Genomic DNA, 144179 nt, shown 5'->3' with positions numbered 1-144179 from the left:
TGAAGCCCAAAGGATGTCAACACCACATACACCACACCTCCGCCATGGAGGATACATACACTGTGGCTATCACATACTAAAGCCACTATCTATTGGGGGGTGAGGGAGTATGTCTACACCCCAGATACTACTATTGGCACTGTCCCTACCCCAGGGATGACGCACACACACCAAACACAGAAGACACCATTGCCCGTAGTGTGGGTGTCTACACACTAGCGAAGTCAAGCATAAAGATGAAGGACTACACCTCAGACTACACACATCTCAGCCCATGTGACAGGGAGGCGATCTACATCTAGTTGTCCTGCTGCAAAATACCCTCATTTTGGTGCTAAGCAGTGATGTGAGCAAATACATCGCGTTCTCGTTATATATGAGCTCTGATAAAAGCTTCTCTGGTTATGAAAGGGCTAACAGAGCTCTGATCTGCCACAAAGCAAGGACATACCTGCAGGTGCATTTTTATGACTTTCTTTAAGAACAGGGCCTCTAAATAATGCGTCCGTATTGTTTTAAGCTGAGGCTCCTTTATTAATCTTTTTAATATTCTTTTTAATATAGGCATGTAACAAACTGGTTTTACTAAATGATGCCTCACAGACATAGTATCTAAAATTACTCAATAGATTTGCAAACATTGTTTTTAAAGTTGTACATGTTCTGTGAACATTTTATTTTGAAGAGCTGGGAGGCCTGCGGGTAGCCATGCGCTCTATAAATCTCGAAACCTAAAGCAAGCAATAATCTTGATTTCATGTCAAGTATCTGCATAAGCACTTACTGATTTTTTAACTGATAAAGTTTATCTAATCCTTTTCGCCTTTTTAAAGTGTGTCATTCCCAAAAATGTTTTAAGTCTTTAAATGTCTGTAAGCTTAAAAAAATGTTTCCTTCATTTTGGGTGCTAAAACCCTTTCTAGCCCTAGCCCACTAGTCACCTTCCTACTCACCTCCCAAACTCCCCTCCCTCCTCGCCTCCGCAGAGTCGCCACCCTCCTCACCTGTCCTATGCAGAACTTGATCATGTCTCCAGAGCCCCCTCACCCCTCCAGAGCCCCCTCCCGCCTCACCTCCCCAGAGCCCCCTCCCGCCTCACCTCCCCAGAGCCCCCTCCCGCCTCACCTCCCCAGAGCCCCCTCCCTCCTCACCTCCCCAGAGCCCCCTCTCTCCTCACCTCCCCAGAGCCCCCTCCCTCCTCACCTCCCCAGAGCCCCCTCCCTCCTCACCTCCCCAGAGCCCCCTCCCTCCTCACCTCCCCAGAGCCCCCTCCCTCCTCACCTCCCCAGAGCCCCCTCCCTCCTCACCTCCCCAGAGCCCCCTCCCTCCTCACCTCCCCAGAGGCCCCTCCCTCCTCACCTCCCCAGAGGCCCCTCCCTCCTCACCTCCCCAGAGCCCCCTCCCTCCTCACCTCCCCAGAGGCCCCTCCCTCCTCGCCTCCCCAGAGGCCCCTCCCTCCTCGCCTCCCCAGAGCCCCCTCCCTCCTCACCTCCCCAGAGCCCCCTCCCGCCTCACCTCCCCAGAGCCCCCTCCCTCCTCACCTCCCCAGAGCCCCCTCCCTCCTCACCTCCCCAGAGCCCCCTCCCTCCTCACCTCCCCAGAGCCCCACTCCCTCCTCACCTCCCCAGAGCCCCCTCTCTCCTCACCTCCCAGAGCCCCCTCCCTCCTCACCTCCCCAGAGCCCCCTCCCTCCTCACCTCCCCAGAGCCCCCTCCCTCCTCACCTCCCCAGAGCCCCCTCCCTCCTCACCTCCCCAGAGCCCCCTCCCTCCTCACCTCCCCAGAGCCCCCTCACCTCCCCAGAGCCCCCTCCCTCCTCACCTCCCCAGAGCCCCTCCCTCACCTCCCCAGAGCCCCCTCCCTCCTCACCTCCCCAGATCCCCCTCCCTCCTCACCTCCCCAGAGCCCCCTCCCTCTCACCTCCCCAGAGCCCCCTCCCTCCTCACCTCCCCAGAGCCTCCTCCTGCCTCACCTCCCCAGAGCCCCCTCCCTCCTCACCTCCCCAGAGCCCCCTCCCTCCTCACCTCCCCAGAGCCCCCTCCCTCACCTCCCCAGAGCCCCCTCCCTCCTCACCTCCCCAGAGCCCCCTCCCTCACCTCCCCAGAGCCCCTTCCCTCACCTCCCCAGAGCCCCCTCCCTCACCTCCCCAGAGCCCCTCCCTCACCTCCCCAGAGCCCCCTCCCTCCTCACCTCCCCAGAGCCCCCTCCCTCCATCCCTTTCTGGTGAGTAGGATGACAGACTGACTTTTGATCTCTGTCTCTGATAGCAGAGCAAATGTGACAAGATAGCAAGATTTAAAGGCATCTTCATTGCTCACAGAGTGAATGAGCAATACAAATCTCTTTAAATCTTGTTAAATTGTCACATTTGCTCACAGAGGTCAAGTGCATTACAGTTAGGTAGAGTAGATTTTTGAAGTTACTAAACCTGTAGGTCTAGTAAGAATTTTTTGATGTTTCAAGTCAAGCAGCTACTAGTGTGCTAACACACCATGAAATATAGTAAGGTCAGGAGGACGCAATGGCTGGCAACTATGGACACAGTTTGAGTTTGTTAGACTCACTTTAATAAGCGGTGTTTGTTAGGACCCTCCTACCGCCCATGGGAGCGAAGGAAGGGGCGCATTTGAAGTTATTGCTAGCTGTGGAAGTATGGCTGACCCTCTGGCTTACGACCGTGACTTCATCCCCACAGCTTAAACAAACGCAATGCACTAGATCCAACCTTACCTGGATCCGGCCCCTTCTGTGTTTTTAGGTCTCGGCCTGACGTAAGCAGGGCATGTGCTACTCTCGTCAAACGAGGCTTCTTGGAATCAATACGATTCCAGATGCCTCGTCCCAGCTTCGCCTTAAGTTTTGATTTGCGCGTGTCGTTTTGCGTCACGAGTTATGCCAAAGGCAGTGCAATGATTGCACTGAAGGCATGTCAATCGTTGCTTGTTGCCACCCGGTCTCCTTTTATCCATGCCCAGCGGGTTTGAATTTCTTTCCAGTGGCGTGACTCAGTAGGTTTATTACTTGCTTGCTGCGCGTTTTTTTTTAAACAATTGCATGTGTTTGTCTGTGGAATGCATTGTATGTTTGCATGCTACTTTGTATTGTCTTATTAGCTACTTTGTTGTTACGCGGATATTTTTTTAAATGTGCAGATGGTGGGAGAGTTTGAAGTGGGAGTGTTTCCAGGCGGTGCGTGATTGTTTATGTTGCTGGCCAGGCTCGTCGGTGTTGCTGTTCAGCCTCTTGCTGTGACGTTGGGCAAGCAGTGGCTGTGTTGCTTGTTGACCATTTCAATGTTGCCGGGCAGACCCTGGCTGTGCTGTCTTGCTAGTCTGGTACTGTTTGGAGTTATTTTAGACACTAAGCCAAAACTGTATGCGTGTGGTACTTTCTGCATGTAACGTTTTCAAAAGAGCCAAGCTTGTTCGTATAATGAACCACTTACTAGGCAACTTAAAAATATTTTGTTTACATATGCCACAGGTTTGCTTACCCCACTGTCCCAACATGGTGGCCCTCCCGATAGACTCATTAATGCTGTAACTCTCCTCCCGTCCCAGGGTCAACATACCACATAATATACAAGCACTGAAAATGCAAGCGGTCTCGCCTTTGATTAAATTAAAGCCATTTGCTTTGATAATGGTATTGTATAGCAAAGCAAATGGCTTTAACTTAATAAAAGGCGAGACCTATTGCATTTCTAATACTTGTTTTTTATGGGCCCAGCTGAGCTCGCAGCTGCAGGTAATTGGTGCAAACGGCAGAGATGCAGCATCATGCGCAGTAGGGAGAGGTTGTGCCGAGCCCGCCTTTCAAAGTCATGCTATGCGATTGTGTCTGCCTGGAAATGGCAGGTGGTGATCAGAGCAAATACTGTGGAGGATGACACAGGACGATGCCAGAGAGAGCCCCGTTATTACTGTGCTGTGTCTTTCTCTGTCCGCAGAAACTAATTTTCTGTTGTTTCAGTAAGTGGCTTTAGTTAAGGAGTGGGTATTCTGGTCGGCACGGATGGCAGCTGGGCGAAGAGCAGACAATAATAAGAGTGCCAGTACTGGCCAGTCAGCCAGAGTAAAGCACTTCTGAGCGAAGACAGAAGTTGCTTGAGAGTCTCCAACATCTGCTCAGGCACACCCTTTAACTGAAGCCTGTTGCAACGCGTGCACCGCCAACTGAAGAGTTCAACCCCAAGACGCAGCTCGAGAAACCAATCCGTGAAGTGCTCAGACTGGTGCTTACACTCACCAAGCACTTGTTTACTGGCAGCAGTCAGGTGAGTCCTTCATGCACTCTCAGTCTGCAAGCTCTGCATGGTTAATTTCAGTTGATCTCTGCAGCATTTGATTAACAATACTAGGCCGCAGTACCAGTTAGTGTGCACTATTAATTTCAGGCTAGCCCAGGAATTTACTAGTTCATGCACAGGATGAATTGTATTTATGTTGTAAGTACGATGAATGATGTCTGGCAATATCCAGCTCTGTGCAGCTGTAAACATTAAGCTGTCAGCGACACATATGCTGCTGGGATACCCTGCTTTAAAGGCACTCTTAAATAGGTGGTTATATTTCAAACCGCACAGGTCCCAAGTAGCCTTTAGCTTGGGCTGCTCAATGCATCCAATGCAGCTCCGGTCTCACAACAAAACAGAAAAAAAACAAATAGCATTCTATAAGCATTTGTTTGGTCTTTAAGCAACACAACAAGTTAATTGATGGAGTGCTGGAACTTCAATCACTCACCCCCAGTCAAGAGATCTGGATTTAATCCATTGTTCTTCTGCTCACTTCGCCACCCCAGGTTAAACCCAGCCATATGCAAATCAGATTTTGACCCTGTGCCTCATGGGAACAGTTCAGCCCGAACTGCCAAGCCATGTCTTTCCCGGACCGGAATCAAGCATCCTAGGACCGGTTTCTGGCTATCAGCCTTCATTCAGCCTGGATAGCTTGACTCCAGTGGCTTAGTGAGCACGGGACCCACGTCTGGGCATACCCTTCCCACATAGGGTGAACAGCAAAACACACAAGATGATGGACGGAATGTTGCACAATGGCAAAACATTCACCCCCAGTTACTGATCTGGGTTTAATCCATCGTTATTTTGCTCACAAAGCCACCCCAGTTCAGACATGGCCATATGCAAATCAGTCTTGACCCTGTGCCTCATGGGAACAGTCCAGCCCGAACTGCCAAGCCATGTCTTCCCTGGACCGGAAACAAGCTTCCTAGGACCGGTATCTGGGCATTACCATTAATCTGCCTAGGCTAGCTTGAATCCAATGGTAAAGTGAGCCCAGGACCCACATTTGGGTATATATACCCTTGGCCACTTAGGGCAAACACAACAAGATGATGTACGGAGCGCTGAAACTTTTGAACCACTCATACCCAGACAGAGATCTGGGTTTAACCCATTGTTTTTAGCTCACTGCCACCATGGTTTGGTTGAGCAAGCACATGCAAATTAATCACACACTTTATATGAAACGTGATCATGCCTGCAGTCATGCAAAGTAAACAAAAATAATGAGAAATGCAATCTTTCACGTTAATGCTATGGAATCTCAACTGGTTAATGCAATCGCTGCATATGTTATGTGGGTAACCAGAGATTAACATAAATGTGTCCTTCTTGGCTAATGAGTTGCTCCTTAGTTCTGTATTATAGTACGACGAGGAACCCGCATGCAAATGTAAGCAATGAGTATGCGCATGGTTTTACAATTGTATTACACAGTATAAGCAAAATGTGCAGCCATTTAGAGTTCATTTTAAAGCAAGCGAAACCTTTCATTTCAGGGTTTGCTCCCGTTGCGAGATATTAGAACTCCTCATTGGGTAAAATTTCTGATATTTATCGTTCTATGCACCTCATTAAGTTGTTTTTCTCATGATAAAGTGTCACTTTAAGTGTGACACAGGGGGCAGTTCAATGGCATTTCACACGCAGGCAATCTGAAACCTCTGCAGCCACGTCCCCCCCGCACCTCTCCGATGCAGAGCCCCCACCCATGTACAGCACCCCCCATGACCCCCACCTCCCCACCTCGCACCTCTCCCCCCCTCACCTCTCCGATGCAGAGCCCCCACCCATGCACAGCACCCTCCCACCCCCCATGACCCCCACCTTCCCGCCCCCTCACCTCTCCGATGCAGAGCCCCCTCCCAAGCACAGCACCCCCCATGACCCCCACACCCCCCATGCCCCCCTCACCCCCCCCTCGCACCTCTCCCCCCCTCACCTCTCCGATGCAGAGCCCCATGACCTCCTCCTTCTCGGTGCTGAGCGCGTGGTTCAGGCACACCAGGAAGGCGTCGCTGTCCAGGTGCGCGGCCTGCACCGCCATCGGGCCGGGGGGGGGGGGGGGGGCCTCTCTGGCACCGAACCGCGGGGTCTGCGGGAGGGAGGGTGAAGGAAGCACCGGAGCGGTGAGCCTCGCTGACCCGGAAGGAGAACTGATGACACCCGCTCTCAAGGGCTCTGACAGGCTGTCAACACTCTACTTCCGGTTCCGAGGGTTCACAATAGACATAGAGAAGGGACAGGGCGAAGCCTAGGAAAGTAGGCGTGGGCGGCCATCTTGGATTGGGCCCAGGCCCGCGCCGGTGTATGAGGCGCCAGGCACCTTCCGCCCTGCCAAGCGCCACGCATCACGCGTGATCTAAAGCATGGTGATAATGGAATGACTGAATTAGTCTCAAACACTGGCAATCGCTCTGGCCAAAGTAAGTGTCATGGTGAACTCAAACATGATGGACTGAGTCGAGTTCAAAAGCTTTTATTCGATTTGTACATACAAATCATACAAGCATGATAAAATACATAATTTAAAATATTGAATCACCATATAGACACAAATAAGAAAAGGAGTAGGAAATGTGCAAAAGGCTAGTGTGCAACAGTTAAAAATTATTCTTTCCTTTTAAAATCAACAAACTAATACGACAATACAAAACATTCATAAGTGTACAGACAGGAAATCGAGAAGGTTTACTTGATAGACAATTTCCTGGCAGCTGTACTTTCCAGTAAAATGATTCCGGTAAAATGATTCTGGACCTTTTTAGACTAACATAAGAATAATTTAAAAGTAAAAGAAAGGGGAGACCATACAGTACATACTGTGGACATCAACGAGTAAAATTATACCTTAATTACAAAAATTGATATAAAACTTGAAAAACATATATATACAGACAGGAATGTAAAAGGTAATAGCAGCATAATACAATTCCTGGCAGCTGTATAACATGGGTACAGACAGGTAAGTATAAAAGATTTTACAGTACAATACTTTTCCTGGCAGCTGTACACTTCAAGATGTAGGTGGCCAAAAAGAAACAAATATCCTCATTCTCCAGTGAGGATAATAGTGTCAATGCAGTTTTTGTGGTACGGATGTTATACGTGATAAAAATCGGTTTAAGGTATTTTACCCTAAGGAAATGAAAAAATTTACAAAAAAGTAAAAAATGGCAACAACTCTGGCGAGAAGTACTGTCACACGGGCAAAGTGTCTCAGATCTGGCTTTCTGGTTTGGGAATGCAACCAGACGGTGAACAATACCCAATCTGACACGGGTTAATACATATTGGTGAGAGGGACGAGTCACGTACACAAGGTAGGGTTGGAACCCCGAGATTAAATTCAGATCCTTGTAAAATTTTACGGTTGTTAAATTACCAAATATTTTGTCACGCTCTGCCTTTTGGAAGTTTAAAAACGTTGTCTTAATTTCTTTTTTGGGAATAGAGACAACCTCTTCTGGCTCAAGAAACACATCGATATTAAAAAGAAGAAGATACCAGCGGTGAATGTATCTCAACCACTGTATGCGTGAAGAGTGGTCCAAACCTATACAGTCAAGGATAATATCTTGAGTGAATCGAGTCTCTGGCTTAGCCCAAATAGAACGCCACAGTAAAAGTGGCCGAACTGCTGCTAAGTCAGAAATAAACTCGACCCCGACCTCTTCGTGGATCAGTTGGACAGAGGCAGAAGGGGGGACACATAACAACCTCCTTAAAAACTTGTTTTCATCCTTTTGTATGGATGTGCCCTCACTATGGCCCCATACACCTGCCCCGTACAGAGCAGAAGAGACACAACAAACATTATATATATTCATCATGTCTGGGATGCTTCTTGAGCCAAGTTTAGAAGCAAATCGAAAAATGCTGCTGGTGGACCGCAGCATTTTTAATCTAATAGAGTCAAATTCAGAGGTCCAAGTCCCACTGTTGTTGTATGTAATTCCCAAATAGCAAAAGGATTTAACCTGTGTCAATTTATCTTTATCCAGAAAGAAGGTATGCTTTGACTGTTTTGCTGCCTGACCGCATGACATAACATACGTCTTGGATTTATTCACTCGAAGCCTCCTAATTTGGATAAACTGCATAAAACTATCAATTAAACGCTGGAGGCCAATCTGTGTACGAGATAAAAGAACAGCGTCGTCCGCATAAAGTAAAAGCGGGACGGGTTTTCCTCCAATCAAGGGAGCGTCTGCTGGGATGTCAACCAAAGAACGGTCAACACCATTAATGAAGAGGGAAAATAAAAGAGGGGCCAAAACACAACCCTGGCGTATGCCCCGTGAGACTTTAAAAAAGGGGGTGCATTCGCCTAGGGTGCCATAGCGGACTTTACAGGAGAGTTTTTCATAAAGTCTAGCTAAGAAATGGACGATTTCCCTCGGTGCCCCTGCTTCAAGCAAAACCTCCCAAAGAATAGCATGGTTAACTAAATCAAAAGCGCTGCTCAAATCAGCAAAACATAAAAAGAGGTTGCCATTTTTAGCCACAGTGTATTTGTTAATTAAAAGGTCCAGATTTACACATTGATCCAATGTGCCCAAGCCTTTCCGGAAACCATATTGGACTCTGGTTAAAATATTTGAATCAGTTGCCCAATTTTCTAGCCTTTTGAGCAAAATCCTACTCATTACCTTTACAGAGGCGTCCAACAAGGAAATTGGCCGATAATTGGAAGCCTCAGATTTGTTACCTTTCTTATGTAGGGGGATAATGACTGATTGACCCCAAGAAGAAGGAAAATTAGTTTCTGCCGCACAATTGAATATCCTCACCAGGATGGGAACCCACAAATCTGGTTCATCTTTGTATAGGTCCAGCGGGACCCCATCAGGGCCAGGGGCCTTGCCTCCTTTGCTGTTAGAGATTCCTTCATGGCTTTCTTCTAGTGTTATTCCCAAAGGGAGAGGTAGCCAAGAGGTAGTCTCAGGAGACGGTGACTCGAGGGGTAACCCTTTCTGGGTTGAAGATTTTAGAAAAGTGACTGACCCAATCACTGCATGCAACATATGATGTTAATTCTGGGACATCTTCTTTATTGAGAAAAGGACTATTAATTGTTTCCCAATAAAGTTTGCAGTTTTTGGTCTCGGCTGCTTCTTTTAGCTTATCCCAAGCCTCAGTCTGTAAAACCTTTTTCCTGTTATTAATTGCTGTTTTATATCTAGACCTGAGGTGTTTTATTCCCTCGTTATCACGTGGTTTGATACCTAAAGCGTTCTTGAGTTCTCGGAGGGCAAGTATACAGGGTTTATCAAACCACCCCTGCTTCGGACCACTATTGGATATCGGGGCCTTAGTAAAAATACCATCAATAATACTATTAATGGAGACAAAGTGTAGTAGTAAGCAACCAGGGTCACTTTCTTTATCTAGACAGGAACTAATTTGGTTTTTACAGCTGGTAAGAACCTCCTTCTGCTTGGCCTTGGAATTAATTCCAGTCCATCTAATCCTTAGACCCTTCGGTCTGATGGGTACTAGGTCAGTAGAGCACTTTTCACCTGAAGCTGATGGGGTACCATGCCCTAGGAGGGTAACACGAATGCTGTTATGGTCACTGAGACTTTCTTCATTTACATATAAGTTAGTAAAGTCTCCACTACTAGACAAAAGAATATGATCTATAAATGACCCCGCGTCCCTTCCTGTAAAGGTGGGGCATGTTATTGCCTGAATGTTTTGGTTACAGTTTAACAGGGTCAAGTCTAGTGTAACTAGCATGTTGTTTAATGTAGAACCGTAACTGCAGTGTGGGAAGTGGAGAAAATCCTCCCTCGCTCCCGGCCCCCCCCAATGACTGCACATAGCCGCTCCAAAACCACAGATATTCCCATTGGACAAATGGCAGGGCGGTAAGTTAAAATCCCCTGCCCAGATAACCTCTGCCTTTCTTTTCGAAATGCCCATAGCCTTGGCAATTTCCTTTTCCAGGGGTGGTAAGATATCTCCTCTAGTGGCATCAAAGATATTGTTGTAGAAATTTACTACAACTAGGTCAATACCCTTACTGCACTCCACCCTTACTACCTGACTGTGGGTCCCAACTATCGTACTACTTCTAACTGTACAATTACACAGCTTGTTAGACAAAAGCATCAGAAGGCCCCCCTTGGCCCTGCCCGAGCTGGATTTAGTAGCTTTAAGGCAATGGGATGTGTACCCTTCAATATTAATATGGTCCAAACACCACGTTTCCTGGAGGAGGATTAAGTCTAATCCCTCCCCAATAAACCTGGTCCAAAAGGGTAAACCTATTTTACTGGCAAGGCCAGCAATATTCCAGGAAATAAGAGAAAGTCCAGCAGGCTTACCAGTGTCGACAACAATAGCCGACTCTGGCTGGATTGCACAAGGTGAGGAGGGACTATCTTCCTGGAGGTTGATATCTGGGCCTAGTCTGGGGGTGTCGGTAGATGTACAAGCATCAGGATTATCGCTATCGAGTCCATTACACATGCATGAAATAGAGGTAGTACTAATGAAGTTATGGGGAGAAGGGGAATCTATAGGACTTCTCTCTATTTCCATAGTTAATTGACGGTCCGCCAGACCAGCAAGGGATGTGCAGACCGGCGGACAAGGGACAGGAGCTCTTATCTTTGCGGGTAACTGACAATCATGAGCTAAACCTGACTGAATGGTGAGAGGTTGACTAGGGGAAAGAAGAGCACTATGTCAGTCAACCATCTCCAGGCAATCATACCTGTTACTGGTGGGAATGCCTTGCCATCCGTTCCCCACGGGATAACCTTTATTAGGGTACCAAGGGCGCGATGGCCAGTCCCTATTCCTATTCTTTTGTGTCAACCAAGGACCTCCATAGTTCCACGGTTGATCGTGAGGAATAACCCAATTGGTAGCTGGTGTTGGAGCGTAAAAGTTAAATAAAGGAGGATAGAAAAACGAGAGCCTCTGGGTGTCAATTCCTCCTTTCTTCTCCAGTTCTGGCCAAGAACAGATATGATTCACCGAGGATGCGTCAACACAAGTAACAATGACGCAATCCCCCTGAATGCTCTTTGGGCTCGACCCCACCCATGAAACCCTCCGAACAGAAGAGATTCTACAGGTGTTGGCAGACTGTAATGGCCTATTAATGCTAAGCCATTGAAGAATTTTGTTCAGAAGGGACCAGGAAGGTTCATCGGTACCTGGTGGGAGTTCTGGGACTCCCGTTAGGATTACCGTGAAAGGAGAAACCTCCGGTGGGAGATGTACCGGACGTTTAGGCCTGGTCCCCCTCTTAACGTCTGTAGGATTGGATTTATGTGAAATTATTGGTTTCGCTTGATGCGGTTGCAAAGACCCCTGTGTTGTGGTGGTATTAGCAACTGATGATATAACAACAGGGGAAGGTTGGGTAGGGTTTTGTAAACTAGTTGTGTGAGACTGAGATGCAATAGCAGCTGGTAGTATAACTGTAGGGGGGGGTTGAGTAAGGGTTTGTAAACTTATTGTTAGGGGTTGAGATGTAGGTTGCAATATGGATGTAACATTGGATTTGGCAGGTACACTCTTATTCGAGACAGAGGCTAAGGTGGTAGTTTCAATCACGTTATTTTTCGCCTGTGCTATAGATCCAACCAGAGAACTGGATGGGTTTACCGGAGTAGACCCCAGGCTAGTTGCAGGTGGAACCCCTCCCAATTTAATAGTACACATCCCAGACTGGTTGGATACTTTGGAAAGGAGAATGGCAAGTTGTTTCTCTATTGCCATGATACTCTTCTCTAGGGGTTGGAGATGATGTTTTAATAGATCCCCAAAGCTGGCAAGAAGTTGTTGTGATAGATCACTATCATGCCGGCTGGGTTCACCTTCCAAGTTATTTGCGTTTACCAGCTTAGAACCTTGTGGGGTGGATGGAACCAATGCAACAAAGTTATTACTTGGGAGGACAGTTTTAGAAGGTTGGACATTAGGCCCATTGTTAGGTCTGATAAGATCGGAATTTAGTTTAGAACTCCCCTTCATGTGATTATCGGGCTGTTTCGAAACAGCACCTTCTCTGGCCCCTCTTAACTTGTTGTCCTGAGCTAGATCTTGAGACGGATTATCGGATAAAATATGTTCTAGATCAGGAGTTGTCTCAAGGTTTTCCGTTGAATCCATTTCCGATGACAGATTGGTGGCTGACAAGTCCACAGCACTGGGGATGGTATGTACTTGTGCTGTGGTGCCTGAATGTATTAGAATAGGGATCGGGGTAAGTGATGGCAAAGGTGTTAAGGCAGTCGCTATGGGTCCCAGAGAGGATCTCCTGGCAATCGCAAGGTCCTGTGAGACTCGTCGTTCTAATACAGCAATATTTTGGTTAATGGCCTCATGGGTTTTAGAGATGAATAAATCAATAGGGCCGGTAAAAGAGGCAGCTTTAGAGGCAGTTTTACTTCTTGTTCCCCTAGTCGTGGTTGTTACAATATAGAACTCCCAATTGAACAGTCAAATGGCCGACGTTGAAAAATGATGAACAATACCTTGTAGGATGTGTCACCGGAAGTAAGATGACAGAGGGGTGGCCCAGCCCAGCCTGGATCTGTCTGGAACGGGCTGAAACGGGCCCGCCCTTGTCCCGGGCTTCTCCCGCGCGCGACTCGTGTGTGCGAGAGGCGTTCCCTGCTAATAAGGCGCCTCCTGGCGCGTGGGCGTCGTCACACCCGCCGCGTCCACCCCCGGGGCAGCTGGGTGATGTAGTTCCCCAGCTGCTGCTGCACCGGGTGGATGGCGGTGGATGGCGGTATGGGCGCTGAAGATTTAAGCGCTGGCCGTTTCCCTCACGGCGCGGTTCTGGCAGTGAGCAGGCGGAGAGCAGGGGCAAAGTACAAAGCAAGTTGGCCGTTCCCCTCACGGCAGGTAAGGCGGCGTCTAGATTGTCCCAAGAGCGCTTCGGCGCTCCCTGCTAATAAGGCGCCTCCTGGCGCGTGGGCGTCGTCACACCCGCCGCGTCCACCCCCGGGGCAGCTGGGTGATGTAGTTCCCCAGCTGCTGCTGCACCGGGTGGATGGCGGTGGATGGCGGTATGGGCGCTGAAGATTTAAGCGCTGGCCGTTTCCCTCACGGCGCGGTTCTGGCAGTGAGTAGGCGGAGAGCAGGGGCAAAGTACAAAGCAAGTTGGCCGTTCCCCTCACGGCAGGTAAGGCGGCGTCTAGATTGTTGATGGACTGAGTCATTACCAGTGGTGTAAAATTTGCATTTATTAAGGAATCGGCAACACGGGTAGTAAGTAAATTCCTTTATTGCCCGGAGCGCCGGGAACACCGCTGAGCACAACTGCGGTCGGCGCCTAATGACATGGCTGCCTTTCCGCTTCCGCTTGCGCATGTCCGGTTTCGGTCCGTAAAAGACTGGACCGTCACCACATATCTCCCTCCTTTAATGCAATTATATTTAACCAATACATCTTACTGTCAGTCCATCTCAAAGTCCTTGAACTTCTCAGGCACCTTCACCCGTCTTCCAGCTCTCGTAGTCTTCACTTCTCCCCCTTGTGCTCCGCCTTGACCTTCCGACGACTTTCCCACCATCTTAGCCTTCACTCTGATATCTCCCGTACCTTTATCTCCGCCATCTTCACCTTTCTCTTCCTTAGGTCCTCTGACCTCTTCGTGTTCACTTGCCGCTCCAATATCCACTTGCTGCATGCCTTCTTCTACTTGCTCACACGTTCGACTTTCACGTTCTTCATCACACGTCTCCACATCCTCTGTTCTCTCGTCTCCATCTGTTCCCCAGTTCAAGATCTTGCTACACTTCGCCATCCTGTCCTGCGACCACACTTTTCCATCACTAAGCAGTGCCGATCTTGCGTACGGTTCTATGACTTGTAGCGGAGGGGTGAACTTGCTTTCCCCCTTTCTTTTGAGCGTTGCTACTCTTACTCTCACCCAATCGCCTTTACCCAAAGTCACTTCCTGGACACCATGTCTTTTGTTGAAGTGTTCGGTGTATGTTTCCTGCGCTCTTTCCAGGTTCCGTTTGACCACCGCTGGGGACCATTTGCTCTGTACCACCATCTTCCTCCACACAACATTGTCCTTTGTGAAGGGTTCTCTTCCTCTTAACACTTTGAATGGGCTGTACCCCGTGCCACCAGGCGTGATCCGGTATGCCCATATCATTTTTGGCAGCTCCTTCTCCCAATCTAAACCATCGCTTATGGCCGCCTGAATGGTGCCCATAATCACCCTGTTGAAGCGTTCAACTTGTCCATTTCCTGACGGATGATATATGGGCGTGTGTTTGACCTCTATGCCATTTCTTGTCATAAATGCTCCCCACTTTGCCGACGTGAACTGTGGTCCATTGTCACATATTATCACTTTCGGAATTCCTTCCTTGATAAACGCATTTCTCAAAAAGGTTAATACATCTTCCGTGTCCATAGTTTCCTTCACCTCTATCTCTGGCCATTTGGAGTACTTGTCGATCAACACCACCACATACTTTTGTAGTCCTTCCATGTCCAGAATGGGTCCCATGATGTCAACAGACACCATTTCCCATGGTCCTTCTGGTATGGGGAATCGTCCCAATTGAGGTCGCATCACACTCTGAGATTTGTCTGCCTTGGAGCATGACTCACATTGTCTTACATGCCTCTCCACCTGGGCGTCAATGGCTGGCCACCAGTACATTTGCCTAGCCAAGGCCTTCGTTTTTGTGATTCCTTGATGTCCTTCATGCAGTAATGTCATTAGATGGGGTATCACTCCTTGGGGGGGCACAACTTTGTTTCCCCTCAACAGGAACATGGGATTATCTCCTAGTGACATCTCGTCCCCCACTTCCCAATACCTTCTCAACGGTTCTTTGAGATGCCTCTTCTCAGGCCATCCGTGGACGACATACCCCTTGATTGCTTCCATGTCTTCGTCCGATTTGTATGCCTCCTCCCACTCTTGGGCACTTATAACTCCTTCCATGTCCTGGACGGTGGCTACCACATAACCATTCCAATTCGGAGTTCTTTGTGCGTCGGCCCCTTCCTTTGCTGCTGCCCGTGCTCCACATCATACACAAAGTCTAAGAGTCTCAGCGTCATTTTGGCTATACGGGGCGTGGCATGGGCATGTCCACAAGATGTCAATACTTTTATTAGGGGCTTGTGGTCTGTTCTTACTAGGAACTTTGCTCCCCACAGATACTGCCTGAATCTCTCCATTCCCCACACTACTGCTAGCATCTCTTTTTCAATGACGCTGAACTTTTCTTCATTCGGCGCTAAGGACCTCGAGGCGAAGCTGATGGTGGACATCTCCCCTTTCTCCGATCTCTGCATTAGCACCGTACCCTTGATCTCTTACCGATAAGTTCCAGGCGTACCATGACTCAGGCACTTATTACTTCCCGTATAGATTACGGGAATGTGCTGCTGCTGGGCACTTCAGAAAAAAACATGAGGAAATTACAAGTCCTGCAAAATTCAGCTGCACGTCTTGTGCTAAGACTCCCCCGTAGAGCTCCCTCTAGACCTTCCCTGGCTGCTCTTCATTGGCTGCCTATTGGCAAGAGGATACTATTCAAAGCGCTCCTCTGGTGCCACAGGATTATTCATTTGAAGGCCCCTCTCTACATGTCTGATCTAGCTACACTTTACGTACCTAATAGATCCTTACGGTCAACGGGCACAGGCCTGCTTAATACAACGCTCCCTAAAAAAGCTAGAATGGGTGGCAGATCCTTTCGCACTCTGACAGCAAAAAAATGGAATACCCTTCCCATGCACATCAGACAAGGCATCCTTCAGAAAAATGTTAAAAACCTACCTTTTTACTCTTTAATTATCTGTCTCTGGATCCACATTGCAAAACTCTCTCTCCACAGCGCGGGGACATGCCGGGAGGCGTCACCAGGCGCTTTACAAACCCCAATAATAATAATAATAAATAATAGCACTGCTCCCAGGCCTTTGTCACTTGCGTCTGTGGTGAGGACTGAGACCGCGTCAGGATCAAACCCGGTAAGCGGTATCGTCGTGCTGAGTTCCTGCTTTAGCTTGACAAATTCTTCCTGTTCTTCCTCCCTCCATTAGAATCCATTTCTCTCCTTAAGAAGTTGTCGCATGCAGTGGGTTTTTGTGGCAAAGTTGGCAATGAACTTGCTGTAATATTCTGCCATCCCCAGGAACGATCTGACATCCTCCTTTTTCCCTGGGGTTGGTGCGTCCACGATAGCTTGCATGTTGGCCCTCTTTGGCTCTATTCCTCTCTCACTAACTTCATGTCCTAGGTACGTTACAGATGGTACGCCCAGTTTGCATTTCGACCATTCCGCCGTCAATCCATTCGCCTGTAGTGTGCGTAGTACTTGATGCAGCTTCTCATTATGTTCCTGTCTGGATGCACCCATGATGAGGATGTCGTCCTGGAAGAACTGGACACCACTAATTTTTCTGAACAGTCTGTGCATGAGGTTTTGGAACACGGCAGCTGCAGATGCCAACCCGAAAGGCATTCTCACAAACTTGTAACAGCCAAAAGGGGTGATAAAGGAAGTGAGATGACTGCACGAGGGATGTAGTTTCACCTGGTGGTAGGCCGAAGATAAATCCAAGGTGGAAAACCACTTGATGCCTTTAGTTTTCGCTAACATCTCGTTGATGCGGGGAAGAGGGAATTTGTCCACTAAGATGTTTTTGTTCAATTCCCTTAAGTCAATGCATAGTCTCACTTTCCCGCTGGGCTTCTGGGCTACCACCAAGAGAGAAAGCCACTCTGAGCTTTCTATGGCCTGTATTATCCCGCCTTTCTCCAGTCTGTCCAGTTCCGCTTGGACTGCGTCTCTGCTCCTGAGTGGGATGTTTCTCACCTTGTGCACCACCGGTTTCGCTCCCTCCTTCAACTTGAAGAGGTGTTGGTATTTAACCAGTTCTCCTATTTGTCCCCCGAAAACTGTGGGGTACTCCCTGCGCCATGCTTCATTGTCTTCGTTTTGTTCCATGTCCATCAGCAGAATCTTCTCTACTCCACCGGGGTTGAGTTGTATCCCTAACGCTCCCTGGTCTTTCCAACTGAGCACAGATGGTCCTTTCTCAGCGACATACAGCTTGCATGTTGCTTGTCGACCCCTGAACTCAAACAGCAAAGGACAGTATCCTAACATGGGTATCCTCTGTCCCGTGTACATGACTGGTCTTAGATCCATAGGGCGTAGTTCTTCTTGTATTTTCGTAGCGAATTCCTTGTCCCATACGTGTCTTTGTATGATGGTGATGGGTGCTCCACTGTCCGCTATCATTTCTATGGGCACTCCTCCTATGTGCATTTCCAACCTAGGTTTGTCCGACTCTGTACATCCCACATCCAAGATTTGGGCGTCAATGTATAGAAACTCTTGCAGGTCCTCGTCATCCGATCTGCTCGCCTCGTCTTCTTGCTGCTCCTGGTCCACATACCTCACCGTGGCCCCTTTAGGCTTGCGACGGCATACCTTCTCGTAGTGACCGAACGTGCTGCAGTATGCACATTTCGCCCTAAAGGCTGGACATGCTTTGTCATTTCCCAAATGTGTCATGCCTCCACACCGGTAACAACTGGGCTTGCCACCTTTGCCTGTTCTCTGGGCTGTTCCTCCGGTCGAAGGTGGGCCTCTCTTATATTCTTGACTCTTCGTTGTGTCTTTCTGCTTGGTCTTCTCACCTCTGTGGCTCGTCATGATTCTGCAGACTGTCTGTGCGCTCCCCGTTTCTTTTCTAGCTGCTTGCGCGCATCTCTTTGACATCTCCGCTTTCTTTACCATGGCCCAAACCTCCTTCAAAGGTGCCTCGCCGTTCACCCACAACTTTTCTTGGACGTGCGTGCTTGTCGTGTGCATGATGATTTGATCGCGGATTAGCTCGTCGTGGAGGGGACCAAATTTGCATGTGAGGGCCAGTTTCTGAAGTGCCGCAACATATTCATCCACGGTCTCACCTCCTCCTTGCTTCCTGTGGAAGAAACTGTGTCTGTCAATGGCCACACACACCACGGGTCTGTAGTGCGCATCCAGGTCTGAAATAGCGTGGCTGAAAACATCATCATCGTTGTTATCTCGTAACCCTTTCACAATGGTGTCGAACACTCGAATGCCTTCCGGACCCAAGTTGTGTAACAGGATTTTCAACCTTCGCTTGCTTGAAAACGCTGCGCCGCTTTCCTCCTCTAGTGCTTCCAAGTAGTTCTGGAAATACCTTTTCCAGTCTTCCCAGGGCATCGCTGGGTCACCTTTGGACGGAAGAAACGGAACCATCTGCGTCAGCGACGTGGATTGCGCCGCCATTTTCCTGACGACTTCGAGGTTGGTCGGGGCTGTGGCGTCGCGGTCGGGACGGCTACCCGGGGCTTGCCGTGTATCTGCGTCCGCCCTCTCACTTCCCCTTGTTGTCGCACTCCCTGACGCTGCAGACTCACCTCGTTGAGGACGTTGCCCAACTCCACTCTCTGCCTCTAGCCGTCCTCCCTGGCCCAAATGCTCCGCCAGTTTGCACAGCGTGCAGTGCCACGTGACAGCGTGCCCCCTCTGGTAGTCCTGCTAGGCTGCACCACTCTGCTTATCTCAGTGTAGAGTGCTTCTGGAGGCAAGTGAGGCTCTAATTGATGGCCCGTATTGTTCAAGGAACACTGTGTAGATGCTGGCATCAGTGTCCTCACCGACTGGTGTTTTGCCTCCTCCCCTGTGCCAGGTACTGCAGCCTTATTCTCCTACTGCCGTGGACCCAGCAGTGAGCGTGCACCCTCAGTGGTCGTGCGTGTGCTGGGACTGCCAGAGGCTTTCCTCTGCCGCGCTCCGGGACAATGTCGGCTCCCTGCTGATCAGGAACCGCCGTAGCGCGTTGCTCGATCCGTCCGCCGAATGCGTGGGACGCCGTTACTGTGCGCCACTCCTCGTCGCCATTGTAAAATTTGCATTTATTAAGGAATCGGCAACACGGGTAGTAAGTAAATTCCTTTATTGCCCGGAGCTCCGGGAACACCGCTGAGCACAACTGCGGTCGGCGCCTAATGACATGGCTGCCTTTCCGCTTCCGCTTGCGCATGTCCGGTTTCGGTCCGTAAAAGACTGGACCGTCACCACAAGTGGCTGAGGTTAACTCCACATTCCACCCATCACATTTTTGCAGACTTAGTCTGGCCCCCTGAGTGGCACGGGTGTGCCCAGTCAGGAACCCCTGCACACTTGTGTCATGAACCAAGGGTGGTATTCTGTCTACTATGCCTCTAATATATTAATATATTTCTAAGCTTTGTGTAGATCTAGAATTAGAATCTATTGGTAGCCTAGCTACAGAGTTTTTTGAGCAGTTACTACTGGATTGCTTGTGCCTAGGACGCTTATCCTCTTTATCTCAAAATAAAGACGAATATGAACTTTCATCATTGATATCTCTTTGTACTTCATTACACCAAGGCTCGAGTCGGGGTACCACGCGGGTGGACGGCGTCCCCACACTTATTTTACCGGGTGAACGCCGTCCCCCCTGCCAAACAGCTGGACTTCACTCTTTGGCCTCTCTGTGGAGAGATCAGAGATCATAGCATGCTGCACACGCACCGGCTTCTCAGATGCAATCACATCTATGGAGTGAGCGAGGGGAGGCAATGAGCCCGATGGTGCAAGCCACCTTTCGTGACGTCACTTCCTGTCTTAACATCACTTCCAGAGACAGTGTCCCCCCACTTCTTTTTTTAGGACTTGTGCCCTGCATTACACCAAGCTGTTACCGACACATGACCCTCCCCCCTCCACCCAGCACCTTGAGACCCTCATGGTTGAGTAATCACACTATAACAAACACTTGATTGATTGATTGATTGATTGATTGCTACGGCAAAACTGCTACTGAGATGCCTTGATCCCTTACTGTTAAAATATAAAATGCTACTGAATGGCATTGACTCCATAAAGACTCCAAACCAACTGACTGAAACCATTGCAGAACAGCAAACAATGACCAATATCACCAACTGGACTGAAAAGAAAACCGCTGATGTCTCCAAACTGGGAGCTGGAAACACCTCAACAATGAACAAAAAGACCCCAAGACTGTCCCGGTGAAGATCGGTGCTACACTTGATGTGGAGCTGCATGTATCATCATCATCAAAATTACTTTATTCGATTAATACAAGTTAATCGTAAAAGTATGTATACGTCACTGTTAAAAATGTTAAAAGAAGCACTTCATCAGTCTCAGTCAATAAATGATTTCCTGGATTTGAGACACATACATAAAAAAGAGGCAACACTGTAACCGGTTAGCGGATCAGGCAGCATCCGTAAAAAATACAGAGCCAAACGACATTGTCTAAAATTGTGCTAACGTAAAAGCGGAATTAAAAACTTTTTCTGTTGGTTACAATAAAATTGACTGAAAAAAAGATGTGCAAATCAGACTGTCGTGAAGTGTCATCACAAGGGCAACACAGGAGATCGTTTGAAGAAAAGATACCAGCAGGGTGGCCCAACATGCAAGGGATACTTTATGTATGCTCAGGGACTGTGGAAGTAAGTGAGCAAGCTGCTGAACAAAATCACATCCTTAAAGTCCCTAGATCATGAGAACATCTTATATAGGATGGGCTTACGCAATAGAAATAAAGACATAGCATGGAAAATAATCAATGCGGGTAAAGAAGCCCTATGACTCTCCAGAAATCTTTTTCTCTTCTTTTATAAAACCCTAACTACAAAAGAATGCATAAAGCTCTCTATCAATAAAGTTATTATTTATGTATGGTGTGACATTAAAAAACATGGATTATAAAACATTTGTCAATATAAACAATGGGCCAAATGGTTACGCAAACCACCATAAGAGACCTCCCTTTAACCCCTTGGCCGCGGCGGTAATTCCGCCGTGGCACTAGGGGGAAAGGGGGCCGCGCAGCACCGCCATGCTCGTGACGGAACCACTGAATCACGAGCCGCGATGGCGCTGTGCTTGTGACGGAATGGTTCCGTCACGGCCCTGCCCGCTCAATAGAACGCGCCGAGCAGGCGCGGTGCCGGGCTGTGACGGAACCATTCCATCACCAGCACAGCCCCACCGTGGCTCGTGATGGAATGGTTCCATCACGAGCACGCAAGGGGTTAAAGGATGAGTCTGATCATTTCTCGGACTGTTTTTTTAGTGACATATATTCTTGTAAAAACATATTAAATAATCCAGACGGAAACCCCAAAAAGGCCTGCATGCGAGCACTCTCTTGGTAAGTTAAAATGAGGAAAATGACTAAAATTAGGTATACATAAGCGGCGTTCATTTATGTTCACCACAGCCACTGTTGAAAGTAAAACGACAATCATGAAACAGTAGCCACGCCATCTTGTCCCTTTTAGGCCCCATCACGAACGTAGGTGGCAGCCATTTTGTGTGTCACGACCTCTCTGCCCACTGCCAATAGCCCGCGCGTCCCCCCCTCACTCCCCAGCCTCGCAAGCATTCCCCCGCGCCCCGACACCCCCCCGGTGTCTCCTGCTTGGGCCATAAGCGCACCTCTAGCGCGACCCTGTCTCCGAGCCACATCCCGTGCTGAACCCCCTCGCTCTTTCATCTCATTCAAAGAACAGGCCCTTTTGATAACCTCTTCCTCCCTGCCCGATTGTCCAGCCTGATCCCAGGCCATCACCTAGCCCGACAGATGCAGTTTATTGCCCCCTACAGTAGGACCTCGCCTCACATCAAAGGAGCGGTGGTTAATCAATACCCTCACACCTCCAGATCCGACCGATCGCCCACTTTCCCGTTCCCAGCGGAATGTCCAGCTGCGCGACAACCACCACATGCTGAGGTTGAGGTGGGAACTCTACTGTAAATATGTGTGGGAACGGGGGTGAAGCGGGGATTCCGAGGATGTCTTTCCGTACATCAAAGTATTGACAAGAATGTGTTTCATGTAATAAAGCAATAAACCTGCGTATAAGAGGCCAGGCCTCAAGGATGCGTTTAGAGCACCTCGAGAAGATACCCTGTTGTCTGATTTGACGTGCTCTGCTCCGTCGGAATAAACTCCTGTTTCCTGCCTTCTGTCTCCAGCGCCTGCCTCTTTGTTTGGTAATCTCGAATGGTATGAGAGGCTGTCGAAAGGTAGGGCCGAATTCGACCAAGAACCCTTCAGTATTTGCCCGGCGTTAGCCGCCTCTCATACCATTCGAGATTACCAAACAAAGAGGCAGGCGCTGGAGACAGAAGGCAGGAAACAGGAGTTTATTCCGACGGAGCAGAACACATCAAATCAGACAACAGGGTATCTTCTCGAGGTGCTCTAAACGCATCCTTGAGGCCTGGCCTCTTATACACAGGTTTATTGCTTTATTACATAAAACACATTCTTGTTAATACTTTGATGTAATGAAAGGCATCCTCGGAATCTCCGCTCCAAAGTAAGTAAAGGTAAAGTAAAGTCCACATTTGTAAAGCGCACAATCACCCGTAAGGGTCTCTAGGCGCTGGGGGCCGTCGGGAAGATTAAGCGAGCTATTGCCCAGAGTCACATGGTGCTGGGCTAACCTGCCGCCGGAGCCGGGGATCGAACCGTGGTCCCCAGATTCCAGCGTCAGTCGCCCTGGCCGCGGCGCCACACCTCTTCCACACCCGTTCCCACACATATTTACAGTAAAAGTCCCACCCTGATCTCAGTAGGTGATGACTATCGCGCAGCTGGATATCCCGCCGGCTCCCGGAATGTGCGCGGCTGATCGGATCTCATGGGGTGGGGGCCTTTATCATTCATAGATTCTTTGGAGAAGGACAGCTTCCTACTGTAAGGGGCAATAAACTGTATCCGCGGGGCTAGGTGATGGCCTGGGATCGGGCGGGACAATCGGGCACAGAGGAAGGGGGTTCATCAAAGGATGCGTGATCATTAAAGGGACGGAGGGAGGTGTTAGTCGGGTACGGAATGTGGCTCCGAGGCAGGGCCGCGCTGAAGGGGTGGTTTATGGCCCAAGCATGTGAGAACGTGGGCTGTCAGCGCGCGGGGGATGCTGGCGGGGTCAGAGAGAGAGAGAGAGAAACGCGCGGGCTATCGGCAGTGGGCAGAGAGGCCATGGTGTTCAAAATGGCTGCTACTTACGCGCACATTTGAGCTAAAAAGGGGACAAGATGGCGCCGATAATGTTTATGTCGCAATCTAAGTTTTAACAGTCCTCCCTTTTCAACATATCTAGCCAGCTTGTCAATTTATGTCTATCCCCATCATATTACGGATTTCTACATCATACAAAGCTTTCATGCGTTCAGCTTCAAAGTTCGGAGTCTTAGGGCACACACAGTTAGCAAATAGTGAACACAGAGGTGGCAAGCATTGAATACCCATGCAGAGTCCGCATATTACAACGATTGGTATCAGTGCAATCATGAGCAACCTCCATCCCCAGTCTTTTACAGTATTCCAGAACCAACTCCCGAGCGACCATCCTTCTTGTTCCTGATGAACTTCTGAGGAGAGTCTGTGGAGGTGTTCGATGGCCTTGTAAACGGAGGGTGAATTGTCTGGTATGTAGGTACAACAGCTGGACCCGATGATACGACATGCTCCTCCACGGTCCGCCAGAACCACATCCAGAACAAGACGGTTTTGAAGAGCCACCAGACGGACCGCCTGAAGCTCGGCTGTATTGTTTGTGAGGATACCAGCTGTAATGTTCATCGTTGTCTCGACTGCCTGGGATAAATGTCGAATGGCACGACTGTTCGCCATCGGACCCCAAAGTGGAACGAGTCCTTTCATTGCATCCAAGAATTGTGCTCCAGTGGAGTTGGCCTGCTCGATGTCCTTTGCTCGTCTCTGTCGGTGATGGTTTGCCGGAGCCACATAGGTTGGATGAAGGATGAAGGCTATGTAGCAGGTACCTCCCCAGCCCTTTGGGAGCCAGGTGTAGGCTTTTGTACCACAGACGAAGTACATGTTTGGAGAGGTGACAAAAGAGGGTGGGTCGGTTGAGTACAAAGTTCTGGTGATGCGGCAAGTGCTGTGGCCCACCATTTGTGTCCCACGGCCTGTGATGCATACGAGGCCCGAGACATTGACGACAGATAGGGCCACAGTCAGGGTGGCAGCTGTTCATTTCCGGAGGTAGGAGAAGGTGGGTCTGGCTGGATTGTTGAATATTTGCATCTCCACCCTTTCTTTGGCGGGGATGTCCATGTGAACAGAGGCATTGGAGGATAGAGGGCAAAAAGGAGCAGCAACTCTCCCGGTTTTGTTCAGCCAGACTCCATGATAAAAGTGTGACATAGTTTCGCTGGAAGTGGCGTTGTCTCTGTAGCTCTCTTGCAAGAGGATCAGCCAGGCAAGGCAGGAGCCGTGAACAGAGAAAGGTGAAGGGATGAAGGGAATGGAATGTCCGGTGGCATGTGGTATCAACCCACAGATCCAGCAATTCGTGGCATTTGCAGCAAGGTTGTGTTGGTGCAGCAACTGTACGAAGGAGTTGTTCCAGAACTCCTTACGCCTTTCTTGGATTTGAGGTGAAAGAGAGACCAGGTAGTGTTCTTTCATGGTGGTAGGCTGCGCAGTCGTTAGAAATGTCTTATGAGCCGGTGCGTTCTTTTCCACGATCCAGAAGGTAGTCATGAGGAGGAGGCAAAAGAGAAGAGTGATAAGAAGAGCAATAGTCTTTGAGCTGTGCAAACTGTCAGTTTTTGGGTTCCTGTAGCGGGTCTTCGGATGTCCGGTTGCTTCCATCATCTTCGTATCGGGTGCTTCCATCAACTTCAAGGTGCTCGGAAGTGGGCAGAACCACAGACTTCGTTTGGTTTCTCTCCTGGCAGCCTTTGTTGTGTTAGGCCACCGCTCTGAGAATGATAACTTAGTCAGTGGTCTACTTAGCCGAAGCTCCCTCCTTTCGTCGCAGGTTATACCCTTCTCTGGATGGCACAGTGGGATCAGGGAATTTCGCCAATTCGAGTGTCTCTGTCTCAGGGTAGCAGCTCAGGGATGGTCGGTCTTTGTTCAGGAGCTCTTCTTGGGTGGTCACGTCTTCGGTCGACGTCAGGGTCGGAGAGATTTTCTTGCAATGATGTGCATGCAGCCAATTTCGCTTCCCCTCCACTCGAAGAGCTGTTCGGGTGGTGATCAAGACTTGCCAGGGGCCCGTCCAGCGAGGTTCCAGACTCTTCTCCCGCTGGAAGTTCCGAATCAGGATGAAATCTCCAGGCCGGATGGCATGTCCGGGGCCCCTGGAAGCATCGGGGATGGCCTGCAGCACCTGATGATGAATAACAGACAGTGTTTTAGTTAAGTTATACAGGTAGTCAGACATTAGGACGTCCGGGACGTCGTGAATAGATGTTGGTTTGGGTGCGGACCAGATACTCATGGGCCGGCCGAAAACGACCTCGTAAGGGGTCAAGTGGTGTTTGGTGGGGGTGGAACGCATTGACCGCAATGCTAGGGGGAGAGCGTCTGGCCATTTTAGTCCTGTGGTAGCCACTATTTTCGCCAGTTTTAGTTTCAACGTGGCATTGTGCCGCTCGACCAGTCCAGCAGATTGGGGGTGGAAAACTGCGTGGAATTTCTGTCGTACCCCCAGTCCTTTCAGGATGAGCTGGATAACCTCGGCTACAAAATGGGGGCCATTGTCACTCCATAAAATACGGCAAAGGCCGTAGCGAGGGAAGAACTCTTTCAGTAGTACTTTTGCAGTGGCAATAGCAGTGTTGTCACATGTTGGGTAGGCTTCCACCCATTTGCTAAAAGCGCACACAACAACAAGTACATACTTCAGTCCTTGACATCTCTCTAACTGGATATAGTCCATCTGTAGGACTTCAAATGAATGGTTGGGGACCCCAAACCCTCCCCGGGGTACGACAGTTCCTTTCCCAGGGTTGTGTTGCAGGCAGACTAGACATTGTTGGACTAATCGTTTGGCCGAGTCTGTAATTCTATCGTTATGCCAAACTCGGGAGACAAGTTCGGCCATAGGGGCAGATCCTATGTGTGCAGGGGAATGGGCCATCGTCAGTATGGGGATCAGATACGAGTTGGGCAGCAACCATTTGTTCGTGTCTTTTGTCCGCCAGCAGCCTTCATCATCCTTTATTCCCACCCGTGCCCATTCAGTCAATTCTTGTGGTGAGCTGGCCATTTGGATGTCCCTAATAGTTCCCCTAGCGTCCGTCCATTTTTCTGCTTGTGACCTAGTCATGTACATGCGAGTCGTCGTCCTGTTCTCAGCTGTGGTTCGGGCAGTGATGTCGGCCAGTGCATTTCCCTGTCCAATGATGTCTGTCACCTTTTTGTGTGCTTGGCATTTAATTACGGCAAGTTGTTTGGGGAGGAGAACCGCTTCAGTCAGAGCGGAGACTAGATCTCCGTGCAGGATGGGTGTACCATGAGATGTCAGAAATCCCCTCTCCTTCCATAAGAGCCCAAAATGATGAACCACCCCGAAGGCATACTGGCTGTCCGTGTAAATGTTTGCTGTCGTCCCCTGTGCTAGGATACATGCTCGTGTGAGGGCAATCAGTTCTGCCGCCTGGGCGGATCGTTGCGTGATGCGGGCGGTTTCAACTACAGTTCGGGCTGTGGTAACTGCATAGGCAGCTGAGGTGGTGCCGTCGGGGAGTTTAATGCAAGAGCCGTCTACCCATAGCTCTCCGTCAGGGTTTGGGAAGGCAGTGTCTCGGAGGTCAACTCTACTCCTAGTCTGTTCATCCGTGAGGGTCACACAGTCATGTATTGGGGGCACATCGGGATCGTTTTCAGGCAGAGGCAGCAAGGTGGCTGGGTTCAGCGTGGTGCATCGTTTCAGCGTGATGTGAGGTGCGAGCAGTGTCAGTTCATACCCAGTCAGTCGCGCGCTGGTCAGGTGTTGTGTCTTTGTCTGGTTTAGGAGGGTGTCAACAGCATGAGGCACTAGTACCGTGAGGGAATTCGAGAGTACGATTCCCTCACTTTGTCGGATAGAGACAGCAGCAGCGGCTACTGCTCGAAGGCAGGCAGGCAAAGCTCTTGCTACAGGGTCAAGAGTGGCAGAAAAATAGGCACATGGTCGTTGTTTGGGGCCAATGGACTGAGTCAGGACAGACAAAGCACATCCCTCCCTTTCGTGAGTGTAGAGAGAGAAGGGCTTTGTATAATCAGGGGTTCCTAGGACGGGCGCTGAACAAAGGGCGTCTCCCAGTTCCTTGAAGGAGGATTGACATTCAGGGGTCCACGGGAGCGGAAAGGGGACATCTTTAGCCAGTAGGGAAAGTAGTGGTTTCACGATGAGGCTGAAATTTGGCAACCATTGTCGGCAGAAGGAGGTGAGGCCCACCAAAGAGCGGACTTGCTTCGGGGTTTTAGGGATAGGGGTCTCTAGAATAGCCTGTATTCGGTCAGGTGTGAGCTTTCTCCCGTCTTTGGACAAGAGGTGGCCTAGGTAAGTGACTTGAGGTTGGCAGAATTGCAACTTCTTCTTGGAGACCTTGTGGCCATTTTCCGCGAGGAAGTGCAGGAGTTGGATGGTGGCTGTGACTGCAAGTGGAGTGGTGTCGGCCGCCAAAAGGATATCATCGACGTACTGTATCAACACCACTCCATCCGGCAATTGGACTGCGTCCAGCTGTCTCTTGAGGGCCTGGCTGTAGATGCTGGGACTTTCAGTGTAGCCCTGGGGTGTTCTGCAAAATCTGTATGAGCGGGATTTTAAAGTGAAGCCGAAAAGGTAGCGGCTGTCCGCGTGAATGGGGATGGAGAAGAATGCGTTCTTGAGGTCGATTACCGTGAAGGTGGTGGCAGTGGAAGGAATCAGGGTCAGAATGGTGGTGATGTCTGAGACTACAGGGTACTGGGGTACAACCACTTTGTTGACTTCTCGTAGGTCGATGATGAAGCGGTACGCTTTTTCATCTCCCTCACCCTGCTTCTTCACAATGGGTAGGATAGGGCTGTTGCAAACATTGCTAACTACTTCTTCTACCACTCCTGCATCTACCAGGGACTGGATGATTTTTACCAACGCCTTCTCGCCTTCGGGCGATATCCGATACTTCGGGAGTTTGGGGAGTACTGCGTCCTGTCGAACAGTTATGTGTACAGGGTCTATCATCATGCGTCCTACGTCCGAGTCAGTCTTTGCCCATAGGTACAGAGGTAGGGTGTCGAGCAAGGACAAGTCAGTGTCAGTGATAGAAAACATGCGTTGTGTGCGGCAAGATCTGAGCAGTGTTGGGTTGTCGTACAGAATGACTCGAACTCCGTCTTGTGAACACCTAATAGTAGCTCGAAAATGTTTCAATAAGTCAAGTCCCATAATGGCGTCGGGGGTGTTGGAGGAGAGCAAAAACGTCGTGTCAGTGGTGTTATTGTCCAAGTTAAAAGAGATCGGTGTGGACAAGGGATTAGTGGAGGGCGTTCCATCAAAACCTATTGATGTCACATGTGAGCCAGACAAGGGTGCCCTGGGAATCAATCGTTTAGACAACGCACTACGTGTTGCACCAGTATCTACCAGAAATGGAGACTTCGTACCTAGGACCTTAGCGGTGACATAAGGGCCTTGCTGGTCAACATAGAGCTCGACTGGATCCCTTCCTTGCCCTTGGCAGTCCTATGCAAAGTCGTGGGCATTGTCGCAGTCAGACTGTTGGCACTGATTCTGTCGGGGACGGTCAAATGTGTTCGGTCTACCAGGCCTGTCATTGTTGGTGTCGTTTGGGTGCCCTTGTCCCTGTCCTCTATTTCTCGGCCCGCCCGCTACGTCTCTCGTGTCTTTATTTCTGAGTGCTTCTAGCAGAACTGGACATTGAGATTTCCAATGGCCAAATCCTTTGCAAAACGCACACTGATTCTCATCGAGGTCTGTTCGTGGAGCGCCGGGTGCGGGTATGCGGTCTCTAGGGGGTGGATTTCTAGGAGCATTCGACTGGTAGTTCCCTCTATACTGTTCCCTTCCTATAGTCACCCCTTGCAACTGAGCAATCATTACCCTCTCTTTCAAGTCCTTTTTCTTTTTCTCAGTCGCTTGATCGTTCTCGTTCTTTTGTCGCTCATAGTATTCAGCCATCTGAAGGATAGCTGCGGGCTTGGAGGCCGCCCAACTACTCTCGCTAGTCTATAGTTTCTGCGAGACTTCTGGTGTCAGGCCTTTCACATAGTTCTGGACAAACAAGTGATGTCCGGTTGCAGTGGTCATGTCCTGGCCGCTGTAATCGGAGAACACCGTTTCAAACCGGGAGAAGTATTCTGATACGTCTTCCTGGGGTTTCTGGCGACAGGCCGTTACTACTGACCAGTCCACCTTCCTTTCTGGGACTAAGGTTTTTAATTTCTGCACGATTTTATCTGGTAGGTCTAGAATGGCTTTCATAGGTTTCTGTCCCGGCTCTCGCTGTTTGTCTACATCACCGAGTTGTACCCAGGTATGTCCGAACAGCTCAAGGTGGTCGACTTTCCGGATTTGCTTCCACACATCAGCTGGCAGACATAACCCGAAAAACAAATCGATATCCGCTAGGGTCATAATCGTTGAACCCAGAGCGGTGGCTAATTCTGTATAGAAGGCTGTGGGGTTCATTCGCAGATCAGGCAAGGACTTTCGGAAAGTCAGGATGTCTTGCCGATCCCATGGTTGGTAAACCCAGTTGTAAACTACCCTCCCTCTCGCATCTTGGTGATTAATATCGTCGTGTGTTCCCAGTCCTCGTGGGGGAACCCAATAGGGAGCGGCCTCCTTTATGGGCATCATAGTGTAAATTTTTTCTACTCTGGCTTCAGTCACTGCAGGAGTCGTGGTTTTGGTTTCTGGTTTCAGTTCCGTGAGGTGGCGAAAAACTTCAAGCGTACGCGTGAAGAGGTTCGTCACATCACACTCGTCCCCATCTCCGATATCAATTTTCCTATACAGAGTCGTCAGGTTTTCAGGGCCTTTTCCTTGGTAGCGGTCTTCGTAGGCATTAAGGGTATGGTAACAAAGGCGTACGACAAAGTGTCGCCTGTGGCTATTGGCATATGTATGGTACATATCCGTTATATAATCCTCACTTTCCTTTCGCACCACCAGTGTCTTTACGATCTTATCGATCCCAGCTCGTTCGTCCTTGCTTAATCTATTCGATCTCGCGGGGTCTTTCCTCCCCGCTTCGGGATCACCTGAAGATGCTGCTTGTGCTGCGCTGAGTGCAAGGGATTCGGTCGGCGCAGAGGCCATGAGGACCGAGGCTCCGGCACTACTCTCGCCTGTCGTTGGGGGTTGCGGGTGCTGTGCTAAGGGTTGGGAAGGGGCGTATGGAGGGGGCATGTAGATGATCGGGGGACCTAGTAGTAAATCGTCGTTCGTTCGCTGTTTCGAAGGTAGCTCGGGGTAAAGTGTAGAGGGTGTCCTGACGGGACACTGGCCTGATGATTCGGAATCTTGTTTTAGCTTGGTTTCCTCTCTTTCTTTTATTTCTTCCTTTAATTTGTTAGCGGCCAGGTGAGCTGCCTTGCGTAATTCCTTTTCTAGCCTGACCTCATTTCTTTTCTTTCGCTGTTCTGTTTCTTTGCGCCACATGCCGAAGCTATCGAGCATAGTGGGTGTTGTCTTATTGTTATAAAGGGCTGTTTCCAGCGCGTTTATTTTGTCGTTATCGAAGGACCCTATCAGTGGCCACTGACTTCCCCGATCCTTTCTCGTGTATTTATGCCACAGCTTACTATAAGCCACGGTGACTAGTCCATATTTAGTAAACATGTCCTTATTAGGGGTGCCCTCCAGTGGAGCCGGATGGTTCACCTCTAATAAGCGGTCCGGGCTGAACCAACTACCAACAAACGGGGCGAAGACAGGCATGACGGGTTACAAAGGGGACAAAAGTCTGCACTACCTATCCTTCACTATCCACAAAGACTAAACAGAGTATTGCGACCCTGTGCTTATTTGTGAATAGAGAATAACCCAAAGAGAACCAATTCCGAACGATCAATGTTCGGATAAACAATCAATCAAATGAGGGATAAAAATAGGCACGACGGATTACAACGGGGGCAAAAGCCTGCGTTACCTATCCTTCACTATTCACAAGGACTAAACAGAGTATTGCGACTCTGTGCTTTTTTGTAAATAGAGAATGATCCAAAGAGAACCAATTCCAAAACAGTAAATGCTTGGATAACAATCAATCAAATGGAGAGGGAAGCAGGCACGACGGATTACAATGGGGGCAAAAGCCTGCGTTACCTACCCTTCACTATCTGCAAAGACTAAACAGAGTATTGCGACTCTGTGCTTGTTTGCAGATAGAGAATCTCTCAGAAACAATCAAATGAGTAATACTAGTATTTTCAAACAATCAAACAATCAATTCGCAATTCGTCGTGTTACACGACCTTACCCGGACCGCATGGACAGTTTCTCGTCTTCCGCTTCCAGCGCCTGATCGTCCTCCGTTCTCCGTAATTGCTGTGGCACTCCTGATGGTTCCCAGTCAGGACTGTAGATCACTCGAGAGAGGGCTGCTCGGAACCGGTGAAGTTCGGATGATCGGCTGCCAGACGAGGGTCTATCGGGCAGGAGCTCTTCCCGATCGTTGCAGTCGTTCACTCTGTCGTTGGGACCTCTCCCACTGGATCCACGCGTCGCTGATGGGCCCCACGTTTGGGACGCCAATTGTCGAAAGGTAGGGCCGAATTCGACCAAGAACCCTTCAGTATTTGCCCGGCGTTAGCCGCCTCTCATACCTTTCGAGATTACCAAACAAAGAGGCAGGCGCTGGAGACAGAAGGCAGGAAACAGGAGTTTATTCCGACGGAGCAGAACACGTCAAATCAGACAACAGGGTATCTTCTCGAGGTGCTCTAAACGCATCCTTGAGGCCTGGCCTCTTATACACAGGTTTATTGCTTTATTACATAAAACACATTCTTGTTAATACTTTGATGTACGGAAAGGCATCCTCGGAATCTCCGCTCCAAACCCGTTCCCACACATATTTACAGTGAAAGTCCCACCCTGATCTCAGTAGGTGATGACTATCGCGCAGCTGGGTATCCCGCCGGCTCCCGGAATGTGCGCGGCTGATCGGATCTCATGGGGTGGGGGCCTTTATCATTCATAGATTCTTTGGAGAAGGACAGCTTCCTACTGTAAGGGGCAATAAACTGTATCCGCGGGGCTAGGTGATGGCCTGGGATCGGGCGGGACAATCGGGCACAGAGAAAGGGGGTTCATCAAAGGATGCGTGATCATTAAAGGGACGGAGGGAGGTGTTAGTCGGGTACGGAATGTGGCTCCGAGGCAGGGCCGCGCTGAAGCGGTGGTTTATGGCCCAAGCATGTGAGAACGTGGGCTGTCAGCGCGCGGGGGATGCTGGTGGGGTCAGAGAGAGAGAGAGAGAAACGCGCGGGCTATCGGCAGTGGGCAGAGAGGCCATGGTGTTCAAAATGGCTGCTACTTACGCGCACATTTGAGCTAAAAAGGGGACAAGATGGCGCCAATAATGTTTACGTCGCAATCTAAGTTTTAACAAGGTGGCTAACGCCGGGCAAATACTGAAGGGTTCTTGGTCGAATTCGGCCCTACCTTTCTACAATTGGCGTCCCAAACGTGGGGCCCATCAGCGACGCGTGGATCCAGTGAGAGAGGTCCCAACGACAGAGTGAATGACTGCAACGATCGGGAAGTGCACCTGCCCGATAGACCCTCGTCTGGCAGCCGATCATCCGAACTTCACCGGTTCCGAGCAGACCTCTCTCGAGTGATCTACGGTCCTGACTGGGAACCATCAGGAGTGCCACAGCAATTACGGAGAATAGAGGACGATCAGGCGCTGGAAGCGGAAGACGAGAAACTGTCCATGCGGTCCGGGTAAGGTCGTGTAAACACGACAAATTGCGAATTGATTGTTTGATTGTTTGAAAATACTAGTATTACTCATTTGATTGTTTCTGAGAGATTCTCTATTTGCAAACAAGCACAGAGTCGCCATACTCTGTTTAGTCTTTGCAGATAGTGAAGGGTAGGTAACGCAGGCCTTTGCCCCCGTTGTAATCCGTCGTGCCTACTTCCCTCTCCATTTGATTGATTATTATCCAAGCATTTACTGTTTTGGAATTGGTTCTCTTTGGATCATTCTCTATTTACAAATAAGCACAGAGTCGCAATATTCTGTTTAGTCCTTGTAAATAGTGAAGGATAGGTAACGCAGGCTTTTGCCCCCGTTGTAATACGTCGTGCCTATTTTTATCCCTCATTTGATTGATTGTTTGACCGAACATTGATCGTTCGGAATTGGTTCTCTTTGGGTTATTCTCTATTTACAAATAAGCACAGGGTCGCAATACTCTGTTTAGTCTTTGTGAATAGTGAAGGATAGGTAGTGCAGACTTTTGTCCCCTTTGTAACCCGTCATGCCTATCTTTGCCCCGTTTGTTGGTAGTTGGTTCAGCCCGGACCGTTTATTAGAGGTAGATCATCCGGCTCCACCGGAAGACGCCCCTAATAAAAAGGACATAAATATATTTTTTAAAAAAATTGCGGGTTAGCCGCTGTATCGTGCTAGCAAACAATAACATAAAAAATCGTTAGGAAAAACAAAAGGAATCGAGCAAAATCAGTAGGCCACTGATGGGATCTCTTTTCTGACCTCGCTAAAATAGAAACATTAGGAACAACCCCTCATGAGAAATATGAAACTAGTGAGAAGAATCGAGCTCGACGCCATGATGGCTGCAAGACAGCTCGGCTCCACCGCCCACCCCGCCCAAATAACGACAAACAATATGCAAATATTATAAATATATACAACACTCCAGCAAAGTAACATGTTAAAACTTTTTATTAAACAACTATTTAAAACTTTTTATTAAACAACTATTTACATGGCAGCGGCTGCAACAACAAACCCAAATGCATTCGCCGTCTGCCTAACGCTGTTCCTGTCCCGCCTTCCATGTTGGGCCACTTTGAGCTACTTTTTAGTAGGCTTTGGGCTATAAAAAAGTCTACAAAAGCCATCAGCCGGCGAGGTAGCGTCGGTGGCGGCCCGTTGAGCGAATAGGCCGGAGGCTACCCAACGCGCCAAGGCCCGGTCCAGCCATCCTATAATGCTGCGCCAATAGATGGCGTGGGGTGCCCTGGGGGGAGGCGACGCGAACGGGCCTCCCCCACCTCCCCAGGGGGGAGGTTCCTCAGCTGCAGCAGGGCGACCCTTAGCGTTTCACTCGCCGGCCAGCTGCAGTGGGGCGACCCTTAGCGTTTCACTCGCCGGCCAGCTGCAGTGGGGCGACCTTTAGCGTTTCACTCGCCGGCCAGCTGCAGTGGGCGACCCTTAACGTTTCACCTGCCGGACGGCTGCACCAGGACTGCCATTGGCGTTCCACTCGGTTGGATGACCGGGGGACCCGCTCCGGTGGATGGGGTGAAGAGCGGCTGCTGCTGCGGAACGCTCAAAATGGCGGCCGACACCCCGGATTTGGGCCTGGTCCATTAGAATGGCTCTGGGCTACCTTGGAACTCGGATGCTTGCCTGCTCGGGCAGCAGCCCCACTCTTGAAGACGCCCTCTCAGTTTTAAAAAAAATCGACGAAAGTCACTGGCCCTTGACTCCTGCAGGCTTCCGGTGGGGGCCACCGCCACTGTTGCTCGACTATCCCCCATGGATATGCCACTGCCCCGGGCGACCGCCACCTTATCCACATCTGGTGTTGAAGGAAAGACTGATTCAACGTATCTGTGGAGGGATACACCTGCTGTCCCGCTCTCCGGAGTGGCCACAACGTTGTCACAAGATGGTGGTGCTCTCATGCTGACACCGGCCTTTTGTCCGAATTACTAAGAGACACTGTAGACTGCCAACTCGATCAGCTCCGGTGGGACCTCAGCGTGACCCGGTAGGGAAGATTTTGCCTTCCTCGCCTTTAAGCCGCAGTCCACGCCACCTGCCCTCTCTGCTGGCACTAACGGAATCTTTTGAACTACCGAAAGGGATTCTGGTCCGACCACTTGTTATTGGAGGCATTTGAACTATGCTCTGGGCCCGCACGGCCTCGACCAAAATGGCGCCAGTATGGGCGGGACTCGCAATTCCTTATGACGTTCTAGTTGCCTAAACCTTGATGTTATGGGATATGTATGCGGTCTTTGTACATGTGGCGGGCGGGAAAGAGTGCGGACTGAACATACGAACAACCCTATCGATGTGTTTTCTTTGTCATTTTTGTATTATTAAAGCTCCGAAATGATGTTACTGATGATACATGCCCTTGGTGTACGTATGGACGATTTTATTGTAACTGATCCTGTTATATTTCCAACTATAAAATAAACCTTCACCGGTCCTGCAACCGTTAGTCGCGTTTAGTTTTTCAATTAAATGGCTCGTCCTTTGCTTACTTCTATACTACAGTGTAATGTCTCCTTACCTCATGCGTTTCCCGTCTGCCCCGTGGCTGGCCTAAATGGTTGGAGGCCCGTATTTGAATGCTGACATCCTCACAAATAAATATATGGAACTAGCCTCATAACAGTCACTTAGATTGGTAGGTTCTCGAATAAAGAAAGGGACAAGATAAATGAAGCAATTTTGGTCATGAAAAATTAGAAAGACATGGTACATAGAAATAATGCGAAAGGAATAGTCAGGATCTGTCGTGTTTTACATTTCTGCAGCATAAACAATAGGTAAAAGATCCTGATCTTTAGATATATCTATGAATAGGACAATAGACCAGTTCCTCTGGGCTTCAAGGCCGAGAGGCAAGGAACTGCATCCCAAAGAAGATAAGTTAGGTACGTGGTAGGTAAAAACATTTTCGTGTTTTTGCGCGCTGATGTGCTTTGAACGCTGTCGCCCCCCCCCCTTTTTTTCTCTTTCTCTGCAGGTTAATATCAGAATTTCAGCTGAAGTATGGAGAAGACCCAGAATGCACCGTGTTCCACGCAGAAAGAAGAAGAATTGTATGGTGTGAATGTGCGCGTGGGCCCCGATTTGTGTCGTATGAATGCTTATGTGCGGCGCACATCTGGGTTGACGAACGAATGCTTTTTTGTATGACTAAGGTGTTGATCGAACGGTCAATGGGATAGGAAAATTAAGCCCGAACATGGTACCTGCATGTGAAAAACGAATAAAGATATAGCACTTTCCTTACTTAGGAACGACTCTCTCTCTGGAGCTAACGACTGGGGGAGTGGCCTATGCCAGAAACTCGAAGGCCTATTTCAGTACGACGAACCCAACCCCAACCGATATCCCAAATGAACGCCCTAAATGACGCGCACCAGTGAGTCAACTTAATGTGCGGACTAGATGAGAAAAGTTAAGGATACCCCGGGTTGGGGTTCATCCAAAATCCCCCCTCAGCCCAGAAATTAGGGATATTGTCATGTTTTAGATTCACCCCCTCTTCTTCCATCCTCATAGAAAAGTCAGAATTGCACCATCGCACATCCGACAGACACCCCTCCTTTACCTCAACTTGGATCGTCATTTGTTAGATGTTGGAAGACCCCACCGTGAGTATAAGCACGACTGGACCAGTGTCCGACCAATTAAAATGAGTAAGTATTTATTGAAGCGAGGTTACCAACAGAAATTGTCTGCTATTAGGAAGGAAGGAGAACGAAGAACTCGACCCCCAAATGAATTAAATGGAGTACTGAAAATATGCAACACGCATGAAAAGGCTCTCTCGCCAAAAATAGCCCTCTGTTTTATCTTAAGTTTTCGTACTTGATGTATGTACTGTCGCACCCTATCTGGTATTTGTGTATACGTAAACTATGAATTTATGTTTTCTCTCAGCTTGTGTTTTATACGTGAAACTGACCCGTACTGATCTATATGTGTGTGCACTGAATAGCCTATTATTATACACGTCTCTCTCTCTCTCTCTCTCTTTTTATGTTGTACGTGTACTAATAGCCTATTTGGTACGCACGACGCTCTCTCCCTCTGAGGGCTCCCTTGCTCCCTTGTGGAAAAAAAAAATTACGACACTGTACCTCGCCGGTACAGGTATAATTGGCTTTAGACACGACAGTGTTTGAACAAATTGACAGAAACAAAACGATCATATCTAGCCATATTACTACCTCTCCTTTCTGTAAAATGATGGAACTTAATTGGCTGAGAAAGAAAGGACAGGTGAGACGACTGGTGTCCCCTAATCTGACCCTTCAAAGGGAACTATATGTCAGTGGCTTTTGTCTTCAGTACTTTGGTAACACCAACCTCATCGTTCGGATTACCACCGCCCATTGTACAAAAATAGAATGTCCGATACGTCCCCGTTCCTCCAGAATGGTCCCAGTTCTGTACCAGCCGTCCCAGAAAATCTTAAAGACTGTAGCTATAGTCCCATGATAACAGCATTTCAAATTTTTTATAAATTAACAGACCTTGAAGAAACATGTAGCTCAACAGGATTTGTTTTAGACAAACGCGAGTCTCTACTGAAGGAGCCGGTTTGAATTCGATAAACTATGTAATTTTTAGATGTCAGACTTCTTGCCACGTTCGCAAATATAACAAGAGTAAAACGCCAGACAGACATGTTGTTTGAAAATAAAAAAAATGCTTGCCGACCTGCACTACAGCAATGATGCATGAGTTAACAACATACACCGATGTAAGGATTACTAAGCATCCACCCTATCGTGACCAATGAACGTTTCCCCAACTACTTGGGGTTGGGAGAGAAATTAAAGTGTGTAAATGTCTTCCCCTGCCAATTCTCTAAAAAAACCTGTTTTTTATACTCATTTACGGATAACGTGCAGTCGTCGGAGGAGAGGGGCCGGATGTGACCCACAGCCTGGCTGCAGATCGGGGAATATCTATGACCTCGACCAAGGTGGAGCCACAGAGCAAAGAGTTGCGGGACAAGGCACCATTCTCAACGTGGAAAGTGAAGGAAAGAAGGGCCGCCCAGAAGCCCCTGCACGTTGAGCTCGTGCCGAAAGTCCCAGCCCATTGTGCCCGATTGATTGGCCCACTTGCTTGAAATTTCTGCCCTCCTTGGTCCGTTTCAGATCTGATCTCACTCCACCCTCTCTTCCCTCGGCCTCCCAAAGCACGCCCCCATCACCCCCCCTTTTTTTCATATGGAATTTTTGAACTTGACTCTGAGAAGAAAGACAGCACAAAAGATAGAATAGGGTTTGTCATGAAGGAAGAACGGAATGCGGGTATCCCGCCTAAGGTACCTATGATAGATTAGTTAGGGAACAGGACAAACACAGGACTGTGGTCCGAGAGCAAAGAATGGCCACACCCTGAAACGCGAGATCTGAAGTAGAGTTGGACGCATAGCTCCACCGCCGGTGCTCAACAGTGCCAACGAAAGAGGAAGAACGATGAGAGCCTACCAGTGATGGCTCGCTGTAAAAAGACACTGGAAAGACGAACCCTATTTTTTTAACATTGCCACCCCTTGACTGTCCCTTGTATCAAGTTGAATTTCTCTCCCAACCGCTTTGTATTGATTACCACCCAATTGAGTTCTCGAAACCTTACATCGGTCATTTTCAACTGTACATGAATAACCAAGAAGGCGTTAACTCTGTACCTTGATGATTGTAGAACACCAGTTATGCACATGAACATGCTGTCTAGTTTTGACCCCCATGAAGTCCAGACCTCAAGAAATGTACTTAATAGCCCTTATTTGGCCAGAACATTTTTGTATGACATCATGTTTGTATTCGAACGAATTTCCTACATCGTCTAAATAATATCCCCGTCTCCAAGGTCTAACATATGACACAGCTAATGTAATTTTGTATGCACTGCCTCCTCGCCTATCGCATTGACTACATGTGGTTATGTACGATTCTGTCAACATTGATAGCAGGATTATTTCCATCTGCCCATAATGCATATGGGCTACCAAAGACCTCAATAGACAGCCCAGCCACATGCTTCCCTTATTAGTATAACTAGATGTCAGCTTGTACGTCCTTACCTCAGACATGAACAGAACTGAACTAACTTATGATAGAAACTGGGGACTGTGGAAAATGACTAAAATTAGGTATACATAAGCGGCGTTCATTTATGTTCACCACAGCCACTGTTGAAAGTAAAACGACAATCATGAAACAGTAGCCACGCCATCTTGTCCCTTTTAGGCCCCATCACGAACGTAGGTGGCAGCCATTTTGTGTGTCACGACCTCTCTGCCCACTGCCAATAGCCTGCGCGTCCCCCCCTCACTCCCCAGCCTCGCAAGCATTCCCCCGCGCCCGACACCCCCCCGGTTTCTCCTGCTTGGGCCATAAGCGCACCTCTAGCGCGACCCTGTCTCCGAGCCACATCCCGTGCTGAACCCCCTCGCTCTTTCATCTCATTCAAAGAACAGGCCCTTTGATAACCTCTTCCTCCCTGCCCGATTGTCCGGCCTGATCCCAGGCCATCACTTAGCCCAACAGATGCAGTTTATTGCCCCCTACAGTAGGACCTCGCCTCACATCAAAGGAGCGGTGGTTAATCAATACCCTCACACCTCCAGATCCGACCGATCGCCCACTTTCCCGTTCCCAGCGGAATGTCCAGCTGCGCGACAACCACCACATGCTGAGGTTGAGGTAGGAACTCTACTGTAAATATGTGTGGGAACGGGGGTGAAGCGGGGATTCCGAGGATGTCTTTCCGTACATCAAAGTATTGACAAGAATGTGTTTCATGTAATAAAGCAATAAACCTGCGTATAAGAGGCCAGGCCTCAAGGATGCGTTTAGAGCACCTCGAGAAGATACCCTGTTGTCTGATGTGACGTGTTCTGTTCCGTCGGAATAAACTTCTGTTTCCTGCCTTCTGTCTCCAGCGCCTGCCTCTTTGTTTGGTAATCTCGAATGGTATGCGAGGCGGCTAACGCCGGGCAAATACTGAAGGGTTCTTGGTCGAATTCGGCCCTACCTTTCTACAAAAATGTACACCATCCTTTGGGACTGGTTAACATGTATCCTATGCTCTATCCGGAATATCCGGCTGAACCTACTACTCCACGGGCACTGCAGGCGATGCTGGCGGGAGAAGAGCGTCAGGGCTTAATAACTAAACTTTACTACGCGTCCTTGAGAGAGCTGGAGCATAATGATCACCTCTCCTGTGCTAGATGGCAAGAAGCTCTGGGGACTACCATCACTCCGGATGTTTCGACGGCATGTTGTGCCCTCAGCGGTCGACTCACGGCTAATTGCAACCTCTGAATAATTCACTTCAAATTTTTACACCTTTTATATTATACCCCTGTACAACTATGTAGATATGCCCTGCAAGAAACTGATAATTGTGTACGGTGAGGAATGGCAGATGCAGACTTCCTACATGTGGCATGGTTGTGTCCGGGTGTGTTTGCCTTTTGGTCAGAGGTGGTGAAAATGCTTACTGATATAATATTGGAGCCTGTGCACTGCACTCGCGAACTCTGCTAACTAGGATATGTAAAACGCCTCAAGCCCTGTTACAGGCGCAAAGTTGCAGTGTCAACCTTGTTCGCTAAGAGGGCTGTGGCGCAATGTTGGGGAGCAAAAACCACTCCGACGGGGAAAAAATGGCTTCGTGATTTGCTTTACTATAAGACTCTGCTATTGACCTACGAGGAGGAGTTACCTGAGACTTCTCGCCCCAGAGATTTATGGGCCCCACTCTCTGCATATCTGTTGTCCAGACTGGACTTGCTGTAAACCTGTATAAATAATGCACTCTTCCAATATGTTTACCGGCTGTTTTCAGGTTGGGACTCGCACACTTTCCCAATCGCTGTTACACTGTTGGTGCCCCCTTGCGCCCGCGGGCTTTCGATGTTTGCTCCTATTAGAAGCTTTATTGGAGGACCGCGTACATTGCCGTCATTGATACTACTTTGCATATGTGTGACGGTTGAACCCCATGTATTTCTTCAATGCACTAGACCTCTGTTTATTCTGCCTAAGGGAAGGGTGGGGGAGGGACAGGGTGTTTTTTTTTCCCTATTGCTCCACTGTACCAGAACTCTCGTTATTTGATGTCATTGTTTTGACTGAAATTAATAAACACTCTCTGCAATAACCTTTAATAAATATATATTTTTTATTTAAAGAAACTAGTCATGGGATGCTTCTGTTCTGCTTCAGGGAAGACCTAGCCCGACAGTTCAGGCTGGACTGTTCCCATTGGAGCAGGGTCAAAACTGATTTGCATATGCACATCCAATCTTTGTTTATTTCGGTCCGTGGACCATACACGAACATTCTCAGATATATACAAAGAATAAAAACAGATAAAAAAGCTAAAATCCGGGCAAAACAAGATTGGGTGGTGTAAAACAGGTAAAAATAATCAGTCAGTATAACAACCATTATAGTTTCCTGAAAAGAGCTTTCGCGTCCGCCATATGGAACATAAAAAACGGGATACTGCATAGACAATTGGTAGTTTAGTGTTGTATTTAAGGAGCCTAAATGCTTCTTTACAATGTTGTGTGCCTAGGTTCCTACACAATTAAACCAGCCATCTGTGTCTGATCTTTTGGTAACCGGGGCAGAAAAAAAATACATGAAGTTCGGTCTCCACTATTGCAAGCTGGGCACCCCAGAGCAGAGCTGCCAGACCATGTATTAGTAAATGCATGCAGGGGGAGGGAACCGTGCCTAAATTGTACCTATAGTTTCCTAGTAAGAGGCGGTTGTATTTCATCTAAGCAAAGCTCTAGACTGTACACATCCTTGTTTGCCGGAAAATGAACAGTGCAAGTGCCAGAGGCAGAGTTTTTGTATAGTTGCGCAAGACCCCCCCCCCCTATAGATGCTGCCTAATTGTTTGCGTGTAATTGCCACATAAGCCGACTCCAGATTATTCCATAAGTGGTCTCTGCCAATGTTACTGAGACCTTCCTTGTTGTGCGCAAACCAGAACAGTTTGCCTATACCGGGGAGACTCAATAGTTCTTGAAGCTCAGACCTATATTCGGCCAGTTCAGGGGTCATCCATAATCACCGCCAAAATAATAGGGGTCTACAGCCAAATTCCTCTGAAATGGGTCTCAACCCCAAGATCCAATCGCAGTGGAACTGATGGAGAGCTCACTGGTGGGCCAAACAACTGTCTAAGGAAACTGTTCCCTGTTTGGATGATGGTCTTAGGGAGACACTGTCCCCAGAGTTCAGCCCCGTACAGAGCAGCACTCCTTAGTTGGGGTTTGTAAATCTCTGTGACTGGGCCTACAGGCCTGTGGATAGAGCTTCTATAAAACTTGGCCAGGCCGCCAGCAGTTTGGGCCAACCTGAGACTTGACTTGTCTGTTTGGGGCCCCCAGGCCATTTTTTCAGTTAAGGTAAGACGAGGCAATCAAAAACAGATACCCGCTCTAGTTGAATACGATGCATATGCAGGCTGGGGCGAGTTGAGCTGGCGGGGTTGAAGACCATGTATTTTGTCTTTTGAATATTGATCTCCAGCCCCCTGTGTCTACAAAACCCGCCAAGGATTCTCTGAATGCCCATCAGGGATTTAGAAAGCAAAAGGGTATCATCTGTAAACATCATTGCTGGAATTAGCTTGTGTGCTAACTTGAGGGCATCTATGTCCTTCAGTCAGTGCTGATAGTGTGTATCTTGTTCTCTAATCTCATAGCGGTTAGTAGAGTGTTTAGTAATACATACATATATTTAATATATACCTTGTGTGGTTCTCCTTTCATTTGGTCATTCAAGAGGTTATAATCTGGTAAACCAAGCTGCTTTACACTCCTTCAAGATTTAGCCTCCAGAGCTACCACTAGGATAGCTTTCCATAAAGGTTGTCTTAAACGTATCATCATTAAGGGTTGTTTGGACTGGTGCAAGGTGCGTGGACAGCATATGCCAGGCCAATTTCTCACTCAGTCTTCTTCCTGTCGCCCCGCTTTTCATTCGTTGCACAAGTTACTACTTGTGTAACGATATATCTGTACGAGACATTAGTTAGTTATAGATTCCTTACCTTAGAACAGTGGTTCCCAAACTTTTGACTCCTGTGGACCCCCACTGAGTCACCACTGGAAGCCGGGGACCCCCAAACAATTTGTAGGATTACATTTCAAACATTAAAACAGTAATTCAAACAAAATAAACACACGTGCACACAAAAGAAAAACTCGAATTACTAAGGATTTTAGGAGTATATTTGCAAGCCCCTATCCCCATGGGAACGTCACTTTTTGCGATGTTCCCGTGGCGATAGGGGCTTTGCCTTATTAACAAGGCAGCGTTGAGCCACTTACCGTGGCTTAACGCTGCCTTGCAAATAAAGCCCCCTTTCATGCAATACTTAGAGTGAAAGAGATGGGCATTGGGTGTTGCGGTGGGCGTTCCACTGCAACACCCATTGATTTTGACGGTGCCTCCTATTTACAAGGGCAGCGTAAATAGGAGGCTGCGCCAAAATTAAAACCAGGATACACCTGTTCTTAACTTGGCAAAACGAGGAGAAATGCTTTATTTCTCTTTGATTTTACTTTTTCCATGTGTGCTGCCTTATGCAGTACACAGCTGGAAAAAGCAAAACACCGTGGTTGTTTATGTTCAAAAGGTGACCCTTCCTGCACATATACAATCTTTAAAATAATTACATTTTGTAACTTCCATGTGTGCTGCATTAAGCAGAACACATAGAAGTGACAAAACAGCATTTCAAGACTGTTTATGTGCAGGAAGTAGGACCTTCCTGTACATAAACAATGTTCCCCTGCACGCAGACATACTTGCACTATGGTATTTAAACAATACAAGGGAACCCAGGGCGCAATAAGCTAAGGACCTTGGGTAGGTACTTATTATCAAAGACATTGGTCCTTAGGCAAGAAAGGAAATATACAGGGAGGCGCTAGAGGGCGCACAAGCAGAATGGCCGCACTGATGTGAGGCTCCTGCAGCCTAGAAACAAACATCATCATTTATCCTGCTAAACCAGCTCCTTTGCCCGTCAAAACCACCTACGAATGCGAGAGACATAGATAAGCCGCCTCGGTGAAAGTTTCAGCGCTCCACGCCGTACCGCTGCAAAGTTATGCACTGTGGAGTTCGAACCGAGAGCTGAGCTGGTACGGGACTGGGCGTGCTATTGGGACCTGCAGTCCACGACAGACCGCGGCGCACCACGAGGGCACAGGCCGCGGAAAGAAGACCCCGGGGACGAGACCTCCTATCGGCGACGTTTGAGGGCCGCTAACCGTAAGCTAACGGAGGACTAAGGGACTGTATTGCAACTCATAGTGGCGCGTACATATCCCACGCCGGAGGTTTGTGTGGAAAGCGGGGGAAGACAAGACACTGGGGAGAAGTGCGCTACTTGAAAGGGGGCTTACGGATTACTAAAGGCCTGCAACGGAACACTGTGGCGTTCGATTTGGCCCGGACACTGCAAGCTGCGACCTGGTGAGCAGACCCCCCCCAGCGCTTCTGGTCATTTTAAAATGGGTTTGCACTGAGACGTGACCCTTCCTGAATGCGGCGCGGCGCGGCTCCCCTACGGCAGTGGCTGGCCCCCGCGAGGCGATCTGGCTGCGCCTCCCTGAGACACCCCGAGACCCGAGGGCGACAGTGGTTCGTGTAGGGAGACGCCTACGCCTGCGGGGACGGCCTAATGGACCCCCGATCTCGCCGCGACTTTTGAAGAAGCCTTTCACCCATACATAGACGCGCCTGAACTCCCAGCGCTAAAGACCGTTGATTGCGGCGGGATAACTGCGGGGGCTGCCTGTGCGCGCTGCGGGGTCGCTGCACTGTGCACTGAAGGGGGGCCTCCCGAACCTTGCCGCCCTGACCTGGTCTGTCTCGTGGTGCCCAATGTTCCGGCTCTTCCCTACCTAAATCGTAGTGGACGGACTGCTGAGCCACGGGGACGGGTTAACTTGGCCACTTGGGACTGCAGACGACCATACACGATACTCCCTATCTCTCTGTATCGTGGGGCTGAGAGTTGGACACTGCCCCCACCAGCCTCATATCTCCTCCTAATGAGCGGTGACTGCCGCCTTGCTGTGTGTACCTGACGATAACTCGTCAAAGGAAGTGCGTGGGACACATCCTCCTAACCAGTACTCCAAACCAGTATAAGCTTCGCATACGCCTCAACATAGTACTGGCTTATACACCCGAACTCGCGGCGCTTTCTCATGAGTACAGGCTCCCGCTCTCACCAGGCAGAACGCGACCGGCAAATCTCACCTACCGAGGCTAGTCCCCACAAGAAACCTACCATGGGCAAACCGGACAACCGACAACCCAAACTCACATTTGACTCCACTACCTCAAAGAAAGAGCTGCGAAACGCGCAGGACACAGAGAGCTCCCAGAGCCCTCCGACGACTGGAATGGGTTCTAACGCTGCCACGTCGGAAATGCAACAGATGATGCAAGAAATGAGTATGGGGTTTGCCACAATAGTGGACAAAGTCGACCGGATGTCATCACGAATGAACGCTATGGTACAGAAAATGGATGTACAGGAAGAACGCATCACTGCAACTGAAAGGCGAATATCTGAAAATGACGACACCACCGCCTCACATACTGCGCAACTTTCAAGAATGGACAATGTCCTCAGAGTTATTGCTGCAAAAAATGAGGAATTGGAAGCTCTCAGCCGGCGCAATAACATTCGCGTAATAGGCGTGCCAGAATCCACCAACACGGGGCGCATGGAAGAATACGTAGAGAAGATACTCATCGCTGCGATTGGACCTGAGGCGTTCTCCAAGCAATTTATCGTTGAAAGAGCGCACCGCTCGCTTGGTCCGAGGCCTAAGCCTGGTGCCCCTCCACGACCCATCATTGCGAGGCTCCTAAATTACCGCGATCGAGACACTGCATTGCGTGCAGCACGCACCAATCAAAACCTCATGTGTGAAGGTGTCAATTTTTCCATCTATCCAGATTTTACACCTGTGGTGCAGGAACAACGACGTAAATTCCTTGAGGTCAAGAAAAAACTCTGGGCTTTACAGGTCGACTATGCACTGCTGTACCCAGCAAAGTTGAGAGTAACGCATCAAGCTAAGCAAAAAATGTTCACAAATCCACAACAGGTGTAAGACTTTTTGAAGACCCTGAGACGAGAACGGGCTGGGCATAGACGCAATGGAGACAAAAGACAAGAAGATTTCCATTCGGCGAATGAAGATGAGTAGGATATGACCATAATTCTTGTGGCGCTAGCATATCCCATTGATTTGGACTGGAAGCCCATTGGAGAACCTCGTATGGGAGAGGACGCTGTTGCTGATCGAATGCCCCATGGGCGGGTACTGGACTGTTGGTGGTAATGTATTCCAGGCACCACCCCCTTCCCTTGAATACGCCCGAATGCGACCGTACAGGACGAAGGGCGAGGTGTAGGGGGTGGCTATGTGCGCACCTAGGATGCACGAGAACATACCTGTAGTGGTCAACCAAGGATGCCCATCAGTCACCATACGGAACCGCCCTTCATCATTTGGGATTCCAATTAAGACCAAAATCAGGAGTGCCACTATACTTCCACAGTGAAGGGTCCAGATGTAAAGGTACCCTTAACCGGATAAATAGGTATGATTTATGATCTTGTTACTCAATTAAGAGAATCGTAGCACACATGATACATGCGGGACTGATGTTGCAGTGCACAAAATAAGTGTGAAAAAAATTAATACTAAGGAAAAACGTGATTAAAAATGGACGAGAGGGTACTAATAACTTTATTCGGGTGCTACCCAAGCCTCCACTGTTAAAAAGTAGTTACTAACAGTCACAGAAATATGGACTGTCTGGATGGTTTATGTGGTCAACATGTTTCAGCAATTCTTGACACAATTATCATTGCTTTCTTCAGGACCGTAATTAGTAATGGCTACTGCAAATAATAGTGAATAAAGAAACCAAGGTCTGTGCTCAAAATCAGAACAAATAGGGACTTCACCTGAAATCACTAGGGGTCCGCATCGTTTCTTTCACTCTTCCAAGTCGTGTGAAACTACTACAAGGAAATAAACACATGAAACCAGAAAACGAGAAAGAGAAAACACAGCGTGCAAAGTTCAGTTCGTGATTTAAAAGTGTAAATTCTTGTTAAAGTTAAGTGACCATGTTATGTATCACTGGCATTATATTTGTGCATATATCACAATATTGGTTCTGATATCAGAGATACCAATTTGGTACAAAAAAAACATCTTACCGTACTTGTAAGAGGAAAAAACCTCACCCCACCTGGCCACGGCTCAGGAAAAGGGGAAGCACCGCTCTATAACAAAGGAAATAAATAAACAGGAATCTGTTATCCAAATCCCTTATCAAAATGTTTGAATTCATCCATCCTGCGTCTGTACAACCAGTCCAACGTCCATTGCCCACTTATGGGATTTAAATTCTCAAATGTTTAAAAGCCCAAGCTCTAGTATTCTTAACAAGAGCTAAATGAGTAATAGAACTGGTAGCAATCGTTTATAACGCCTGAAAGGTAACATGTCATCAGGCAGATAGACGTGCTCAAACGAGCAAACGTCAATAGCACATTTTAAAATCACTAGATTCAAACGAAGAAGAAAGATAATCCTTCTCCTCGCCTACCTGTCCGTCGGTACTTCACCACTCGGCATCCAAGCCGATCGGGGAGGTGCCGCGGCAGGCAGGAACACCGGATTATGACCCCGTGCGTGATTGGTAGAAGGCCGATCACGTGGTACGTTGTTTTGATGACGTGCTGCAATCGATGAAAGCCGAATGCTGATTGGTTTGACAAGAAAGGTTGTTAGCCAATCAATTTATGAAGAGCACGACGCTCCCTGGCTCAACCCTGTGTAATGTTTACAAAGTTCGTCAAAATAAAACTTTATTAACAAAAACATATTCATTGTGAACAAATCAGATGCTGCATCTAAAAGGAAAAGATCAAGTGTTCAAAAATCGGCAGAACGTGTATATTAAGCCGAAATATTTACACTGCAAACCCCATCCATGGTACAGTGGGACAAACAGGAATTTCACTTTTAAACCAAGTAAAATAACCCACAGACTCGTGGAGCAGGTACAGGCCTTTATAAATGTCTACACTAGTCATCATCTGGCTCGCTAGGTCAGAATATTCTATGAATTGGGAAGATGATGTGTGTGAGTGAGCCTACTAAATACATATAGGTTAGATGTTTACATTATTTGCTCAGAGACACTGTCTATCTTGAACTTAACCCTTTACTTGTTAAATGAGATATCACCAGACATAGTACAGTAATTTGGACATTAAATCATAAGGCTGACCAGGGTATATTATCATTCAGCCCCACGTGGTTTGTTCCCAATTTGAACACCCATTTTTGTTCTTTGAGTAAGAGATATTTGGACACATCCACAATATGTGCTGGAATATGTGGTTTTTCAATAACTGTCCACTGGAAAGCCGTGAAGGATGGCGTGCTTCGAGAAAATGGTTTGTCAATTTCGTAGCCTGTCTCTTACACCGGATGGTGCTCTTGTGCTCAGAGATCCTGACCTTGATTTTACGGGTCGTCATGCCTATGTATCTGAGGCCACAAGGACAGGTGATAAGATAAACCGGGAAACAACCTTTACAACGCAACTTTTACAACGCACTACCATTACAACGAAATTTTTACAATGCAAAAACCATTACAACGCATGTATTTACAACGCATTTTTTTTACAACGCAGGTACCTTTACAACGCATACCATTACAACGTAAGTATTGGTAAGTATATAATTATATTTTAAATTTTATATGGTTGGGTTTTTTTAAGGGGTATTTTTAGGGTTCAGGGTCAGTTTTCAGTTTTTGGGTAAAGGGGTATTTTTAGGGTTCAGGGTCAGTTTTCAGTTTTTGGGTAAAGGGGTATTTTTAGGGTTCAGGGTCAGTTTTCAGTTTTTGGGTAAAGGGGTATTTTTAGGGTTCAGGGTCAGTTTTCAGTTTTTGGGTAAAGGGGTATTTTTAGGGTTCACGGTCAGTTTTCAGTTTTTGGGTAAAGGGGTATTTTTAGGGTTCAGGGTCAGTTTTCAGTTTTGGGTTTTTGGTATTTTTAGGGTTCAGGGTCAGTTTTCAGTTTTTGGGAAAGGGGTATTTTTAGGGTTCAGGGTCAGTTTTGGGTTTTTGGGTAAATGGGTATTTTTAGGGTTCAGGGTCAGTTTTGGGTTTTTTGGGTAAAAGGATATTTTTAGGGTTCAGGGTAAGTTTTGGGTTTTTGGGTTAAGGGGTATTTTTAGGGTTCAGGGTCAGTTTTGGGTTTTTGGGTAAAGGGGTATTTTTAGGGTTCAGGGTCAGTTTTGGGTTTTTGGGGTACAGGGGTATTTTTAGGGTTCAGGGTCAGTTTTGGGGTACAGGGGTACAGGGGTACAGGGTAAAAATAAAATAAAATTAAATTTAAATTAAATCAATTAAATGAAATTAAATTAAGTTAAATAAAATTACATTAAATTAAATTAAATTAGATTATTTTTAATTATTTTAAATTAAAATAATTAATATATACTTACCAATACTTACGTTGTAATGGTATGCGTTGTAAAGGTACCTGCGTTGTAAATACATGCGTTGTAAATACATGCGTTGTAATAGTTTTTGCGTTGTAAAAATTTCGTTGTAATGGTATGCGTTGTAAAAGTATGAGTTGTAACGTCATACATCCGATAAACCAGATTCTCGCTGTTGCAATTAGTGAATTTTGTTTGGATCCAAGGCCTTGATGTGCCAATGTCTATTTCTGTTGTCTTCCTTGTTTGTGGGCAAGCTTGGCACGTCCCACAGGGATGATGACCAGTTACGGGTGGAAGGTCCCAGAGAGCACCCAGAGCCCTGGGTCTCTCGTCACGTGGTCGAGTGTGGACCAATCGGTCCCTGAGATTGGGTCCCCTCTTGAACGAGAACAGTGGATTCAAAATAGAGACATGATCAGAGTTAAGAATAGACCAATGCCTTTTAACCACCTTCTGTATGCTATTTGATAGGGTTCCGAAAGTCGTTACAAAAGTGAGCCTCTCCAGAGGAGGTTTTTGGACAGAAGGTTCAAGGAGAGCCTGCCTGTTGTTGTTACGGGCACGCTTTAATGAACGGTGTACTAATCTCGATGGATATTTCCTAGAGATCAATTGGTCCTTCAAGGGTACCTTTACATCTGGACCCTTCACTGTGGAAGTATAGTGGCACTCCTGATTTTGGTCTTGATTGGAATCCCAAATGATGAAGGGCGGTTCCGTATGGTGACTGATGGGCATCCTTGGTTGACCACTACAGGTATGACCTTAGATTGTCACACACATGCTTAAGTGAACACCTAGAGTACAGGGCGTGCTTTGTTCTAGTTCTTCTTTTTCCAGACCCTCTGACATATCTGTTGTTAAATGTATTTTGGGGAATCTGTCAGAGCCTGGTCTTTTAAAATCCCTTTGGTCCTAAACTAACTGTATTTGTCTGCACCTAGGATGCACTCCATAGGTTGTACCCCAATGTACTTTTTGACTCTATTGCAAATGTTTTTTTTTTTCATGTTGCTAGGGGAGGGGGGGAGGTTGGGACTACTGGCAAGTTGGGGATGCTTCAGTGGGTGGGGGGTGGTATTGGGTTTTCTGAAACGAATTGGCCTGTCGGTGCTATTGTCCCTAATTCAGTTGTTTTGCCATCAATATTGTCTGAAGCTGATTACTTCTGGCACATGCTCCACAATTTCATTGCGGGAGCAAATTGCTTGCACTATCAGTTGATCTCGTCCACAGATATGTCTAGGTTTGTGATATGGGTCTGGATGAGTACGATGTTCTTGGTACGGAAAAAGTGCGGGATACGAGACCTTGCACTGTAGTGTAGGGGATTTATCGCATTGGCAGTTGAAAATATGGTAGCTGCTTCTGTTGTTAGATACTGGGGGTTGTTTCAAAGGGAGGGAAAGAATGTTTGATTGCAGTTTACGGTAAAACCTTGGGAGACATGACTATCAAAGAGATGCTACGCCTCGATCCGGAAGGATTTTGTGATAAGGATTTGCGAGAAGGCTTTCTCGCAGTGCATGTTGTACACATAGGCATGGGTCCACAAAAACACACCAGCATGTATGTGACTTGGAGGCCCGGAGTAATTGATCATAGGCATATACCAGATAAGTCGCTTAGAGATAGGAACCTACACCACACATGGGGGACACTGACTTAAATGTTTTGACGTGGAATGTAAGAGGCTTGGGTGACACTAGGAAGCGGCGACAGGTTTTATCATATCTAGACCGCCACTCGGTGCACATAGCCTTTCTCCAAGAAACTCACTTTAAAGTACAAACTGCTTACACCATTTCTAACAGATGGGCGATTCACACAGTATTCTCGTCCTTCTCGACATACGCCAGGGGTACAGCGATTCTGATAAAGAGAGGTGCACCCTTTACTATGACTGGCTCCAAGGTGGACTCCCAGGGGAGGTACTGTATGATGTGGGGCAGATTAGGGCACATCGCAGTCACGTTGGTATGCTGCTACGGTCCCAACATTGATGATCCTCAATTCTTCATGGAACTGTGGGCGGCGATTGTGGGAACAGGTCCGCAACACCTCATTTGGGGGGGGGAGACTTCAACACTACACTAGATCCTACCATAGACAGGTCTCACCCGTCCCCTCACCACTACACTAGGCCGAGGACAGAGTTGAGAGCGGCAATTACGGACCATAAATTAATAGACACCTGGAGACACCTGCACATAGACACGAGAGAAGGTACACACTTTACAGCACAAGCACGCTCATGGGCAAGGCTAGACTATATATTTCTAACACCACAGCTCTATACTTCGCTTGTTCGATCACATCTCCTCCCCAGGACGTACTCAGACCACTCCCCTGTGAAAATTACTCTGCGATCGGCAGACTTAGGGCCCCCAACAACTGCCTGGCGACTGCAACCTACGATGTTGCTTGACGCTACCTTTCAAGAAGAGCTGCCCGATGAATGTTTAGATTTTTTCAAGAGAAATAAGGATTCTGTTAAGGACGTGGAGACTATTTGGAACGCTTTTAAGGTGGTTCTGAGAGGGTTTTGCATTGCCAAGGGATCCGGAGTCTTGAAGAACATTATGGCTCGACTTAGGGCACTAGAAGCCGAACTTAAACACCTTGAGACGTCCTTAGCTTTAGATCTCACTGACCCTGCCCTCCCGAGTATAAGGGAGAAAATCTCTGAGTACACTGCTGAAGCCACTAGGGAGTCAAACTTTAGAGGCAAGTATTGGACCGCTCGTCGCTATGGCGAAGGCGAGAGACCGGGGAAAGCCCTGGCTGCCACTATCAAACTGGCAAGAGCGCCTAATACTCTACTTGAACTTGAAGACCCGCAGGGAGAGGTGGTTCGAGACACAGCACAGATTCTCAATGCCTTTGTGATGCACTACAGCACATTATACACCTCCTCTAGAGCAGGAGATCTCCGCTTGCAAGATTACCTGGCGGACGTCTCACTTGGCTGGCTTAGTGATGCGCAGAGGGCCTTTTTAAGTACACCTTTCTAATTGGATGAGGTGAGGGACGCGATTATGAGTACGAGTTCCGGGAAGGCCACGGGACTAGACGGGATCCCGATAGAATTTTATGAAACATACATAGACTTTATGGCTCCGGTACTACGTGAGGTTTACGAAGATGCCCTTGAAGTGGGACACTTGCCGCCCTCTATGCGTGTAGCGCTTATTACATCACTTCTTAAACCCGGAAAGCCTGCGAACAAATGTGATTCTTACCGGCCCCTTTCCTTACTTAACTGCGATGTTAAAATACTTGCTAAACTAATTGCTAATCGTGTGATGTATTCTTATAGGTTCTGTATCGATCCCCCTATTCCTGACCCTGTTCTGGTTAACAAGTTAACTAGCAGCCATCCCATGATGCAGAAACCGTTATCTGATTAAGCCACACTACGGCACAGGAACGTGTTATCTGATTAGGTCATAACGCTTGCCATCTAATTAGACAAGCGATATTCCTCCAGCCCCTGATAAGGCATACGGAGTTCTCAAAACAAATCAAACCTATGACAACCTGGGAAAAACCCTGCGGCCATTGTTTTGATTTCATCGAGAACTTCAGCAAAAGAATGTGCTAACGACCAAGTCGTATGACATCCTTATTGACGTATCTATGTCCATCCTTACGTCAATCTCGGCACCTTACAGGTATAAATATTACCGGTATTGCCTTAATCAAACACACGCGGTGGTGACGAGACCGGAGCAGCCAGACTTGCCGAAGCCCAGAGCAGAGCAGACCCCGCTGGCGCAGCCCCGCCTTCCTGACGCGCTGAGAACGAGACGCTGCTTTCTCCTGCCGAGAAATCCAGCTCCGGCGCTTCCGGGTAGCCCTCGCAGGCAGCCTGGAATATCGAGACCAGAGACGAGAGATACCATCCCTCATTCATCCTAGATTCAAGGTACAGAACTGAATAACCCCTTGCAGAGAATTCTTGAGTCAGTCACTTGGCAAAACAAACTTAACTTAAACTGCTACTTTCTATTCCCGCCCACGTATTAGGCTTAGGTCAGGTACACCGGGGTAGGCGTAGTTAGAAACACCAGTTGAGTACGATTAGTCAAATGTATATGTGTATGTATCTATTTTATCCATTTTAAACCACCTTATGGCTTAGAAACCATATAAATGTTTTTACAGTATTATTTTATACTTCTGCTTTTATTGTATGTACTTTACTTAACCATAAGTATTGCGATAATATCGATCCATTTCTCTTGTATGAGAAAAGAGACTGATCAATAAATAACATCTTTTATTGAACACGCCCGTCTCTTCCTTTTCTCTACAATCTGGTGAGACTAAGAATGCACATACTGACTGAGTAAAATAAGTTGTCTTTTGTTTTCACACGACTCTAGAGATACACTCTTGATTAGGGGAGAGCAAAGTTGTCATGTTCTATGGTTGTCAGAAACTAAATCCCTTCTTGTCTATCCAGGGAGGTTCAACTCCTCCTTGCCTATTCGAGAAAGTTTCTAGTGAACTCTGAGCTAGCTGGCAAACCCAAAACTTTAAGTCTAATATCGACAATAGAAGACCTAGTTAACGTCTGGTCTAGGCCTATACTATTGAAGGTATTATTCCAATGCGCAGAGCCTATTGGGATAATAGGAACTACACTACATGGCGCCCTTCGCAGGAAGAAACTCCTATGTATGGTTCTTGGTTTAGTCAACGTTGAAGGATACACCGTTCCAAAATATTGTGCATCTAATCTTTGTTTCCAAAGAAACCTGATCTGCAAACAAACAAAATTACCTTCCTGACAGTAGAATGTCAGACACTGAAGAAGAAAGAGAGACAGCTAGAGTAGCAGCTGAACTCGTAGCAGCTGATAATACTATGCAAGAAGCAGACCCGGATTTAATACTCATCCCGGTCAACATAAGGAAATCTATAACTTTAAAACTTATAGAAAATGGACTGACACCAAGAGGTGGCACAGTCATATTCGTAATAGAGGCACACGAATATCGGCAGACAGAGGTATTCTATTCATGGATAAACTTTCCAGCAGCAAACGCTGTAACAAAGCACTTCCACTATTACAAAACAGAGGAACCTCCTGAAGAGTACACTCCTTTCGAGGAGGTGGAAGTACCACTTAAATTTCAAGAGCACCTGCTCTTGCTTAATGGCGCCCTAAAACACAACAATCACATCACCAGGCTCGGTCCATTAGGTAGACCAGGAGCAACGTGGCCGGTCCTAGCCGGATATACACCACATCCAGACATCGAAAGAATGTCTGCAGCAGATCTTTTAATACAAATAAAACAATTAATAAAAGTACATAGACAATTAGTCCAATATGTAATGCGGACTTCAACAATTCAACCAGCAATTAAAATTCCACAGCTGACCCCTCATCAGGGGAACACAAATAAAATTACACCACAGAACATACAGTCCTGCCTAGGTAAAGTACCAGCTAAAAGGGAACAAATACCATTCTGGTTAGCACAAAAAATCACCCAAATAGAGGCGGTGTTTCCAGACACCACCCCTGTGGATAAACACAGGATTCTGACTATCTGTCTTCCAATGGGAATCGCACCACACGTGGAGGACTGTGACACTTGGGGTACAGTCTTTGCTTCCATCTACACAAAAACGCATGGTGTTCCATCCATCTCGGTAATACCAGATGTGCTAAAACAAATTCAAGACGAATACGGTCCAGAACCCGCTTTAACTCTTGGTATGAAATTACTAAAAGACTTCAAGCAGGTCTCGGCAATACTATTAGCCAACATAAAGGGAGAAGCAGCAAACGTGGCGATCCGCCAAAGGTTAAAAGAAACAGATATAGCAGACCAACCAGCTGAAATTGCCAGAATTATAGAAAAATCCTATGAGGAACTAGGTAGAGATAGTTTAGGTGGAATACCAGTAAAACCCCAACTGATTGAAAGTCCTGAAAAAATATTTATTAAAAATAATCTAAACAGTCAAAAAAAGAACTGGGATGGAAACAAACAATCCAATCCAAAAGAAAAGAGATTCCAGTCCAGAGGAAGGTCTCCTCGGCGGAGAGAAAGATCTCCGGACCAAGGACCCAAGTCTCCCCAAAGTGAGCCCTCTGGGAAAAAATACAACCTTAGAAATAGGGATAATATAAAGAAACCGGATAGATATCAAGATTTTGATACACGTCCCTCTCAATCTTTTCAGACTTCCTCGCAGAAATCGGAAAGAAGAGGATGATCGGAACCCAGGGAAGGGCACGTCAAGTCCAAAGACAAGGAACCTGCTCATCCAAATAAGAAATTACAATTTCCAAAAAAGAAGGTAGCCAGTATTAAAGTAGTTAACAATGCCGAGAATACTGAGGACACAACTGAAAAACGGAGAATGGGCTCAGACAATGCTAGACAGCGCAGCAGAAGTGAGCATAGCTCGCAAAGTCCTTATGAATCATCTGGAGACAGTGGACACGAATGAATATCTTCAAGTGGAAACTGCAGACACCAGAGTTAGCAAACCTCACAAAATATATGAAATAACTTTACGTATAGAAGGGGATAAGACTAGAAAAATAAGGGGACTATTTTGGGATAATCTCTCCAAGGGCTATGACATCCTTCTAGCTGAAAAAGACTGGCCACCAGAGTTTGTCAGGGACTGCCCTCATGGCGAAGAAATAATTATGCCTGCCTTCTCAAATCATATCCCAATTCATAAAAAATACACACTTGCTAGAAAGTGGGCAGTAGCTCAAGCTCCTGCTTTATATAAAAATCACGCAGGATGGGATGAGGACTCTCCTCCTCACAAAATCCAGTTAAAATCACAACCTACTGCACAAAGACAGTACCCAATTAAGCAAGAAGCTAAAAAACAGGTAAAAGAAATCCTAGATCAACTAGAATACCAGGGGGTGATTGAAACTTGCACCTCACAAATGAACAACCCTTTGTTTCCTGTCTCCAAACCAGACAATTCATATCGTCTAGTTTTGGATTACAGACACCTTAACTCATGTTGCAAAACTTTTGCAGTGCAAAACTCGCATAGTGCTGCACTAATGAATAACATAGTGCGCAAAAAATACAAAACAACATTAGACATCTCTAATGGATTCTTTTGTCAAAATATAGCACCAGAGAGCAGATATTTGTCTGCGTTCTCAATAAATGGCGCTCAAAAACAATTCTGCCATTTACCCCAGGGGCACAAGAACAGCCCAGGATTATTCTCAGCGAGAGTAACAGAATTACTACAAACATATGACGACGAAGCATTATCTTATGTCGACGACATATACTTAACAGATGATGACTTGGATACTCACTTGAAGAGAGTGAACACCATAATACTTGGGTTCGCAGCAGAGGGTTACAAATTCAACTAAAAAAAAATCTAGAATTGCCCATCTGACAGTCCTGTTCTTAGGATATGAATTATCAAGTGAAGGCAAAAGCCAGGCTGACAATTTCCTAGAGAAATGTGCCGTACTCCAAGCACCTAGAACACTAAAAAACCTACAGTCAATTCTAGGCTTCCTAAATTTCGGAAGAACATACATTGCAAATTACGCAGAAAGGGTCAAGCCCCTTTATGATCTAATAAAACCAGATTTTAAAAGAACAAATTGGACTCAAAAACACACAGAAATTTTGAGATCCTTACAAACAGACATGTTAATAAAAACAAAATTAGAAACACGTGATAACACACGCAATCTTGTGATTCGAGTCATCCCAGGAAGATGCGGATTCACATACCTGACCTCTAATGAGGGAGAAAAGGTACCAATTGCATTCAAATCACACTTATACACTAAAGCTGAAATGAAATTTAGCCCAACGGAAAAAATTCTAACTGCATCACAGACAGCTATAGCAAAAGAACGAGCCCTGGCACAAGGTAAACGAATAATAATCGTGACACCGATACCAGCCCTAGAGGCGGTAACAAAGGCAAGCATTCCAAATGCTAAAGCGCTCCATCCGAGATGGATACAGTGGGCTAATTCTCTTGCTGCAACAGACGTGGTATACGAATTTGATCCCAACTTAAAAACACAAGAATTTCTCCAATACGAATTTGAATGTCCTCCGCCGACCGAAATTCTGCCTCTAGAACATTACGGCTGTATAATATACACAGACGGATCAGCACAACCCGCAGTGGGGGGTAAACAAGCTTACAGTGCTGCGTGCGCGATTTTTAAAGGTCGCTGGCACGAAGGGAAATTTAAACCAGCTATCACCAAAACACAATCTCTGGGAGATTGTACAGCTCAGCGAGCTGAACTACTAGCATTCAAGATGGCGCTTGAAAATACCGATCGAGAATTCCCCACACTCATAGTGTGCGATTCGTATTATTGCGTTCAGTCTTACAATGAATACTTGCAGATCTGGCTTCAGAATGGTTTTAAGGATGCAAAAGGAGGCACAATCAAGCATAAAATGCTCTGGGAACAAGTAGTTCTTTTACAGAAAGAACTACCAAAGACTCACGTGATACATACACTGAGTCACCAACGTGATGGCGTTCACGTTGCAGGGAATTCATTGGCTGATGAGGCCGCGAAGGCAGCTGTGCAAACGGCTTCCGTAGCTGCCATCACACGGTCAAAAACAAAAATAGACAGCGAAATATTACAGGCTGTCAGCGCTACAGAAAAGGATTCGAGAGAAACACTCCTGAAAGGCTTTCCAGTAAAATACTCATACATAACTGATGCAAACAATGTTCCTTTTGCTCGAATCCCTGGAGTGGGGGATAGGGCAATTCCAAACATGGAACATAGGTTAGGACTAATAATAGCGGCACACGAAGGGCTCGCTTCTGTACATGCTGGCGTCTCAGCCACAGTATCATTGTTAAAACAGAGATACTGGTGGCCACAAATGAGAAGACAAACAAGGAACTATGTTTTAGAATGTGAAATATGTCAAAGAATGAAAGTATCAACGGTGAGACGACCAGCGCAGACGCCCCTTCTAATCTCAGATAAACCATTAGCATGTGTCTATCTGGACCACTGTGGTCCCTTACAAAGGGATGGTAACTATAAATATATCCTGGTCGCAGTGGATTCATGCACGAGATTCATATGGATGTGGCCCCAGCGCTCGGCTGACGCCAGAACTGTTATAAAAGATTTGCGGGTCTTTATCGGCACATACGCAATTGGCATGCTGCATTCTGACCAGGGTCCTGCCTTTAGCTCTCGAGCTTATAAGGAGGCCATGACCAGCATGGGCATTGCATTGCGGTACTCTTGTCCATTTCACCCTGAGGGGAACGGAATTGTAGAAAGAAAAAACCGTGACATAAAGCAATCTATAACAGCAAAGGTATTAGGTTCGGGAGCTGGGTGGGTCAAACATCTAATAAGTGTCCAACGTAGTCTAAATAACCTGCCAAGAAATTCTCTAAAGGGATTCAGTCCGTACGAATTATTGTTTGGAACTAGGATGTTAGTCTCAGATCTTGACAGTCAGACTTCAGTGGTAAAGGAAAAAAGCTTTGATATCAAAGATCGTTTGGCTATTTTGCAGGACTTAAACAAAACAAGAAAAGACCTGAGCAACATAAAGTTGAAACAACAGCCAACAACCACTGAAGAACCACCACCTGTCCCAGCAAGACCTGTCTGGATTCCAAAAGTCGGGGATCTAGTCAGAGAAAAGATCGCGGTAAAGAAGGAATTTGGGCCTTCTTACAGAAAAGCAGTTCCTGTCTTGTCTATCAACGGGACAAGATCAGTTGTACTACCGCCGCTTGCTGGAAAAAAGGAGAACCGAGTTGTATCCATCGACCTGGTAAAACCACAATCATGTGGCCGATAACAAACAGTAGGCCAAGTGGACTCCCAATAAGTAGTAGAACACCAAGATTTGCTACCAATACAGAGGTCCAAACTAAGAGGCTAATCACATTCGAAACGCCTACAGAAGAACAACGAGGACTATGCAACAATGCATTGGAACTTAAACCTCTGAAAACCCAAATAAAAACATTTAGTAAAGACACACCAACCTACAATGAAGTAACAAACGAATATGCAAGAAACAGTAATCCTGAAGCAATTGGAACAATTGACAGAACTGCATCCGGCTACTTCATAAACTTCGATGATTCCTCTGAAGACCTCAGTGAATCAAAAACACAGCCATCAACAAAAACCTTTAAAGATAAAGCTAAAGAACTTTTGAAACAACTGAAAGAAACCTATCTGATTTCTCCATGGATTGAATTTTGGGTGGGCTTTGGTGCATTTATCCTCATACTTTGGCTCATCATGGTACTAACTTTGGGACGCTTCATTGAGGGAAAATATGCTAAAATGGACACAGCAAGTCAGAAAATCAACTTGATCCTCAAACCACACACATCTTCACACGTCGAGAAAAGAGAACTTTCTTCAGTCAACTTCACAGCCAATCCTATATCGGGTGAGGTAGCATGGGACAATACTGACTACGAAATTTATGGTCCGGTTGAGATCCTGAAATATCCACACCAAATTAAGATCTCGTTGAGTGACTTTGTAAAAACAAGCTCATTTGCTGATGATTGGGACTTTGAAAGTATAAATAATATGATGTCTGACTTAGTAATGTCTGCTAAATTTACCAAACATGATTATTTGCAGGGTTCGACTAATTATGATAGTATGTACTGTTACAACCACTATGGTAACCATTTTCTACATAAATCCGCACAACCTAGAAATGTTTTAAATTATAATCAATGGGAACATTGTGCAACCCCTCCAAAAGGAAGCTCAAGAACCTTTTACGACAAATATTCATACTTTTCAGGGTTCAACACAAGTAATGCTGAAACATTTTATTTTAAATTGTCAAATAAGACAGGGACAAAGACCATGCTAACAAACACGAAATTGATATATTCAGACTCATTTTTTGAACAAATGAATACTTTTGGTTTTGATTATTGGGACAAAAATGTTGAATTGAAAAGTGTTTGGGGTACAAAAGAATGGCGAGTACAAGGTATAGAATCATTGTTTAGAGCCTGCATGATCCCAGAACAAATTATATTTTTAAATGACACTGTTCAACAAACCACCTGTCTTGGCTTAGCCAAAATCAAAGACTTAAATAAACCGGCTATTCCAAAGCCAACAATGAACAGCAATAGCTCTACAGATGAAGAGATAGACGTAAACTATATATTAAACCAAAACAGAACACATCCTGATTGGAAACAGTGGTTAATCTGGCCCACAGATACTAATAACTGTCAAGACAGATTCCTGAACAAAACACAGGGGTTCAAATTGACCAGGCCAGACCCTAGATATTCCCAAAGACAACACCCAGGGATAATAACCACCTGCAGTGTGGGCAAATTATGCCTTCAATGGCTACAGACTTCCACACTGACAGAAATTAAACAACACCTAACTTTACTTACTGATGGTGCTGACTTGCGTGATTTCATTATGGGACCGCGCAAACAGCGTCAAAAACGCTTCATAGCAGCCTCTGTATATGCAGCTTACAATGAGGCCTGGAAGGTTACTCAAATTGAGACAGCAGAAAGTATACGGGAAATTGACCGTATTAATTTGGAAAAATCACTTTCTGTGGTGGACAATGGGTTAATGACTCTGTCCTCCAGGATTTTTTCTTTGGACAGCATTGTGTCTTCAGCAATCGACATAATATCGCAAGACTTACTGTTGTTACAACACGGTCAGTCTCAATTGCGTTCTATTGTACAGCTTGGCTGGACGTTAGAAAATCTGCGTTCAGGCTATGTGCCTTGGCGTTTAATCAACACAACGTCACTATTCAATATCTTTAACCTTACTGATAAACAAATCAGTATGGCACAGAAGGGTGCTGATTATACAATCCTGAGCATTGAGAAACTCGAGAGATTACCAGTGACAATGTCAGAACGACCTGTCAGTGAATGGATAATACATGGGATAATTAATATTCCAATATCAACCTTCAGGTTTCAATACTGCCAAAAATATATACAGGATGGCATGTACGAAAAATTGGGAAAAGGGTACATTAAGACAACATGGAACTTGCCCTATTCACATGCATGTGTCAGTAATAAAGGACAGAAAGTGTTTCTTAGTGGCAATAATTGTGCGATGTCACTAAGCGGTACACTTCTGTGTAATGGAATTAGTTTGCATGGAGCCTGTGAAGGGAACTCAAATAACCTTTCATGTCACCAGCTAGGCGCACCTGCAACAGAGATAGAACCATTCCTTAAAAGACTCTATAACGGGAGTTACATTCTAATTGTGGATCGCAGATGTTGTAGTCTTATGCCCGGGACTCCTTATCTCGTAACTACGACTGCGAAGGTCATGTGCTGTGGACACTCATTGTTCCCCAGCTCCTTTCCAGACAGGGAGGCAAGGGCATGGCCTAACTTGAAAATTACTTCTATTCGAATAGATACTTTAAGCAGAATGAAAACAGTGCTTCTTCAGACGCCGACCAGACTCACGTCATCAAAAGAAACGTATGATCTCCTAGTCGCAAGGACGACTGCAGAGATTCACTCATTGTTATCAACTAATTCCCCCATACATTTCGCAGAAATCCTGAATGAAATCTTAAATATTTCTGATACCAGTGGAGTCTCAAAGGTATTTAAGACAGCATTTTCAATGGCATTAACACCATTCAAAGCCATACTGGGTATTTTTCCAGATTTCGTCCATTCGATTTTTGGCGGACTTCCCCTCATTTTAGGACTAATTGCAGGAATCCTATTCTTGGTCCTTATATTTCGTTATGGCAAACCGTGTCACAGACAAAACACCTGCGACAAGGGAAGAAACAATCCGAGCCATTGGATACCGGGACCGGATATCAAAAATCCTGGGACTATCCCGGCTTAGAGACCTGAACATGACTTGGTTTCTTTCATTTCGACCAATGTGGCATCAATGTGTTTTACCTGTATTAAGGTGCCTGCTGTGCGGAGAAGAATGCGTGTTGGACACCTGTCTGACGCTACAATCAGATGCGCCAATGGATGCAGAAACATTGTTGAGTCCAATAAAGGCTCATGCTTTGTGCTGCCCTCAACGGCTGCCAATCCTGATGACGGCATTCGTGGAAACTTCACCACTACGATTAAGGGGTAGTGGAGTTCAAGATGAAATCAGCATCGATCAGGTACGACCTTCTGTCAGCAATACTAATCAAAACGTCAATGGAGACAATCATGCGCACGAATGCATGGTTACACCTTTTTCCGAGTTAGTGGAACTCTCCCAGGAAGCTGTTGACAGCTTTTTCGACAGTCTAAATGATATGATGTTCTCACCAGAGCAGAAATAGAGACTTTTTAGCAAGCTAGCACACGGCGTTCCCAACACCCTGAATTTGGCCTTCAACTTTAATAGCAAAATAACATGAACAATTTTCCCTCCAGTTCACGGACAGCAATTTTTTCAGCAGCCCCAAAATATTTTTACGATTTTTCGGGACACTTATCTTCTGCTTAAAGTAAGAACTATTCTTAGAGAACTAAAATTTCAATTTTTAGATACTTTATAGACATTAGCTGCCCGCTGGTATGTTCATAATTATTTTTATTCTGTGATGAAATGGTCTCGAACCTTTTTCTTCTGTATTAAGAGCCATTTCATGTGTAAATTCTCATATACCAATTAGCAATAATGTATACATATGCGTGATTACTTTAGCATTATTCTACAGCTTGAGTGCATATAGTACATGTGAATATTTTTTTCCGTATATTACATTATTACATTACATTATTCGAAATGCATTATATGTATTTTGGGGTGGTAAGGTATACACGATACTCTACAGTATGTTTTACTATGCCTAGATTCGTAAACATGGCCATAGTTAGCGTGGAGTGGGTGTGATGTATTCTTATAGGTTCTGTATCGATCCCCCTATTCCTGACCCTGTTCTGGTTAACAAGTTAACTAGCAGCCATCCCATGATGCAGAAACCATTATCTGATTAAGCCACACTACGGCACAGGAACGTGTTATCTGATTAGGTCATAACGCTTGCCATCTAATTAGACAAGCGATATTCCTCCAGCCCCTGATAAGGCATACGGAGTTCTCAAAACAAATCAAACCTATGACAACCTGGGAAAAACCCTGCGGCCGTTGTTTTGATTTCATCGAGAACTTCAGCAAAAGAATGTGCTAACGACCAAGTCGTATGACATCCTTATTGACGTATCTATGTCCATCCTTACGTCAATCTCGGCACCTTACAGGTATAAATATTACCGGTATTGCCTTAAGCAAACACACACGGTGGTGACGAGACCGGAGCAGCCAGACTTGCCGAAGCCCAGAGCAGAGCAGACCCCGCTGGCGCAGCCCCGCCTTCCTGACGTGCTGAGAACGAGACGCTGCTTTCTCCTGCCGAGAAATCCAGCTCCGGCGCTTCCGGGTAGCCCTCGCAGGCAGCCTGGAATATCGAGACCAGAGACGAGAGATACCATCCCTCATTCATCCTAGATTCAAGGTACAGAACTGAATAACCCCTTGCAGAGAATTCTTGAGTCAGTCACTTGGCAAAACAAACTTAACTTAAACTGCTACTTTCTATTCCCGCCCACGTATTAGGCTTAGGTCAGGTACACCGGGGTAGGCGTAGTTAGAAACACCAGTTGAGTACGATTAGTCAAATGTATATGTGTATGTATCTATTTTATCCATTTTAAACCACCTTATGGCTTAGAAACCATATAAATGTTTTTACAGTATTATTTTATACTTCTGCTTTTATTGTATGCACTTTACTTAACCATAAGTATTGCGATAATATCGATCCATTTCTCTTGTATGAGAAAAGAGACTGATCAATAAATAACATCTTTTATTGAACACGCCCGTCTCTTCCTTTTCTCTACAATCTGGTGAGACTAAGAATGCACGTACTGACTGAGTAAAATAAGTTGTCTTTTGTTTTCACACGACTCTAGAGATACACTCTTGATTAGGGGAGAGCAAAGTTGTCATGTTCTATGGTTGTCAGAAACTAAATCCCTTCTTGTCTATCCAGGGAGGTTCAACTCCTCCATGCCTATTCGAGAAAGTTTCTAGTGAACTCTGAGCTAGCTGGCAAACCCAAAACTTTAAGTCTAATATCGACAATAGAAGACCTAGTTAACGTCTGGTCTAGGCCTATACTATTGAAGGTATTATTCCAATGCGCAGAGCCTATTGGGATAATAGGAACTACACTACAATCGTATCAGTCTCCTGCTCCCCACCCTGATACTGCCCGACCAATCCGGTTTTGTACCTGGCAGGGCGACATCACATAACCTACGCACCTTCTTTTCCGTTCTAAACTCTGTGCACGAAGACCAACCGATGGCTGCCATCTTCCTCGATGCCACCAAGGCCTTTGACTCCCTTGAATGGGACTATGTGTTTCGGGTCCTGGAAAGAATGGGCTTTCCGGCAATATTTATCTCGTGAATCCGACTCCTCTATGAGCGACCTGTGGCCAGAGTACTTATTAATGGCAGACTGTCCTCTGAAGTTCCCGTCTCCAGAGGGACTAGGCAGGGATGTCCCCTGTCGCCGCTTCTATTTGCGATAGCCACGGAGGCTCTAGCCGCAAAACTGCGACAACATCACAGATAGCGCACTAAGGTGTTTTCAGAGGCAAATACTAATATCGATGTATGCAGATGACATCACTTTGTATGTACGTGACCCCAGCGAACGCTTGAACCCCATTCTTAGGGAGTTTATACGTTTTGGGAGACTCTCCGGAGTACACATCAATTGGGGTAAGTCATGCATATTCAAACTCAAAACGGCCACGACACAGTTTGGGCTGGACTACACCATCACTTGGTGCGAGGGCGATTTCAAGTACTTAGGTATACATATAGAAAAAGATAAAGAGGACTTACTTCGAGCCAACTATGGCACTACGATGAACCGCATTATTGATAACGTTACACGATGGATTACGTTGCCCCTTTCTATGGCCGGTAGGACATCTTTGATTAAGATGGTAATCCTTCCCCAGTTCCTATACCTATTCTTGAATATCCCGTTCTATCCGGGCAGGTCCTTTTTTCAACAACTTCGGACGGAACTCATCAGACTTGTGTGGGGCGGGAAAACGCCCCGACTAAAATGGGACACCCTAATTAGACCCTACAATCGGGGAGGCTTTGGCATACCAGATTTCGAATTGTATTATCAGGCAGCCCAGGCTCATTATGCCCATTTTTGGATACATCAACCCAGATACATGCCTCAACTGGCTGCTGAACATTGGCTAGCTCACCCTATACCCATAGAGGGCGCATTGTACGCTGTGGTGCCAGGCAGAGACAAGACACCCACAACAGTGATGAGCACGGTTACAGCGTGGTCCCGACTCGCTGCGAGGTTGGAGACTACAATGCTCTATGCGCCGCTGTTGCCGCTGGCCTACCACCCAAATATGCCCTTATTACAAGAAGCAGGATTTCGCAAGCTGCTCCACAGAGTGCATGTTGCGACATGGGGAGATCTGTATAATAATGGAACATTTCGCTCTATGGAACACCTATATGGAGTCATTCAACCATCTCCGCTTGACATCTTTCTATACATCCGTCTTCGTCAGGGACTGAAAACAATTACGCCTGACTTCCCACATGAGCCTCCGACCGTCGCTCCTTTGCAGCTCATACTTCAAAATGACACCCCTTGTAAACTAGTATCGACAATATATAGATCAGTACATACACAAATAGATTACTTGCCATTAGCAGCTAGACTGAAATGGGACAGAGAACTGGAGTCACCACTCACAGACAGGCAGTGGGAATTTTGTCTCCAACAAACTGAACGCATTTCTGCTAGCAGTAGATATAGAATCATACACTATAAATTTTTGCATCGCCTATATTACACTCCGGCCCGAATGTGTAGACTTCAACTTCGCACTACTGACAACTGTGACAGATGCCACGCTCCAGGGGCTGATTTTTTACACCTGGCATGGGCGTGCGATGCAGTCCAACTCTACTGGGGTCAGGTACTCGCAGCACTGTCCAACATGATGCATGCTGAGATAGCCCCCTCCCCTGCTCTAGCTCTATTAGGGTATGTGGAGCCCCTACAGGCAGTGCACCGCAAGTTTATTGCACTGGCCCTCTTGGTAGCCAAAAGGAGAGTTGCATGTAGATGGGGCAGGGCCCCCAAATTCAAGGAATGGCTGCGTGATCTTATTTATTGCCAAGAACAGTTAAATACATACTCCGAATTGTTGCCAATCACTTCGCGACCCAGGGATGTCTGGGCCCCTTTGCAATGTTACCTATTACAAGAGAATGTCGATGCTGAAGAGGAGCCAACTGATTAACAAATCCCCTGTGGTTCCCTTCCTAAGGTATTCTTTCAAGTGAACATACAGAGTGCTGGGAATTTGTCCTCATGCTACTGCAGGAGCAATGGGCACTATATCTTAATCTATATCTCAGTGAGGTGGGGGTGGTACTATACATGAATGCTCTGGTTTAACTGTTCTGATGTTGTTCATGACCTAGGCTGCCATGTGTCGAGCGTTTCCCGCTCAAATATACTATGTTATGGGAAACCTACCTCTGTGGGCATACATTGTAGATATGACAGGCCTGAACTGAGACGAGCACTATAGCTATATGTATTATCTGATTAATTGGTGATGATATTGTATTATTGTGCTGGAGAATGTTACCTGGTGAACTGATTATATGCATGTACTGTGGACTGTGGACTAAAATGTTTACATGTAAATGCACTCTTTGATGACGTTAATGGCTGTAAATCCCAAAAATAAAGTTTAAAAAAAAAAGAAAGGAAATATACAGGCAATAAATATAGACTAGGTAGAACTATATTTTTTAGGAAATGTCCAACCGGACAGTTTAATATCTTGACATGGATAATACAAAAGGAGTAAGTCACAGAGTGTGATGTACGTGGGGCACCAGCCGATGTCAGACTAACACACTGAGGGGACACAAACAGGGGAGGAAAATAGTAGGCAAGGTCGGGTCATCTGAGTATCATGAATCATAAGCAGATAATCCACAATATACACATATGCATGCACAATTTTATGTCAAATATGCATTTAGTGCATTATTAGGTCGATGACGTTTCGAACCATACATAATATCAGTTCATCCTCAGGACAGTAATAATTGCCTAAAGAGAAAAGAATTTCACTTGGACCCACTGTGTGGGAATCAATATGCCGGTAGAGTAAGCGGACAATCAATCAGCACAAGATAGGCAATTGGTTAAATTAATTTCGCGGGGTAGAGCTGGCGTGAATAACGACGGATCAGAGGGAGCGGTGCCCTGTTCCAAGAATCGGGTAGCGGAAATGGTGCAGGTTTCCTCACGCTGTGCAAGGACCCCCACTGTGGACCTGCACCATTTCTGCTATATGTGTATATTGCGGATTATCTGCTTATGATTCATGATACTCAGATGACCCGACCTTGCCTACTATTTTCCTCCCCTGTTTGTGTCCCCCCAGTGTGTTAGTCGGACATCGGCTGGTGCCCCACGTACATCACACTCTGAGACTTACTCCTTTTGTATTATCCATGTCAAGATATTAAACTGTCCGGTTGGACATTTCCTAAAAAATATAGTTCTACCTAGTCTATATTTATTGCCTGTATATTTCCTTTCTTGCCTAAGGACCACTGTCTTTGATACTTGCACTATGGTGCAAGGGTGCCTGCATTGGCAAATCTTGCTAAGTGTAGCGCCAGCGCAGGGGGAAACGCAGGGCTGCACCATATTCTTGTAAATATGGTGCAGCCCTGCGTTTCAGTAGTGGCGGAGCGTGTCGTTAAGCCAAGGAGGCTAATGACACGCTCCTCAGGGGACCCTTTCTGCCAAGAAGCGCTGTTCCTGTGTAGCTGTTAGCTGCCCATTCTGCCACGCCTCGCGGCCCCCGCTCCGCGGGTGCCGCTCGCAGGCTGAGACTCACTTTGGGGAATAACCTTCCTGCCTCCCTCCAAGTGCATTGAGCACCAACGCGCCCTCGTGCAAGCTGTCATCTGGTCCACAAGGGCAGAGGCGGGACTGCGAGGACCAGCGTTCCTAGCGGTGTGGATCGGCCGCAGCTGGTCCTCTTCCCGCCCCCTCCTCCTCCCTTTCAAAACCTGTGTGGAGCGAGTGAGCCTTGGGACCCTTTCTGCCAAGAAGCGCTGTTCCTGTGTAGCTGTTAGCTGCCCATTCTGCCACGCCTCGCGGCCCCCGCTCCGCGGGTGCCGCTCGCAGGCTGAGACTCACTTTGGGGAATAACCTTCCTGCCTCCCTCCAAGTGCATTGAGCACCAACGCGCCCTCGTGCAAGCTGTCATCTGGTCCACAAGGGCAGAGGCGGGACTGCGAGGACCAGCGTTCCTAGCGGCGTGGATCGGCCGCAGCTGGTCCTCTTCCCGCCCCCTCCTCCTCCCTTTCAAAACCTGTGTGGAGCGAGTGAGCCTTGGGACCCTTTCTGCCAAGAAGCGCTGTTCCTGTGTAGCTGTTAGCTGCCCATTCTGCCACGCCTCGCGGCCCCCGCTCCGCGGGTGCCGCTCGCAGGCTGAGACTCACTTTGGGGAATAACCTTCCTGCCTCCCTCCAAGTGCATTGAGCACCAACGCGCCCTCGTGCAAGCTGTCATCTGGTCCACAAGGGCAGAGGCGGGACTGCGAGGACCAGCGTTCCTAGCGGCGTGGATCGGCCGCAGCTGGTCCTCTTCCCGCCCCCTCCTCCTCCCTTTCAAAACCTGTGTGGAGCGAGTGAGCCTTGGGACCCTTTCTGCCAAGAAGCGCTGTTCCTGTGTAGCTGTTAGCTGCCCATTCTGCCACGCCTCGCGGCCCCCGCTCCGCGGGCGCCGCTCGCAGGCTGAGACTCACTTTGGGGAATAACCTTCCTGCCTCCCTCCAAGTGCATTGAGCACCAACGCGCCCTCGTGCAAGCTGTCATCTGGTCCACAAGGGCAGAGGCGGGACTGCGAGGACCAGCGTTCCTAGCGGCGTGGATCGGCCGCAGCTGGTCCTCTTCCCGCCCCCTCCTCCTCCCTTTCAAAACCTGTGTGGAGCGAGTGAGCCTTGGGACCCTTTCTGCCAAGAAGCGCTGTTCCTGTGTAGCTGTTAGCTGCCCATTCTGCCACGCCTCGCGGCCCCCGCTCCGCGGGTGCCGCTCGCAGGCTGAGACTCACTTTGGGGAATAACCTTCCTGCCTCCCTCCAAGTGCATTGAGCACCAACGCGCCCTCGTGCAAGCTGTCATCTGGTCCACAAGGGCAGAGGCGGGACTGCGAGGACCAGCGTTCCTAGCGGCGTGGATCGGCCGCAGCTGGTCCTCTTCCCGCCCCCTCCTCCTCCCTTTCAAAACCTGTGTGGAGCGAGTGAGCCTTGGGACCCTTTCTGCCAAGAAGCGCTGTTCCTGTGTAGCTGTTAGCTGCCCATTCTGCCACGCCTCGCGGCCCCCGCTCCGCGGGCGCCGCTCGCAGGCTGAGACTCACTTTGGGGAATAACCTTCCTGCCTCCCTCCAAGTGCATTGAGCACCAACGCGCCCTCGTGCAAGCTGTCATCTGGTCCACAAGGGCAGAGGCGGGACTGCGAGGACCAGCGTTCCTAGCGGCGTGGATCGGCCGCAGCTGGTCCTCTTCCCGCCCCCTCCTCCTCCCTTTCAAAACCTGTGTGGAGCGAGTGAGCCTTGGGACCCTTTCTGCCAAGAAGCGCTGTTCCTGTGTAGCTGTTAGCTGCCCATTCTGCCACGCCTCGCGGCCCCCGCTCCGCGGGTGCCGCTCGCAGGCTGAGACTCACTTTGGGGAATAACCTTCCTGCCTCCCTCCAAGTGCATTGAGCACCAACGCGCCCTCGTGCAAGCTGTCATCTGGTCCACAAGGGCAGAGGCGGGACTGCGAGGACCAGCGTTCCTAGCGGCGTGGATCGGCCGCAGCTGGTCCTCTTCCCGCCCACTCCTCTTGTCTCTTCTTTATAACTTGTGCGGACAGCGCGCACGCGGGACGCGCGCGGGGCTAAGGCCGGGGCGAAGACCGGGCAAAGAGCGGGCCGTTTAAGGCCGTTCAAGGACGGCAGAGGACGGCCCTGGCCCTGAACCCCTGCCTTATTTCCCCCAACCAATTGCTAAGGTAGGCGGAACTGTCTCTTCTATTTGTGTATTGAAACCCTAGCGGCCGCCCTCCAGCTACATCACCACCTTCTATTGTCCTTGCACTACAGATGTCGGCCATGCGCAACAGAACTAGAAGTTGTACAAAAAAAGCTACGGTGGTAGCACAGGTGACTGGACCCATAGATCTCTTTATTTCACGGGTGAATGAGACTATTGACAAAAGCATTGTTTTATTGGAAAAAAGAGTCTCCATGGATCTTGCGAACGCAAAGCGCTCGTCCTTGGGTTCTCTTGCAAATGCCAAATCACCTGCCCAGCAGTTACTGAATAATTGTTCTCTACCCTTAACCCTGCCTACTACTAGCGCACTGACTGTACCGAATGCTGTTGATTTATCGGTAGCCCTATCAGACTTGGATCCGTCTTTCATTGATCTGGAGGCCACTCCAGATCTAGAAGCCTGTCAGTCACCTGGCAAAGCGGAGCCAAGTCTGGGTGGGTTAACTGATGTGGAAACAGCCCCTGTACTTATAGATTCTGGGGGAAGGGTTATCATTCCCCCAAAAGTTACATCCAAGAGTAAAAACAAAGTAAAAGTTGCAGTTAGGAACCATAATCTGATATCACCTACCCCGCAACTGGCACCAGGTATACCCTGCTGGGTGCAAAATATGGTAACAGATCTAAAATTGGACCTTGAGGCCACAATAGCAGCACAAATTAAGCCTCTAATTTCCAAACTTGACAGGCTCACGTCTTTAATGCACTCGAAATGGCCAAATAAGTCGAACGGGCCAGGGCCTGTTCAGCCACAAGGGATCACAGAAGCAGCCCCTAAATGCTCATCCTGTGTCCAGCTTCCTAAAGATGTATTAAATAATGTACAAGTATCTATATTCCCCGGGAATCCAGCTTTATCTCATCTGTCACAAACAGGGAATAATTTTGTCCAATCCACAGCTTTATCCACTCCGAAGGCGGTGGGTTCTATTCCGACTCACCAACACTCTGTCGTTGGTAACAAAACCACTATTCCTCAAGTAAAAGATGTCGTAGGAAAGTCTAATACCCCTTTAGTACCTCCCCCTACAAATAAGACTGAAGGTTTTAAGCCAAAGCAGGCACGTTTTAAGTCAATTAATCTGCCACCAGAAGTCTCCCCTTTTGTGGTCGTGTTGACAGCAGTTCCCCCACTGAAGGAGGGAGCAAAAGAAACTTTTGTTGAGTTAAGGAATAAATGTGCTCAGTGGCTCCACTTACATAAACCTCTACCTAATAATATGAACGGTGAAATTCTTACTGTGCGTAGAGGGGACTGGGTGGGCAGAAGTAAGAAAACAATAGTAGGGGATGTAATTACAATTAATTTTAGGGATATAGGGGCAGCTAGTTACATATGTAATGCACCCAACAGTGGTCCTGCTACCCAAATCAATCCACTCCCTTTGTCCCATTTTCTTCCTATGTCATCAAGACCAAATCCTCCTGGTACTACTTTTTCAAGCAACAGAGGATCTGTGTATCCCCCGCAACATATTACTAAACCTTGGCAGCAACCACCACACCCTTCTCCTTTTTTCCCACATTATGCCAGTTTTCAGCAGCAGCCATCACATGCCTTATCTTTTCCCCCACACCATGTTAATCCTCAATGGCAACAACCTCCTCACTTTCCACCACCTCCATATCAGTTTGCCCATCAGTGGCAGCAACCTTTTCAGCCCCTACAATCAGTTAAACCCCAGTGGCAACAAACATGGCAGGACCTGCCTCCTTCCCAAGATCCCTCGTACTCACAATTTGCCCATCCTAACAGATATGCTGTGTTAGACGAGGTAGATTGACTCAGCTTTATTAAAGCTTTAGATTCTAACATCTCTACGTCTAAATTAGATATGGAGAGTGTTCCTCCAGTCATACTTTTTCCCACACCTCCTGAATTTCCAATAGTGTCATCACTAATACCCCTCTCGCATATAGGAAATAGGGATAGCCTTGATGCATGTACACCTACCGTTACTCCTAGATTAGGCCCAGATAGCAACCCCCGGGAAGATGGTCCTATTATACCACGTGGAATCCAGCCAGAGTTGACTATTGTTGGCGATACTGGTAAACCAGCAGGACTCTCCCTTATTTCCTGGAATATTGCTGGCCTTGCCAGTAAAATAGGTACACCCTTCTGGACCAGATTTATTGGGGAGGGATTGGACCTAATCCTTTTGCAGGAAACGTGGTGTCTGGACCTCATTAACATCGAAGGGTACGCATCTCATTGTCTTAAAGCCACCAAATCTAGTTCGGGCAGGGCTAAGGGGGGCCTTTTGATGCTTTTGTCCACCAAGCTGTGTGATTGTACGGTCAAAAGCAGTACGACAGTTGGGACCCATAGTCAAGTTATAAGGGTAGAATGTAGGAAGAGTATTGATTTAGTTGTAGTAAATTTCTACAACAATATTTTTGATGCCACCAGAGGAGATATTCTACCGCCTCTAGAAAAGGAAATTGCCAAGGCCTTGGGCATTTCGAAAAGAAAGGCTGAGGTTGTTTGGGCAGGGGACTTTAATTTGCAGCCCTGCCATTTGTCTAATGGGAATATCTGTGGCTTCGGAGCGGCTATGAGTAGTCACTGGGGGGGTCCGGGAGTGAGGGAGGATTCTCCTCACTTCCAACATTGCAGTTACGGTTCTACACTAAATAACATGCTAGTCACACTAGACATGACCCTGTTAAACTGTAACACAAATAACCAGGCAATAACATGCCCCACATTTACAGGAAGAGACGCAGGATCATTTATAGATCATATTCTTTTGTCTAGCAGTGGAGACTTTATCGATTTGTATGTAAATGAAGAAAGTCTCAGTGACCATAACAGCATCCGTGTTACCCTCTTAGGGCATGGTACCTCGTCAGTTTCAAGTGGAAAATGCTCTACTGACCTAGTACCTATAAGACCGAAGGGTCTAAGGATTAAATGGACTGGAATTAATTCTAAGGCTAAGCAGAAGGAGGTTCTTACTAGCTGTAAGAACCAAATTAGTTGCTGTCTAGATAATGATTGTGACCCAGGTTGCTTATTAGTCCACTTTGTCTCCATGAATAGTATTATTGATGGTATTTTTACTAAGGCCCCGTCATCCAATAATGGTCCGAAGCAGGGGTGGTTTGATAAGACCTGTATAGTCGCCCTCCGAGAACTAAAGAAAGCTTTAGGTACCAAACCACGTGATAAGGAGGATATAAAATATCTCAGGGCTAGATATAAAATAGCAATCATTAATAGGAAAAGGGTATTACAGACTGAGGCGTGGGATAAGTTGAAGGAAGCAGCCGAGACCAAAAACTGCAAACTTTATTGGGAAACAATTAACAGCCCTTTTCTCAATAAAGAAGATGTTCCAGAACTAACATCATATGTGGCATGCAGCGATTGGGTCAGTCACTTTTCAAAATGTTTTAATCCGGAAGGGTTATCCCTTGAGTCATTGTCACGTGAGTCTACCCCTTGGTTACCCCTCCCGTTGGGAATAACATTAGAAGAAAGCCATGAAGGAATTTCTATTAGCAAAGGAGGCAAGGCCCCTGGCCCTGATGGGGTCCCGCTGGATTTATACAAAGATGAACCAGTTCTGTGGGCTCCCATCCTGGCGAGGATATTTAATTGTGCGGCAGAAACTAATTTCCCATCTACCTGGGGTCAATCGGTTATTATCCCCTTACACAAGAAAGGTAATAAATCAGAGGCCTCCAATTATCGGCCAATCTCATTATTGGACGCCTCTGTAAAGGTAATGAGTAGGATTTTGCTCAAAAGGCTAGAAGATTGGGCAACTGATTCAAATATTTTAACTAGAGTCCAATACGGCTTTCGGAAAGGTTTGGGCACATTGGATCAATGTGTAAATTTGGACCTTTTAATTAACAAATATACTGTGGCCAAAAATGGCAACCTCTTTTTATGTTTTGCTGATTTGAGTAGCGCTTTTGATTTGGTTAATCACGCTATTCTTTGGGAGGTTTTGCTTGATGCAGGGGCACCGAGGGAAATCGTCCACTTCTTAGCTAGACTTTATGAAAAACTCTCCTGTAAGGTCCGCTATGGCACCCTAGGCGAATGCACCCCGTTTTTTAAAGTGTCTCGGGGCATACGCCAGGGATGTGTTCTGGCTCCGCTTTTATTTTCCCTTTTTATCAATGATGTCGACCGCTCCTTGGTTGACATCCCAGCAGACGCCCCTCTGATTGGTGGAAAACCTGTTCCGCTGTTACTTTATGCGGATGACGCTGTTCTTTTATCTCGAACACAGATTGGTCTCCAGCGCTTAATTGATAATTTTATGCAGTTTATCCAAGTTAGGAGGCTCCGAGTGAACAAGACGTATGTTATGTCATGCGGTCAGGCAGCAAAGCAGTCAAAGCATACCTTTTTCCTGGATAAAGAAAAGTTGACTCATGTTAAGTCCTTTTGTTATCTAGGAATTACATACAATAATAGTGGGACCTGGACTTCGGAATTTGATTCTATCAGACTAAAAATGCTGCGGTCTACTAGCAGTATTTTTCGATTTGCCTCTAAACTTGGCTCACGAAGCATTTCAGACATGATGAACATATATAACGTTTGTTGTGTCTCCTCTGCACTGTATGGGGCAGGTGTATGGGGCCACAGCGAGGGTCCATCCCTGCAGAAGGAGGAAAATAAGTTTCTAAGGAGGTTGTTATGTGTTCCCCCTTCTGCCTCTGTTCAACTGATCCATGAAGAGGTCGGGGTCGAGTTCATTTCTGACTTAGCAGCAGTTCGGCCACTTTTACTGTGGCGCTCTATTTGGGCTAAGCCAGAGACTCGATTCACTCAAGATATTATTCTTGACTGTATAGGTTTGCACCATTCTTCCCGCATACAGTGGTTGAGATACATCCATCGCTGGCATCTCCTTCTTTTTAATATCGATGTGTTCCGTGAGCCAGAAGAAGTTGTTTCTATTCCAAAAAAAGAAATTAAGACGACGTTTTTAAATTTTCAAAAGGCAGAGCGAGACAAAATTTCTGGTAATCTTATTACAGTGAAATTTTATAAGGATCTGAATTTAATTTCGGGGCTCCAACCCTACCTTGTGTACGTGACTCGTCCCTCTCATCAGTATGTTTTAACACGTGTCAGATTGGGTATTGTTCACCATTTGGTTGCATTTCCAAACACAAGAGCCAGATCAGAGACACCCTGCCCGTGCGACAGTACTTCCCGCCAGAGTAGTTGCCATTTTTTACTTTTCTGTAAATTTTTTCATTCTCTTAGGTTAAAATACCTTAAACCTATTTTTATAAAGTATAATATTTGTACCACAAAAACTGCATTGATACTTTTATCCTCATTAGAGAATGAGGAGATCTGCTTTTTTCTGGCTACTTTTATTTTAAAGTGTACAGCTGCCAGGAAAAGTATTGTACTATAATATTTTTTTATACCTACCTGTCTGTACCTATGTTATACAGCTGCCAGGAATTGTATTATGCTGCTATTACCTTTTACATTCCTGTTTGTATATACATGTTTCCAAGTTTTATATCAACTTTTGTAATTAAGGTATTATTTTTATCTGTTGATGTCCACAGTATGTTATGATTATTTAAATTGAAATGTACAGCTGCCAGGAAATGTCTATCAAGTAAACCTTACTGATTTCCTGTCTGTTCATTTATGAATGTTCTGTATTTTTGAAACAGTATGTTGATTTAAAAAGGCAAGATTACTTTTTAATTGTTGCACACTAGCCTTTGCACATCTTCCTACCTCCTTTCTTATTTGTGTTCATATGGCGATTTTAATATCTTAACTATGTATCTTATTATGCTTGTATGATTTGTATGTACAAATCGAATAAAAAGCTTTTGAAATTGACACGCTCCTCCACTTCTGTTGTAAATATCCCTCTTAATATTTTATATTGAAAGAATTTTCAAAAAAATGAAATAATTTAATGGGAAGATTGGTGCTGCATCCCAGTGACTTAACTTTTTAATGGCTGGTTTTATTTTGCAGTACGAGGCTCCTGCCCTTTGCCAGGGCCAGACTGAAAACCAAAAGCAGCCCTAGAAAATGTTTTCAGACAAGTCCCCATGCGGTGCATACCAAGTGCAGTGAGCAAGCCTGGCCACTACCGAGGGGGCTTTGGAAGGCTTTTGGGAAACAAAGGTGCAGTCTCCAAACACATTTATCATTACATTTTACATTTTTTAGCTTATAAAGAATAGTAAATGAAGACCTTACAATGCATCATGATAGGATAATCTGGGAGGAAAAATAAGTTACTGACAAAAGCAGTAACCCACTGACCTATGCACATAAAAGACCTTATATTTTTTAAATGCATGGTACATGTTCTTTGCAGTACGCATATTAACCCTATGTGCTACATTAGATAAGTTAAAGCTGCCACTGGGCAAAACTCTCCTCTCTCCAGCAGGTACATTAATCGCTGGTGTTATCTTGACACGTTTATTGTTGCTTGAAAACTGCTAATTATACAAGAAACTTTGCAGTGCTTTTAACACTGCTGCCTGCGGACCCCCAGGGAATGAGTCAAGGACCCCTGGGGATCCGCGGATCAGTTTGGGAAACACTGCCCGAGAATATCCCCAGGCGTCAGACTGGATCCGGAAAGTTTCTCGTCAGCAGTACCCCTGCGCGTCGGAAGGTGAGGTTGTGCGGCTGCACATCCGTCAAAGGCATCGTATGCGTCAAGATGATGTCATGGAGACTACTTTGGCGCCACCCAAGCGTGCTGGCGTCAGTTCTGTACACAACTTTCTGTGCAAGGAACTCAGAGCCATGCAAGAAACTGACCACTGGTACCATGAAACTAGGGCCCTGAAAAGGATGACCTTAACCCAAGAAATCAGTTCGCAGAACAGGGAGGATGGGTGGAGCAGTAAGGAATCTTTCACTAACTAATGTCTCGTACAGATATATCGTTACACAAGTAGTAACTTTTGCATCTGAAAGACATGTTAGTGCTAAACCAATTGGGGGTGGGGTCGCACACTACTCACACACCAGCGGTATCGCCCCCTAAGGACTATGGTAAATGTAGTTACGTGTTCCGCGATGCATCTTCTTTCGATTCTCTGCTATCTTCGCTATCCCTGGACACGTGTTTCGGGGTATCACCCCTCGTCAGCAGGGATAGGCCGTGTTCTGGGGTTGCCGGTGGCTGCCAAATATCTGCCAGGTTTAGTACCACTCAGGCGCGTAGGTGCGGGGTCCCAGGCTCGTCAGCCAACTGCTCGAGGGAGCTTTAACATTACATAGTCCTTAGGGGCGATACCGCTGGTGTGTGAGCAGTGTGCGACCCCACCCCCAATTAGTGATAAACCACTTGTCCGGGTGAACAGAAAGGAAAGGAGGTTTAGAAGAAAGAGCCTGGAGCTCACTCACTCTTCTGGCAGAGGTGATCACTACCAGGAAAGCAGTTTTGAGAGTGAGAAGACATAATGGACAGTTATGAAGGGGCTCAAAGGGAGCGCACATCAGAATGGTCAAGACAAGATTTAAGTCCCACTGCGGCATTATGAAAGGCACAGGAGGAAACGTGTGTGTAATGCATTTGAGGAAGCGATTAACAACTGGGGACTTAAAAAGAGAAGGCTGATCTGGAAGCAGTAGCAAGGCGGAGATGTCCGAAAGATAACCTATGATGGTGCCCAGAGCAGAGACCTGCTGAGTCGAAAAGGAAAGAAAGGACCTCGTAAAGAGGGGCAGAAAGGGGATCAACAGCCTTTGCTGTGCACCATGCCACAAACTTGTTCCACCTGCAGGCATATACCGTTTTAGTGGAGGGACGCGTGGCTGCCAGAATAACATCACAGACTTCGGGAGGAAGATCGAGAGATGTCAACTGTCGCCGCTCAATCTCCACGCACGGCGGTGGAGGCTGGACAGGTTCGGGTGGAGGACCGTCCTCTGCTGCTGTGACAGAAGATCCTCCTGAAGAGGCAGTCGGATCAGGGGATCGATCTCCATGCTTAGTAGCTCAGGATACCAGTATCTTCATGCCCAATCTGGAGCCACAAGGATGACTTGGCCCGGTCGCGCCAAATCTTCGGCACTCTGGGCAGAAGTGGTATAGGCGTACAATAGACCGCAGCTCCACTCGCAACGAAAAGCGTTGCTGAGCGTGTGCCGCCTTGGAAATTCCAAAGCGCAGAACTGATGGCATTGCGCGTTCTCTTCGGTGGCGAATAGATCTAACCAAGGTTCTCCCCACTGCAGAAAGACCATGCGCCACATCTGAGTTCAGACGCCAGGCTGAGTTTGTCCACCCAGGCATTCAGAGAACCTGCCAGGTGTTGAACCACCAAGGTAATGCCTTGATGTTCCAGCCGTGTCCCGAGGCGCAGAGCCTTCTGACATAGGGTCCACGACCCCACCCCGCCCTGTTTGTTGCAATACCACATGGCGGTGGTGTTGTCCGTGAACACCTGCACTACACTTCCCCGGACAGACGGAAGGAATGCTTTCAGTGCAAGTCGGATCTACCGAAGCTCCAAACGGTTGATATGGAGCCGGGACTCCGCCGGAGACCAGAGGCCTCTGATCTCTGCCTCTCCCAAGTGGCCTCCCCATCCCAGGAGGGACGCATCCATCACCACTGTGTGCTCCGGTTGGGGAAGGGAGAGGGATCTGACATTGACCCAATCTCGATTCGAGAGCCACCACTGCAATTGTCATGCAGTGTCCTCCGAGATCAGGGCATGATCGGACAGGTTGCCCTGATGCTGCACCCACTGGAACTTCAGGTCCCACTGCAAAGCCCACATATGCAGTCTGGCCTGTTGCACTAGCAGGATGCAGGAGGCCCTCAGGCCCAGGAGCCAGAGGGTCATCCTGACCGAAACCCGGGATAGAGGCTGAAAAATCGGAATCATAGCCTGAATATCCCGGACTCGCTGCTTGGGAGGATAAACCCGAAACAGTGCTGAATCCAGAACCGCTCCGATGAAGGGGAGCTTCTGGGAGGGACTCGGGTGCAACTTAGACATGTTGATGGAGAACCTCAGCAAATGCAGGTGGTCAGCCATAGTCTGGAGGTGTGAGACTGCCGGGGCGAGCCCGCCTTCAACTGTCAGTCGGCGAGATAGGGGAAGACTGAAACCCCTGATCTGCGCAGATGAGCTGCAACCACCGCCACCACTTTCGTGAACAACCGAGAGGCACCGGTAAGGCCGAAGGGGAGCTTGACAAACTGAAAATGCTTGCGGCCTACCGTGAACCGCAGGTAACACCGGCAGGCCAGCAGGACGGGGATATGAAAATATGCGTCCTGCAAGTCCACCACTACTATCCAGTCTCCAGGGTCGAGGGCAGCCAAGGCCTGAGTCAGAGTCAACATCTTGAACTTCTCCTTCCGGAGGAAGTGATTGATGTTCCTGAGGTCCAAGAGGGGGCGCAAGCCCCCTTTCTCTGGCACAGGAACACTCTCGATGGCCCCCTTGGCCGATACATCACACTTTCACGGTTACTGGCTAAGCGCAGAGTGGGGTGTAGGTGGGGCAGAGGCCGTGCCCCCAAGTTTAAAGAATGGCTAGACGACTTAATATATTTTCAAGAACCAGTTAATATACATGCTGAGACGTTACCTCGTACCTCACGACCCAGACATATAGGACCCCCTCAAACATTAACTCAAGGCAAGCTTCCGAAAACGCGCCAGGTGCGCCATCCGATGAAGGCGAGTGACATTGATGATATTCCAACCCATACTAAGCATAGGGATTAGATTTAATGATACTGCTCTAGGAACAGAAAAGTGAGCTGTGGGACACTCCATGTTGTTGATTGTACCCATAATCCTGTGTAGACTGTCATAGAATTACTGAATGTTGTAGGCAATGTGCTGTGACTAATCCCGTTGGTCGAACCAAACCATATCCTTTACTGATCAATGGAAGAATAGCTCTAGTGTGGACTCTACATGTCAAGCCAATTAAATAATATTGATTCTAGTTGCCATGATAACACTAATAGATCGGACATTCAGTGGAAATGAATATACTGTCTAACGATGCAGATTGTGATCATTGCATATTGATAAATGTAATGTATTGTGTGTTTGGAAAAAACTCAAAATAAAAATTTTAAAAACTGCTCCAGCTTCTTCGATTCCTTATCCAGCGGGGCAGTAGGGAATGCGCTTTGCGAAATGGAGGCTTGGATGACCAGGCTCTCCAGAGTGGGGTGATTCTTTAAAAAAGCAGAATCATCCAGTGCCGGGCGATGTCGCCTGGCCACGTTCTTATCCACAGGAACCCCTGTGGCTGATCTAGACCAGGTGCCCATCAAAACATGCGTTAACGCCTCATTGAACCAAAGGAGAGGCTCCATAGAGTTTGCCGCCGGCTGAAGAACTTGGGTGAGGAGATTGTCACTCTCAAAACCAGTGACAGGTCAAGGGCCTCAGCTGCTCTACGGAGCACCACAGTATATGTGGCGCCCTCATCCATGACCGCAGGAGACAGAAAACCAGGCTGAGAGGTCAAGGCCACCTGCACCCTCTGCCCACTCCTGTTCAGACTTACACTGCCGTGCAAGAGGGTCCTCTGACCCCTCCCAGTCGTCCCCCTCCTCCACTGCCCGTGGTACAGGCTGCTGAGGCGGGGGAGGGACAGGGGAATAAAAAAAATGGTCCAACAGCGCCGATCCGGCTCCATGTCCCAATTAGGGTCGCAACACGGAGCAAAATTATCCTGAAACCCGGGAAAGGGTGGAGGTGGGACGAACGGGACCCATTGCGGCGCTGGGATCGGAGGCACCGGGGCCCATGCGGCGCCAGAGGCTGAGCCAGCGGCAAGGAAGGGCCCTCAGCTGGGACCGCGGGGCTCGAAGGCACACCGGCAGGAGCCCGAGGCCTGAAAAGGCGGTCTATGGCAGCAAGAAAATCTTGCACCTGGGCTGGAGTCCCTGACTGACCCGGATAAGGTGGGTAGGCCGTGGGACTTCGGCTCCAACGAAGCCACAGGGGGGGTACCCCTGGCCCCCTTGCCCGGCGACCGACAGGGGGACGTCGGAGAGCGCAAACACTTCTTCGAGGAGCAATGGTGATGGCTCCGCGGTCGGTCCCTCGAGCGACCCCTGGACCTCGAACGGCACGGAGACGACTGCCGGGCCTCCAGCGGCTTTCAGGACCAGAAAGCTTCGGAGCCATGGCCAGACAGTGGGAACATGACCGGGGGCCATGGTCGTGCTCCAGACAGTAGACAGACTCCATGGGGGTCAGCCACCAACATCTTACAGCGACAGACCCCCCAGGATTTAAACCCAGGCATCCCTACGTGGCACCAGGAGTCAAAGACAAAAGAAATAGTCAAAAAGTGACTAGGGTGCGTGCTCTAACCGGATCTGCACTTGCTGGCGCAGAAAAAGAAAGAACTGAAGTCAGCGCGCAGGGGTGGCACCTAAGTAGTCTCCATGACACCATCTCGGTGCAAACGACGACAGCGTCAGACAGAGCCGCACGACGCCACCTTCCGACGTGCAGGTGTACTGCTGACAACAAACTTTCCGGATCCAGTCTGATACCTGGGGATATTCTACGGTAAGGAATCTATCACTAACGTGTCTTTCAGATTTCTGTCTATTCTCTTTTTTCACCTTTCTGGTTTTCTTCTGCTCTTTTCTGAGCTATTTCTGCTTTATTCGCCCTTACTTTTCTCCCTTTTCCTCTATTTCCTTTTCCTGCCCGTTTTTCCACCACCGATGCTGCCCCCGTGGGCCCTCCCCCAGCACAACCAATCCAGCTCCCCTCCCCGACCCCTACTTAATGGCGGCCGCAGGGACAGGTGAGCAAGGCCACCGACTCATTGTCAGTGAAATTTCCCTCCCACCCTTGCAGCTCCACCATTAAGGGAGGCCTGCCCCTGCCAGTTTTCCCCCGCTGCTGCTGCCCCCGCGGCCACTCTTCCCCCACCCCCTGCCAATCAATCCAGTTCCCCTCCCCGCCCTCCTCACCACAACAGACGACATCCGCACCCCACTGGATGTTGGATAAACAGTAGACCTCATCCTCCTCGAACTCTCAGCGACATTTGACAGTGTCCCACCACACCCTAATACTCAGACTTCACGACGCAGGGATCCAGAACAAAGCCCTCGACTGGATCAGCTCCTTCCTCTCTGGCAGAACGCAGCGGGTCAGACTCTCCAGTTTCCTATCGGACCCTACATCAACCACCTGCGGAGTCCCTCAGGGATCCTCCATCAGCCTGACGCTCTTCAACGCCAACATGGTTCCGGTCACCCCCATCGTCAAAACCTACGGATTCAACATTGTGTCATACGCAGACTACACCAAACTCATCCTCTCCCTATACAATGAACCCAACGCCGCCAGAAAACTTTCGAGAATCAATCAATCATAACATTTGTATAGCGCGCTACTCACCCGGAGGGTCTCAAGGCGCTTGGGGTAGGGGGGGGGAGAGTCCGCTACTGCTCGAACAGCCAGGTCTTGAGTTGCTTCCTGAAGAAGAGGTGGTGTGGGGTCAGGCGGAGGTGGATGGGGAGGGAGTTCCAAGTCTTGGCTGCCAGGTAGGGGAAGGATCTTCCTCCCGTGGTGGCTCTTCGGATGCGTGGTACGGTGGCGAGGGCGAGGCTGGTCGATCGTAGCTGGCGAGTGGGAGTGTAGAAGGTCAGGCGGTTGTTGAGGTACCTGGGTCCCAGGTTGTGGAGGGCTTTGTGTGCGTGGGTGAGGAGTCGGAACGTGATTCTTTTGCTGACGGGGAGCCAGTGCAGGTCTCTCAGGTGTCCGGAGATGTGGCTGTGTCGGGGGATGTGCAGGATGAGTTGTTCTGGATGCGTTGGGAGTCTTTTCTGCAGTTTGCCTGTGGTTCCGGCGTAGAGGGTGTTTCCGTAGAAGGCACGGAAACAGGCGCTTACAACTAAACAACAACAAGACGGAAGTACTCATCATGGGCCTAAACCCCGAGGCCTGGAACACCACCTGGTGTCCCCTCGTCCACCTCCACGGACCAAGCACGCAACCGGGGAATCATCCTGGACTCAGAGCTCAAAATGGACCGCCAGATCAACTCAAGTCTCGTCCCCCTGCTTCCACATCCTCTGCCTCCTACTTAAGACCTTCAAATGGACCTCCCTTGAACACAAAAATACTGTCACACACGCACTGGTCACCAGTAGACTCTACTATGGCAACACACTAGGCCAGAATACACAAAAAACGCACACGCAAGCAACAGAACGCCGCCACAAGACTGGTCCTCAACCTGCCAAATCTCCCAGCACCTGCGCACACTCCACTGGCTCCCCATCTAGGCTAAATTTACCTCCAAGTTGCTCACCCACGCATGTAAAGCCCTCCACGACACCGGACCAGCATACCCGAACAGCCGACTCAAATTCCACACCCCCAAAGGACCCTACAATTAGTCCAGCTCTCCTACGCTGTGGTTCAACGCACCAGAAAAACCAGATCGGGAGGCCGCCCCTTCTTCCTAGCGGCCAAGGCCTGAAACGCCATTCCGCTCAACCTCCGACAGACAACACAGCTTCCCATCTTCGTATGAGACCTCAAGACCTGGCTCTTTGACTGACCCCCCCTTGAAGGGCCGGAATCTGCACCCCCACCCCACCGCTTGAGACCCTTACGGGCGAGTAGTCGCGCTTCAACAAACACCTGATTGATACAAAAAAATTCTCTTGTTGCTCAATAGGCTATCTTGTTGTCCCCCAGGTAGAACTCACCTGAATATATTAGTTTCCTTTCTGTATTCACCTCAAAAAAGACTAGGACACAGGGGCCTTCACGAGGTAGTTCGGGAACCCTGGCCCTGAAGAATGCCCCAGACCAGTCTGGGCTTCTAACAGACAGAAACATGTTGCCCTGGCTACTGAGGTGTGATACGTTATCCTCAACAACGGACCTATTCGTTTTTAATCTTACCTATAGTTCCTATTAATAAAGGTGATCTGCATGAGGAGGTATTTTTAATTCACTGAGCTGGATACCACCGTTATCCAGTATCAAGTCCAACAGGAGGTCGAGTCCGCCCTGGTGGCATTGCTCTCCCAGTGTGGAGAGAGGTTGCATAAGACGGACCTTTCCTTTGCACTCGCACAGGAATTATGTGAATATCCCATTTGGACTTTTGCATGTCTGGTCTCAGGGTAGTAATATTGTAACTTATATTCTGCCTATGGCTGCTGTACCCAATTGTGTTGGTTGTATCTTCATAGGAGGGCACATGGTGGCTTACCTCTTCCTCTCCCATACGTGTTGTGGAGACGTCACAATACCTCGTGACTCAAAGATGCCTTTGACATCGATCATGCCATGCTTGCAAGTGCAGCGATCAAAGGGAGTAAGCTCATTTGGCTGATCTCATTCTTGACCAAATTGCATCAATGACATTGCATGCATTCACGCCTAAACCCAAAGCTCTCAACTGCACGGTTTCCATGTGGTGGATACTGTTCTCCTTTTGTGTAACCACCACATGCAGCCTCAGGCCCATTTCACGAGTCACAGGGAGCCTGGTTTTTCAGGTATGCGGACATCACCAAACTGATTTTTAAAGAGGTCCCACACCATGCAGACTTCTTCCACTGTGGCAAAAAGCCTACCTACAACACATTGATGTCAAAAACCTTCATGAAATTGAATGCTACTAAAACTGAGGTTTTCTATTAGCAGCACCTGTAACCTGGGCATTCACCTTGTGTTCTAGTTTTTACACTGGCAGCATAGCAGCCGGTGCATGTTTCGATTACACTTCAAGATTCTGGGATCTTTCTTCCCTTTCATCTAAAACTTGGGGGGGGTCCTCAGAACCTACAGCCCAGCAAAACTGCCAGGGCATGTCCATTCCTAGTAGCAACCCCAGACTGGTTCTGAGATTTTTTGGGGCATCTTTAGTGCGAGGCTTGGTTCCAGAGGCAGTCAATAGGTTGCTACCCAGAGGGGTACCAGTGGTTTGATTCATTTGAGAGCATCCCATCCATCACCTTGTGTGGTGCTATAAACAGCCCCAAATTCACAGTCACAAGCTTTCGCGTCAAGGATGCCAATGTCAACACAAGCACTTTACAAACATACAACGAACAGACAAGATTGTGCTCTCTCCATAGGCAGGTTATATTTAATTTAGGCATTCTTTACATAAAAGCACCTGCAGCAACGATATGGAGCACAAAATGCCGGCGCGGTGTTCAACTGGCACAGTCAATGAATAATGGACACATCTAAACTCAAAATACCCAACGGAAATTCAGTGTACGAATGATACATGGATCAGTGGTGAAATAATACATTACAAAGGACAAAAATGTACAGTTTTAAAAGTGCCTCTGCCGGACAGTCCACTCTAACAAAGAACCAGATCCCTTATGATGTCGCCTGCTTCAGGTAAGCGATCAAATTACGCCTCTCCTTTTCATTCCTAATGCCAGCGAAGATCATCTTTGTTCCTGGGATGTACTTCTTGGGATTCTCCAAGTATTCCATCAGCGTATCTTCACCCCAGGTAATGCCTAAAAGAGAGAAGTAGGCACATTAAGGAACGCATGCACATTACAAAGCGGAGACCCAATATCACACATGAGGACCACACACCTGCCCAAGCGCATGGAAACCTTCTCAGGTGACTAGTGAGCTATGCAAAACAACATAATAGAACATTTCGTATAAAGCACTTCCAAAGAGACCAAACCGCAATTTGAAAGATTCAAGCTTGAACAAAACACATAGCTGTGCACGGAGAGTGGAAAAGAAAAGTGCTATGGGAAGGTATGCAAAAGGAAGGTACAGGAACTTTTCAAAAAGATAATTTCTAATAAAGTGAAGAACTGTTCACTAAACTTCCATTAATAAAGGTGCAGTTGCACTTTCTGTGGGGCAAATTAAAATACTTTCCATGTAGCTTCATGAAGAGAAGCTCAGTACAGCATGCTTTGAAGCTATAGGTCTTCTGTGCAGGAGTAAAATCTTTTGCCAAGCAACATATAGCGTGTGTGTTTTGGAGCGGGGAGGCAGAATAGGATTCAAGTTTCTCCAGACAAAATAGCAAACTCACAATTTTGGATAGATATATATGGGAAACTAATGCTTTCCAATCAGGAAAGGATATGAACCAAGGTATTTTAGAATCCAGTTTGCCCCAAGGTAATTCTTTTCAAACTTGGAGTCCTCACTTTAATGAGCTAAGCCCTCACTGTGTACCAAGTGTATGCAAATGCAAGTAAAAAGGCATCTGGCGCATATACACTTCAGCCCTGAAGAGGACTGTCCCTGAAGCTGTATGTTCCTAATTGGTATCTGGCATTCAAGTATTCACAAGTAGTAACCCCTGGAGCTATTTCTACAATGTGCTCCTCTAAACCTTACCTCTGTGTAAATGGGCGCTAGAGTCTATCCTTCTACGGACAGATACCTCCATTTATTACCTGTTCAGGTGATGTAGCCTCACCCACTAGAAATGAACATGTTACTCAAGTACTAAATAAGATTCATCAGTTTGGTAAGAGGAATTTATCGAGTACGTGCACATCATTAAAATCCAAGGGCCATTTACTCACCCATTTTAAACTTATGTATGCTTACACATTAAAACAAGCATTTGCAATGCAATCAGTCTCGCATTCGGGACCTTATATGTATTTAGCTATGCAGCACATTCGCCTGGGTGCTGAAACATCTGTTCTTTAACATGGAGGGAAAGTAAGCACCAAACTGCATGACAGGCCAGGTTTTGGAACAGGGAGAGAAATATTGCCTTTCAGCAGGAAATGGTATAGTCCAAAGCTCTGATTTAATATAAAATCATGGTGTGTACGGTGCTCACATCACTGAAAATACAAGATTTGCAAAAATATTGTCTACGGGGGCTCGTTGAAGACAATTTCTATGGACTGGAATCTAGAGAAGGCTAAAGTCATTCTGGTATTTTACTGACCTCTGCTGGTCGTTTTCTAGCAAGAAAGTTAAATAGAGGCAGTTGCCAGAAAAATTTAAAAAAGAAAGTCCCCAATCAGAAAGCTATTCTGGTATTTTACTTACCTCTACTAGTCGGTTTCTATCAAGACAGTTAAATAGAGGCAGTTGAACAGAAAAGAGTACAAGCGGAAGCAGACTAGTCCTAGGGCTGATCAGCAGAGCCCACAAAGTACATACACAAGTATATACAAGAGGTCTCGAACACTCCTAAATTTAAATGTAGGGGTTAAAAATAAATATTTGCCCACCCATGTAGCAGATTTGTTCCCTGAAGCCGAATTTTTACACTACTACACATTGTGTCCAAATTTTCTTCTCACACTGCATGTAACAGTGAATGTGTAATAAAAGTGGGTTAACTCGAGTGGCTACAAGTCTACCTCAAGGAATAAGTCCACATAAGTGTCCGGTTAAAAGCACAGATTCAATCATGTCCAGTTATTAGTCTTAGGTCCAAATGACAGCATGTCCAGGTCACCATAGACAGCAATATTCAATCTATTTTGTTCTTCCGCACATCCAGATGTGTTCTGAGGAGCTGGAGATGAGGTGCCACTTTTACACAATTCACTAGTCAGGTGGACTAGCTGAACGCTTCCAAAGCAACTGCAGCAAAGTTGCAGGGGGCAAACCCGCCCTCTATCGCAGCACACCATGTTTTCTTTATTGTATACTATACCACCGTGCACCGTTGCCAGTGAAATTCAACATTACAGAGCTGCCAACCTGGTAAGAAAGATGGTTTCTTCTTCAGCAAGGCGAGTCCAGGGTGTGGCAGGCAGGAGAACGCAGGGTTGCATTCAGATGCACGGATGTGATGCAGCGGACGTCTGGTAGTCCTCAGCGTAATATAAATGTGCTTTGTAGAGCGCAAACTCAGGCCCAAAGGCATCTTGGATTTGTCAAAGGCGGGTCTGGGTGTAGATCGGTTGGAAATGAGGCTACTTGCTGGGATTCGGTGTCTGCTAGTCTTGCAAGAAGAACCAAGTCTTTAAAGCCTTTCTAAAGGAGAGTAGGGAGGGAGCGGCTTTTAGTGTCAAAGGTAGGCTGTTCCAGAGCACTGCAGTGGTCCTGAAAAGCTCTTGCCACCCCAAGTAGTCCTCTTAAATGAGGGGACTGTCAAGTTTACGGCAGAGCCGGAGCGAAGAATATTCCAACTGAGCTTCTCCTTACAGCATAATAGTTCCTGGCAGCGCAATGCTTTATAGGCCAGGTATAAGGATTTGAACCTGCAAAGACCAGTGCCCACTTCCTGTGCCAGTGTTGCTTTGGGCCTTAAAGCAATGGACCCCGGAGGGTGAATACTGTGAAATGTAAGTAATGCAAGAAAACTACAACAACTCTTGGAAAAGGAAGTGGAGCATTTGCCTGGGTCGCCACATCCACCAAGTTCTTCACTGTAGGGGTATTTTGGAGCAGTAGAACAGTGAAGAACTTGGTGGATGTGGCGACCCAGGCAAATGCTCCACTTCCTTTTCCAAGAGTTGTTGTAGTTTTCTTGCATTACTTACATTTCACAGCTCTCTGCACAGTGCCCGCACTACAGGTTCATAATTGTCAATTGGGGAAGGTCCTTGAGGTGTTTGTGATGGCTCCAGGAGGCCGGGTATGTACAATACAAACCACAACAGTTCTGCCCAGGACAATCTATAGCCAGCAAGGCCCGTTGGCGACACTCCTGCACGAGATCTCTATCATAACATTAGTTTGCGGTTTAACTGCAGAGGCGAGTCCCTTCCTGTGTCATCCTCTAAACAAGGATCTGACCGTCTTGGACGTTCTTGTTAAAGGGAATTTAGCCTTTCCGAGACTGTCTTGAGGACACTGGGGGTTTTCAGAATAGTGATAAACCAGGCTTGGTGAGAACAGGTTCACGCAGAAGAAGCGCTTCACACTTTGCACATTTACCTTTGTTTTTGTTGGCCTCTGTATACGAGAAGCCTGGAGCCTGCCCCGTCTTGCGCCCAAACAGGCCGTGGAGGTTGGGGCCAACCTTGTGCTTCTCTCCCTTTTCAACGGTGTGGCACTGCGCACACTTCAGAACGAAGATCTTCTTTCCCTTTTCAGCATCTCCCATTTTGAAGCCTGAAAAAACAATTGGAAAAGTCACCTTTTTTAAATGTTCTAGGTCTGCAAAACATACAGTGAAATAGGGCGGCAGTTCACAAAACCGAGATCTACACACAAGGTGGAAACCCTCACATATGCACGGCACAACATTCATCAGTGAAGTAGAAAGAGCACGATTACCTACTAAAATCATAAGATCCTCCCAGAGGAATACACTGGACTATGCTCCGTTTAGTCTGTACGTTGATAAACTGTGTCTACCTACAGCTATTTCAGCAGGCGATGGCGCCCAGCTCATCTACTCTGGCATCGCTAGGAACGGCAGATAACAGAACCAGAAAGGATAGCTTACTTTTCAAGCAGCACAGAGAGAAGCGCGGATTGGTCGGAGTACAGAGCACTTTAAAGCTATATCCAACTGTAATGGAAACAAGTGATGTTTTGGAACACTCTGGACGCTGCACCGTGCTGCAGCAAGCCCACACAAGGAAGCCTTCTCACTGGTGGCATAGTAACGTAAAGCACGCTCCATCTCTGCTACATAGGTTATCTGATTCAGGACTGTGAAATTATGGTCTGTTACTGTAGGGAATATACATTTTCTCCACCTCACAATCAATACTCAGAGCAAGGATTATAGGAGGCTGGAATGTGCTGGTAAGAACTCAGTTGTCCGTGGCAGACAGACATCCAAATGGATGTGCCCTTATGACCAGAGCGGTCACTTCGAACCTGGGGAACCCGGTTTGAGTCTGGGGAGAGGCTCAAATATCCTGTGATTCTAGGAAAATCACTATCTCCCTGGACCTAGAAACGAACGTGCCAGTCTAATGCAACTGATGCTCATGTAAAGTAAAGCGCTCCGATATCTTCGGGTCGAGTTCACGTTAGATAAAACTCTAATATGCAGGAGTATTGTGTGTGACATGGTGAGGTGGAATCAGAGGGTGGCTAGAATAGCTATGGGGTGCACAGGTGTAGGAAGGAAGGTGTCTACAACAGACTAGTACTCATGGGTGCAGGCGGACCGGATGTCAACAACAGACTACAGCATACAGGTCTAAAACATAATACCGCACACGTGTAGTAAAGGCAGGGATTTACAACAGAATAATGCTACAGGTGTAGCAAGATTGGGGGTCTACACCAGAATACTGCTTGGATGTTTAGGGAGGCCAAAAGGCACAAAAATCATTAGTTTGTGATAGGATGTGTTAAAACAAGCCATGGCAAAGCAAATAGGTCTCGTCTATGCAAGAGCTTTTGGTGTTGCCAATATGTCTTAGCCATGTTGTACCCCAGCGTGGTGGTTGTTCAGCATGGCTAAAGGATAGTGGGGTAAAGGAGTGTGTTGTGAAGTAGAGTTTCGTGAAGTGTTGTGGGGGGAGCAGTGTCAGAGTGGATGGGCAAAGAGGGAAGTGGAGTGGTACAGAGTGTTAAGTGGTGTAGAGCTTAGTGAAGTGGTGTAGAGGGTGTTGCAGAGTTGAGGGCACAGAGTAGCGACGCATACAGCAGAGTAGTGTGTCCTATAATAGAGTGGACGACGGAATTGCATAGAGCGTCGTGGAGTAGTGTCAGTGGACTGGCATAGCATAGGGTGGAGAAGAGTGCCGTAGAGTAATTTAATGGAGTAGAGTCAGAATGGAGTGTGGTGTCAGAGTGCACTTTAGTGAAGTAGAGTAGAGAGGTGCAGAGTAGAATTGGATAGAGTGGCATAGAGAGCAGCGGTGCACAGAAGAGTGGGGTAGAGTGCACTGGCAGAGTATTGTAGAGTAGAGAGGTGGAGAGTGAAGTGGCATGGAGTGCAGTGGTACACAGTAGATTAGAGTGGCGTAGAGAGGGTTGGCATAGAGTGCAATAGAGTGGTGCAGAGGTATTCGGTGGTGCAGAGGTATTCAGTTTTGCAGATTATAGTGACATACAGTACAGTGATGCAGAGTATGAGCTTAGAGGTAAAGTGACAGCAACGTAAACAGGTGCAGCGTGCAGTGGCGGAGAGTGTCGTGGAGTGCAGTGTAGATTATAGTGACGAAGGGAGCAGCATGCATAAAAGAGTAGTGTGAGGTAGAGTGCACTGTCAGTGTTGATTGGAGCAGAGTGCAGGGACGCAGAGTGGAGTGGCATAGTGTGGAGTGCAGTGTTGTTGAGTGGTGCAGAGTAGGGTGGGGTAAAGTGGAGTATGCATGTACTGCCATTACAGACAACACTTCAACTTAAATGACTTACATTTGTACAGACAGTTTTACTGATTAAAGTATACAGCGCACAACGTGTGGCTATGTCATCACCTTGAACTTTGATTCGCTTCAGGGGTATTAAAATTGGTTTCCACCACACTTCAAAAATATCAAATATTGTGCTTCATTTGTGCTTTCCATATTCTGAAATATCTGTACATTTCAGACATTTATTTGTGATTTATGCTAGAAAACCCAGCAGGATGATCTTAAATCCTCTCACTTTGCAGTCAGAGAAAGAAAAGTAAACGCCAAGCTCCCTGGAAGATAGAGCCAGACAGATGACCTATCTTTGAATGCCCCGCAAATAAGGCAAGAAGATCAGACTGTTGGAAGAATACTGGGCAAGGGAAGGGAAGCAAATAAGAGTTACAATCCGTAAAGCCAATGGTAAGCAATGGGCGGAATGCATTCCCAGGGCAGCTTTCTGAATGTCCCCAAGATGTCATTAGCAAATTTAGACTAAAGAACTCGATAAACTTACAAAACGCACATCTCTAGTTAATTTGGCCTTGTAAAGCACATTAAGTACTGCCAGTCCCAATAAGTACACCACGGTGGGCAGAGGATCCGGATTTATTTCTCTAAATGGCCGATGAACTTAACGGGCTTGTTCTGAACAAACAAATCGTGCAAAGAGCTCAGGTGTGGTCTTCAGGTAAACAGTTTGCGTATGAATGTAATGTATTTTGGTGTGAAGGTTTGGAAAACCTAAGTGTACATCAAAAGCAGATTACACAAATGTTACAGACATGTAAGCATGGGGAGATAAAATTAGAACATGGGTCCCCAGGTCGCAGCACAAGCCCTCCCTATCAAGAACTAGAACCGCTGAGAAAATGGTTTAGTTGAGAACTAATGGGAGGTCACCCTTGTGTACATGCAGTGATCCCTTCTTTAGGCAATGATGTAGGTCACTGAGCTCCATCAGAGGTGACCTTGTGTACAGACCATGACAGGAGGCAGAGAAGAAGGGAACAAAGTATCCAACAATGCAAGCTCACCCCTGGGGCCCAGCATCACATCACTGTGTGGCCAGCAGGCACCCCTTAGGTTTAACAGTTTCTTCTCTCTGCTGCCCTTAGTCTATAATCTCTGCCCTTGTGGGAGCGGATCAACAAATATGCTGGATCTAAGCATCACCCTAATTCCACACTTGAAAAGGCCAGTGTGTGCAGGAGGCCCTGGCTGGGACGTGCAAGAAGCCGGTGTGGGACACAGTGGTGAAGTGTGGAGAGCGCTCTAGCCGGAGGCCCTGAACGGTTCAACACCTACGGATTCCTCCTCCTTGGCGTAGGGTGAAGATTGCAGAAACTGTGGTGGAAACACAGGGCCAGTCTGTGCTCGAAGGGACACTGGAGGGATGGATGACCCAGAGTGAGAAGTCTCTGACAGGAAGGCAGGGTAATGCTGGCCTGGCAGGCTGCGTGTGGTCGGAAGTTTCAAGACCGGAGATCGCCGTGTTCTGTGTTCACCACTGATCGGGAGGGGTTAGGACTGCCCAGAAAAAAGGAAGTACTTCAACTAAAACCCCGGAGAAGAGGCAAACAAAAGTGGGCCTTGTGGGTCCCGCAGCCACAGAGTTCTGCATTAGAAGGGCAAAGTAAAACATTCTGCCAAGCTTTGCAGGACTGGCGCAGGGAACCTCACAAAAAGGACTATAACACAAATCCCCTTTTTAGTGGCAGGTCGACCCCCTACCAGCCGAGGTCCTTCCTGCACGCCCCGTATGCTCACGCCGGAGAAGGTGCCCAGAAGCCCCTTCGCTACTGTCGGGCACACCTCACATGGCAGCCGCTCACCTGCCTCAGACAAGCAAGTCACCAACGTTTAATAACGATCTGTGCTAAGACTTTCTGTATAACGGATTCCACGTTTAATAAAAACATTTCGCTAAGAGAACAGGAAAAAAAGCCAAAAATAGATGGGATCAGATCCGTGTGTTTAACGTCACAAAAAGGAATCCCTCCATGGGCCAGAACTCCATGAAAAGGAGCCCCGCATGGCCGTTTGTAAGGCGAGGGTGGGATGAGAACCGGCCACGCCGCCCAGGGACCTCGGCTGTGTGCAGGTGACGGGCTGACAGCTGTCCCAGCAGGCCTGCCACTGACTGCGGGGGAGGAGGGGCCGAGACATGCCGGAGCCTCCCAGCCAGGCCTCGGAGGTGACTGCCTGCACGTCGGCGGTGCCTTCCAAAGCCCGTCCTTCCAGGGAGAAGGAGTGCGCCCGGGGAGGGGGCGAGTCCCTGCAAGCCACTCGGGCAGATGTGCACGCAGGCCACTGCCAGGGGTGCTGGTAACTCCAGGAGTCCCTCCACGTGTCAGATGAAGGGGAGGAGCCCGTGTGGGGCAGCGGATCACTCCATATGGCAGTGCTGTAGGCCAGTCTGAGCACTCCATCAGGGGTGACCTTGTGTACATGCACTGATCCCTTCTTTAGGCAATGATGTAGGTCACTGAGCTCCATCAGAGGTGACCTTGTGTACATCCACTGATCCCTCCATAGGGCAGCCCCCCGGGGGGGGGGGGGGGGGCAGTGTTGTAGGTCAGTCTGTGAGCTCCATCAGGGGTGACCTTGTGTACATCCACTGATCCATTCATAAGGCAGGTTCCTGGGGACGAGACAGTGTTGTAGGTCAGTTGGACCCCTTCATAAGGCAGTGTTGTAGGTCAGTCTGAGCGCTCCTTCGGAGTTGGCCTTGTGTACATCCACTGATCCCTTCAGAAGGCAGGCCCCCGGGGAGGGGGGGGGGCAGTGTTGTAGGTCAGTCTGTGAGCACTCCATCAGGGGTGACCTTGTGTACATCCACTGATCCCTTCAGAAGGCAGGCCCCCCCCCGGGGAGGGGGGGGGCAGTGTTGTAGGTCAGTCTGTGAGCATTCCATCAGAGGTGAACTTGTGTACATCCACTGATCCATTCATAAGGCAGGTTCCTGGGGACGAGAGTGTTGTAGGTCAGTTGGACCCCTTCATAAGGCAGTGTTGTAGGTCAGTCTGAGCGCTCCTTCGGAGTTGGCCTTGTGTACATCCACTGATCCCTTCAGAAGGCAGGCCCCCGGGGAGGGGGGGCAGTGTTGTAGGTCAGTCTGTGAGCACTCCATCAGGGGTGACCTTGTGTACATCCACTGATCCCTTCATAAAGCAAGGCCACATCGAAAACTCCAACCTACTCGACCCCCTTCAGTCTGGCTTCAGGAAAGGCTGCAGCAACGAAACGACAACGCTCAATGTCATTGATGACATCCATCAATCACTTGATAATGGCGGGACCTGCCTTATTCTCTTTGGTCTCTCCGCAAAGTTCAATACAGTCAACCATTCAGCCTTACTTAATGTTTTTAGGACCCGTTTCGGCCTTAACGACACTGCCCTCAAATGGTTCACCTCATACCTTCAACACCGAACTCAGCAAATAAAAATTCAACATTGTCTCTCTAACCCCTCTCTTGTCTCCTTTGGAGTCCCCCAAGGATCGATTCTCTCCCCTTCCCTTTTTAACCTCTTTATGAAACCCCTCAATCTCATTCTTAAACAAGCAGGCATCAACTACCACCTATACGCTGATGACACCCAAATAAATTAAAAGATCAAAACTCATGCTGACATCTTATACCTGAACAACTCCCTTCATAAGATTCAATTCTGGTTCCAGTCAAATCATCTCAAACTAAACCCAAATAAAACTGAAATCTTCCTCTTCTCCCCTAAAAAGAACTGTCTCCCCATTCAATCGTGGATCTCAGACCTTAACGCACTCAACTTCTCCCTCACATTGTCTAACCCCGTCAAATCTCTTGACATTACTATCAACACCCTCACCCTTAACATCAAAAACTGTGCCAAACGAGCCCTCTTCACTTTCCGTCACCTCAAGAAAATCAAACCATTCTTATCCAGCGATGATTTTAAACTTGCAGTTGAATCACTGGTTCTCTCAGTATTGACTATGGCAATGCCATCCTCAACGGAATCCCCAAGGTCCACCTTGCTTCCATTAACCCCTTCCACGCTGATGACGAGCTGGGCTCGTCATGAGGTAGCCTCCTGCTACGCTGATGACGAGCCCAGCTCGTCACGTAAAATGCGCTTTCGCAAATCGCCGCGTACGGGCGGAATTCCGCACGCATGCGGTTAAAGCTGAGGCTCAACCTTGCAACCAGGCTCATCACAGACTGCAAACACTTTGATCATATCTCCGCAGCTCTCAAATCTCTTAAATGGCTCCCTATCGAAGGGAGATCAGCTTACAAAACGGCCTGCATTACTCATAAAGCCCTCCACCAAAACACTCCGCAGTATCTCTCCAAGAAACTCCTCACCGCTGGTACCACTCGCCCTCTGAGAAGCACCAACGCCCTGCTCCTAGTCCCACCTCTGCATAAAAAGAAAACCACACAACCTCGCTCCTTCTCTGGCAAAGCCCCTACTATCTGGAAGTCCCTCCCGAAACACCTGCGCTGTAACCCCTCCTACGCCAGCTTCAAAAGAGACCTCCAAACCCACCTCCTTGACTACTACTTGGGATCCTAACCTGTGCCCGGCTCCGGATCTCTTCACCATACCATATTTGTCTCAGTGATATATGGCGCTCCTCCTGTACCCCTCTCTACCTGTATTGTATGGCTCCAGCTCCCGTTTCATCCCTCCTTGATGTTGTAATTACGTTGTTCTTTTAGTTTGTGATTATGCTTTTTATACCAGGTTTGCTTTATACTACCCTGATCACGTAAAGCGCTCTGATACCTCGGGGTGTAGCCAACGCTATAGAAAACTTTTAAACGATAAATAATAAAGCGGCGCCCCTGCGTCCATCAGCCCCCCAGGGCTCAGGGTACTCACGGCTCCCGCGGGCTCGCCTCCAGTCTATCGTCCGGTCTCTCTGTCCGGCCGGTGTGTCCAGCCGCGGCCGGCGCGCGTCAGCCGGCCCTTTATTACACCCGGGGGCTGCGGGGGGGGGGGCTATGGCGGTCACCGAGGGATGACCCCCCCCGCCTCTTTACGGGGGGGCATCAGTCATTCCAGATTCGAGTGGAGCCGCCGCGGAGCAGTGAAACCGATGCCCCCCCCCCCCGGGGTCAATGCGATGACCTTGTGGAAGTGACGGGTCTCAAGTGTCAAACACCGGGGGTCCGTCCCCGGGATAACCAGGGGGGGGGGGGGGGAGTGAGATGAGCCGGGGGGGCCCGCTGACCCCGAGGGGGGGGCACACACCGGGGGTGCGTGGACTCGGGGGGGGGGGGCGACCTCCTGAGGTCATCTGCTCCCCGCACCTACAGAGGCCCCGCGGAGCCCCTTCGCCCCCCCTCCCCCGGTATCGCGCCGCTCCCCATCGTCTCCCACCCCCGGCACCCCCCATGGCCTCCCCACCCCGGGCAGGGCTGTCCTCCGGCCCCGGGGCCCACTTGGCTCGGCCCTGGCTCTCCCCCTGGCCGGCCCCCGTCTCTCCCCCCTGGCTCGGCCCCGGCTCTCCCCCCCTGGCTCGGCTCGGCTCGGCCCGGCCCGGCCCGGCCCGGCCCCGGCTCTCACCTCCCGGTCTCGGCTCCGCTGCTTTCAGCTGCTGCTCTCGCGCTCAAGGACACGCTCTGCTCTGGCGCCGGCCGGCTCGCGCTCACGACACTTCCGCTTCCGGTGACGTCTGACGCCTACTTCCGGTGACGCTGGTGACGCCTCACGCCCCGACCTAGAGGGCGGCCTGGGAAGCAGAGCTAAGGTCACCCCTCGAGCCTAGTCCGGGGGCCCGAGCGGCGCCGAGCCCGGGGTGAGAGAAGCGAGGCGGGGGCTCAATGCGGGTCACCCCCCCCCCCCCGGTGCCCGTAGAGAGGCGCGGGGCTGTGGCACGCGCGCTCCCGCATTACAATGCGTGACATATCCTCGCGCTGCGTGACATTCCAACGCGACCCTAGCAAAGCCCCCCCCACCCTGCAGCACAGGCCACATTCACAAGCGCCCCCTGTAAATGAAGTCAGAGCACTCCAAGAAGCCACCCGAACTATTTTCTACAAACTCATGCGAGTACGACAATACAAAATTGCAATTTATCTAGTCAAATCAACTTTTTCTTTGGTCCCAAAGACTGTTGCTCTTTCTTTGAAATAATTCACATGCATTTAGTTTTGGTTTTAGTACACCACACAGACGGCCCTGGAGGTGAACAGCCTTACGTGGGATGCTACAAGGTAATCCAAGCGAATGCAGAAATAACACCGTGCAATCTACAACTGCCTCTCCAGTCTTTGGAGACAATGTTTTCCTATGAGGGTGACCTCCATACCTTGGAAAACAACGCTTCTGATAAGATTGCTGAAGACATGACTCGGCCTTCAAGCAGTATTACAAATATTGTGCCCAAGCTCCGGCCAGGTAATAGTCTACACCGTGTAAAACTGAAAGCGAGGCACCTAGGCCGGAATACACAACAGCAGAATAGATACTCGCACAGGTGACAAGTAGCACTCTATAAACCTACTGATTCATTGAATAGAATCAATAGTTGGCCTAACGGCTAAGGCGCTCAACCTCGGATCTGGGTTCGAGTCTTGGTAACGACGTCAAACATCCTGTGATTCTGGGCAAATCACTTAATCTCCCAGTGCCTAACAAAAATGAATACGTGTCCTCACGTAACATAACTGGTGCTATGTAAAGCGCTCTGATACCTAATTCAGTTCGGGTCAAGTTTGCGCTATATAAAACTCTGCAAAAAAAATAGGGATCCTACGGAGATAACTTAATGAGTTATGTTAATACTGTGGCAATCATCCCGACACACACGAAAAAAGCATCATATTCAAAGTAGTATCATTGGCTGCACTGGGAGAGGAGATCCGTGTCTTCCCTCCCACTAAAAGCATGAATAAGGATAAGTGGCTGGATACAGCAGGTCACTGCCGAGTGTTCGGGGAATCCGTAAAGCAGGTACCTTGCATTTGGTATCCAGGAGTGCTGTTTAATATCCCAGATACTTACCCAAGTTGGTCAAGATGTTCTATTATCAAGCAAATAGCTGGAAAGACTCTAAGAACTTAGAGATAATAGGTTTAATTTTAGTGAGGCACCATCGCTTTGAACACTATTTCAAGAGCATAGGATAGGAGGACTTGATATGGCTCAAATCAGGACTTCTTGACGGTGAAACGCATTAGCTGCGCTTGCATGAACTGACACAATAAAGAAAGATCCAACTGTAACATTGAAGGTCCAAGAATCGCCTTTGTCTAAACTTTTTTTAAGATTGTTGCCTCTCACTTTATGATTGTAAAATGGCTTCAGGATAACCCTGCAAGAACCTGAAAGTTATAATAGAATGTAACGTCTTTAGCCTGATATTGCTTGATGGCTGTTCTTTGCATCAAGCCATCAGATTGCCTGGCATGTCTTTGTATACTCAGTCAGTGCCAGATATTTATTTCATCTTCGGCACAGGAATTGCGTAATGTCATAGCGCTTCCATCTGTAAAGAGACCTAGAAGCGTTTAGATAGATGCCAGGTTCATAAAGGTAGCTTTAGCCCTGTGGGAAGAAAATAGTTGGGGAGCAGTCATGACCTGTGAACCCTCACCTGCTCACGAGCCCAAGTGTTCTGTTATAGTCCTAGTCACTGTAATTATGAGTTTCAAAATGTTCCCTCATTACACTGATCATTACGGCATTAAGTGGGTTAATATTTTCCAATCTAGTTACTTCTACCAATAGTCACTACAGTAGTCTGAGCGGTAGTGTCTCCAATTTTAGCCCTGGTCATTGCTGCAGCATAGCGAAACAAAAGGAGAGAGAGAAGTGTAGACCAGTTCGCCTTCCCAGCCATTCAATTTATTCGACAACTTATTTTGACCTACGTGTCTCGAAACACCACTTTTTATCTATCGTCCAAAGTGTCAGTGACTGGGAACCCACACAGTGTTTTAAAAAGACCCTCACCCACCTACATGGTAGGTGGCATGCTTCTTCATTGGGTTCCCACCCTGGTTGCTGAGTGTTTCCAGGGTGTGCTGCGATGCCTTATTCCAATGGAGCTTGTTTTTTTCTGGGGGAGGGATCTTGTGACTGTGTCAGAGTGAGGTGATGATTTTAAAACTGGCTTGAGATTCCCTCTCACAAGTCGTTATTTTATTTGTGAGATTCTTAGTCCGTGTTAAAAACTGTTGGATTACTGTGGGATAGTAAATTGCTCCGACTTATCCTAGATGTGGTCTACATGTTTCAGCCATCTTCATGTGCCTCTCAGGGTCAGTGTGGCTTTCATCCGAACCAAATTCTGAAAACTAGCAATCGTACTAAGGCATGGAAGTGTGGGGTGTCTGCAGTAGATACTTACAACCCCCCAAGTTTATGAAGACAGTACCTCTTGCATCTTGTCTTATTGTTAGTTGGCTTCTTGCTCCTTAGGATACTGTGTGGGGGTGGGCAGTGTAGTCACACTTTCATCAAGGTGTCTCACCCATTTTCGAATCCTCCGCAGCCTCGACAGTCCTGTATATGCTGCAGCATGCCAGAAGCTCAGCTCAGCATCTGGCTTCTGTCATTGAGCTTTTTCTAGATGCCGCAAGCCCTAATGTGCCTCTCGGACTGCATAGATGGCCACTCACTAGAAATACCATTATTTTTTACCATTTATGTTTGCAGCATGGGACTAACGTGAAATAATTCATGATGTTCACATTGCAGGCTCCTGGCTATGTCTCAGAAGGATCCCTGTCAGAAGCAAGCGTGTAACATACAGAAATGTTTACAAGGTATGTGTGTTATCGATTTATTCCCAATTCAACGGTTAATGAAATATGGACAACATGCATGATAAAGAAATCTGAAGTTCATATGTCATAGTCCAGTGGAAGTACATGGTGTATGTTAGATATACAGGCACATATATGGGTCTGCATACCCACTTCTATCTAGGTAGCTTCTTTATTATGTTAATGTTTACACAGGGTTGATGGGATCCAACTGGGGGGGTGCATTTTAATGGCAGTGGCACTTGAAACCATTGTCATATAAAAGGCTAATCATCCACAGTATGATACCGGTAGAGCATAGGCTCCTGGGTTGGCATTTCTATCACAAAAAGTATAGGATCGCAGATAGTGTCATGCTCATTAGAACAGTTAACAGCCCCTACATAGGTGCAACCTTACTACCTCCATCGAAACACAGATTCACAAGTGCTGTGTAAGTAACTAAGCCTGTATGTATAGAGAAGGGCTGAGTAAAAATCAGGGAGTCACAACTTCATGATCAGCAGTAAAATTGTTGTCCGCTCACAAGCGATTAAAGGAAAGTCATCAAGATGGGGGCTAACGAAGACACCTCAAACAAGTCAATCAAGTAGTGTTTGTATAGTGCAGATAATCACCTCAGGGGGGATATCCAGCTGCTGTGCTGCAGGTCTCATTTGAGGAGCCAGATCTTGAATCCTTCCTGAACTGGGTCAGTGAGGGTGCAGTGCGGAGGGGGAAGGTGTTCCATGCTCTGGCCGCGATGTTGGAGAAGTGGTATCCTCCGGTGCGGCTGTGGCGGTTACGTGGTGCCTGAGTGAGGGTGAGGTGTGTGGAGTGGAGTCTTTTGATTGGCTGGCCGAAGATCAGCTGTGGTTCACGTAGGCTGTTCCTTAGTTGTGGAGGGCTTTGTAGGCATGGGTCAGGAGCTTGAAATTGCATCTCTTCTGTACAGGGAGCCAGTGGAAGTCTTTTAGGTGCTGGGTGATGTGTGTCCTCTTGGGCAGGTTGAGGATGAGTCTGGCTGCTGCGTTCTGGATTGTCTGGAGTCTTTGCATGAGTTCGTTGGTGGTGACAGCATAGAGTGCATTGCAATAACCAAGCTGGCTGGTGATTATGGCCTGCGTCAGTTTTCCTTGTGCGATGGGGAGCTACCTGAATGTTTTGCCGGGTGTGCAGATCGTGTCGAAGCAGGCTGAGGGGACAGTGTTGACATGAAGATTCATGGAGAGTTCTCTGTCCAGGATGATACTGAGGCTGTGGGCATGGTCTTTCAACGTGCGGGTAGGACCAAGCTCCACTGGGCACCAGGAGTCGTTCCAAAGGGCGGTGTGTCTGCCGGAGATCAGAACTTCCGTGTTGAGTTTCAGGCAGTTGTCTTTCATCCATGTCATGGCGTTCTTCATGCAGTTGTGGATGTTGGTCTTCGTCGAGGTGGGGTCTCCTAAGAGTGAGAGGACAAGCTGTGTGTCAGCTTAGGAGATGATTTTGATGTGAGATCTGGCGATGTCTGCGAGTGGTGTCATGTAGATATTGAAGAGGGTTGGGATGAGCCTTTGGGGTACTCTGTGGCTGGTGTGCTTGGGTTGCGAGGTGAAGCGAGGGAGGCAGATTCTTTGGGTGCATCCCGTGAGGATGGATGCCATCCATCTGAGCACATCGTCTGTGATTCCAATCTGGAGTAGTCAATCGATGAGTGTCTGGTGGGAGACGGTGTCAAAAAATGCAGAGAAGTCCAGGAGGACGAGGGCGGCTGATTCTCCTCTGTCGAGTAGGGCTTGGATATTGTCTGTTGCAGCGTTCGGGGGTCTTGGACCTGTGGTTGGCTCTGAAACCCGTTTGGGTGCAGCAGGTTGTTTCTTTCCAGATGATCGGTGAGTTGGAGGTTGATGGTCTTCTCCAGGACTTTGGCGGGGAACCGTAGATGGGAGATGGGACAGTAGATCAGGAGCCCGCTCGGGTGTGCCAAAGGTTTCTTGAGGAGTGGTCTAACTTCTGCATGCTTCCATGCATCCCGACAGGTAGCTGTAGTTATGGAGGCGTTGAGGATGTTGGTGAGCTGGTGGCTGATCTTGTTGCTTCCGATTTTAAAGAGATGATGCAGGCAAGGATTGGTGGGTGCTCCTGCCTGGATGGAGTTAATCATGTTGTTTGTTTTCGGTGTGCTAAGTTGTTCTCATGCGGGCAGCGGGTGATTGTGGTTGAAGGGTTGCTGAAGAGTTCAGAGGGTTGGAGATTGAAGTTTCTGTAGATGGTTGCTATCTTGTTGTGGAAGTGGTTGTCGAGGGTGTTGCAGAGTTCCTGTGAGGAAGGATACACGCTTTCTCTGGCTGGCGGACAAGTGAACTCCCTGACGATAGTTAAGGTTTTCTTGGTTTCGTTGCCGCTGGTCTTGATCTGGTGTCTCAGGGCCTCCTTTTTTGCGGCTTTTAGCTGGCGGTGGTAGTCATCGAGGGCTGATTTGTAGGAGGCTCGGTTGGTGGGGTTTCTACTGGTGTGCCATCTTCTTTCCAGTTGTTTACAACTGCGTTTCGATGCGCTGAGTTGGCGTGTACCAGCTGGCCCGTTTCGTGGGTCTGTGCATTTTGGCTGCTTTGGTGGGCGCGACTTGGTTGGCAGCGCTTGTGATCCATGGGTTGAAATTCTCTACGGTCTGGTCTTGGTTGGGAGTGAAGTTGGGCTGCAAAGTGCGGAGGGCATCGGTCCATTGTTGCTGAGTTACCTTGGTCCAGCTGCAGTAGGGAGCGCTGTGTCGGGTGGGGGCAGTGAGAGGAAGTCCGGTGACGGTGAAGTGTACAATGGATCGCTCGGCCCCGGTGAGCTCTGAGGTGTTGCTGTACCTGATTCTGTTGCTGGGCGTGAAGATGAGTCTAGCGTGTGTCCTGCTTTGTGTGTGGGGTCAGTGACTACTAACTTGAGGCCAGCGTTGTCTGGTCTTTCCAGGAGGTCGGTGAAGTCTGTTTCAGTGGAGTCGTCCTGGTGGAAATTAAGATCTCCCAGGAAGATGTAGTGTGATGAATTTGGTGATAGTGTCAATAAGGCCGGTTCGTGGTCCCAGCGGTCGGTATGCAAGGGTTCTTTTGATGATGGTTTTGGCATCGACGCGAAGCTGGAAATTCATGTATTCCATGATCGACGTGGTGTCGTCATTGGTGATGGTGCAGGTGATTGATTCCTAGTGTACGATAGCAGTGCAGGTGATTGATTCTTTGTGTATGATAGCGATGCCCCTTCTGTGTCTGTTGGTGCAGTCGCTGTGTTTCATCTCGTAGCTGTTGGGGAGTTGCTGTGGCGATGTCTGGGGCAGATGTAAGGGTGAGCCAAGTCTCTCTGATGAAAGTCATGTCAGGGCTATGGTGTCCCAGATTTCGGTGGCCTGTTTTCAGGGTGATCTGGCGTTGATCAGGAGGCAGTAGTGTTGATCTAGGGGTGGGGTCAGCATCCGGGGTTGGCGTGGCATTATTCAATGTGGTAGAAAAGAGAGAGGGTAGTAGTGGAAAATAAATTGCACCTCGTATTGGAGAAAAAACAATTTAGTGGGCATATCGTACACGCTACATATGTACAATTAATTGGTTAGAGAAATGGTGCTACAAGGGTAATGCCACACCCTACTACCCAAGGTGTGTGTACGCACGAGCCAAAGCCCAATGCGCCTTGAGACCCTCTGGGTGAGTAGTGCGCTATATAATAGCGCCTTGAGACCCTCTGGGTGAGTAGTGCGCTATATAAATGCTTTGATTGATTGATTGATTGATTGATTGATATAAATGCTTTGATTGATGTGTCCAGAAAGGAATACTACCCTGGCACTCCACATTGAAGTGTAAACCAAATAGGTAATGACTGTTCAAAAAAGAAATTGTTTGGATCAAGACATTTTCTTTAATACAGATGATGCATCAAATGAAAGATTCACAATTAAAGACTCTTTTCACAAGTTCATTTCTTTCTCCCTGAATGATAGGCACGTAGATAAGGAAGTTATATCCATCCTGTTTTCAAAGAAATGGTAATAGACTCAATATGTTCATGAACAGGTTACATCTGCCCAGTTTTTAGGTCGAGCGACCTATCTCAATGCGCATGCGCATTGAGCGGGAGCGAGATATAAAGGGGCTTAAACAGAGCTTACCGAGATCGGGCGATTCCATGCAGTGCCCGTTAAAGCTCGCTCAATGCGCATGTGCATTGCCATAAAAAGCGCGTGCACAGACACCAGCCCCCCTCCCACAGTCATCCCCCAGCGTGCGCTGTGCCAACAAGCCTTTGAAGTGAAGCTTAGCTTCACTTCAAAGGTATCCGCTACCCCCGCCCCCTGCTTCACACTTTGGCGATATAAAATGGTCCTTCATCTATTGGAATGCAATTACTCCAAGGAAGGCAGAACGCTAAGTCAACCAGCCTTTAACACCTCACTCTGTCTACCACACTCTCTCCCGCCTTCTTCTCCTGCCACCATCTCTCTCCCGCTCTCTCTCTCTCCATCCCCCTCTCTTCTGTGTTCATTTTCTTTTCTCTCCCGCTTTCTTTTGTACTACCTGTATTTATTTATTTCTCTTTCTCCAGCTCTCTCTCTCCTCCATCTTCATCTCCGTGTCTTTTTTCCGCTTCCATGACCGTAATTTGTTTTATTTATTTTTATTTAGACTTTATTGCAACAAACCCTAAACTTGTCTACAATAATATTTACAATACAAGAGGAGCGCCAAATAAACGGGAATCTGCAGTAAAATGCTCTCACAGAGCCTTGATAAACAATTTCATATCAGACTGAGAAAAACTGGCTCTTCCCTGACGGGCTTTTCATCGCGTCCCCCCCCTCAGCCTCGGCGTCGTTTGTGGTGTCCAGACAATACTTACTGGGGCAGTAAGACGGCTGATCCACTCACATGTCTCCACTTTTAAAGTGCCTCGTCTTAAACTGGCTGCCAAGATAGCTCAGTGGGCTGTGTGCCCCATCCGGATATGTACTTCTAACCTGCAGGTGAACTTTACATCGAAGTATGGCTGACTCTGCAGGTCATGCTTCCAACGTCGACACAATGTACAGTTTTATGTACACAACCCTTTCAAAATAGGCATTAAAATCAATACACACTGAAAGAACGCATTCATTAAATACATGTTTCCATTATAAAGGAAAAGAGTAAAAAAAATATTTAACCTAAAACAAGTTTTCACAAGCACATTAAGAATGCAAAACTTTCATGACTGCGCCACAGCCTTGCTATTAAAGCTATTTTTAGGTTTCGACCTGGCGAGGGCACGAAGTGCCCCTCCCAGATCGAAAACTTTTGTCAACAGTATGGATGTCGGCACCGCCTCTGTTTCTCATTGGCTAGCTCCATAAATGGACGCTAGCCATTGGGAGACAGAGGCTGTCAATCACGCTTTCTTGTGAAAACGCGATTCGGGGGCGTTTCTCTGTCTTTTTTTAAGCCCCGCCCCTTTGTCCTGGGCCGCGCTGCCATTGGCTGCCGGCCCGAGACACCCCCGTGACGTCATTTCCCGGGCCACGCTGTGATTGGCTGGCCGGCCCGGGACCTGACTTGTTTTACTTTGTTGCCGCCATTAGGGAATCCTTAGACATTTTTTGTAAATCAGGAAAAGCCAGCGACAGCAACATGTACATACAGTTCGCCGATGTATGTTAAGAAAATATACAATTCTAATAAATGTTACTCAGTGCAACAATCTGATATGATACACAGATGTAAAAGGATAAATAACTAATTGCTCTTAAAATGTAAACAGGCGTGTTCTTATTTGTACACGTTCTCTGTTGTGTGATGGACAGGATATTTAAATTGCATTTATATAGTGTGGTTCCCATGGCTTGGCTTATGCTGTAGCTGCTTGGCTCGGCTCTAGCTCGCTTCTCCCTGTGAATTTGGAGTCGTGGGCTCGAGGACCCCATCGAACGGCACTCAGAGAGCAAGCCACACGTCGGCCGCTTTAAACTGCGGGTTTTGCATCTCTTCCGACCAGTCGCCAGCCTTTTGGAAAAACATGAGCATTCTTTTCGGGCCAGTCTGCCTCTAAGTTACATCCTCGTCTTTGTACACATGGGGAATGTTTCTCAGACTTGCAGACAGCAACCCTGATATTTACACAGCCAAACATTTTACTGTAAATGCATTAAACTATTCCTCCGTCGGGACTGCTATCAGGGCCGGCTGGGAACCAAAGGCAGCCCTGGCGAAAATACTCCAAGTAGACCCACTCCTTTCTTCTGCTCGCTCCCTATCCATCCGCCAACCACCGCTCTCTTTCTTACTCTCTCTCTCTCTCTCTCTCTCTCTCTCTCTCTCTCTTTCTCTCTCTTTCTCCTTCTCTCCTTTCCTCCTCTGGGACTGCTTTCTCTCTTCCTTCCGCCTCTCCTCCTCTCTCTCTTCGCCTCCCCTCCCTGCTGCACTTAACCGGGAAAAGTCATGGAGGCAGCAGGAGCGGCCGGGCTGCAGGGACGTCTTCAGCCCACAGGGAAAATGCCCGGTGGAATAAACGGCCTGTCCGGCCGGCCCTGCGGCACGGTAAACACTCGCGAGGAGAATGTACGGGAAAAGTTGTCCTACATACCAGTGTAAAGAACTGACCTGTTTAGCTCCTTGGGCGCTTATCGCCGGTGCACAGAGCTCCCTGCCTGCGCCCGGCTCCGTCTGTCTGCTCGTGCACTCGCGTGAACAGTTGTCATTACCATGGACCCCGCCTTTGGCAGCGGCGCTTGGCCTCCTGAAAGGAAGGCTTTCCGTGAAACGGCATGACCGCAGGCTTCTGGCGGGGATCCGCCTGTTTACCTCTTTACTATCCGCATTTCACTTCACTCTGAACTTGGGTCCCAGAAAAGCGAAGCTGAAGGGAATTCCTGGAGCCTGCTGCAAACGTGCAGGAGTGACTCGCGCATACTCTGTTTGCACTTGTGTGTGTACATAAAATGTGGCACTAAAGAGTTTTTAAGAGAGTGAGATAGATTAGGTCAAAAGGGTTCAGTGACCACTAAATTCCGTTTTACGAAAACATGAACAAGAAAATCCTTCTGCTTTGTACATTTTTTTGGGGTATTATATGATGGTTTTCCATTCTAAATATATAAAGAGGTCTGGCCAATGAATTGCAACTTACTCACTCTTCAGGTGCTCGTCATTGGACCCTGAGGGCCAAGGACTAAGTTTGTCAGGAGCCCCCCGCTGCAGGGCGAGTGACGGGGTACAAGGAGTGCATAGCCAGATTTTAAGTTGTAGAAGCTGTGTACAAAATTCCATTAACGTTGTAGGGCACTGTGAGGACCAACTCTAAGCCAGAAAAGGGGCCCTGTGACCCAGTGGTTGCATAGTGAAAGAGATCCATAATTTGGGTGACGTGGGCTCCTCGCCCCATTGGGCTCGATGCCACTGCACAAGCTTCACAAATACCACCAACCCCCAAACAGGGACCACTGAATCCTGCTTGCTCCTGCACCTCCTTTCCTTTCTCTGTCTATGATAGTGCTTAATTTGAGCTGGTGGTTTCCAGTGCTCGACGCCAGCACTTAATTGTCAACACTAGCGCTTGTGACAGTCTGCCACAAAGTGGCGTTGTCTGGCTAATTTAGAGTTGACTTAGTGTATATGTAGCAAGGACCCCCTGTATTAAAAAAGAATCAGATTCCTAGACCAGGGATAAACAATGTTTGATATGTAACAATCTAGGCAATCATAGAGAACACAGATCAATATCAATATTAGTATAAAGGAAATTAAGCTACAACAATAGAGTAAAATTCTAGTATTTTATTGAGAATTAAGCAAAAAATCACATTTCAAGACTTAAAAAAGGTTCAAATTAAAAAATTCTACATTTAGAGAATTGACATAATAATAAACACATTTTATATATTAAAACATTTATATTGGTAAACAACAAGTTAAGGGGGAATGAGTGGCAAGTTGGTACTCTACGCGCGTTTCGGCGACCAGCGCCTTCTTCTGGAGCAGCCACGAATGATTATGATCGAAATTTTTGGATGTGTAGATAAATTGTTTTGGTAAAACTGAGCCCGCGTCGATATTCTTTATTTTGAGGGTTTGTACTGATAGACTAAAAGGATTTTGAAGTTAATCCTGCCGTCCGGAACCTTTAATTTGTTGAAGTCAGATAAAGATACCTTGACAAAACTTGAGAACAATGAACATCCACCTGATATGGGGATCTTTGTTTAGAGGAAACTTTTTCCCTTTACACTTGTATGTGGTACTTCAGTCTTGGCGAGGTTGTGGTTTTTAAAATAACTCCCTGTCCAAAACGATATGACAGGGCTCCAAATTTAGAGTTGACCACAACAAAAGTTAATTGTTAATTCAAAATACATTAAAAATGACTATTACCTGCTGTCCAAGCCATTCTTATAGTTAGGGGGCCTGAAATAGTCCGGATTGTCAAACTTGAAGAGAGTACTGGCACTTATGTTTTTTTTTTTATACAAATTAAGCACTAGTCTATGATAAAGGGCACAGACAGCAAAGGATGTAATACTGGCTTCATCTAAAGAAAGGGAGGAACTAAGAACTTCCCGTTCAAGAGTCACATCGGAAAATAACTTGTCCTTCATGGTGTGTTCTTTTTTCATATTCTTAACTATGTGTTCTTATGTTCCTTTTGTTCCCTATGTTTGAATCATGTAAAGCATTCTGATACCCGCAGGGGTCATGTTCGTGCTATATAAAACCTTCAAAATAAAAGGAAGAAATACTGGAAAGCAGATTAAACAGTTAAAAAGTAAGAATTCTGTAAGGGCCGGACCACTTTGATAGGTCCGGCTTAGTCAAGCCAGTCCCCCGGCCCCTGCACCTAGCTTGGCCAATGTGAGCCTCTGCTCAAACTGAAGTTCTGAATGTAATGCATACAAGGCATACAGCATAGATCATGTGGCTGCCTTGCAGATGACATCTCAGGCGGTATGGCAATATAAAGAGACGGGCAGTGCTAGTACTCTCATTGTGTACGCAGGAAGCCTACAACTGTGTAGTAAAATACGAGAGCCCATCCACGTAGCATCAAATATCATGGTCTTTTGTGGAAAAAGTCATCTTGGAATCTGCCTGGAGACTTAAAGGGTGCACAATCTGCTGGCCAGTATGAAAATCCCACACGTCTAAGGAATAATGAATGTTTGTGAGGGACACATTGAATTTATAAAAAACATATAGTAGGAAACAAACTGTTGGGCGAGGGTCGACGTTGTTTGTGGGTGCCAGCTGTTTAAATGTACAGTGACTGTATCTCACTCTTGTCTGTCCTATTCCTCTTCGGTTTCACCACTAATTTGTCTGTCCTTTCCCTCTTACTCTAATCAAGGCCGCGTTAAATATAGGGGATCACCTGGGCAGCTTCAGGCGCGTGCGCTTTTAGACGGCGAGATGCCGCGCGCTATTTGTTAACACGTGTCCGGCTATAAAAAGGGGATTAGAGTGATATACCAACAGGTTTTTCGTTTCAGTTAATTGAAGCTAAAAAAGCGGCAGTGTCGGGGACCATATAAGGCGCGAGGACAGGCTCGACAACAGTCAGCACTCACTTTAGAATGATTGTGTTCTGAGGTCTCCAAAAACAGGGAATGATGACAGGGAGTGATGGGCAGGCCTGCCCCAAATTCATAAGAGAGCTTCACTGTGGTTCATCCAGGTAAGATGAATCAGTCACTGTCGGTGTCATTTCATATATAAAGCGCACAGCTGTCTCTAGTGTGGCCTCGTGACGCTATTACTTTTACCGGAGAATGACGTGAGTACGAGTGGGATAAATGGTGGTTGGTGACACCTGTGAGCAGATAGATGCTTGATGTGCGTGAAGTCTAAAGATGTCGCAGGGGCCTTGATGTGGCATGAGAGCGCCAAGCGGGACACACGGAGCAGGGAAGGTCTTGTAGGAGGCTGGATGTATTTGCATGTGAGAAGGAGGCGCTAAGCACTTTATCTTGCAGTGTGTGTCTGCGTTTGTGCCAGCGAGTTCAGGTGCCGTGATTTAAGGCCGGCGATGCGCCCCAGTGACGTCACTGACCCTTTAACCAAACCTGAGAAGGTTTGAGCTGAGTGTCGAGCAGGGCTTGCACATAAACTTTCATGTGATCCCTTGAAGCATTACAGTGGGAGAGAGAGATGCTAGCTGTGCTCTAATTGTGGTGCAGGGAGCCAATCTCAAATGGCACCCGATCGCGTGCGTGAGATAAACTCTGTGGAAGATGGGGTTTTCTGTCCCCCTCAACCCCGGAGGTAATTCTGAAAAAATGTCATCAAGGAATTTTCAAGGAATGCGGCCAAAAAGGTTAAGGCTTTCCAGGAAAATGTGCATGGACACTACTGAGTCAGTTAGATTCAACAAGGGCTTAAAACCGTGACTGACTTTCTGTAGAGATGTTAAAGAGAAGAGGTCACTCACTCCTTCGAAAGTTTTTTTTTTTAAATGGGACTATATTGTGCTTTGTATACAAATTTCGAATAAACTGACCGTAAAATCTATTGGTTTTATACAACCATGTTCTACTCACTCTACTACTCTCTACTATCCACTCTCTATCTACTACTCACCCTCTATCTACTACTCACCCTCTACTACTCTACTACTCACTCTCTACTACTCTCTACTCATTTTGTACTACTCTAATACTCTCTACTACTCACTCTCTACTACTCTACCTCACTACTTCTACGCGCGCACATATACATATATATAAATATATATATGTATATGTATGCATTTATATATGTATGTGCCACCTTTTATTTATGTTTTTGTTTTTGAAACATAAATAAAACGCATTGTTATTTGCAATGTCAATAGCTCATACTCACGTAAATATGCGACCTATTGCATTGCAAATGCAATAGGTCTTGCATTTGCGAGAGATTAAGCCATTGGCATTGTAAATGACAATGCCATTTATTTATCTGTTTTCAAAACCAACACATAAATACAAATTTTGTCATTTACAATGCCAATAGCTCTAACTTTTCCAAAGGCGAAACCATTGCATTGTAAATGCTTGTTTTTAATTCATCTTACCCTTCAAGCATTATTCTAAAATCTTTGTGGGCCAATTTCTTCAAAAAAGTATAGTTTATAGAAAATGCTTTAATTTAATAAAATAAAATTTTGTTTTCGGAACATAGCCAAATACAAGACTTTGAAACATTAAACAAGCATTGGCATAGCCAATCGGTCTCGCTTTTGGAACCTTAAAAGTATTTACTTATGCAGAAGAATATCCTTGGTGCAACAACATGAACTGTTGCATGGCTGAACACTTATAAGGTCCCAAAGGCGAGACCTATTGGCTATGCCAATGCTTGTTTAGTATTGGTAACAGCCGACACGTGTTTTGTTACACAGTGACTTATTCAAGGCTGTATGATAGCAATAGACATATATTGAGGAACAGATAACCGCTTAATCAAAGAAATATCGAGACAGAATAGAAGGTGCACTCTAAGAAAAGTCAGTATCAGGAATTGTTTTTTTGTGTAAATTCTTCTTTATTTAGAAATTCTTTCAAACATCATAGGCACAGCCAACGCGTTTCGTTCCACTCTTTGCCTTTTGGAACTTCGTCAGGGCTGTAATAATTACAAACATATATACACATGAATATTCAATCGACATAACCAACAAAACATAAAAAGTTTTACCAAAAATACATTATACAAATACATTGCACATTCAAAAAACCCAAAAAGACACGGACTAAAATAATACACCATATTTAAAAACCACCGAGGGTGGTGATAATGTCTCTAGTACAAACAGGGCAAGTGGCTGCCATAGTTGCATTGATATTGTTATTAAAAACATCATGTATGTTAGGGGACTGCAATGACTTACAGCAATTGAATTATTGTTAAGAGGAATCATATAAACTAGAGGACAACTCAGAAAAATGTCATATTGACCAAAGGTAAATAACATTTTACTGGATATACTTTAGGCAGGTCTATTGTTTTAAGGCCGCAAATTTACTAGTGCATATTAAATACCTAATTACAAACATTTACAACACTTGAAATATCATTTGAAACATCCTATACCCAAGAGAACAGCTCTGAGTAATGTCCTATTTACATTAGGTAGTGCGAACAACATGAATACGCAGAAGAGATAAGTTAGTATGAGAATTCAATCCTAATCATGGGTTACCCCCTATTCTGCATAAACAGGCTTGCGCACCAAAAAAGTGATTGAACATTCGGTCCTTGGCCCTAAATTTTGGCCTTAATCAAAGGAAGTGACGTGTTATCCTAATAAGACCCTCTTACCTAAACGTGAATTTAAAATACATAGTTGGGGAAACCCTAAACCAAAAAACAGTTAAAAGGAGATATGCATAGGTATATATAATCCTAAACAACACCCGCCAAACTGTAAAGGCTCAGAAAGTAAGTTGTGCTTACCGTTAAATAATAAACTTGAGACTCCGAAGAGAAAAAGATTCAAAGTACGATACGGTTCAGCATAGTAATCTGTACAGGCCGGACGTGCGTTCTAAATCAAGAAGAGCAGAAGTGTATAATAGTATTTACATACAAATATAAATCAATTGATGGCCCATAAGGGTAAGGACCATGACCTAAAATATCTGGCTTCAATATAGCAATAAATGTTGATGACCATCTTTTACAATCATATTGTCAGAGCAACCATCCATAATAAGAACCTGGGAAAGAAAAGAGCTATATTAAGACTCTTATGCTATTTTTATAATAATTAATTAATGATCCGAGGCAGAGAGCCGTATTATATCTATGCAGTCCAGTATTAATGTACCTCAATATTTTTTTCTAAATACGCTCTTAGTATTTACTATACCAAAATCACAACTGATGAGATTTTTCGGACGGTTTTTGTCTTGTTGGAGGTCTTACAAAATTCTAGCATTAGTGCGTTCTGTAAATCCTTTAGTGTACCATACCCTTATTCCCAAAATAACTTTTTCGCTCTGGCAGTAATCCTATGTCGAAACTACCTCTCTAAGATGGCGCTTCCCGCCGGCAGAGTCCGAACAGGACCTTGTCACGTGCTGAGGGCGCTTGTCACCAAGCGCACAGGTGTGTTCAATCATTACAGCCCTTTATAATCAGAACGGCATACACGGTTTTCTTGCTGAACGCCGCGCACGCCGAGGGTCTGACAGTCGATACCCTATCACAGGTATGTCCTACAGACAGGGGCATAGGAGGGAATTCGTTGGCACTTAGTGATATTCAAATTATGCATTATAACTGGGCTTTTTAATTTGTTACCTTAGGTTCTGCACTTTGTACTTTACGTTTCCTACACTGATCTCAGGCACTTGACTGGGATTATATTCCGGGGAACCTCGACGTTTGAAATACGAATAGAGGCTGGTCCAATTTTGAAACTGGTACGGTTGCAATTTATATTTATTCGCATTATTGAACTCCTTAAGTTACTTCATGTTTGTCTAGGTTATGAGACCTTCTATTACGGACCACAATAATAATCCGCCACGTCCCAACTCAGTAGCTTCTCGTTACGAGACTTGTACTTTTTATAGTATAAGCCTGTTTTAGTAGGTTCTTTAAAACTAAGAGTGGTAATACGTCTTTTCTGGTGATTCAAATTTCCGCTTTTATCACGTTTCTCAAGTTATGCGCTTTTATCATGTATATACTGATTTGACTCGTTTGTGACTCCTGTAGGTTTTTAATCTCTCCACGTGAGACACAAGACTACTCCAGGATCTGCAGGCTGATATACGCTACCCTTAATATTGAGGTACATTAATACTGGACTGCATAGATATAATACGGCTCTCTGCCTCGGATCATTAATTAATTATTATAAAAATAGCATAAGAGTCTTAATATAGCTCTTTTCTTTCCCAGGTTCTTATTATGGATGGTTGCTCTGACAATATGATTGTAAAAGATGGTCATCAACATTTATTGCTATATTGAAGCCAGATATTTTAGGTCATGGTCCTTACCCTTATGGGCCATCAATTGATTTATATTTGTATGTAAATACTATTATACACTTCTGCTCTTCTTGATTTAGAACGCACGTCCGGCCTGTACAGATTACTATGCTGAACCGTATCGTACTTTGAATCTTTTTCTCTTCGGAGTCTCAAGTTTATTATTTATCGGTAAGCACAACTTACTTTCTAGCCTTTACAGTTTGGCGGGTGTTGTTTAGGATTATATATACCTATGCATATCTCCTTTTAACTGTTTTTTGGTTTAGGGTTTCCCCAACTATGTATTTTAAATTCACGTTTAGGTAAGAGGGTCTTATTAGGATAACACGTCACTTCCTTTGATTAAGGCCAAAATTTAGGGCCAAGGACCGAATGTTCAATCACTTTTTTGGTGCGCAAGCCAGTTTATGCAGAATAGGGGGTAACCCATGATTAGGATTGAATTCTCATACTAACTTATCTCTTCTGCGTATTCATGTTGTTCGCACTACCTAATGTAAATAGGACATTACTCAGAGCTGTTCTCTTGGGTATAGGATGTTTCAAATGATATTTCAAGTGTTGTAAATGTTTGTAATTAGGTATTTAATATGCACTAGTAAATTTGCGGCCTTAAAACAATAGACCTGCCTAAAGTATATCCAGTAAAATGTTATTTACCTTTGGTCAATATGACATTTTTCTGAGTTGTCCTCTAGTTTATATGATTCCTCTTAACAATAATTCAATTGCTGTAAGTCATTGCAGTCCCCTAACATACATGATGTTTTTAATAACAATATCAATGCAACTATGGCAGCCACTTGCCCTGTTTGTACTAGAGACATTATCACCAACCTCGGTGGTTTTTAAATATGGTGTATTATTTTAGTCCGTGTCTTTTTGGGTTTTTTGAATGTGCAATGTATTTGTATAATGTATTTTTGGTAAAACTTTTTATGTTTTGTTGGTTATGTCGATTGAATATTCATGTGTATATATGTTTGTAATTATTACAGCCCTGACGAAGTTCCAAAAGGCAAAGAGTGGAACGAAACGCGTTGGCTGTGCCTATGATGTTTGAAAGAATTTCTAAATAAAGAAGAATTTACACAAAAAAACAATTCCTGATACTGACTTTTCTTAGAGTGCACCTTCTATTCTGTCTCGATATTCTCATTAATCACGCATCCTACGGCAGCGGATGTCAGAAGTGTTTGCACCACTGTTAACTATGAACCAAATGAATCGTTGTGCATGACCTGGTTTGCTGCTCTGGTCCTTTTGTCTTACTAATCAAAGAAATAGATAACAAAGTTTAGGGTGAGTCCCAGTTGTGACAAGAATTCCAAGTGAACGTCGAGAAGAAGGCCAAAGCAAATTAAACAAGCATTGAAAATGCAATAGGTCTCGCAATAGAAGAGTTTGACCTTTTTTGTTTTGCAAATGGATGAGTGGCGTTGCGTGGGTGAGTGGCGTTGCGTGGGTGAGTGGCGTTGCGTGGGTGAGTGGCGTTGCGTGGGTGAGTGGCGTTGCGTGTGTGAGTGGCGTTGCGTGTGTGTGAGTGGTGTTGCGTGTGTGTGAGTGGCGTTGCGTGTGTGTGAGTGGCGTTGCGTGTGTGAGTGGTGTTGCGTGTGTGAGTGGCGTTGCGTGTGTGAGTGGCGTTGCGTGTGTGAGTGGCATTGCGTGAGTGAGTGGCGTTGCGTGTGTGAGTGGCGTTGCATGTGTGAGTGGCGTTGCGTGTGTGAGTGGCATACAGTGCATAGAGTGGTGGATAGGGTGGTGGCACATAGAGTGGTGGCGGATAGAGTGGTAGAGTGATGGTGGAGAGAGTGGTAGAGTGGTGGCGGTAGAAGGCTGTACTGTGTGTGAGAGAGAGTGTGTGTGTGTGTGAGAGAGAGTGTGTGTGTATGTGAGAGTGTGTGAGAGAGAGAGTGTGTGTGTGAGAGAGAGAGTGTGTGTGAGAGAGAGAGTGTGTGTGAGAGAGAGAGTGTGTGTGAGAGAGAGAGTGTGTGTGAGAGAGAGAGTGTGTGTGAGAGAGAGTGTGTGTGTGAGAGAGTGTGTGTGTGAGAGAGAGTGGGTGTGTGAGAGAGAGTGGGTGTGTGAGAGAGAGTGTGTGTGTGTGTGAGAGAGTGTGTGTGAGAGAGAGTGTGTGTGACAGAGAGTGTGTGTGAGAGAGTGTGTGTGAGAGAGAGATAGAAAGAGAGAGAGTGAGGTAGTGAGAGAGAGAGAGAGAGATAGTGAGGTAGTGAGGGAGAGTGAGGTTGTGAGAGAGAGTGAGTTAGTGAGGTAGATAGAGAGAGTGAGGTAGTGCGATGGCAGTTAATGCCCATTGCTCGTAGGACCTCAGCTTTGTGCGGTTACAGTGAGTTACTTAGACATGGAGAACCGCACTGGATAATTAATGTTTCTGCTGACAGAAGGCAAAGTGTTGTCGAATATATTCCGTTTCTTGTTTGGATTGTTTCTTGAATCTGCAGCTATAAACTGGAAAAGCTTTATGATGAGTCCTGTGTTAACAGTGGAAGAAGGAGAAGTGAGGCCACTGCATCTTTGTTATATTCATAAGATCAGTTCAAAAAAGATTTATTGTTTTCTCTGTATGTAACACACCTGCGCATGGATGTCAGTTTTCAGGACCTGGTCTTACTCAATATTCACGCATATGTTTGAAGTAAACTGTTTAGCCTCCTTTTGCCAAGATTTGCAGGAATTACACAAAGTGGGGCATATTTAAAACTGTTTTCACATAATCCAATGTAGCATTTCAGTTGTCTGGCATTACATGTTATATGGCCATTGACACAAATCGTGGAAAATTTGCTGGTGACATGCAACACCAGAGAATTCCATGGACACCAGCTGAAGCCGATACAACAAGGACATTAATATGGGATTTTCCTATTTAGGGTCAACAATAGGGTTATAAAGACCCAGATTTAAAAGTAGCGCAATAGAAAACCGACACAGACTGCGTGTCACTTTTTCTGTAACCATTTTGTAGCAAGTAATGCTCCATTTCTCAGTGAAAACTCTCCAAGCTCTAAGGATAAACGTTTAAAAATTAGCGAGGGGGACGACAAAGGCTGCTATAATTAAGCAGGTGAACTGACCGCCAGTATTGATTAAATTACTCAATTGAACTCATGAGATAATGCAAATATGGGTGCTGTGTAAAGATAAATTGCCTGAAAGAAATTATATATTAGAAAATGTATCTGGCCCCAAACTCAACGATTCTTTGGACGGACTGTTTCTCTGTTTGCGTTTTTGCAATGTGAAACGCTGTTTATCTTAGAGTGTTTAAATTTACATTTACCGTACTCAAATAACAATTAGAAATAATTATTGCAGCCTGCAAGAGGGAAAAAAAATCAAACCTTAGGAAAGGGTCCCAGGAAGCACGGCGTGTCTGTCTGACTGTAGAGCAGGGAGGAAGTGTTTTTAAAAGAGGAAATATCTACAGATGCTGGAAACAAGAAACACGAGGGAGGAATGTTGGGGTAATTAAAGCAAGACAAAAAGTGGAGTGGTGTGCCAGGGGGTGGTAAAGCAATCAGAAACAGCTGGGAGGAGGCAGGGGAGGAATGAAACCAACACGAGAAGGAGCAGCAATGGCAGGAGTGAATTAGGAACTGCTGTGTTTGGTTGCCGATAGAGTAAACCAGGCTAGAGGGGCTGGGGGGAGGGCCGAGGATAGGCTGAAAACAAGCTGCAAGCGGTTGGGATTTCAGATGATCCTCATTAGTTTAAAGCAGTTAACGCCGATCCGCTGAGAACACAAGCGCTAATTAAGCAAACACACACGTTTTAAAGCCTTCTACAGTTATTAAAATAGGGACTGATTTCCTCACTCGAGCCACAGGGATGTTAAAAGTGACGGATCCTTCCTTTCCCTCCTCATGGCCGGGGTACTATGTGAAAGAGGCGAAAGCAGCTGCCGGGAGCAGCTGATGGATGCTTCCGCTTTGATATGGCGCACTCGCACATTTCTTTTGTTGTGTACTCGGCACGCAAACTTTGACGGCGCCTGTGTTGTCAATTTCAATAAGAAAACATGTTTGTGCGCCGAGTAGGTGAAGGAAGAGGCACAGAACAAAAGAAAAGACAATGTGAACTAGAAGGGATATAAAATGTGAGACGGGTCACAGGCATAAAGAAGGGCACAGTAACAAAGACGGGCGTTGAGAAAAAAAACCAAGAAATCTTTAAGTCCTGTGGTTGAAAGAAAACCGCCAAATAAAAGCGTGGCTGGTGCATCCAGTTCAGAAGCTTACAAGAGCACAAGCCTCACTCGTTGCAGACTGGCAGTCTGGGCCAAAGCGCGCACTCTGCAAGTTCAACCCTTCTGAACTCTACGGTCCAAACAGCTCAACAAGAAGCCCATGCCCCCTTTCGGGTTATGTGGTAAACAAAGGCTAAACGATTTAAACGAAGCCTGCAGAACAGGCAACTGAGGAAGGGCTTCAAGGCTGTGGTGAGAGCCTCAGAAACATAAATTAATGAGACGACCCGCAAGCAAAGGAAAGCGGCCCGAATCAATACCAAGCAGCAGGGAGGAGCTGCAATGTTGCACTACAGGGACAATGCTTATCAACAAGCAGCAGCCACAATGTAAAGGACCCAGCAAATTCAAAACCGACGGCAAGCTCTTGAAAGGTTGCAATAGAGGGAGCCTCTTAGCTGCTCATGTCCCCGAAGAGACTGCTGCGTGCAGGATCTTTATAATGGTAGTCGATAAACACTACATATGCGAGGCTTGTAATGGACGGGGATTAGGACCCGAGAGAGAAAAGGAAACAAGCAGAAACACGAGAGACGGCCTGCGGCCGTCAAAGTGAAGTGGACACGGCGGGCAGGGGAGGGGGCGGAGCGGGGAGAGCGGCATGTGGGTGTGAAGAAGCCGGGGCCTTTGAAGTGAAGCTAAGCTTCACTTCAAAAGGTTTCGGAGGAATGCGGCTGAGGGAACAGACGGCGATTGCGGCTGAGGGAACTGATGTGCACGCGCTTTTAAGCTCAATGCACATGCGCATTGAGCTTAAAAGTCACGGGCACTGCAAGGAATCGCCACGATTCCTTGCAACTTGGTTAAAGACTGTTTAAGCCGCAATAGGCTCGCAAGCTCGATGCGCATGCGCATCGACAGGCGAGACCTAAAAAACAGATACCAAAATAATAAGCCTTAGATATGTTCCACGTGTAGTAAACAGTTGTAGACATGCAAAAAAAGTGCAATAAATAGAGCCCTTACTTTTGTGTTTCCAGAATAGATATCTCTAGACAAGTAGAAAAGCGTGACCCCATGTGTGAGAATATATGCAAGATATGTAAATGAGTGATCTAACCTCAAATAATTCCAAGGTTGTCAGTCGCAATAAATCGATGCTAAGAGTATTGTATAAAGGAAGGCCTTTTATGTGGCGGCCTCTCGCTAGATGTCTTGACTGCTTCGTGTGGAACAGAGAGAGAGATGTAAAACACAGCAGTTCAGTGTCCCTGTGGTCAAAAAGCTGTGTGGTCTGAAAAAGCTAGAGAGAGGCACTTACAAACTAGAAATGAGCACTTCCTCTTATGGCGCGGGATGTGAAATTTCATATATTCATAGTGTACCCTTTCATCCCACTCCAAAATGTACTACAAAAAGAATGGGTGAAACGCAAAAATTGCATAAAAACGATACACCTAAATAACACACATCGAGCCTTAGCTATAAGTAATATACTACATATGTTGCGGGGTGCTAGCATTGCTGCTTACATATGCAAGACTATAAATAAGTATTAATTTAAAAGTAATGTGTGATCTAGATGTCAAATATTTAGTTAACATGGTTTAGGGCCGAATCACGGGCTCAGCAAAGATTAACCATATTGGCTCGAGAAGACTGACCTGATTCTTGTGTATTCTTCTCTAAACTGTAGACAGCTCATTAACATCAACAGCAAAGCCCTACTTCAAGCTGATCAATCAGGGTTGAGGACAAACTGCAGCACTGAAACCGCACCAATACACACACAATCACAGACAGTGGTGACTGATGTCTCCTCATCCTGCTTCACCTCTCTGCAGCCTTCAGTATCAACATCCATGGTGCCTTGCTAGACACCTTCTCCAGACTAAGCTTTGGCAGCAGTATCCTCAAATGGGTTCCATTCTATCTGAGCATCATATCCCAATGTGTTCAGATAAAGTCTTCTAGTTTAGAGCAATACCCTGCGTCCTCTGGCATATATTAAGGTTCAGTTTTGTCTCCAGAAACCTCCAGCCTGTTAATATGATGCTCATAAAGCTCCTGCAGACCGGACAAGAACCGTAAGATTCATCAATATTCAGACGACACCAAGCTCTACTTGAAAGAAGCATTTTGCTAGCAACTGCAAACAAGTACAACTAGATGGTTGGGTTTCTGTATCAAATGTAGACTTCCTTAGACGGCTCATCGACGGCGCCACATTCCTGACATTACATTTCACTGCCAGCCTCCATTTCAAACATCACATTACAAAGATATTTCAAGCTGCCTGGCTCTAACAGAGTCCTTACAGAATCAATTCTCAATCCTTGGTCTTTTCACATCTGAATGGGTACAACGTCCTACCGACAGGCATCCAGGGTCCCACTCTATCCCCTGAAAAGAGCACTTCTTGCTGCATACTCTGTCATCAAAGGTTTGGAGAAGGTTGACAACATTCTCCCACTCGAAGAGCTCCACCGGCTCTCTCGCCTGGCCCACATCATCCACAGCTGCTTCACTTGTAATGTGATAACCTGGAGCAGCCACTCGGCAAGCAAGCCCTCTGGTGGGCTAGGACACCCACAGTAGCAACATCACTGTAGGAAATGAGAGGTGGGAAGGAAACAACAGGATGTGAGGCTTTCTTCTGGATCTATAACTATATCCCACACAGATCTTATAACCTCTTGACCTTGGGGAGCAGCCTGAGGGACTCTCGTGTTAGCCACCACTGTGTGTCTTGTGCTCTTGGACTGTGCTCCACTGCTTATTTATGGGGACTCTTACACCCTTGTGTATATACATTCTAATGAATGAAGTAAAAAGCTTACAATCCCACATAAGTAAATAAATAGAGCAGTGCCAGCAGATTTTGAATTGTCTGTAGGATTCCCAGCCAGACAGGCTAGTTTCGAACAGAACACGTCAGACAGCTTACCCATCATACATCCGACATAGCTTGGATATTCAGATATTGTAGTACTCCTAACATTTGCCATCAGGATAGACCACATACAAATATCCACAAGCATTGTCAGAGACAATAGGTCTGACTTTAATGTGTTGGTGTATGCACATTAAAGCCAGATCCATATGATTTACTAACACATGTTCTATAGCTCACATGTACATATGGCTTACTATGCACAAGTAACACGGGGAAGACAAGGCATCTTCGTAGCTGCTGTTCGTGAGGGTGCTATGTGTTTCCCTCCCCCCCCCCCCCAGAGTTTTATATAGAGTGAACTTGACCCAAAGGTATCAGATCTCTTTACATGAGCATCAGTTACTTTATACATGGACACTTCCATTTTTGTGATTTGCCCAGAATCCCTGGTTGTTTGGCGTCATTGCAGAGACTCAAACCCTGTTCCCAAGATTTGGGATTGACCGCCTTAGCCCATTAGGCCACATCCTTCATGCAATAGATTTGAATCTGTGGCTACCTATTTACTGAGTCTAGTGGTTTTCTGTCAACCAATCAATCAATCAATCAACAGAATTTGTATAGCGCGCTACTCACCCGTAAGGGTCTCAAGGCGGGGGGGGGGGCAGGTTCGCTACTGCTTGAACAGCCAGGTCTTGAGTTGTTTCCTGAAGGAGAGATGGTCCTGGGTCAGCCGTAGGTGAGTGGGGAAGGCGTTCCATGTCTTGGCTGCCAGGTAGGAGAAGGATCTTCCTCCGACGGTGGATTTGCGGGTTCGTGGGATGGAGGCGAGGGCGATGCTTGCGGATCGGAGCTGGCGGGTGGGTGTGTCGAATGTGAGGCGGCTGTTGAGGTACTTCGGGCCCGTTCGTGGAGAGCCTTGTGTGCGTGGGTGAGGAGTCTGAACGTGATCCTTTTGTTGACGGGGAGCCAGTGCAGGTCTTTCAGGTGGGCAGAGATGTGGCTGTGGCGAGGGATGTCCAGGATGAGTCGTGCTGAGGCGTTCTGAATGCGCTGGAGTCTTTTCTGGAGTTTGGCTGTGGTTCCAGCGTAGAGGTTGTTCCCGTAGTCCAGACGGCTGGTGACGAGGGCCTGGGTGACCGTCTTCCTGGTTTCGGTGGGGATCCATCGGAAGATCTTTCGGAGCATGCGCAGGGTGTTGAAGCAGGATGACGAGACGGCGTTGACTTGCTTGGTCATCGTGAGGGAGGAGTCCAGGATGAAGCCCAGGTTGCGTGCGTGTCTGTTGGCTTGGGTGCGGTGCCCAGGGCAGGGGGCCACCAGGAGTCGTCCCAGGCAGAGGGAGATGGTCCGAGGATGAGGACTTCCGTCTTGTCTGAGTTCAGTTTCAGACGGCTGATCTTCATCTATTCCGCGACGTCTTTCATTCCTTCCTGGAGGTTGGCTTTGGCGGTGGCGGGGTCTTTGGTGAAGGAGAGGATTAGCTGGGTGTCGTCGGCGTAGGAGATGATGTTGAGGTTGTGTTGGCGTGCGATGGCTGCGAGAGGGCTCATGTGGACGTTGAAGAGGGTGGGGCTGAGTGAGGATCCTTGCGGAACGCCGCAGATGACTTCGGTGGTTGCGGATCGGAACGGGGGGAGGCGGACTCTCTGGGTTCTTCCGTCGAGGAACGAGATGATCCACTCCAGGGCCGCTCCTTGGATTCCGATGTTGCTGAGGCGCTGTATCAGGGTGCGGTGGAATACAGTGTCGAAGGCTGCTGAGAGGTCCAGGAGGATGAGTGCAGCAGTTTCCCCGTTGTCGAAGAGGGACCTGATGTCGTCGGTGGCTGCGCTGAGGGCGGTCTCGGTGCTGTGGTTTGCTCGGAAACCGGACTGTGAGGGGTTGAGGGATCCGTTGGTCTCGAGGAAGGCGGAGAGTTGTCTGTTGACGGTCTTCTCGATGACTTTCGCTGGAAAGGGGAGGAGCGAGATGGGGCGGAAGTTCTTCAGGTCCGTGGGGTCCGCGGTGGGTTTCTTCGGGAGGGCGCTCATCTCGGCATGTTTCCAACTCTCCGGGAAGGTGGCGGATGCGAAGGAGCTGTTGATGATGTTCCGGAGTTGTGGTGCGATGATGGAGTCGGCTTTGTTGTAGATGTGGTGTGGGCAGGGGTCGGTAGGGGAGCCGGAGTGGATGGTGTTCATCAGGCGGGTGGTGTCTTCGGTGCTGATAGGGGTCCAGGTGCAGAGGGTGGTGGTGGGGGGCGTTGGTTCGGTGGTTGGGTGAGTGGTCAGCGCGCCGAAGCTGTTGTGTATGTCGGCGATCTTGCGGTGGAAGAACGAGGTGAGTGAGTCGCAGAGGTCTTGCGAGGGTGTGATGTCGTGGTTGCAGGCGCTGGGGTTGGAGAGCTCTTTAACGATGCTGAAGAGTTCCTTGCTGTTGTGGGTGTTGTTGTCCAGTCGTTCTTTGAATGTTGTCTTCTTGGTGGTGCGGATCAGCTAGTGGTGTTTGCGGGTGGTGGTCTTGAGGGCGGTCATGTGTTCTGCTGTCTGGTCGTGGCGCCAGGCTTTCTCGAGGGTGCGGCAGGTTTTCTTGGAGTTTTTGAGGTCGTTGGTAAACCACAAGGCTTTCCTGCTGCCGGGTCTGCTGGGAGGATTCTTCAGTGGTGCGAGTTCGTCGGCGCAGTTGGTGAGCCACTGTGTGAGGTTGCGGGCTGCTTCGTTGGGGTCCGTCGTGTTGGTGGGCGGGTTCTGGCTGAGGGCGGTGGTGAGCTGGTCGGCGGTGATCTTGCTCCAGCTTCTGCGGGGAACCCGTTGCGGGTGGTGGTGGGTCGTGGTTCTCCTAAAGTTGAAGTGGACGCAGCTGTGGTCTGTCCAGTGTAGTCCGGTTGAGTGGCTGAAGGAGATGTGCTTGCTGGAGGAGAAGATGGGGTCGAGCGTGTGGCCGGTGTAATGGGTGGGGGTGTTCACCAGTTGCTTGAGTCCGAGGTTGGCGAGGTTGTCCAGCAGGGCGGTGGTGTTGCAGTCCTTGTTGTTTTCCAGGTGGAAGTTGAGTTCCCCCAGGAGGATGTAGTCTGTGGAGGTGAGGGCGTGCGGGCTGACGAAGTCTGCGATGGCTTTGCTGAATTGTGTGCGTGGTCCCGGGGGTCTGTCGATGAGGGTGCCTCTGAGGGTGGTCTTGGGTCTGTGTGAATCTGGAAGTGAAGGTGCTCGGCGGCGGTGAGGGTGTCGTCGGAGTTGGTCGTGATGGAGATGGTGTTTCTGTGGACGATGGCGATGCCTCCTCCGGTTTGGTTGATGCGGTCCCTCCGGGTGATCTTGTAGCCCTCCGGGATGGCTATGGCGATGTCGGGGGCTGAGGAGGCGTTCATCCATATTTCTGTGAGGAAGGCGACGTCTGGTGATGTTGAGTCGAGGAGGTTCCAGAGTTCGACGGCGTGCCTGTGGACGGATCGGGTGTTGATCAGGATGCACTTGAGGTGGTTGTTGCTGGAGCTCGGCTTGGCGAGTGCGGTTCAGGTTCAGGTTCGGAGGCAGGTGAATTGGCAGGCCTGGCAGGGAAGGGTCCGTGGGTGCGTTTCGGGATGGCTCGGTAGCAAGCGGGGTTCCGGCCGGCGTTGAGGGTGGCGGCGTCGTAAGTTCGTCGGGAGCGTTGGCATCGTCGAGGGTCCTGGCGCTGGGCGTGGTCCAGGCACGGACGGTCGTAGACGGGCTTGCCTCTGGTGCGCCTTCGGCGCACAATCGGCGCGCCCGCTGCGCACGTCCGCTGCGCCTCCGTGTGGCGACCTCCATAAATGGCCAGCTGGGAGGCGGGAGCAGGGTGGCCAATGGGCGGGGTACAGAATAAAAAGGGGACGGGCCGCAGGGGAGCAGCGGCAAGGAGCGGGGAGAGGGAGAAGCGGCGGGAAACCGGCGCGGGCACACAGGGACGGTAAAATTACAAGGGTACAGCTAAGATAGAAACAGAGAGACTGGAAAATAAATACAGGGGCATAGGCTAAGAAAAAAACAAAGAAACGGGCACAAGTCACACGCAACAGTCCTGGCAGGCAGGCACTCAGCTGGAGCGAGGCAGCAGCTGAGGGCTCACGGCAGTAGCGGAGGGGTCAGGGGTCCTGGCACTCACGGGGGGGAGGGGAGGGAGCCGCGCGGTGTGTGGGGCGACCGGTCCTGCAAGCAAGGACATCTTTAAGTGAAGATTTCTGCATCATTTCTTAACATATATGTAAAAATGTCTTCATTGGATTTGCTTACTTTAAGATGAAAATAAAACGTAGTCAGGTTGACCTAGTAATCTCTTGCTCCGCAAGTTTAGATGTGTTAGGTTGTCATTGCATTAAAAAACACAGAGGGCAGTATTTTGATAGTTACCTTAAGTTCCTAGCATATTTCATTCAACTTTCAGCAGCCTTTTACCCTTTGCTTCTGTGTTTGTTACTGCAGGTTAACTTGCTACTCACTTGTTATGCCATTCAATTTTCTCATTCTTGTACTTTCAGTAGATCAGAACTATGTACTCAGGCAGTCACTCTGCGCCAATGTTTGCATTGTAGCACTGTGTAGAAGAGCGACAAGGCCTGGCTTCTGGTGGGTTCTCTCTGTGCCACTGGTATAGCCTGAGTCCAAGGTGGTCGCCTGAAGCCTTGCAATGTTGGGCCATGTTTTATTTATTTTGCAAGACTTCTGGGCAGGCAGGCGGAGTTAAGATGTCAGGTCTACAAAATAGAAAAGTCAATAAACTTGCCATGTTAAGGTCAGGTTTGCACCCAAGTACTGACATCCATATACATACTTCATTTCATGTGCTCCAATGTTAAATAAGCCAATAGGTTTCATCATTCAAACGTGTTAGCTGACGTCTTGGCTTTGCTGAGGCTGACAAGCATTGCCAAAAAATGGCAAAATGTTGCTGCAGTATGTAGGCACACACATATGTCAAGATGATACAGTGGCTAGTTTGCCTTTTATAATAGATTATTCAAAGTGTGTGGATGCCCACATTGTCTAGTAAGTTGGCTTGAAAATCACATACTAATGCCCAATTTCAGTTCACGATCCTTGAATCACTGACATTCACTGAGGGTCAAAATCCTGAAAGAACACTAGCTCAGAGGGAGGCATGGTGGATCAAGTTTTTACAAACTTTAGCACCAGGGGGTCTCAACGATAGAATTGAATTGATATGTTTTCTGTAAAGATACATTATGTTCTAAGCAATATGTGTGGCCCTGGCGTGTTTTTGCAGTTTTGTACATGAATCAGCTGTTTGTTTTAGCTATTCGCCACGCATTGGGTTACAAGGTTTTACACATCATATATATGGTGGATACGTTTTTTCTTTCTTCTTTTCTTTTTTTCTTTTTTTCCTCTTTCCTTTCATTCATGATACATATCTTTCAGGCAGCACTCGCACGTTTTTTCACAGCATGACTATATCATTGTTGGCTCTACACTTTAGTAATAGGGTCTTAGCCTCTTGGCTTTTTCATACACATTCACATTTTCCATTCATTTTCCACCAGTACGTTCCTTGAACATTGCACCTATGTTCCGCCCGTTTCATTCTCAATACATTGAATGATTCCCTTCCACATTGGACATTTCCTCGTTATTTCTATAGCTGGTGACACGCTTACACCATTACAAGATGGCCGCCTGCGCTAGTCTTCTTTCTAGCTTTAGTCCGCCTTCCAACTTCATAACCTTTGCCCGTTCCGGTGCTTCAGAGGAAACCGCTTACTCAGCAGGTAAGGAGTAGTTTCTGTCCTGTAACTCCAGTTCTGTAGTAGGGGTATCTCTGTTATAGTCATAATCTAGTGAATAGTCCCGCCCATGTGCGCGGACCCCGGAGCAATCAAAAATAATCTCTTAAATTGTCCAAACATGCAGAACTGCAAAGACACTTAAGAGAGAATTTAAAGACAGATAATGCAGCCTATATCCACAGGCTACACTGTCCAGTACTTCGACTAGAAATTCCACCAAAAGTCCACAAACAGCACAGCCTGTCCAGGGTTTTCTTACAGAGAAAACCTTGCCTGTAACAGCAAAACCCTCTGGAATGATAGAGAGGAAGAAGTGGACAGACAAGCCCCATATGCTGCCATTATGTGGCTCAAAACAGGATACTGTGCCTTTAAGAGAGCTTTCCAGAAGCCTCACAGTATCCCAGAATGCACTGCAGGTCCCTTCCACCTTCAGTTCTTTTTGAAGGCGTAACACGCCAGACCTGTAGTATTTCTTACATGAATGTCTCTCTCCACCGGGGAGGAGGGCGGGCGCTTATGACTATAACAGAGATACCCCTACTACAGAACTGGAGTTACAGGACAGAAACTACTCCTTCTGTAGTAGGGGATCTCTGTGTATAGTCATAATCTAGTGAATAGAATGGCAAGCCCATCCCCACACCAAAGCGGCGGTGGAGAAAAGAGAAATAACACCACTACTGTGCGAACAGATGTCGCAGCGAAGCCTGCCCAACCCGAGCATCTGCCCTGGCCTCAGCGTCCAGACAGTAATGCTTAACAAGGTATGGACCGTCTTCCAAGTGGCCGCCTTGCAGATTTCTGCAATTGGAACACTATGGAGCAAAGCAGTCGTGGCATCTTTGCCCCCGGTGGAATAAGCCTTAGGATTACCCCCTAAGGTCTTATCAGCCTTTTGGTAACACAATTGTATACAGGACACAATCCACCTCGAGATGGACTGTTTAGGAGGTAGCAAGACCGGTCCTGACTGATCCATAATTGATAAACAATTGGTCTGACCTACTAATATCCCTGGTTTTATCCAGATAAAAATTTCAACACCCTCCTAACATCCAGGAAATGCAAAAACCTTTCCGCTGGGGATGAAGGATTCTGAAAAATCGTAGGCAAAGTTATAGTCTGGGTAACATGGAAGCCAGATATAACCTTTGGAAGAACTTTAGGGCGAGTACGCATAACAACCTTAGCAGCATGAAATACTGTATAAGGTTCGTGGCAACACAACGCCTGAATTTTCCTCACCCTGCGGGCCGATGTAATGGCCACGAGGAACGCCGCCTTCCAGTACAGGTGCTGCAATGAAGCTTTATGAATAGGTTCAAAAAGCTCCTTCATCAAACTGGACAGCACCACGTTCAATTCCCATGAAGGCGAAGGAAACCGGACAGGAGGGAACACTTTCTTCGAGCCTTCCAAAATCCCTTAAATCACAGGGATCCGAAAGAAGGAAGTCTGTGAAGACCATTTCCTGTAGGCAGTCAGCGCAACAAGAGGAACCTTAATGGAATGGACAGTAAGGCCAGACTGCGCCAGGTGTAGAAGATACGGAAGGATGACCTCTTCCTTACACGTCGTTAGGTCATAGTCCCTGAACTTGCACCAGATGCAAAACCTCATCCACTTGTAAGCATAAGAAGGCCTAGTGGAAGGTCGCCCAACCTCCTTCAGCATGTCCATACAAACTTCTGGTACATTCAAATGGCCACATTGCACTAACGCATGAGCCATGTCGCCAAACTCAAAGACGAGAGGTTGGGGTGCAACATCTGCCCCCCCCGAACTTCGTGAGAAGGCCCGGCCTGCACGGAAGCCGTATGCGAGGAAGGAGAGACCGGTGAAACAGGTCCGTGAACCACCACTCCCTGGGCCATTCCAGGGCAATCAGGATCATCCGTGCCCTGCACTGGGACAGCTTGATGAGTACCGCCGGAAGCAGAGGAACGGGTGGAAAAGCGTACAGAAAGCTGTTCGACCAGTGAATCCATAACGCATACCCCAGCGTCCCCTGCTGGTAGTACCTGGAGGCAAAGCCTCAGCATTTGCTGTTTTCGGCGGAGGAGAACAGATCTACGTCTGGAGTCCCCACCTTGCGAAGACTTCTCCTAGTACTTCGTCGTTTATGACCCATTCGTGGTTTTCCTGAATCAGGCCGCTCAGTGCGTCCGCCTGAACATTCTGCACACCTAGCAGATGGATAGCCGTGATCGTCAGTCCTCTGGCTAGAAGCCAGCGCCAGATCGCCTGCGCCTCCTGCGACAGAGTGCGCGATCCCGAACCCCCCTACTTGTTGAGGCAAGACATTGTGGTCGCATTGTCCGTCTGTACAAGCAGAGAGTTGGACTGGAAGGACGTAACAAACGCCTACAGTGCCAAGTGAACAGCTCTGAGTTCCAGGAAATAAAAGTGATACGTGGACTCCATCGGGGACCACGTTCCTTGTATCTGTCAGTCTCCCGAATGCGCCCCCCCCAGCCGTGGAGAGACACATCCGTCACGATAGTCCGTGAGGGAATGTCCTCATGAAAGGGAACCCCTCCGAAGAGATTCCCCGCCGAACACCACCACTTCAGAGACTGAAGAGCATGCAGAGACAGTCGTATCCTGCCGTCCCAAGAACCATTCCTCTGATCCCACTGATCCTCCACGCACTCCTGTAACGGTCTCCTGGGCAGCCGTGCGCGTGGCGTGAGGAAGATACAAGAGGCCATCGACCCCAATAGAGCAGACACCGTCCCACCGTTGTAGATGGAGGGATCATAAGAGCCTGAGCCTTCCGAAGGAGCGAAAATCGTCTCTCCCCCGAAGGAGACACGCTTGCTGACAGCATATTGACGGAGGCTTCTCAAGTACTGTATGCACTGGACCGGAATCGGGACAGCCTCGGACATACTGATGCGCAACCCCAGCTCGTTCAAAAGAACGCACGTCTTCTGGAAGTGTGCTTGAGCTTCCGAGAAAGAGGAGGCCTTGATCAACCACACGTCCAGGTACGGGTAGACAAACACCTCATTTATCCTCAGGCGTGCAGCTACCACTGCCATGCACTTCGAGAATGTTCTGGGCGCAGACGTCAGTCCGACTGGCAGTACTGCGTACCGATAATGATCGGTGCCGACTTGGAATCGCAGGAACTTCCTGTGTATGTGTGTAAAGGGCACATGGAAGTACTCATCCTGTAGATCTATGGCACAGAGCCAAACTCCCTGTTGCAGCCGAGGAAAAAACCTGATGCAACGATAGCATGCGAAATTCCCCTCTCTGCGAACCCACTAGTTTGCTTGTCGCAAATCCAGAATGGGCCTGAACTCGTTCTTGTCCTTCTTGCGAACCAGAAAGAACCGGGAGTACAGACCTCTTCCCCTAAGAGACAGAGGCACGTCTCCTATCGCCCTTTTCCTTAACAGGGTATATGCCTCCGCCTGGAGCTCGCGCAACTGAAACCGCGCGCTGACCGGAGGAATTGCTGGAGAAGGACTGATAAACCGAAGACTGACTTAGACCCGGCCGTCCTTTGTTCGCTGAGGAGCATCAAGCTCTCCCGCGTACGCGCACAATATACTTGTGACGTATTTAAAGGCGGCCCGGGACCACAGAAAAAACCTGGGAGGAAAAACGCCGCCAGAAAGGGAAGGAGGCCTCAAGCCATTCTCCACGCCGCAAACCTACAGCCTCCCAAAAGTCTCCGAGGTAGACTTATGCGGACCACACACTACCCTCATGGTAACCCAAAGGTTGCCCAAAGAAAGGGAGAGCAGGTGCACACTGCTGAGCCGTAGGCTGCAGAGACGCCCGACGAATACAAGTATAGCAACGTAGGACAAACCCACAATACCTGGGGGTCGGCAGGAGAGAAAAAAAACTCCTCTCCGACACCGATGCTTAGACCTGAAACTACCAGGTCCATAGACTATCTCTTGTAAGGCTTCCCTCCTGTCTCTCGGCAGGGGAACCAGTAATTCGTGAAGAAAAACACCCCCACACAGGGATCTTACCACAACGGCCCAGCAACAGCGGGCCACCGCATGACGCCTACATGCCACCACCCCTGCGACCAAGTCAGGAGCACGTTCGAAGCCAGACCCCCTGGCAGGTGGTAGCGGACCAAAACTAAGTACCGCCAACCCGTAAAGAGTCGGAGAGAGATTCCCCGTACTCATGGAAGACGCATCCCTGGCAACAAGGCACGGGGAATAGCAGACTGAGGGGCCAAAGACCCCTGGGGTGGTGGAAGGGAGAGGGAACCGAGAAAAATCCGAAACATCCCCGGTGGTCTCACCAGTGGTGGCAGAGCAGGAGGCGACCTAGCCGATGAGTAGGTATGCGCAAACTCAAAGCTAAGCAAGAGGACCAACGTCCCTCGCTTACACGTGGTGAGTAGCCACAGACTCCCCATCAGAAGGGTTCCTCGACGCTGATCAACTGCCCGGCGTCGTGGGCGGACGGTGCCGGGAACACAAAGTCCCCTCCCACGCAGAGGGGGCTCACCACGGAGCGAGGCCTGGAACAAGACCCAGGCCGCAAGCGCCGGCAAGTATACTGTGGCTGTAACCCATGACTTCGACCGCACCACGACGTCACCATCACTAAGACAGTGACTGTCTCTACGCCAACACTCCGACGTCAAAATGTCACTACGGTGTAAAACACCGAGACACCGAGCCATCCAAAAAGGTGAAGTCTGTACCCAAAGGCAGACAGCGGAGCCCAAGCGACCAATGCCCCAAAAGGAGCATCACTTCTCCATGACGTCGAGCATCACTGCTCCATGACGTCGAGCATCCCTGCTCCATGACGTCGAGCATCCCTGCTCCATGATGTCGAGCATCCCTGCTCCATGACGTCGAGCATCACTGCTCCATGACGTCGAGCATCACTGCTCCATGACGTCGAGCATCACTGCTCCATGACGTCGAGCATCACTGCTCCATGACGTCGAGCATCACTGCTCCATCGACGTCGAGCATCACTGCCCCATCGACGTCGAGCATCACTGCCCCATCGACGTCGAGCATCACTGCCCCATCGACGTCGAGGCACTCCATCAACATCGAGGCACTCCATCGACGTCGAGGCACTCCATCGACGTCGAGGCACTCCATCGACGTCGAGGCACTCCATCGACGTCGAGGCACTCCATCGACGTCGAGGCACTCCATCGACGTCGAGGCACTCCATCGACATCGAGGCACTCCATCGACGTCGAGGCACTACATCGACGTCGAGGCATCTCCACGACGCTCCACGTCCTCGAAGCCGCGTCATAGCTCACACGTGCCCTTACCGGGGAGAACCCCAGAGGTTACAGCATGGGACTCGGTAGAGGACCCACCCTCTCCTTACCCAGAGGCTGAAGATGCCTTCAAACTCCTCTGTTCTGAACCTGGGAGCCGAAGCTTTCCAGAAAAGAAGTCACAGAGAAGACAGGTGTCAAAAGACACAGGCAAACACAGAATGCAAACCTGTGAGCTCCAGCTTTGGTCTTTAGTACAGCTGCAGACAAAGCACTTGTCAGACTAGAAGTAGTATAAGACAAGAATACTGCAGAAATTCTGCCAAAAAAACACAGCAGAATGTAGATAAAGGCCAAAGACGTCGAGTGAAGCTGTAAAACTTCCAAATTTATCACAAATAATATAGAAAAAGCTCAAAAAAGAAGAGCTAATGCTCCAGGGTCCTGCTAGCAGGAGCCGGAAAAAAGAACTGAAGGTGGAAGGGACCTGCAGTGCATTCTGGGATACTGTGAGGCTTCTGGAAAGTTCTCTTAAAGGCACAGTATCCTGTTTTGAGCCACATAATGGCAGCATATGTGGCTTGTCTGTCCACTTCTTCCTCTCTATCATTCCAGAGGGTTTTGCTGTTACAGGCAAGGTTTTCTCTGTAAGAAAACCCTGGACAGGCTGTGCTGTTTGTGGACTTTTGGTGGAATTTCTAGTCGAAGTACTGGACAGTGTAGCCTGTGGATATAGGCTGCATTATCTGTCTTTAAATTCTCTCTTAAGTGCCTGTGCAGTTCTGCATGTTTGGACAACTTAAGAGATTATTTTTGATTGCTCCGGGGTCCGCGCACATGGGCGGGACTATTCACTAGATTATGACTATACACAGAGATCCCCTACTACAGAAGAATTATTTCTTTCTGGCAGACTCTCAGAGTAGTCTCATTCATCACCACATTCAATCAACAGTTTGGCATCCGTTAATGTATGCATACGTCTTCATCCTACAGACTCTGTTCAGAGGCACTTTGAGCGTTCGCAATCACACGCTACACTGCGATTCCGCGGTGATCGTTATGTAGGACAAGTTCCCCCACCTGCAGGTAGGAAGTTACAACTTTTTTCATTTTCGTGCTTTTGTACGTACATTGTACCAGCGTTACCATAAGTGTTTAGCCACATCCACTGAATCTCGCGTTTTTTTCATTTCAAACGCAGAATACATTTCATTGAGTCCAATGTTACTGGTGACAACTGAGCAGCGTCTCAGTGAGTACATTTCATTAGTATTACTTCAGACACGACCCTGGTCTTTTTGGTAGCATTCATGTTTACACATGGATCCGGTTTTCGTTTATAGATAGACACTGCCATCGCTTGGTCACACAGCAGTGGACCCCTATTTCTTACAGTACATGGTCATAGTAAGTATTCACTGGACTGTCGACGTAGAATTCTTTCCGAATGTTTCTTTTGGCACCAGTTAGTCCTATAGCACACGCACTTTGCAGTGTTTTACAGTCAATGCATGCTGATTCACGCAAGGGGAATAACCAGGCAGGTGTTTTCTCTCTCTTTTCACATCATTCATGTAATGTCACTTTTTCACTCACTCATTCCTTGAGTACCTCGCTCCCATATATTTACCTCTGACTGTTCCAGTAATGCATGTCAATTACTGACTTATAGCTGATACATTAGGAATGAGTTATCAGTCTCTCAATGTACACTTTTGTTTGTGATACCTTGGACATTGTCACACGAAGTTTCAGAATACAGTAAGCAACAAGCTTACTAAGCATTGGTTGCGTTACAAGTTGCGTGTTTTTTCTATCATTCTCTTTACAGTGCCCCTGAAGAAGGGATTGCATCCCGAAATGCATTGGGCATGATCCGGAAGACTGTTTTTGTAAATGTGAATTCTATGTAAAAATCTTTTTCGTGTATATTGTTTAATGAAGTTACAAATGTGATCATTCAACATTATGTATCTTTGTACTTAATTGATCTTCATTTGGACTCAATACCTATGACTTCTTCACAATAGATTGTTTTGTGAAGCAATCAGTGTAGTGATTGCAAAAATGTTTTGGACAATATAAAAGTGCATTCAATAATATATATCCATTTGTTTTCTCATGTTTGAAAGTGATCTACTTTACACTAGCAGTGCATCTGGTATACTAGTGGTTTTCCACTAGCTGTTGATCTGTTTTGCCAGGCTGGCCGCCTTCTCACCAGATAGCACGCATTCACTATCAAGTATTGGTTAAACTAGTTCAATAGGGACTGCGCAGACTACACTGTTTATTTATTCTAGTAAGTTTTAAACCACAAATGATCCGCGAAAGCACCATTAAAAAGAAAAGAGTGACTAGGTAGCAAATTGCAATTTCTGTGCCCTCCAAAAAAGTGGGGGGGGGGAGAAAACTAGCTGTCTGAACTAGTTTGGTAACTGCATCACTTGTAAAGTACAAAGAACACATTAGACTGACCACAACACACATGTAACATAGCAGAAGTAGGCCACAGCACCAGCTACAGCTCATTCAAAATGTCTTTGGCCACTGGAGAAGGCTCATTTTTTCGTACAGTCCTATGGACTCACCTCTCTGACCCAAACCAAGCCAAAATGCAACACCCAATACATATAATGTAAGGACGACTCGGACCCTTGTTTGCAATGGAAGCCTCAGAATAACATGACAGATTTCCGCAAACAGTGCTACAAGGCTCTTCTAGTGGCACACCGTGTGCTATGCAAGTAGCAGTAATATAACAATTTGCCAGCTGTGTGGGGGGGTCTTCTACAGCTGCAGATTGTACCACATGACTCAGAAAGTGCCTATAGTATGTTGAGAACTGCTGTGTGTGTGTGTGTGCTCCATGACTGATGGGCAAGCTGGTAACTTCTGTCAGCGCCTAGTAATTGGTTCATTACTTGTTACTTCGTATGTCTGGTCAGATTGGTGGAACCGTCTTTGACTGAAGGAATGCAGTAGCTTTCTCCTTTTATCAAGTTTTATTTATTGTTGCTTTTCTCCAAATTTCAGCCAACAAGTATGTAGAGAGCAAGTGTGAAGCAGTTATCCAGGAGATGCTGCGGTGTTGTGCCCTCTACCCACCCGGGAGGTCCATCTGCTGCTCTGGATTTCAAAAAGAGGAGGAAGCAAAAAGAGCAGCCAGGAAGCCTGTGCCAGACGTCACTTCTCCTGGGAGGTGCTAAGAAGCCAACTGCATGCGGGCACCAGATATCGCCTATCAAAGAAGAGGCAAATAACTCAACAGGCATGGCCTGTCATGGGTGATTCTAAGAACCAAACAGTAAACCTGGACAGTGTTTACTGCTTAGAAGTAACCAACAATGCTGGACTAGATGTCACCCGTCCAGGGAGGTGTTAACGCCTAAACATTGGTTGTGGAATGAGGAGACCTCTGCAGAAACCACCAGAGACCCCCTTCCCACACTTGTGTCTAGGAGGGCCAAGGACTGATTGCTGTACCCCTCCTGCAGATGGGTTGTGCACTGGGCCTATGAAACAGCATGGGGGATTCTAACACAAGTATCTTTCATGCACTGTGTAAAATTAAACATTATGTTTCTGTTTTGCGTTGTCAGGTCATTTATGGAGTAAGGCATCTTGTTCTCTATCTGCTCCAATTCAGTGTACTCTAGCCCAGCCAGCTGCAGGTCATAAGGAAAGACAAACGCAGCTCCTTGAAACAAGCACTTCCATTCCTACCAAAGGTTCTTTGCGTTAATTAGGTTTGATTTAATGCAAATATACTGGTAGCTAGGGGGCCCATTTGTTGTACAAGCCTTGTGTGCTAACTTGGTTTACAATGCACTGATCAGGTGTTGCCCACCTCAAAAATGGCTTGCCACCAATTTGAACCATAAATTATATAAACTTATTAAAACGCACAATTGAGAGGCACCCCTAAAACAAACAATATATACCAAATGCTATTAGTATTTGTAAAGAGATGAGTCGAGAGGTGTTGTCCTTGATTAGTACTGTTCTTTATTTGAATTTTATTATGTAGACAAGGGAAAAAGACTTCGCTTAGCCAACACGTTTCGCCCAGTTACAAGCTTCTTCAGGGCATCTTAACAGAGTATGATTAGCATCTATCTTTGACATAACTAATCCCAAAATGAGTTATCCATTGTAAGGGCTTAATCCTCATTTATCTATTCTGTGTGGTAGGTTATCACATAACACGATTTTTGTTTTGCTCTGGTATTTTCCAGTTTCTTACTGTTTTTAGTAGGCTATGTGATCTTTCACCATGTTCGGTACAAGGAAATCGAAGCGTGCAGTTTGGCGTTCGACGTGTATAGTGATATTTTCACTTGTCTACATAATTAAATTCAAATAAAGAACAGTACTAATCAAGGACAACACCTCTCGACTCATCTCTTTACAAATAAAAACAAGTTTGAATGTATGTCTATGGTGGTCGTGTCTTGCGTGCACACAAGTATGCCTGCGTTTTGCTTTGGCGAACAAGAGAGACCATGTCTTCTTCTCAGAACATAATACTTGGGGTTTCTGCCTCCTATGTCTGGAAGGCTTTCCAAAGAGACCACCCCGTCCCTTTGAAAATGATGCAGAGCTCTGTGAAGGCATATTTTGCAACAGGAGCTGATATGTGGAGTCTTTTTCACGGCTTTGAGAAGACCAGAAGAATTACATCATTGATATCCTACCAAGGCACTAGCAGGTTCGGGCAGGTTTGTCTACACTGACCTTCCTGGGACACCGACTACAAATACAGCATCTCACACTAATAACTGTCCAAAGTTCCTCAATCAAAAACATGCACTCATAGCTGTGGAAGTCAGGAGCCAAAGGCCTGCTACTTGCAGACTTGTCTCGATTTTTAAGTGCAAGGAAATGGTGCGCATTATATGGTATTGGTTCAGCCTTCCGCTCATTCCTGGGTAGCTGAGGCTTTGAGGAGCAAGGCTCACATAGAGAAGCAAGTGTAAAGCATTTAAACAGCACCAAATCAATTGAAGAAGAATTCAACAAGACACCAAAGAAATCCAACACCAGTTTATCAAAATAGACTGTGTTTTTATGTATTTATAGACACCACAACAAAAACGATACACCAGAGGGTTCCTGGAGATATAGAAACTACAAGATATAGTAGATCAAAGCATTTCACTCAACCTCGAACAAGGATTGGCAAATTCAACAAATTTGACACTTAGAAACTTTTTCACTAAAAAGTTTGGACTAGGTGTAGTGCAGTTACTTGTAGTCACTTTAGGCAACCAACTCCAGTGGGGAGCCAGTCAGGGGGACCAGCATGGTACTCAGAGACAGTTACCACAGCAGGTGAAGAGGCCTTTAGTCAGTTCTAGGCACTTTTATCATTTGCAAGGCTTTCCTACCTATCGAAGTGGTCCTGATGTAATGATGAAGGATGCTGAAAATGTTCAAAGGATGCGGTAGAAAGGACGCGGTCGACAGGGGTCTTGCTGCAAGTACTTCTCTGTCCACAAAAGGGGTGAGCCGGTCTTGGTAACAGGGCCCACATCCTCTCATTGCAGTCCAGTCCCCATGGAACTACTGATCACCCAGTATCGCGGGTACAGGTGAATCCTTCTTGGGTTGATAACTCGTCCCCTGTGGACGGCTCTCTGGAGCTCAGCGAACTCAGTTGGAACTTTGTGCATCGGGTCTTAGTCCCTGGTACTCCACTGTGACTTGAAGATTGTGAACTATCAACTTGCCCCAACAGGCTTCCCAGCTGCTGTGTTCCTGTGCTGGGAATAGGAGGCCAGCTCACTGACCTCTGGAATCTCCTAGCTTTGGCTGGGCTCGGGAAATAACTTCTTCTCGAGCCAGACACAGTCCCTTTCTTGTGCTAGCCACCATATTCAGCAGGTGCTGTCCATGCCGGTGCAGCCTATCTTTGCTGGTTCCACAGTGCAGCAGGATAGACCTTCCTCCGCCCTTCTTCCAGCCCAGTTAAGATCTGAGTTTGTGGTTCCTTACTTATGGTCAGAAAATGCCCTCAAGGAAGGATGTGGTTGGTAGCCAATGAACTACAAGGTTCCCTCCCACTTGATGACCACTCCCTGTGAAGTGTGGCATATGGGCATTACAGGATGCACCATTCTGGCCACTTCTAGTATAGCAGGACCCCTCTCCTGGAGTGTGGAGCTCCTTATCCCAACATAGTGGTGTGGCTACCAAGAAGGCTACACACCCCTGGAAAATCGGTTTGACAACTGGTTTCCCATTTCCTGTCCCTAGTGCAAGCCTGTCTGAACAATGGAGCAGCCCTGCTCTCACATTTTACCCATTTGCCCTTTAAAGTCAACTTTTCTTTTGAAGCTCACCATTTGGAGCAACACCCGTGTAGCTTTTTGCAAAAGGGATGTAACACCTCCTTCCTGAGCAGGCCCCTATTGTATCTTTTCCTGAGAGTCGTTAGCACGTCTCCCCAGGAGGGCAGAAAGCTGTCTCTGTGACAGGACCAGAATGGGCACTGGACTCAAGACAACAAAGTGGCTCATCGCAGCTTGTTACATTAATTTCAAACTGAGAATCAAGTCAGGATTAATGTAATGAGTTGTTTGATACCTTGGATGACCCACTTTGGCCGCACTGTTCCAGAATTAACACAGCTGAGGAAGTCAGTGTGTAACTCTGCACTTGTCAATGGGGCGAACAAGCTATTCCACAGTAAAAACATGAGTTCTGCATTTTAGCTAGCAGAACGTGTAAAAGTACATGTTCTGCCTGTGGAATATGTTGCTCCCTGCCTTATGATTTGTCATCCTTACAAGTCTGCCATGGGGGTGACGTCCACATATACCAGGGAGAAGTCTTGCTTTGGCATTGCTTTAAATGTCAAAGTGGGGCCAGCAGCTAAACCTGCTCTTCGAGCCTGCAAATGGCGGGCTGGGGATTCACTTCCACACTCCTCCACTTCCATTGTGGGCACTAGAGGATAAGAGGTTAGGGAGTGGTACACTCTCTTCTTCCTCCCATACATCTGTTACCATCAACATGGTGAGGGCTGCGCTGTCATGGTGCAAGTTGAGTTTGCTCACATGCATGACCCTGTGCAGGTTTCTGTGGGTATCCTAGTCCACCAGGTGGGTGACTTACCCCCTTTTTCTTTATAATAGGGTATGGCCCAGCCCCTTGTGCTGCAGTACCCTGGGTGCTATGGGCTCCAAAACCCACAACAACTGTCCTGGTTGGTACTCAACCATAAATGACTTCTGGCCACACCAGATCTTCACAAGCTCTTGGCTGGTCTCCATTTTCTTATTTGCCTTCTTCAAGTACTCGGCCATCCTGTGGGAAGGACAAGCATATAGTCCATTATGTCTTGTTTTGGTTTCTTGAGGAGTCTCTCCCAACCCTCTTTAACCAAGCTTAGTGGAACTCTTACAGGATGTCCATAGACATACGAACTAAAGCCTACTCCTTTTTGGGGGAGCCCCCTGTAGGCTAATAGTAGGCATGGGAGATGGACATCGCATCTCCTCCTGAATTTCTCAGGCAACCCCAGGATCATACCTTTCAGGGTCTTGTTGAATCTTTCAAGTAGACCATTTCCTTGGGGATAGTAGAGGATGGTGTACCTGCTCCAGCTCCATTTACAAAGTATTCCTGCAAATAAAATTACAAGGAAAAACATTTAAAGGATCAAAAGGCTTCAGAGAACAATGACAGTAAAGTGTTCCCAACATGCTCTTCTTGTTTGTAAAGATCCCGCTTTTGCAACAGTACATTCTGTAAGACTCGATAAAAGAAGGAAACGTCAGTTGTTTCTGCATGCTAAGAAATGTACTAGAATTACAAAAAGGCTCTACACATTTTTGTTATTTTGTAGTTTTTACAATTTTTACTAGAATTGAAAATACAAGAGGACATTGGATACAAATATTTTCTCCAGGCTTTGGATATTCTACATTTGCTGTAGCTCTAGTCTGCAACTGGGCCTTAATTGTCACTTACTGCAGGAAAGCTTTTAGGTATGCATATAACCACATGCTTGTACATAAGAGTAATGGTTCTATAGATATCCTGTCCTTTTCCTCAACCTTCACTCTTCTTTTCTTTTCATAGATTGCATATCACTCCCTTGTAACCAGTCACTCACCTAAAAAAATCAAAACGGGAGAGAGGATTTATGCAGCTATTTATCTAGGTGCATATACAGAATAGTTGTATGGTATATATGGGGACTGACAGAGACACTGTTTCCACAGTTCTCTTCACATACAGGAGACATATGGAGAATATCTGGGCACCATGTATCATCCTGCCGTGACTCAGTGGGACCTGTGTTTTTCTCGTCACATCCCCCTTTCACCCATTCCACTTCGATTAGCTTTGAGGATCTTGGTGGTGGGTGAAAGTTGGGGCCTTGCTTCACTCCCTTCCTATCGCTCCTGTGGAAACCCAGGATAGAGTCAACACTAGGGTACCAGCATTATCAATTCCCACCACCTCAAAGGTAGTCCCCACCACAGGTAGTGGTATCAGGGGAGCCTTTGGTTTGGTCCCTGCCTTGGAAGCTGAGACAGGAGTGACAAAACTCCTTGACCTCAGGAATCTGGTGCCAATAGAAGTGGTTGACCACCTGCCCCGGGTGCCCAGCTAAGGGGATGTCATGGGCCAGGTTAAGAGGAAGCTCTCTGTACTGCTGAGGGACCACCAGTCTCCTGGATGCCCCTGGCATGGCGTCCCTTGGCTCGCTGTACAGGAACCCCTCCTTGTATACCATATGGGTACCACTGCTGTCCCCATGTCTAACAGCTAACTGTCCCAGGTCTTCTAGTGTGATTTGTATAGCGCACTAATCACACAAGAGGTTTTCCAGGCACAGCAATGGCAAAAGAAGAAAAGAATGGAAAGAATACAGGACAGCTAACCGCCCAAGATTGTCTAGAAATGACGTTTGGTCAAAGATCCGGGGTTAGCATGTGAAACACCACTTGTTAGAAAGCAAAATAACGACTTGTGCTCGGGTAATTCGAGACATCACTGTGTAACCGAGAGGTCCGAGACTTGAATCCCATGATGGGCAAAGCTTAAACTTCATGACTCGGGGAGACTTTTGTTGCTGACTCTGGAAAGCGGATTGCTCTTGGTGAAGTGGGGGACACGACAAGGAGAAGAACCACGCTCCCTGACACCGCAGCGCTACCTGCCATTTGCTAACTCCTCACCGGGAAACGTTCGCTGTTGGGGGTTCGGTGGGCAAGAGGGAGGCTGCACTACACTGCCCAGAAAACATCGGGACAAGGAGGCACCCTCCCGCCACGCCTCCCACAGGTGCTTTAAATCCTGCACCAACTGCAAACACAACAATGATGGACAGAATGTGGATCAATGTCACACATTCACCCCAGTCCAAAGATCTGGGCCCAAATCCATTGTTTTTCCACTCCACACCACCCTGGGTTAGACAATGGCGATATGCAAATCAGCGCTGACCCTGTGCCCCATGGGAACAGTCCAGTCCGAACTACAAAAGCCATGTCCTTCCCAGAACGGAAACAAGCATCCGAGGACCGGCCTGGTTTCGAGGTAACACCTCTCTTCAGCCCGGCTAGCTTGATTCCAGTGGTGTGGAGTAACTGGGACTCACGTCTGAGCATCCCCAGTACACTTAGAGCGGTAACTGCAAACACAACAATGATGGACAGAATGTGGATCAATGTCACACATTCACCCCAGTCCAAAGATCTGGGCCCAAATCCATCGTTTTTCCACTCCACACCACCCTGGGTTAGACAATGGCGATATGCAAATCAGCGCTGACCCTGTGCCCCATGGGAACAGTCCAGTCCGAACTACAAAAACCATGTCCTTCCCAGAACGGAAACAAGCATCCGAGGACCGGCCCGGTTTCGAGGTAACACCTCTCTTCAGCCCGGCTAGCTTGATTCCAGTGGTGTGGAGTAACTGGGACTCACGTCTGAGCATCCCCAGTACACTTAGAGCGGTAACTGCAAACACAACAATGATGGACAGAATGTGGATCAATGTCACACATTCACCCCAGTCCAAAGATCTGGGCCCAAATCCATCGTTTTTCCACTCCACACCACCCTGGGTTAGACAATGGCGATATGCAAATCAGCGCTGACCCTGTGCCCCATGGGAACAGTCCAGTCCGAACTACAAAAGCCATGTCCTTCCCAGAACGGAAACAAGCATCCGAGGACCGGCCCGGTTTCGAGGTAACACCTCTCTTCAGCCCGGCTAGCTTGATTCCAGTGGTGTGGAGTAACTGGGACTCACGTCTGAGCATCCCCAGTACACTTAGAGCGGTAACTGCAAACACAACAATGATGGACAGAATGTGGATCAATGTCGCACATTCACCCCAGTCCAAAGATCTGGGCCCAAATCCATCATTTTTCCACTCCACACCACCCTGGGTTAGACAATGGCGATATGCAAATCAGCGCTGACCCTGTGCCCCATGGGAACAGTCCAGTCCGAACTACAAAAGCCATGTCCTTCCCAGAACGGAAACAAGCATCCGAGGACCGGCCCGGGTTCGAGGTAACACCTCTCTTCAGCCCGGCTAGCTTGATTCCAATGGTGTGGAGTAACTGGGACTCACGTCTGAGCATCCCCAGTACACTTAGAGCGGTAACTGCAAACACAACAATGATGGACAGAATGTGGATCAATGTCACACATTCACCCCAGTCCAAAGATCTGGGCCCAAATCCATCGTTTTTCCACTCCACACCACCCTGGGTTAGACAATGGCGATATGCAAATCAGCGCTGACCCTGTGCCCCATGGGAACAGTCCAGTCCGAACTACAAAAGCCATGTCCTTCCCAGAACGGAAACAAGCATCCGAGGACCGGCCCGGTTTCGAGGTAACACCTCTCTTCAGCCCGGCTAGCTTGATTCCAGTGGTGTGGAGTAACTGGGACTCACGTCTGAGCATCCCCAGTACACTTAGAGCGGTAACTGCAAACACAACAATGATGGACAGAATGTGGATCAATGTCACACATTCACCCCAGTCCAAAGATCTGGGCCCAAATCCATCGTTTTTCCACTCCACACCACCCTGGGTTAGACAATGGCAATATGCAAATCAGCACTGACCCTGTGCCCCATGGGAACAGTCCAGTCCGAACTACAAAAGCCATGTCCTTCCCAGAACGGAAACAAGCATCAGAGGACCGGCCCGGTTTCGAGGTAACACCTCTCTTCAGCCCGGCTAGCTTGATTCCAGTGGTGTGGAGTAACTGGGACTCACGTCTGAGCATCCCCAGTACACT

General features: G+C 47.4%; 2 protein-coding genes across 5 annotated transcripts; one reads left to right on the top strand and one right to left on the bottom strand.

Annotated features, from left to right (window-relative positions):
- Positions 1 to 85952: 85952 nt before the first annotated feature.
- LOC144784953 (cytochrome c) lies at positions 85953 to 97800 on the bottom strand. The gene is made up of 3 exons (XM_078664068.1): positions 97666 to 97800; positions 89742 to 89918; positions 85953 to 86371 (listed from the first exon to the last, which is right to left on the bottom strand). The coding sequence occupies exons 2-3, from the start codon at positions 89908 to 89910 to the stop codon at positions 86226 to 86228; spliced, it is 315 nt and encodes a 104-aa protein (XP_078520194.1). The 5' UTR covers positions 89911 to 89918; positions 97666 to 97800; the 3' UTR covers positions 85953 to 86225.
- On the top strand, positions 97769 to 137290 carry LOC144784954 (cx9C motif-containing protein 4-like). 4 transcript variants are annotated; one of them, XM_078664070.1, is made up of 5 exons: positions 97810 to 97897; positions 100804 to 100871; positions 114539 to 114614; positions 114897 to 114987; positions 115818 to 115910. In XM_078664070.1, the coding sequence occupies exons 2-5, from the start codon at positions 100861 to 100863 to the stop codon at positions 115880 to 115882; spliced, it is 243 nt and encodes an 80-aa protein (XP_078520196.1). In that variant the 5' UTR covers positions 97810 to 97897; positions 100804 to 100860; the 3' UTR covers positions 115883 to 115910. The 4 variants fall into 4 exon arrangements, with proteins under 4 accessions (XP_078520197.1, XP_078520196.1, XP_078520195.1 ...); XM_078664071.1 differs by lacking the exons at positions 114539 to 114614; positions 114897 to 114987; positions 115818 to 115910 and adding an exon at positions 135938 to 137290 and having other exon boundaries at positions 97769 to 97897; XM_078664069.1 differs by lacking the exons at positions 114539 to 114614; positions 114897 to 114987; positions 115818 to 115910 and adding an exon at positions 135938 to 137290 and having other exon boundaries at positions 97825 to 98151.
- The last annotated feature ends 6889 nt before the right edge of the window (positions 137291 to 144179 follow it).

Source organism: Lissotriton helveticus, chromosome 10, assembly GCF_964261635.1.
Source record: "Lissotriton helveticus chromosome 10, aLisHel1.1, whole genome shotgun sequence".
NCBI lineage: Eukaryota > Metazoa > Chordata > Amphibia > Caudata > Salamandridae > Lissotriton > Lissotriton helveticus.
This window is presented reverse-complemented; position numbering and strand designations above follow the sequence as displayed.

Bases quoted from the DNA above. Each gene is read 5' to 3' on its own strand.
- LOC144784953 (XM_078664068.1), bottom strand. From the start codon at position 89,910: ATGGGAGATGCTGAAAAGGGAAAGAAGATCTTCGTTCTGAAGTGTGCG. The intron at 86,372-89,741 runs GTAAATGTGCAA...TCTCTCTTTTAG, and splicing joins AGAGGCCAACAAAAACAAAG to GCATTACCTGGGGTGAAGAT.
- LOC144784954 (XM_078664069.1), top strand. From the start codon at position 98,096: ATGAAGTCAGAGCACTCCAAGAAGCCACCCGAACTATTTTCTACAAAC. The intron at 98,152-100,803 runs GTACGACAATAC...TTCACATTGCAG, and splicing joins TTTTCTACAAACTCATGCGA to GCTCCTGGCTATGTCTCAGA. The intron at 100,872-135,937 runs GTATGTGTGTTA...TCCAAATTTCAG, and splicing joins CATACAGAAATGTTTACAAG to CCAACAAGTATGTAGAGAGC.